The 133,661-nt window shown below is 40.4% G+C and overlaps 1 protein-coding gene across 1 annotated transcript; it reads right to left on the bottom strand.

Moving 5' to 3' along the window:
- Positions 1–22,889: 22,889 nt before the first annotated feature.
- Positions 22,890–82,081, bottom strand: tspan18b (tetraspanin 18b). The gene is made up of 9 exons (XM_041794880.1): positions 81,770–82,081; positions 45,872–45,952; positions 31,661–31,756; positions 29,069–29,263; positions 28,702–28,776; positions 26,474–26,572; positions 26,064–26,240; positions 25,304–25,387; positions 22,890–23,722 (listed from the first exon to the last, which is right to left on the bottom strand). The coding sequence occupies exons 2-9, from the start codon at positions 45,872–45,874 to the stop codon at positions 23,675–23,677; spliced, it is 777 nt and encodes a 258-aa protein (XP_041650814.1). The 5' UTR covers positions 45,875–45,952; positions 81,770–82,081; the 3' UTR covers positions 22,890–23,674.
- Positions 82,082–133,661: the final 51,580 nt, after the last annotated feature.

The following is a 133,661-nucleotide window of genomic DNA, read 5'->3' as shown; positions in this document are numbered from 1 at the left end:
AAATCACAAACTTTGCCATTTGTTGCTAAAAGGAAAGGTAGACATTGCAATCAGTTGACCATGTTGTAGCTTAAGCCTGCCACACACGAAGATTTTTACATTCTCACCTGATTTTTCCAATGTGAGAGACCTCACAGTGTGAAAAATAATCACTGATTTAACAGCTTTGTTCGTAAACCTAGTGTGTGGTGTGGAATGAGACGATCAACTCACCAACTACTAGAGTCACTGCCTGGTCTAGTCTCTCAAAGCGACCAATTTTGTGCATTCAAATGTCACTTTGCTACAGTGGTTAAATGTTAGCTACATGCCGTCCATTACTGATACGATACATATCGCGATACAAGGGTGGGATATATTGTGTTTTTTAAAAATAGTATATGTATATGCATGTTTGTATATTTATATTACTACTATGTCATATGAAATTAATATCGAAAATAACAGAACTGATTTAAGCAATTCTTCACAATATAACTAAATAAAAAATAATCCAGCATTGTCTAGCGTTATAACTATCTTTGTGCAATCTAAAAATGAGGATTTTCCTTATTTGCTATGTCAAATTAAATTGCTTGCAGGATTTTTTTTAAAGAAGGGAAACAAAGAAATCAATGCAGAATAAATGTACTTAAATCTTTTATTCAAGTTCTATCAGTTGACAGGCCACAGTGATTTTAACATACTATGGAGGCCTTCATTTTTATTGACACTAAGACGGCACAGGTCCTTTAAAAAAGTACAGAGACCAGCAGTAGCTTCAACAGGTGTTTTTTCATACTATGAAGAGAAAAAAAGATTGAAGATGATTTTGAGCTTCTTTCACTCCTGATCCATCCACCTGGACAGAGATCTTAATTCTGTCGTTGTTACATGGCTGTGAGAACAAACCTTGGCACATTATTGATTAGGTTCCATGGTTGATATCCACATAATACACAGAGAAACTGCATTGTTTAAAGTGAGGTTTCAGGGCAAGGAAGAGATTGAGCGAGAGCGAGAGAGAAGGGAGCAGCAGACACAGTTCTGACTCATCAATCATCCATTTAAATTATTTAGATGAAAACAATGCAAAAAAAAAAAAACAGTTCTGAAAGAATAATTATGAATGAAAGTTTCAGTGTAGCGTGTAAACATGATTAGGACAACATGAGAGTGTTCTTCTTTTTAAACATTCGAAAATTTGGGACAAAAAAGGACTGTGTTTGCAAAGGCCTTGAAGGTGATGCATATCAAAGAGGCCAAGTCATCCTTATATTTTTCTGGGTGTGGCCCTCATTGGAAAATAAGTTTGGACACCCTGCTATCGGCTTTTTGTTGATATAAATCCCTTCACCCTTTCAGTACCCTATTTTTCTCTGTGGCTCAAGTGTAAGCACAAAAGTTTAAAATGGGTGTAATTATGGCACTATTGTGGAATCACACTGTGTAAAAGGCAAATAATCTAGCAACATTTCAAATCTAATTACTGTCCTGCAGTAAGTCTTGTTTTTGAAACACTGTTAATCAAATTGGATGAATATGTTCCCTACATAACTCAGCAGTTTAGTATACACTGGGCATAAAAAATCATATTTAAGCACCTATAAATAATTTCTTATCTGCATCTGGAGGTGTCTGGCTGGTGTTGTGGTAAGGAGTAAGTGTAGTGCTCCGTGTAATAAAAGGTGAGTATAAATCCTGTGCTCTGAATGTTAAAAATTGGTTAGAAAGAGTATTTTAACATTTTGAGAAAACTTTGAGCTAATAGATAATGACATAAAGAGCTTAAGACAATTAGCACAGTGAATTTTGGAACTCCTCTGTAAACATGTGTGTGTGTATGTGTGTGTGTGTGTGTGTGTGTGTTTGAAGGCAGATATGTGATCCCATTCTTTGTCTCGCATCAGCAGCTTCCAGATGGGATGCTCAGTCCAAGCCATTAGGCCCAAAGTTAAGCCTAATAGTCCAAAAGGGGCCTTAAATACCTCCAGGTGGTCTTATGCTGACTGTCCAGCTTCGGCCACGGCCAGAAAAAGCTGACATGCAATACAGTGTGCAAAAAGGTTTTACACAGATGTTCCTTGTTTCTGCAATATGAGCTCCATCATGCAACCAAACAATCCCCAGAAAAAAACTCCTTATAATCAATTCAAAACTTCTTTCCAACACAACAAAAACTATGTCTGTAATCAATCCACTCTTTATTCCAAACTTTGTGCTGAAGATCATCCACAGAAGGAACAGCTACTCTGGACAGCTCTCACGTAAGACAAAAACTGAAGGCATGGCCAGGAAAAAAAGGATAACCTGTGCCAGTTTGAATCTTGCCATCACTGTGGTCTTTGCCCTGTGAAGAATGTTGGAGCTGTCCCATCTCTGCCTCGCTCCCAGCTACGATGTCTGTCTTTTCCACAGTTGTGCAAGACTTTAACTGGAGCGCTGTGGTCTTACAACAATGGATAAACTCAAGAGAGGGCTTCTGTCACCAACAGAGGCCTTGAGCAGAAACTAGACCTCATCAGGAGGAGGATAATGGATGACTGGAGAGAGCCTGTATCATGCAGTGTATTTATCACAACACTTATCATTAAAGGGCACTCTCCTCCTCTATAACTGATGCACTTTCTGTGTTGCTGTCTGGGAATCATTTAGTTTTACCTGCTCAAAATTAAAATCAAAATCATTTATCTTTCCTGCAAGTAGATTACTGAATAAGGATGCAGATTGAAACCTGGATTCTGTATTTATTTATTTCCAAAACCTGAACATCACAACATTATTGATGCTGCTACCGAGTCTCAGAGGCTCTGCGAAGTCACTTCATTTTATATCACTGATGCAAAACCATACACCAGCTCTTACAAGGGGAGCATAACCTCAAAGCACATCAGTATAGTGCAAATTAAACCAAAATGCAGTACCTTCAACTGTCTGGTTGAAGAAAAGAGCTGGGAGTAGCATACAATCGTAACACTGGATTCAGCAGCTACATGCCAACTTTCTTCATCTACTCAGATCAGCACTGAAAAGTGTGTCCAAACTTTGTAGCAAGTCGGGTTAAAAATATGAATGCAGTGTAGAAATCCTTGGTGGCATTGACAGAATTGAAGTGAATTAGCAGGACATCTGGCTGTGCGTTCAGAGATGGAATTCTGCATACCTTGGTTGTAATGAGTGGTTATTTGAGTTACTGTTGCCTTTCTATCATCTCGAACCGGTCTGACCATTCTGACCTCTGATATCAACAAGGCATTTTCATCCACAAAACTGCCGCTCACTGGATATTTCCCTATTTTTCGGATCATTCTCTGTAAACCCTAAGGACCATTGTGTGCGAAAATCCCAACAGATCAGCAGTTTCTGAAACACTACGTGCCACGTTCAAAGCCACTTAGCTCCCCGTTCTTCCCCACTCTGATGCTCGGTTTGAACTTCAGCAAGTCATCTTGATCATTTCTACATGCCTAAATGCATTGAGTTGCTGCCACGTAATTGGCTGATTAGCTATTCCTGTTAACAAGCAATTGAATCGGTGTACCTGACAAAGTGGTCGGTGAGTGTATTTTATACATTCATATATACATACACACTTATATAATCTTAGCAAAAAAAGTAAGGCAATTTGTGTCTGGTAGATTATTTCTTTGTTGTAACAATGCTTCTTGGCAATACATCTTATACCATTGGAAAGCCTGTTTATTACCCTTTTAAATGGTGCCACATTTGTAAGGAACATGCATTTGTGGGATGAGCAGCAAAGCTGAGTATGTGGGTTGTGCCCATGAAAAATTTGCCAAATCTTCTCTGCCAATGCCACACAACTTATTTTGCTGTTGCTATGGGCTCTTGTTCTGAGCTTCTGGTACCCCCAGGTGCTGCCAATCAGGCTGTGAGCATGGGCTGTGCTACAGTGGTCAGTAAGATGACTGCTTCAAGAATCAGCATGCCACGTTTCACTGATCTGGATAGGGCAACTTTAAGCTGGTGTTCCACAAAACCAAGTTGCGGCATTGTTTGGAGTGAGCCTTAGTACCATCTCCAAACTGAAGGCCAAGTTCCATATAACGGGGGAAGTCAGAGACAGGTCTCAAAGTGGGCGGCCCAAGAAGATGACACCCCAAGAAGACCGTTTCCTCTGTCAGCACTTAGATACCATAGGCTGTCTTCTACAGACTTGAAGTCAAGGTTTGCAGGATGATATGGCCGATGGCTCTCTGCCCAGACAACCTGGAACAGACTGCATGCAGACAATCTTCGGTGTCATAGGGCTGCCAGGAGGCCTGCCATGACTGCCCTTCACCATCAGGCCTGTTTGCGCTGGTGTACAACACATGCGCTGGAACCTGAACATGTGGAGGAACGTTATGTTCAGTGATGAGTACAGATTCTCCCTAAAGCAGTTGGATCGTAGGGTCAAAGTGTGGAGAAGATGCAGAGAACGCTATGCTGATTGCTGCACCGATAGAGTGACATCTTTTAGTGGAGGTGGTGTGATGGTGTGGGGCAGCATCTCCCTCACTGGAAAAACGTGGTTTGTCATCATTAGAGGCAATCTCAATGCAGAGAGATATCAAGATGAGATTCTGCAACCAGTGGCAATTTCATGTCATTGGCATTGTTTCATTACTGAAATGATGGCAATTAATTTTGCCATTCGGACAGCATGCAGGAGTTTGCTTGCAATTTTTTTGTTCTAAAAATACAATAAATCATCCAACTTGGGTTCCAATTACTTAAGTTGTGGTACTGAGACAGGTTTGATATTGTTTGAGGTTTACCAGTGTTGTATTGAAGTTTATGATATCTGGAGAATAAAGACACATGAGGTTTTGTCAACTGACATATTCTAGGACAAAGTTAAGTTTGTCATTGGGTAGAAGAAATATCCAAATACAGCAAGCAAATTTAAAGTTTAGGCATCAATCCTGACCCAAGTGAGACCACCTGGCTGAGGCATACCAAGTCCCCTCACCAGACTGATAAAATTAATGACCCTGACAAAAACTGAGACTAAAAGAGACCTGCCCCCTCCATCTACATCCCTCTTTTGTCTAAAACTGGGGTAGATGACATAAATAAACACTTGGGAAGAGGAAGAAGAGCAGCCCACTGTGCCCTGAACAGCACTCATTAAACCTAATGGGTCACGCTGCTCCAGCCAGGCTCCACTGACACCCTTAATAGAAGCCTGCATGGTTAAAGGACCATGAAGACCATTAGGGCACTTCAAAGTTCACCCCACTGCATTAGAGCGCTGCTGATACAGCAAAGACGGGACAGATCCGATTCCACAATGCTGCTTTATTTTTCCATCAGTCCAGTCTGTCAATCAGCTCGCTCCATAAACAAGTGGATGCTTAAGCTGCTCATTAAAGGCCATGGTTAGCAGGCCTGATGCTGTAAATCAGAGCTTATATCAGCTTTCAGTGAAAAAACGCTCTTATTAGTCATATTTTAGAGCTGGCATCTTGGCTTACACTGTAAATGATCCTTATGGTTAGAAATAAAGCTGGTGAATGCATTGTAAATATCTCTCCCCACTTTTGGACCAATGAAAGGTCTCTGAAGGGAAATGACTGGTGTCTGGGCCAGAAAAAACCCTCAGAACAGACTCAGATATATACATAAGGATGATTAATCACATACATGATTTCAATATCAGCAAATAATTAATAGTTTCATAATTCAGACCCACAAACTGGTCATACACTATATGGACAAAAGTATTCGGCCGCCTACAGGGACTGTAATGACTTTGTAGTCAAATACATGTACTTTAATATGGAGTTGGTCCCCATTTTGCAGCTGTAATAGCCTCCACTCTTCCTGGAAGGCTTTCCAAATTTGGAGTGTTTTGTGGGAATGTGTGGCCATCCATTCTGTAAAGCAGTTATGAGGTCAGGCACTGATGTTGGAAAAGAAGGCCCAGCTCACAATCTCTCTTCTGATTAATCCCAAAGGTGCTCAATGGGGTTGAGGTCAGGACTCTGTGTGGACCAGTCAAGTTTTTCCACATCAAACCATGTCTTTATAGTCCTTACTTGGTGAACCGAGGCACAGCCATGTTGGAATAGAATAGATCCTTCCCCAAACTGTTGCCACAAAATTGGAAGCATAGTATTGTCCAAAATGTCTTGGTATGCTGAAGCATTACAACTGGCATTCACTGGACATAAGGGGCCTTGCCCAAACCCTGAAAAACAGCCCCCTACTATTATCCCTCCTCCACCAATCTTCACAGCTGGCACAATGCAGCCAGGCAGGTAGTATCTCATCCAGTAAACCCAGACTTGCCCATCTGACCGCCAAACAAAGAAGCACGATTGTTCCACTAGCAGGACTGGTATCTGCTCCTTTGTGGGAGTGGGACTACCAGAGCTGTAAGTTACCAACCAAACCCTAAGACCCCATGAAGGTGGCTTCAGGGCGCGACATCTTCTGGGAGGACAGCTTGATTGCCATCTCTACATCAGAACTGGCAGGTCCATCACTGGCACCTTGTTTTCCTCCAGATGAGAACAGGTTCAGCCTGAGCCTGTGACAGGTGTGAAAGAGTCAAAGGGTTCTTGAGATTTCACATTCACATGAATGGTACGTACAAACATACAGATGGATGGACATACAGAAAGATCTCCTCAAACATAATGCTCCAAGCCTTGTCTATTGCCAGCACTGAGGCATTAAACAAGAGAAAATACGGTTAAGTCCGAAGCATAGGTGTGTCATGATCCTCAGTGTGATATTGACCATCTGTTAGGATGTCACTCAGAGTGACTGAGGTAAACTGAATATGTGTTTGCATGTCAGTGCATCAGAATCTGGCAGGTCATTGTGTCTGCTGCAGGAGGAATATGTAGGGGGAGGAGGACTTGGCCCTGGGGAGGGATCAGAGTGGAAGTTTACTGAGAGAGTCAAGAGTACGGTACTATGCTGAGGTCCCTCTAATGGGTTCTCTGGCTCCATGCCAACCTTTTCTATCAACCTATCTACAACTGAACTCAGTGAATACAGTTTCATCTTTTTGTTGCTCATACTGTGGTTGACGTGTCTTTGTGTAGATAAATAACTTACTTGCAAGTAATAAAAACCCTGCATTCAAATATTAAGACACCTTCTCCACCTTGTTATGAAACTTTAAAGCATAAACCTCTTAGCTGCAGGAAAATTTCTCATTGCATTTCCCCCCATCGCTCTTTTCCACCCTCCTGCAGAAATATAGTGTGCAAAGTAAAGTATGCATGATAACCGATTCATCATAATCACCTCACAGCAGAACATGAAATCTGTGTGAGGCCCATGTGTGAGTGTTGCTGATGCATCTTATCTCTATTTTCTTTTCAGTCTGCATGAAACTGAAAGAAATAGAACAAGGAAAGCTGAGTTGAAGTGACTGCTTGTTTTCACTTGTTTTGCTTTTGTGAAACTTAAAATCTAAAGAACCCCCCTTTAATTTCATTTAATGCCCTTATTGCTAAGCTGAAAAACAGGACTGACTTGCCAGAGATATATAGCTCTTAAAGGACAGGAAAAATACAAATATAGGAAAAAAATAGAGAATGAAATGCTATATCAAAACCTATGCACTAATAAGCCTTAACATTCTGAACACCTATGCAATCCAATACAACCATTTTGCCATATACTCCACTTTCATTGGCTTTTACATTTTCAGTTTTAAACAATATTGTTAGAAAAGAGATAACTTTTTATTGGTGAAGTTGTAGTAGGTGGTGGTGGTGTAGTGTAGTGTATTAAAGCAGAATATCTATCTTTTCCACATTGCCATAGTAGTTTCAAATTGTATCTAAAGGTAAAATACATAACAACAGGGAGAACTGCATCACTCCTGTTACCACAGAGCACCCCTGTCAGCACTATGTAAATTTGGTAGCAATCATACACCAGTTTTCAGCTTAAAAGCAGCTAGTTCACCCCTCTGTACTCTATGCTATCATGTCTAAGGCGTAAAAATGGAAGACAGAAGAGGGTAGTGATGAAGAGAGGTGGAAAAAGAGAGCAAAACACCAGACCAGAGTAAATAATGCAAAGGCTTTAACACAATGGTGTGACCTTTGCAAAACAGGCTGCTCTGATACCAAGCTAGGCTGATGTTGTTGGATGGGTGAGTTATATATACTTCATATGCAAATAGTTTTCACAAAAAAAAACAGTAGAGCCAGCAGCTTCACAAAGTGCACTATAAAAACAGTACAGTAATTATAACTTTTCAGTCTACGTGTCCAGAGAAGGACTGGGACTCTTTTCAGCCCTGGGGTTTCATGGCTCAGACCAGCTCTCTTTAGTTCACAAACTAGAGTTCTAGTTTATATACTAGAGTTCATTCTGAGCTCAGTAGATCTGCCTGAAGCTTCTTTGCACTGTCTGCTTGGTACTCACTACAGAGCACTTTAAAAATCAAACAACTGCTTTCTTTGTGTCCTTACAGATCAATAATTTGTAATTTCTTATCCTCTGATTGCTCCTGTTTTAGTTGACTTTGATGTTCCAGTTCTAAGTGATTTTATGTCTATTTTAACTTTTTACTGTACTTTTTATTTTTAGAATATGTTTGATATATTTTATATATTTTTTTTACCATGCATTTTATTCTTTATCCGCTTAACGTCATTGTATATAAGGGCTAACCCTTAATGATTTTTTGATTTTTGAGTTTAAATAAAGATTATTAATTAATCATATTGAACTGTTAATAACTTTTTGTGTTCAGGTTTAGATATTCTGGAAGCAATTTCATCATGTGCCATTATTCACACACTGTAGGACTACAGCTAGCCTGGGTCTTGTGTGTTACTGACAGCAACAATTGTGCCAAGCTGCAACTATAAAAAATAAGTTTAAAATTAGTAAGAATTATCCTTAAAAGTCAGTGAAAGTCAGTTTCCACTATTTAAAAGGGAGAAAAAACTACATTTAATTTGATATTTTTGGCTGTTTCATTGTTATGACCTACCATGCCACTCATTCATTTTTAAGGACAGGTTTTACACTTCTACAAGTAGAAAATCTGTAGTTTTGAAAGTGTACCCTTCATTTAAAAAACTTTTTCCAATCATCTGTGAGTCAGGTTACTTTGCTGAATTGCTGGGAGTTTTTTTCTGGGCACATTTGATTGAAAACAAGATCTACACTATACTCTTTTTAACATTATCATTGTATGAATCCTACCTGCCCACTCTCATGGCTCCTGGTTAGTGGTGATTCCTCAGTCAGCAACAAACTGGTTTAGAGGGTGCAGCTGATGTAGATGACATTTTACTGATAGTTCTTGTTGTAACACAGCAACTGTTTGCACAGAGCGTATCTGTGTTGTATATGAACATAATTGTTGTTACATAGGATATAAAACCTTACAATTAATTGATCTGGTTCATAAACTTAGACGGTGTGTTGTACATGTGTTCCTGTTAGCTAGTGGTGATATACAGTATTGATATATCGATATTAATAAAGTACTCTTTTGGTATCCATATCTCTAGAAAAGTATCGACACCAATTGAGTACTATAAAATCCGTCTTACCACTGCTTCTCCCCCGAGTGCCGCCCTGCCTCTCTCTCCTCAAGACTGTTTTGGCTTTACTGCTCGTCCGTATCACATGAATTTGGAGACCAATCAGACATGCCCTACCTACTTGCCTGTGTAATGTGACTTTCAGGACCAATTATAAATGAGAAACAAATTTCAGCAACTCCACTTGCTTGCATATGAATTCATTTTACAGTCTGTCTTTCTCACTCAATGTGGTCCCCAAGTAAATTCCAAAATTGTAAGAAAACATAAAAAAATACTGAGACCACATGCCAATACCATAAAATGTATGAAGACCAAGTTGTAGAAACATAAAAAGATAAATATTTCTGTGAAAATCTTTGATTTGTTGTATTTCTTGCATTTCTACTTTAAATTAGTGGCTAATAAGGCCCTTCTATCTGAATTTTTTAAAAAGGAAAGAAACTGGGCAGTTTTATGTTGTAGATATTTTAGTTCTACATACAAGTTTGTGCTATGATTATATTTTATTTATTTTATTTTTTACCTGCTTGCACAAACACTTTAATATAATTGAAGTTTCTCCCTAAATTAATTTCTGAATGACCTGCATACGCCATTTTATATGCCTGAAATGTGTACCCTTTGAAAGTCCAATATTTTATTCTTTCTTCAAGTTTCGATAAAATTACATTAAAAGTATCGGTATCGTATCGAATTAAAAAACATTGGTTTTGTTAAATCAAAATAAATGTGCATATTTGGCGGCGTGAGCTTTAAAAGTTTTCTGTATTTTACCCCAACTTTGCTCTAGTTATAGGACATCTTCCTCTCTTGATTAACCCCTTGCCTTGTCTTAGGTCAGAGGGATTAACCATTGTCAAGGTACACGCCGAACCAATGGCAGTGTTTCCAGTCAGAAGGATGGCCCTCTCCACTCGACCAAGCAGGGAGGGAGAGAGAGAGAGAGAGAGAGAGAGAGAGAGAGAGAGAGAGAGAGAGAGAGAGAGAGAACTCGAACAATGCGCTCCTGCCCACATCCATCCCTCATTAGTGCAGCCTGTTTAGTGTCACTGTAAACAGGTGTTCTGGCCCGAAAACAGCCCGGCCCACAGGAATGCTCCAAGTTCTCTAAATGAGCCACTCCGGGTCTGTACATGACCCGTTGGCTTTTCAGAATGTCTTTGCTAACTTCAGCAAAGACAAAATGCACAATGCTAATTTTCAACATATGCACATTAACTATGAGGCTATAATAGCCCTATGTGTGTTTTATGGCAATGCAGTTACACTAAGAGACCTACACTGGCCAGCAAAATACGCAAAACTTCCTATGAATTGTGACGTTATAATAAAACGTGTTATATTTTCCCCCATCAGGTATGGAAAAAACACAATAACACAGTCAAATTATAATAAAACCAAGTACACCAGCACCGTTACCTATGACATCAACAATAAAGTAGAATCATCACCTTTCTAACATGTCAGTAAAAAATATGTGGACACTTCATAGCAATTAAATGTATGGTAGAGAGGTGTTGGATTGGGCGGCATTTTATTGCAGGGGGTCATAATGCTATTACTGATCTGTGTGTACTTACATAGATATGGCTTAACCACTAATTACTATGCTATTACATGATGACAGGAGTTTTGTTTTTCTTTCTTTTTTTTTTTTTTTTTTTTTAAAAGGGATCTTCAATAATGTCCTTGCCACTGACTTTTGTGTTTCATATGCTATCAAGGTTTTTTTTTTTTTCACTGTGTCAACTACAAAATTAACATTATGAAAACTTCTGTGGTGCAAAGGATATCATAAAAAACTTTGGCAAAGTGTCCTCCTGTGAAATGCCTCTATGGTGAGTCTTCACTGAGTCATGATTACAAGCGTCTTCCCATGTCAGATGAGGCATAACTTCACTATGTTGAACAGTCTCTGCTTCTCCTCTATTTCCCCATCCACTGACTGAGGTTAACAAACAGCCAATAGCCTGACAGGCATCTCTGTGGTCTGTAACCATGGAGACCGCCTCAGGATGGCTCCCATCATTCACTGCCTCTGGCTAATAAAACAGAAGTTTATTACAGTGTGGAAATGTTTAGTGTGGCTTTGTGACATGTAAAAGTAAACAGGGAGAGTTTAAAGTGGTTCTGATGAACGGGTGAAGGTTTCAGCAGGATAGAAGTGGTGAACTGTGGGGATCTCAGTGATGGGTTAGTAGGGTAAGTCAGCATTTTTGCCTGATGTAGCAGCATCTGCACTGTTGAAATCACAGCAAATATAACTGCATATTTGCAGAAGCATTTCTTATGAGTCTGTTTTGGTTAGGTTCATTAAAGCAGTCTGGTTATTATTTAAAAGACTCATATGTTCAAACATATATAATAAGGCTGATAAAACATGCTTCAGCTATCAGCAGGCATGCCGCATTAATGAAAGGCCCACTCTGTTGTTTCCTCATGTTTTTCTATGCAGCCTTTAAAAATTTAAGAGTCGACACTGAAAACAGCAGCCCTTCTACTGAATTATTCTCCTCCTTACACTCCTTCACTTTATCATCTGGCTGTGTTTCCTACCCTTCATCCTCTTTGCCTCAGTGCAGCATTTTCTCTCTCCTCTCAGCAATATGCTTCCAATTATGACTCCTGTGAATGTGGGGGCGGTGAAGCATCCTTGTGATTTATTGTGCACTCAAGCCCGGCCGTGTTCTGTGCATTTGCACAAGGAGCCCCCCTGCTGCAGAGCTCAAAGGTCAGACATACAAAACAGTCGACCCCTCGCACAGACTCACGTGCACCACAGGTCACTCTGGACCTGATTGGCAGGAGGAGATGAGGGCTCAGTGGCCAAGGCCACAGGCCGAGAAAGTGCGATGTGCAACGAGATACAAAGCTTATATTAGCCTCCAGCTGGGAGGAAACTTTAGAGAAAAGGAAAGGTGAAAAAAGACATAACTAATGAGTGGAGATTTAATGATACCTCTCAGTACAATAAAAAAAAATAGATATGAATGGATTAATGAGAAAAAAATATACTATTAAACTCTATTTTAACCAGCAGAGTGCACTTTATGCTTTTGGATTTTCTGTTGACAGAAGGTGAAACAGAGATGTGTGCAGATATAGTAAAAGCAAGTAAAGATGAAAAATATGGTTGAATATGCCTTGTTTCAAAGCAGAAGTGTAGAAGTGAGGTGAGCAGAAAATCAACAAGACAAAAACAGAGAGCAAATAATACAAAATATTAAAGAACGACACAAAAGGCACAACCAGCATGATGCAACATATGAAATGGGGCCACAGTGAGTCTCAAGGCACAAAACATATCAGTAACATAACTAGAAAGCAGAATTGAAATTCTGCTCCCCTGAACCATTTCTATGGCTGTAGAGATTTCTACGTGTGTTAAAAGTAGGTTGAACGATTTGGGAAAATAATCTAATGGAAAATAGACACATAGTGAGGCTAATAAGTATTTACTTGCACATTAAAAAGTTATTTGAATGCAAAATATTCATTTTACAAGACTCTGGATTCTGACCTCTTTTAGATGCAAGACATGACTAGCTTCAGAAAACTGTATATGTAATGGTTGTACCACCAGTTATATCTTAGAACTCCAGGAGGCCTATAATAATCACAAACATTGACAAACTAAATGAATTTTTGGAGTTTTGAGGCTTACAATAACAACAACTGATTTATACCATTTAAGTATTCTGAAACTGTTATACTGTGTTAAAACACACTAAATTCACATATATTTCACTATTTTTTCTTTATAATTCCACCAGAAAACATTACATATACCAAATGTCTGAATAAATTTAAGCAGAAATAAGGCTCAAAGTAAAAATAAAAACATGAAAAAAATCCAACCTATATTACTATTTTTTTTACCTTAAAAATGTCCACAAGTTAGTGAAAATAACCACTGGATCACTCTTTAATTTTGTACAAGCCTGTGGCAACATCTAACCACCCGATAGAGTACTGTTATCCGATATTATAATTAGTTATTTTTCAAGAAAATACTCTTAGTATGGTTGCTGATGAGTTGGCCATATGTCTTCATTTAAATAACATTTTACACCCCTAAACAGGTGTATTTCCAAAAATTTTCCTCCATATTTCATGCTAAAATTTCAGTAATTGATAGAAATCCTACATAAAAAAAAACTATCATAACTTTTAGCACTATTATTCCCCTTTATAATGTGTGAGTTTCATCAACTTATCATGGTTAGTTAGGATTTTAGAGCCATGCATTCTGGAGGAAACAGGAAGTTTGAGACGCTCTGGGCCACTGCTGATTGGTTGGATGGTGTGATGTCACTTAAACTGATGTTGACTTATCTCCACTGATTGAGAGAAATCATTCTGGATTTATTATTTCACAGAGAGTTGGGGGGAGGACACGAAGGAAGTTGACCGAAGTGACCATATATGGTTCATTCCTCTATAAAGGATTAATGTCATTGAGTGCATACGGCTTATTAATACTGTCAAAAATCTGAAACAGATGACAAAAAAAGAGCCAAAGCTACCCCATCCTGGTAAATTGGTGTTAAACGCTGCATATCAATGAGTGAAAATGAAGCAGCCACATAAAGTCACAATCATTCAGATCTTCTACTCCGTAACCACTATGACGTCTGCTCACATGGGGCAGCTTAGGTTGTCTATTTGGGGCCGTCTCATTATGTGACTGGACAACACATGCTCCACAAGTGAGTCACAAAACACAAGATATCTCCCAAGACAGACATCATGCTCTGCCTGAGAAACAGCCCATCCTGCAGACTTACTTCCTGTTTCATGGCGGGTCGTGGGCACCACACTGCGTCACACAGGCCTCCCAGTCAAATCTGAGGCTCCTTGTTCTGTGGGACTCAGTAGCTCTGGGACAATCCAGTTGTTTGGCACCAGAAAGGCTGTTGGTTTTCTGTGTATCAAACTGTGGCACTGAGTGAATTTACATTCTCACATTTTCACGATGGGGTTTGCGGTCACACTGCAGCAGATGTGGATCGTCTTTTCCCTCAGTATGGTTTCAGTTCTCAGAGGGCTTCTCCGGGACCTGCAACTCCCCACCGGACCTAACACCTTTCACACTGGATAAACACAACACACAGGAGAAACGTAAGTTTTATATTAGAGGGTGGCTTATTACATGCAGGAAAAAGGACTCTTTAATTCCCCTGGGAGTCTAACCAACCATAAATCATCAAGCAATGAAAGTTTCCTCTCCAAACAGGGGGCTAAAACAAACTGAGCACGGAGCCCATCACCCCCACCTCATCCTTAACCCATCAGTTGCTCTCTTCTCCCTTTTTTTTTTAGTGCAAGGAATTTTTATGAGGAAAGACGAGATGAGGTGGTGCAAACAGCGCTACAGAAGAGAAGCAAAAACTTTAACATCAATCCTTAAGAGAAAAAAATCAAGACTGTTTAAAAGCTTTTACACAAGTTTCTTTGAGAGCAGCAGGAAGACTACAAATCACTTCCCTGTAAGTGGCAACATTAGCAGAAAAAAGGAGGCTTTTTGAATACAGCAGGGCCAAAAAGATCTGTTGTCCAGGATTAAAGAGTATATATCCTGACATAATCACACATGGTCTCAGAGAAGTTGTACCACAAGCCGTCAATTTATATAAAAATAGAAAAAGCATTTATTATTGTGTTTAAACAAAAACCAGACTTTAACATCAATAACATAACAGAAAGAGGGAAATTATAACTAGATGTCATCACTGGGTTGATTCAATTCCAAATTTCAAAGTCTAAATTTGATTCATGACATCCCAGAGGGATCACAAAAAAAGCTGTCACTGTGTGTGTCTGCTGTGATGCCACCAGGAGGGAATCCCACCTCAGGGTTGTGTTAATAAATCATTTGTGTGAGATGTGAACGCAGCATGCTCACGAGTAAACCGTCAGCAGTGGGAGCTGCTCATGCTGACCACCAGTAACACTTAGCAGCTGTTAAATACTCACTGATCTTGACCTGAACCAATGCAGACACTTCAGATAGGGGGGTGAGGGGGGTGAAACGATGACTATGGCTACTGGCCCTTTCTTTCTGATCAAACACAAAATGTGTCTAAAACACCAAAGACAAAATGTTAAACAACTGAAAAATGCAAACATAAAAACTAACACCTGAAAAAAAGGAGAGAATGTACAAAAATATTTACAATGTAGATTAAGCTCCCGCTACAGTAGTACAGTAATACTGCCCTCATGTGGTGAATCAACTACAGTACACAAAGCTCCTGAGTGGGTTATTTATCACCTCTTAAATGAAATATGTTTGAGACTTCTGTAGAAGGCACATCATAAGACTGTTCAATTGATCTCCATTTCCTCACTATCATTCTACTGATACTTGCATAAACACATCACAAAAGCCTGAGCAAAAATAAAAAAGTAAAGTAGTGATAGCCATAACAGTGTTATACTGCAGTTTGATGAAGCTGTAGCTCATCAGCTACCCAGTATGAGTTTGTGAAACATTGCAAACACATTTTGTGTGAAACATGAAGAAAAGCAAATACACATGAAAAAATGAGTGCTTTGCTAATGCACTCATTAGTTTTTGTTATTTGTCAAACTTTGCATTGTGAATAAAGAGTACCCCCATCCCCCCTGGAGTTAATTTGCTCAAAATCATAATAAACAACTCATTCAGGTCTTTTGAGGAGGCTAACATGGCCTGACTGTTGAGATTGACACGGTTTTACTTTTAAGTGAAACACTGGGAGACAATGCAAAAGCTGATTATTAGCAGCTATAGGTTCTCTGCATTCAGGTGATACTGATGACCAGTGAATGTCCGTTGGGGTCAGGAAGTGAGTCACAAAACACAAGATACAGTATCCCCCAAGACAGACATCATGCTCAGCCTAAAATACAGCCCATCTAGACTTACTTCCTGTTTCGTGGCGGGTTGTGGGCACCACACTGCATCACACAGGCCTCCCAGTCAAATCAAAGTGGGGAACATCCATTAAGAATGAATTAGAGCAGAGGAAAGTTAGTACTTAACAGCCCTAAATCAATCTGTACACTGCAATTATCAACAGAAAATTTCTACATACATTGGGTATGATCCCTACACTTTACAAAACAGTGATTTCATTTAACTGATTTACCTGGCATGGAGACAACTGATAGTAAAATTTACTCATTCCTGAAAATCTCTCAGATTCTAGTGTCATCTATCCAGATGAAGGGAGATGAGGGTCCTATGGAGTCTCATACCGAGTTAAGAGGCTAGTTGAGACCCTTTAATGTATAAAAAAATTCCTCATTTTGTCACATACATGCTTTTGATTGAAACGATGTACTATCAGCTGAATAAACCTTTTTAGGTACGAGACTGAGAAAAGAAACAAGCCTGTTCTACGATATGGCTCTTTTGGCCACTGTAGCTAGCTCCCGTTTGAGTGCCAGTTTCTTTTCCTCCATCCTTTGTTGTCATTAAATCCACATTAAAAATGCTAAACTGGGGGGAGCAGGTGGCCTTGTGGTTAAAGGCGCTCCCCATGTCCGCGGGCGGCCTGGGTTCGACTCCGGCTTGAGGCCCTTTACCGCATGTCTCTCCCCTACTCTTGACCCTGTTTTCGACTCTATCTATTGTCCTCCTCTATCTAATAAAGGCAAAAAAATGCCCACAAATAAATCTTAAAAAAAAAAAAAAAAAAAAAAAAAAGTCAAACTGGCACCAAATCAAGAGCCGTACAGGAGCCAAACACTAGCTCTACTGAGCTGAGCGAAATGATGTGGATCTTTGATTTCCCATCAAATCAAGTGAGTCTGGATGGACATCAGCTAGGGAAATATGGGGCAGATCAGAGTTGAATGTGCAAAACCAGTGCAAAACTGTACTGAACCAAACCAGGTTTGACCTCCAGTGACAGCTGGGATTTTTTGGGTCCCATCCAGTGTACACCCCCCCCCCACAAAAATCCTCAGAGAAAAAAAAAATCAGCTACAATAAGATTTTTTGTAACCACAATTTATCTAGGTTGTATTTAAGGAAGTAGCGAACACTTTAACAGTTTTTTTCATCTGTGCACTGACATCATGTCGTGTCCAGTCAAATTAATGTTGCATCTAACAGCTGAATCAAACAGCGATTATTTTACTGAGTAGAAGAAGTAATCTATAGAACAAACTCAGATCTGTGTCCACAGTCAAATGGGAGAGAATATGTTTGCAAAGTGTGAGTCTCACACAAAGGGAAGGAAAAAACCCATCCGTATCAGAATCTCCAATCAGCCAAGTTGTTATTTTAAACATCTGTATTATTATCAGCCCTAATTCTCACAATCAGTCAATTTGTAATTAACAATAACAGTCTCTTTGGGAATATTAAAATCAAAAGGATAACACTAATTTTAACATTTTTTTAAATTTACACATTCATCCCCCTTGTTTCACAAACTTGTCTTTCAGGATGACCTCTGAAGGGTTCCCTTTTTCTAGGTCTTCAATGTGTGCCTTTTAGAATCCAGCCCTGGAGGGTGCTGAATAAAATCCAGGATGGAAAGAACACCTCCAGAGAGGTGGCTGAAAACAACAGCACACTGTGAGGGAAGTGTGGAGAAACATGGCAAAGCTTTCTGTTTGTACGCAGCCAGTAGAAACGATGGAAGGCAACCAGGAACAGACTGAAGGATTAACACCTGTTCTGTCTGACTGGGGGAACCTCAGCCCAGATATGTCCGACTCTCACAGGCCATCCTGACATTAAACCCTGCATTCATGGGTCTATACACACCCAGAACTATAATTTTTATGTCTCCAGAGTGAGGAGAGCTGGTGAGGTGGAAGACTGCAAATACATGTAACAGGCAGCTAACAGAAATTCTCCATTATCTCTTGAACTCCTTCACTGTAGACCGAGCTCTACACCTAAGTGAAGCGCTACCATAGTGATGGGTCGTTTGTGAATGAGCCGGTTCAAAGAGCCGGCTCTCTCATGTGAACAATACGATCCAGTTTAGAGAGCCGTCTTATATTTTTATAACTAGTATTATTATTAGTATTATTATATGTATCATCATTTATATATAGGTTGTGTGTGTCTGTGTGGTATTTGATTGATTAGTAGGGATGATCTTTTATCCTCTGACACAGGCACACCATGCATTAAGGACTCGTGTTTGATGGTGTAGTATTACTGTTTTCAGTTGTGTCATACATCCCAGCCAATGAGGAGATTTCATCTGACCCACAAGGTGTTTTGGGGAGACAGTAGATTTTTAAAAATTACATGATATTTTCATCAATTTTAAAGAATTTAGCATAGTTTGGGGTAAAATACCAGCCGAAACATCAATCATGCGTTAAAAAAATGCTAAAATTGGCAGGTCAAATGGAGCAAAACTGGTAGCTGAACGAAGAGCCGTTTGGGGGCCGAAAGAGACGGTTCTTTTTGCTGAGCCGAGCCAAATGAGCCGGATCACTGAACAGAGCCGTTATTCCCATCACTATTCTTACCATAACCAATTATTAACCCTCCATAAAAACCAAGCGGCAACCTCCAGTCCTGAAAAATGAAGTGCAAAAAATTGCAATACCACGAGTGTCCACTTGAGGCTGGCTGCAGGAACACCGGAAGTCCAGTCTGGACACCTGTTAAACAGCCGGTTTTTACACTAGAAATAAACTGGTTTACAGCCTGGTTAAAAAAACCAAACGTGTCTCATTAACTGGTGTCTTGTTGTGCTCTCACTGTACAGGGGGTGAATATTTTTGTACCATGACTGCTTGGATTATATCTAGGGTGAACCTCACTTCAGGCTGATTGGCATGTCTCATTTGATTGACAGATAGCTTGACAGGCATAGGCTACGTTTCTGTTAACCAGAATGCTAGCTGGCTAGCTGACAGGAAGTCGCGGTTAGTGGGAGGACCGTTAGGTTGATCCAAAGTTCGGTTGAGACCGCTATTTCAATATGGAAACCTCCGTGGATTGACTTTAAGAGCTGTTTGAGTCTGCCTATTGTAAGCAGATGGCTGACGTCACACAGGGTTTATCCTATTCTTTCTACCAGTACAGTCTATGATAAAAACAGTCGAGTTGAACGGCTAACAGCCTTGTTTTTGTTTGTCACTCATCCAAAAGTAGCTTTGGGCTAATGAGCCTTACCTTGCAAGCTAGCAACAAAAATAAACCACAACCCTTAAAAGAGTGAAATACAAAATTAAGATTTAACTTACATTCATTATGTTGAATGACACGTGAGTCTACATGAACGTTCATGTTCCTCCAGTTGGTGTCTTTGCCCCCTGAACTTAAACAAACATGGCTACATTTACAGTAGTTTCCATCATCGCCAGCTATCACGTATTTCTGCCCCCTAGTGGCCAAAGATCTTATGTGGATTTATAAAATCATGTTTGTGTGACACTATTTAAGTCAGATTTCCTAACATTCAGGTAAAAAAGTAACGCCTTGATTTTAAAAAAAATATTGAATTTTATTCTTATGAGCCAGGAAGTGAGCCAGATGCTTTAGTTGCATCTGCCAACCAGAGGCACCTGCTGTCAAACATGAATAATTTATAAATGAATTAAAGAGCCTTATGTTGTGCCATGTGTTTTTCAGAAACCTAAAATAAAGGGAAAGTGTCATTTAGAGGCCACACACTGGCTGTTTTCTATTCCACTCCTGTGTTTCTTTTCTTGTCAAATAACGCTGTTAAATTTTTCACAAGGCAATAATGCTCCAACGGCCTAAAGATGATTTTTGCCATGTTTCAATAATATATAGAGTATTTTCAGAGAGTATTTAGACCCCCTTCACTTTTTCAGTTTTGTTATGTTGCAGCCTGATGCTATCTTTGGAAAAAATATATTATTTTAATATTCTTATTGATATACACTCAGTACCATGTCATGTCATGGTGAAAACTGAATATTTATTTATTTGCACATTAATTCAAAATTTCAAAAAATGACATTGGACTTTATTTTTGGAGTATTTTGTTTATCACTTTAAGAGGGGAACAAAAGACCACACACATTACCCTAGTGAGATAAGAAAAATTAGAGATGATATTTATCTTTCTTATAGGCCTCTTCTTCCCAGAGGATGCGGGAATAATGAACTTCCTTCCACAGTGATTGACCTCTCCGCTCTTTATCCTGCCACCTATGCTGCTATTTACTGTTAGTTTAAATCTTGGTTTCTTTAATAGCTCTTTTGTACTCGGCTTTTATTTGTTTTTAATATATAACTTATGGTAACTTACACAGGGCAAACAAAATTTAACATAAACCTAGAGACCATCTTTATACAGCTGTAGACTTGATCACATGGTACATTTCTAACCTGTTACATTAACAACACAGTTGTGTCGATAGTAGGACAAAATGTGACAACAAAGAAAAGAAAATGTCAGTATTTCCTGTCAGAGAATGTAAATTATGCTTTCTAGAAGAATTCTTAGACTAGATTGTGAGATTCAAATTAATACCTTAAGGTAGCTGAACACTGTATATTTTATTAAGCGGTCAAAAGTAGTAGTACCACAGTCTAATAGTACCATTATACAAGTTTTGCACTGCAGTTAAAGCTGAAGCGTATAGCAGCATATCTTTAGGTTTAAAGGGAAAAAAACAAGGTTAATTATAATCAGGGGTGCAAAGTAACTAATATTTACTCAAATCACTGTGATTGAGTAGTTTTTTGGGTGCTTGTACTTTTTTGAGTTCATTTTAACTCAGTATTTTTACGTCTACCTAATTCAGTTTCAACCAGAGTAACTGCACTTTTACTTGAGTACAATTTTCTTCTACTTTTTCCACCTCTGTTGACTACACAGTAGCACATAGAGAGAGAATGATTCCACATCACAACCCAGAACAGCACAAACTAGAGCATGTTAATCTCAGGGTAAAACATTTCAAAGTGTAATTTTAAATCCATTCTGACTGAAATGATCTTTGCTGTTGGAGTTATCTGACAGTGCTGTGATGGTGAAGTTCAACTCTGTAGAGAGTCAGTTGAGCTAAGCTCTGCCCACTAGGATTTCAAATCTTGATGGGCACACATCCCCATCATGCTCTTCTTGGGCAGTGTTTCGATGGGTTTGGTTGTGTTTGGATGTTGCTTGTTGCACGCTGATCCCTGATGGGGTTCTTTAGGCCTTTTTTCAGGTGGATTGTTGTTGTTTGTGATGTGAGACACATTTGCACCATGGGTGAAGTTATCCATTGGGTTAGAGTTCCTGCCTGGGACTTTAGGTGCTCCCAAAGGATCTAACACTTTCAAACATGCAGTTTTACTATATGTAGTGTGGATCATTATAGACTCTTTGAAAATGTTAATTTTAAGTCTATATGAGTTTAACACTGTCAGTTTTGCTGTGTATTTCACTTTATTACACAGGTGTGACTCTTACTAAACAACCTGGTTGGTCATATTTTACAGTACATTTCCTCAGTAGCTACTCAGTACTTTAGGTAAACTTTAAAATAAATACTTTTTACTTTTACTTGAGTAAATGCACAGGACAGTACTTTTAAGTAAAATTTAACTGTACTTTTACTTGTGTAGAATAGTCGTACTTTTTCCACCCCTTACTATAACAATCTTTATTTCTGATTTTAAAACATTTAAGCCTACAAACTTTAGATGACTATTAAAACAAAACAATTTTAAGAAATTACTGTTTTGCATTCAAGTCTTTTTAATACTTTTCAAAGGCCTTCATTTTGAGTAAATTAATGTATCAGCTGTTAAAACCTTTGAAAATCCTGCAGACACTCTGTTACAGAGAACATTTGCTCTCTATTGTATGGTGCTGGACCGGGGAACGATTTTAGCTTCTTTTCATGTTTTATCATGTGCAGAATGACATTAATAAACCTTCGAACCTTTGATCTTGTTTCTGTATGTCTCTGAAATGTCACCCACTGTTAAGGGGGGGTCAATAAACAAATATACTTCCAATAAAATTGAGCTTCTTAAAATAAAACCCCAATCATCCTTTGTCATGCTTCAGCTGATCAATAAAACTCCCTCCTTTATGTACCAATATTTCAAATGTCAGAAAGGTGTAGCAGTGATTTATGATTTGTTATTTAAAAGACCAATCACCAATGCCTCACACCTGCAGCAGAAAATTATCTAACAAATTGGTCTGTTTTGCAGTTTGGTTAGAGAACTTATTAATCAAAAGTCTTAGGGGACTGCCCCCCCCAACAATTTAACTGTAAATAATGTGAGAAATAAAGCTGTTTTTCTGTTTTTCCATCATGCAAGCACAGTGAATCCTTGTGAGGTTTATTTGCAGAACATGACACGTATGTTTAATTCTTGTGTTAAAAAAAAAAGTCTTAAACTGTAAAAGAAAAACAGAAAACAGAGCAAACTTTCAGTCATGTAGAATGCCATTTATGTCATCGACTTTTCAAGATCTAATACAAATGCGTACACATACATTTCACCACCTAGAACCACATGGAACCACTACTGCAATAAACATCACCATACAAATAGAAAAGGAACCAGAGGTTGGCTTTCAAGCTTGGGAGGGGTCATGAAGAGCCTCATGCTCACAGACTCGTTCATACACATTCAAAAAGAGCATCAAGTATATACACACGTACACACATCCACACACATCCAGCTTTTATAATACAGCATAAAAGGAGAGTGGCTGTAAAAAAAAACAAAGGCATATGGAGGCGGGGGGGGGGGGGGGGTGTGTTGCAGTTTACAGTATGAAAGGTTTAAGGGTAACAGCCAAAGTGTACATAAAACACATTTTTTTTACAGTTAAGCCAACTTTACTTAATATAAATATTCTTCATCCAAAAGTCAGTGCAGTGCCTTCTGCCGAGGCTTCACCTGGTCCTCATGCTCGTCCACCAGTCTGTGCTAGACCTGGTCCAAATATCACTGTTCCCACTTTACACTCAAATCTTTTAACATCAGCTTTGTTCCTGATCTCCCACTTTCTCTAAGGTTTTTGTGTGTGTGTTTATTTTTTGCCACCCAGTACCTCAAAAGTCCAGCTGTGAAGTACAAGAGTCTGAGTTTGTTTTTTTTTCTACCAATTAGCCAATAGAAAAAAGGATTAACAAATTTACATGTGTCCATTTTTTTGTTTCTTCTTTCCTGAATTCCCTTTAAAAAGAAGAAGTTCACAGATGGAGCAGCTCTACTGGATTCCCCTGAAGAGACACATTGCAAAGACCATGGCGAAGAGCTGAGGGAGAGAGAAAAAATGGGATCAGTAATTAGCTGAAATCAAATAAATGTAAAACAGTTTAATGCATTTCTCAGGACCAGGAAAAATAGAGTTGACTATTGTTGTTTTTCTTTACAGAAACACTGAAAGACCAGATTAACACTGTCTTTTAACTCAAATTCAAAAAACATCAAACTCTGGGTAGTTAATGTCCATTTTGCACTTTGACAAAATAATTTTTTGGAAAAACTTTTATTGTACATTCAGCATTTCTCATAGTAGCTAAATAATTCAAGTATGTTGTCACAGAAAGAAAATAAAAAATATTTTACAGAGAGATCGATTTGATGGTCTTGTAACAATCTGGCTCTTCCTAAGACTTTTCCTCCATTTAAAGTAACCTGAGCTTTTATTATTTACAAATAAACATAAACACTTTCACCTTATTATATACAATTTAAAAAAAAATCTATTTACTGCTCTGAAGTGGTAACATTCTGCCACAGCACCCAGTAAGTTAAAAAATGAAAAAAAAAGGATTTGCAATTTCATTTCATTTCTGTATTTTGTTAATGATTATATTTGTGATATTTATTTTTCTGTTTATTTATTTCAGTCCTAAGATTGCCTTGCATCGAGGCTGAATTATAGAGGTTAACTATTTGTGTTTTTTTTTTTACTGGTTTTATTGATTGATTTTCCTTTTTTTTTTGCTCTGAATGGTGAAACTTTGTACACTTTGGCATTCGACGTTTTTATCCTTTTTTAAGCTTTTGATTCCATTTCAGTATTTTTCAAATGTTTTTAATCTGTCTTAAGTGTTTTTTTTTTTTCCATTATACTTCTACTTTATAACTGTTTGCCATAAATGATGTCACTATCTGGCTGGCTCCAAAACAAACCTACGAACAGGTACAAATAAAGTTGCCTGAACCTGAAAGACTTTCATATGGTAGGGTCTTCATATGTAGTGCATTCTGAAAGTATTCAGACCCCCTTCACTTTTTCAGTTTTTTTAGTTGCAGCTTGACGCTAAAATCATTTAAACTCATTCCTTCTAATGAATCTACATTCGGTACCCTATTGTGACAAAGTGAAAACAGAATTTTAGAACTTCTCGCAAATCCAACTGAAATATCACATTGACATAAGTATAAGTATGTGTTTAGCACAAAAATAAAAAAGGCTACTTGAAGTAATTAGTGTTACATTGTTGACACTCAAGGTTAGTTTGATCATGAGGAGCTACATGTTCTTGTTTGGAGACACGTTGTGCATGTAAAGGAACGGGTATTGATCCAGTTGTTGTTGTTTTTGTCCAATTAAGTTCTGTACTAAGTTTAATATTTAAAAAGAAGTATTGGAATTTTAACAACTGCACACTGCTTAATAAAATGATTTTTTGTAGCACCAAGTTGCACCACTAGATGGAGCTGTTGCCAAAAAGAGCAAACAAAACCACAACTGTAACAAATATCCAGGCAAATATACTCAGCTTCGTGCAAAATTCCCCTTTCTAAAAAAAGGAGCATCACACTGATGGAGACAAACAAAATGCTGCATAAGTCATGGTTCCACTATAATGAATCTCCTTCATACCTCAATGGTCAGCACCACGATGGCTAGAGCTCCAGCCACATAGATGTACAGTTCAAAGTAGTCGACGACTGCAGAGTAGCAGCCCTGTGGACACATAAAGAGGTTACATTCAGGAGAGAGTCAGCAGGCAATAAACCTAACAGAATTGCAGAGACAATTAAAGTAACATCACAGCTTTTATCGAGCGAGGTCTGAACAAAGGCCTGGGCTGAATGGGGAGGAAACGGGACTTCCAGCCTCAGTGCCTTTTAATGAGGCTTCTTTGTGTGAATCAACAGAGACACACATTGTGGACACCTCACATTGTTCTCCTGGCTCTGAGAACAACAGGTGAAGAGTGCGGTAAAAACCTCTTCCTATCAGCTTTCACTGTAATTACATTTCACTTTGAGGCTTTCTTTACTCACATGGAAGCAGAGAGATGTGCGTGGGTGTGTGCTGAACTGTGAAGCACTCCCAATTTTCACATATTCATACTCTTATTATGCTCTATTTTTGCACACATGTACGCTCCACAGAAATTCCAATTTGCCAGAGAATACACAAGTCCACACACACATGTTTAGATGCATGCATGCACTGTCTGCACACAGAGTAAGATGGCCTCCCATGACACCCAAAAGAAGCACTAATCAGCCGTGGAGGAGTCAGGGACCCCCTGTGTGTCACCCCTCAACTGTCTGCAGCTCTAATTAAGCCTGCTGGAGGTTTGGAAGGAGGGAGAAAGAGGGAAGTTTCAGTGGTGGATGGCAGAAGTTACCTTGTTATGGCGCAACATCATATTTCCTGATAAGCACGGCTCCTGGTTGATAAAGGCCACCTCCCCGGTCTGACTGGCACGCTGGCAGCAGGCTTCTGGCACCACCTGATTCTGGTTGATCACCCTGAACAAGCTGTCCTTAAAATCCTCGGGGCTGTTCACCCCACAGCAGTCAAACTGGTGAGAGGAAGAGGGGAGAAAAGGAGGAGAAGCTCTTATTGCTGAGTGCCTATTTGTGCAGTGGCCTGTGGTCCAGTGTGTCCGCGCACCAATCCAGCATGAATATTGACCTAAATGTCCAGGAGTGTATCTATAAAACATAGCTCCCTGACGCCAAAAGATCTTGTGTCTGCAGACTGCTGGTGGAAAAGACAAGATGGTAAAAGCTGCAGCGTGTGCTGTGGCCTTACTGTAGTCATGATGGCGTTCCATGTGGAGGTGAAGACGTCAGTGTTGTTGTAGCCCTGATAGTGTCTCTTCAGCTCCTTGGTGAAGTACTCTCTGGTCAGCTAAAAAAGGAGGGATTGGTCAATTGGTATCTTTATTTGAACAGAAAAATACATGCAAAGGTGGATATACAGTACATGTTCAAAAGGACATGTCAGCACCCATACAGCTGAAGACATACTTGTTTAACCTTGCATAGTTTTGGGCATTTTTGAAGCTGAAATCAATAAAGGAAAACCACAGAATGGACCTGAAAAATGCCAAGGTCATTTGTTCAGAGAGCAGCAAGCACCACTGATGGATCAGGCTAAGTCTGAGCTAATCACTCCACTAGTAGCCATTGTATATATCCACTCACACAACAATTTACCATTTTCCTTGTAACTTTCCCACACTCATGCTAAAGCAGGTCAATAGAAGAGTGAAAACATCTCTCACATCATGAAAAGCTTTTAGTGTTGCTTTTATTCTGTATTTCAAACAGGAATGTGGTAAAGTTCTAGTAAAACTGACGCTAAGCTAGCTACCTCCGAGCTAATCATAGCATTGGAAATGGTCAGAACTGTGTTCATTTCAGCATAAACGTTGAAGATTGGAGCTCTTCTAAGGATTTGCCTGATGACAGAGATGGAGTCTGGCAAACCCATCTGCTTTGCAAGGTTAGATAAGAAGAGCCACAGCAACATCATGTGACTCTTTTGAGAAAGACTGCATGAACTTAGCAGTTGAAGCATGTCAAGGTAACAAAACAGACTTGTCTCTCTTTAAGTATATAGGGGAAAAATTATATCTTGTGGCAACAGTATGAGCCTGAGGATAGGAAAGAAAGTGACTGCAACATCCACAAGGCATCAACAACCAAGAAACATAAAAAAGACAAGCACTCTGTGACTTTTAAGCGAGACCCTGTGGGAGAGCAGGAGTGATTCAGGCAACATCTTTGGTGCCATTAGAGCAGTGGTTCTCAACTGGTCAGGCATCAGGACCCACCATCTTCTCCTTAAGAGAAATCACGGCCCCCCCCCCAAAAAAAATCTTTGTTTATTTCATGACTGTTTGTTTATCAGTATTCTTGGCTACCATTACACCATGAAGACAAAAGAACACTCCAAAAAATGTTGATGTTTGGACCCTAAATGAGAAAGAGACAGAAAAACACAAACACGCTGAAAAGGCACATCATTACAGAAGGATTTGCAGGTTACTAGTGGGGCTTTTCCATTATATTGAGCCGCTTTGACTCTTTCTGGACTCGGCATAGCAGCCCAGCACGGCAGGGGGTTCACTTTTCCACCACAACAAAGCTTCTAGAGATGATGACATGCAATTTTGTGTTAATGGTGTAAATGGCTGCATTTCAGTGAGCATTGTTTTTGCTCAAGAGTTTCCTCTCCTTCTTCTATTGGTAACCCTGCAGGTATTTAAAAGTTTGGTGTATCAGTTGCTACTTAAACACATCTGTGAGTCATCCCCAAATGATATTGAGCTGCCGTGACGTCGCAGTACGCTTGAAGGCAGGACAGGCACGCTTGAACCCCGCACCAGAGCTGGACTATTCTGGGCACGGCTTGGCATAGGCCAGTGAAGCCAAACTGGTGTGGGAAAAGTAAATGGGTACAGCTTGGTTTGGATCGGTGCAGCCAAAAGTCATAGTGGAAGCTGCCTCCATGTGCCAAATGTGGCCACAAACTGCCCTACTCAGTATGACAGTTTAACCTGACACAGCTTTCATACAACTTCATCCTCATTTACAGTCTCAAAATACTGCCAAAACAAGCTGCTCTACATGATGTTAATAATAAATATAATACTTGTTTATATTGGAGGGGTGCAGCAAGTCTATTGTAACAACCCTGGCTAGTGGCTATGTCTACACATAATATATGACTTTAAAATCATTGGGCTGGCAAGTAAAAATATTAGTAAGTCATTCCTTCCTGAGCTGGAGGTTGCAGGGGAATCATGTAGAGACTGAAAACATACAGAATGCAAAACTGCATCTGTGGAGTTCACTTTAATGATGGTGAATTAAAAGAAGACAGCTGTTTTGAAAATTAACACTTTAAACGGGAATAAAATGACATTCAAAAACTGCCTTCTAAAAAAGAGGAGGATAAACCTAAGTGGGCAATTACTGACAATTTCTGGGGCACTGGTGATCAGATATGAAGGGAATACTGTAGAGACTTACATGCTCCCGGAATATAAAGGCCAGGATGGCAGCAGCCAGCTCTGCTAAGAAGATGAGGAGGATGAGCATGAAGAACTACAAAAAGACAAAAGAGAAAAAGAAATTGAGAAAGAGAGGGACATGGTGGCTGAGTGTCAGAAAAAGTGCATGTCAGTCACTTAAAAATCACATTCAGAGTGTACCGCTTCACTCAGCATTAATAATGCATGAGACTAGAGGCACAAAGGCAAATAGAGGGGCATTTTACTCCTTTGGCTTTCAGTTTCAGGCATGACAGTACAAAAACTGACATACAGAAAAATCAACAAGCATGCACACAAACAAGATCAGAAACATGACCACATTTTGAATTTATCAGCAGACTCACAAAAAGGAGCAGACACTTGTTTTCGCGAATGGCTCCGCAGCAGCCCAGGAAGCCCAGCAGGAAGAGCATGCCTCCCATCCCCAGGATAATGTAGACCCCAGTGAACAGCAAGGGATTTGCTGCTACTATTTCCCTGAAGCCTGTGGGGTCCACCAGGACCCACACTCCCACTCCCAGGAGGAAAGAGCCCCCCAGCTGATGGAAAAAGAAGAAGACGCTGGTTAGACAAAACAGAAATTTGCAGCATTTTTAAAAAATGATTAAGAACTCAGGAGAGAGCTCCATATCCCCAGAGACACACAACACATTCAACAAGCTGTCATATAATGGAAATAAAATTGTGCTATTTTTCTTGGAGGAAAACATGCTGGTAATGCAAATCTCTGAAAGGTTTGGGCGATAGTGGATGGCAGATAAGTGGATGGATGTCTACAGAGCCATAATGACTCAGTGGGGGTGGGTGAAGATGTCTACCCAGCTTCAACTAACCCCCCAACCTGCTGAAGAGATGACGCCTCCATCCTCTCCCATCCTCCCTTTCAGTAAAACCCTCCCATCCCAGCAACCATGGGGTGAGTGATGTGATTAAGAAAAGAAGGTACTCAACAATGTGTGGGGAAAATCTGAGACTTTCTTCCTGTCTGATGGATGGACCTGCACTTCTGCAAACAAACGCCTTAATGTTGTCAAATTTGTTTGATCTTTTTCAGCAGCAAATGTTTTTATACTATTATTAAATTATACTATTTCCATTACTCTTACATTTCATAGCTCTGAACAATACCACAGCTGGTGAAAAAAGATCTGAAGCCACATTTTAAGAGATAAAGAGAGGGGAGAACAAAGACGTTTAAAAAACACAGCAGTAAAAATGACTACTAAGATGTCAGTCTCTGAATGTTTCATACAGCGCCTATAAAAAGTATTCACCCCCTGGTTGTTTTATCATTTTAATGAGGTCATAAATCAATCATGGATGATATATTTGGCTTTTTTGATAAAAAACAAAATAAAAATCCTGTATAATGTCAAAGTGAAAACAGATTTATACCAAGAAATGTCAATTAAATAAAAATATGTAATTTAAAATAAGGGATAGCATAAATATTCATCCCTTTCAAGCCAGTATTTAGTAGATACACCTTTCGTTGCAATTATAGCACTGAGTCTGTGGATATGTCTCATTCAGGCTTGCACATCCGAACACTGCAATTTTACTCCATTCTTACTTGCAAAACTTCTCAAGATTTGTCAGGTTGCAGTTATGAACAGTCCTTTTCAGTCCTCTTCAAATTTTCTATAGGATTTAGGTCTGGGTTTTGACTTAGCCCCTCAACAACACTCACCCTGTTGTCTTTGAATCATTTCTGTGTAGCATTCACCATATGCTTCAGGTCATTGTCTTGCTGCAAAATAAATCTTCTCACAAGCAGTAGTTCTCTCGCGGACTGAATAAGATTGTCCTCCAGGATTTTCCTATATTTTGCTGCATTCATTCATTACCCTCCACCTTTACAAGCCTTCCAGGGCTGGCTGCTGAGAAGCATCCCCAAAGGATGATGCTGCCACCGCCGTGCTTCACAGTGGGGATGGTGTGTTTGTGGCAGTGTGCAGTGTTTGGTGTCAGTGACTGGACCTTTTAGACACAGGTGTACTATATACTATAATCCCTTGAGACTCATTCACTGCACTCAGGTGATCCCCAATTTACTAATTGTGAAACTACTACCAAATTAAATTGACCATTATTAATTCATAAAACCCTTAAAGGGTAAAACATCCAAGAGGGTTAATACTTTTCATGGGCACTGTATACTCTGGAAGTTGTAGATTATACCTTTAACAGTATGTCAAATGTTGGTGTATGTTAACTGACCATTTTGTACCAGCACTGTGGGCAGGATGGGAATCAAAAGCAAGAAAACAGGAATCGATTCTTTGACTTTACTAGTAATCAAATTTCTCATGGCACCAGAACACTTATTCATCTCGTAGGAGGAGATTGTTGAAGGAGGAAAGGAGGAAGCCATTTTGAAAAACTGCTAGGGTTCAAAGGTGTCATTACTTTAAATGAGGGTGAAACGGTCATTGAGGAGAAACAAAGGGCTTTAGTGTAAAGCAGTGGTTGTTATTGAGTGATGTTAACAGCCGAGTTAATTCTTTGCTCTGCTGGTTGCATTATTACCCCGGCCTTGAACAGCCACGTCTGAGAAGAGTCTCTAAACGGTTTGGTTGCGCTTAATAAAGCAGGAAAAGAGACAAACCTTCCAACTCAAACCCCTCCCCCTCCTCCTTTATGGGCTCACACTAACAGGATTACTCTTGATTGTCTGATCAGGACTGATAAACTCAGGTGTCAGTCACAAAGTCTTCCTGGCACTGTGTGGCTCAGATGTGTGTCAGCACAGTAAAATCTAATCAAAGGAGAATTTGATAGAATCAAGATTGCCTCAGTGTAATGAAATGCAAATGTGGCTCCATTAGGGAGTTGAGCAGGGGGCAGCCAGGAGCCCATCGCACATCATTAGATTGACAGAATCACCAGAGATGGGCAGATTAAGAGTCTTTGAGAGAGGGATGAAATATACTTACAAAGATGAGGAAATTGAAGACAAACATGAGGTACTTGATGCAGCTGAGACAGTCGCCCTCCATGGTCGTCCCCCGCGCTGAAGCCTCTCCCTGCCCCTGAAGGAAACACAACGAGAACACAGCATTGAACGAGCCACTTGATGAATCCTGCCAAATGTTCACAGCAATCCCGTTCTCCTGCACTTTGGATGAGCATTCAGATAAGGCTGCCAAAGAAATAATACTCTGCAAAAACCTGCTTATAGTTTTAATGAGTTCTGTCACTCAAATACCCAGCATGCACACATACACATAAACGAGTCTGTTAGTTCATTTAGACTAGTTTCAGCTGAAAATCCATGAATTATCCCCACAGGCGTACCGTAAACACCGCCTATCCTCAGCAATCATAAAGCGACTAAAAGTTTGGCCATCATTGTGTAAACCAAACCTGTCACAACAGCACACCACAAAATGTGTCACCTTATGTGCTTTCTTTAGCTGTTTTCACACATGTGCAAAAATACCAAAATTTTCTGGAACTGCAGGTGTGAATGCAATCAGTCAATTTTTTTAACACCCACATAACCCTGACTCTTCCTGCCAGTCTCCAAATAAAATTTCTGTGTGAAGTCAGGGTGAGCTGATGCACTAACAGGGCCTGAAATACTTCTAAAAATCCAGTGAGTGAGCAGGAGGCATGATGATGTTTCTATCTGACAACCTGTGCCCTAAAGGTATGATCTTTGCGCAAGTAAATGAGCAGATTCATTCTTTTTTTCATTTCCACAGTTAGTCATTTTCAACTTGTTTGTTGATCCTGTGAATATGCCAGACTGCAAATTGATTTAAAGTGAATAAACTGTTATAGCTCAAACAAATCCCTCCACAGTCACTCCTCTGAACGTTATGTCATGATTCCAAGTCACATAAAAACTGTTGGACAGACCCCTAAAATAAGGCCATAATTAATTACATAAGTTCCTGTTTAATCATGGGCATTCCTTTTCTTTTTTTCATTTTTTTTGAACATTTGAATTTTTACATATTTTACATCAGGTGGAGAGAGAGACTAGCTTTAAAAAAGCATTAAAACATGTTCATTAAGCTGGAATTGCAATTGGAGGGTTTAACAACCTGCTTCCACTGCATACTTTAAGGGTTAATAGACCCTACACATGTACAATTGTGAAGGAAGGGGATGTCCTGAGTGGTTTAAAAGAGGACCGTGGTGAACTCTGCCACTGTGTTCATGTCGCACTGCCAAGACTAAGCAGTGTAATTGTTTTATGCCAGTTCCTGGTCCGACTGCTACACACCTGCTTGATGTGTACAGAAAATCATAGCAACAGAAACCAAGTGTATAACATTGATAACACTGAAAGACAGTTAATTATACTGCGGTTATTGCAAAGATGAAAAAAGAGAAAACTTTAGAGAGGATCAAAAATATGACCATTTGATTAGCTGAGGAAGAGGACAGGGTTATGTTTACGATCATTCAGCTATACTGATACTTTAATGCCAGCAGATAGATCTGAGTAGTTGTATTGCTGTCTGCACCCATCTCACCCTGGTGCCTTTGTTCTCAAACGGTGGGTCGGGACCCAAAAGCGGGTCACAAAGCTATTTTCAGTGGGTCATGAATGTATGCCTGGAAAAAAGCATGCGGACCAAAGTCAATGATGTGCTTTTTGTTTTAAAGGGTATGTCTACATCTCTTTGCTTCATCACATTTTTTGTTTCATCTTAGAACCAACTGCACCATTTTCATTGAAAACAAGGAGATTTGACTGAAAATGTTAAGAAATTTGAGTCACAATTTGTCAATAGGTAGTTGGTGGTGGGTCCTAACTCTGAACTGGTTGAGAACTATCGCTCAAGATCACTGAGGGGTGGTCACAAGATGTTTTCTAAAAAGAAAAATTTAAAACAACCTCAAAGAAATAAATGTAAATGTTAAAAAAATTAAGTGGTCAATTTTATCCATTATTGTTAAAATGTCCTTAAAATGACTTTATTTTAGAGAAAACCACAGTTATTAAGTGAGATTTGTGCTCAAACATATGCAATGTGTACAAAAACTCCCTAAAATATAGATTTAAACATGATGCCTCATGCAACATCGTACATTTTTTCCACTTCCAAGAATGGTGGAGGTCCCCGGCTTCTGACGCCGTTATTTTGGGGTCATGAGCTGAATAGTTTGGAAGCTGTTTCTCAAGAGTCTCCAGAATATGCATGGAGAAATCAGAAAACTGGCAGTCACTAAGAATTTGAACAATCCCCACATCGTACCGAGAAAACTTCACTCCATCATTGCTTTTATATGAATTTTTATTTTAATCGATTTCTTGTCTTTGTCCGACTAAACTGGACACTTAAAATGCACTTTAACATGTTAGTCTGACTGTGAAACCAAAAAAATAAGAAGCAGCTCTTTCAGTTCCACTGGGCTCTTCATTTGGTATCATTTTGGCTTCATTAATTCAGACAAATTTGAGCAAGCTTTGATGTAGAAGAGTGCATGAATTTCACTAAACCCTCAAACCAGAGCCAGCTCCAATCTTTAACATGAAGGACACAGGCCAGAACTGAGACCCATCACTACTGCTTTAAGGTAGACAACATCAATGCTAAGCATTATAAGGTGTGTTGTCATCAGATATTACTAAAGAGGTATAGTCAAGTCTTGTCAAGTCAAAGTTTATTCATTTAGCACATTTAAAGTATCCTCAGTCTACCAAAGTGCTTTACCAGCACCCCTGTACTTTAAAGACTTAGCTGATGGCCAGTAGCAAGGTCAACAGGAATGAGGTCCATAGTAACTGGATGAAAGATTTGCCACCTAGCATAGTCAGACATGCTATTGCAGTGGGGTTACCAACTGTCCCATATTAGCCAGGATATCCCATATTTTGAGCTAAAATTGTTTGTCCCAAACGGGACACCCCAAGTGTACATCAGCGATACCTACAGCATTAAAAGCCAAAACCCCCACTGATCAAAGTTTTGTTTCTTGGAATCGTTTCCTTCAGTTGGCGAACATAAAAATATGTATAAACTTGGAAAAAAACACAAATTTTACAGCTTACAGGCTCTCAGAGTTGAGTTCAGGGACTGTCAGAGGTAAATCATGGATTTACAGGGGTCCTAAGTTAATCATTTCAACATTTTTAATGGTTTTATTCATCTTCAATAATTAATATGTCTAAAATTATTTAATTCAGCTCTGTGTTAGACTTTTTTCAGTGTAGAAGCTACGTTGGGGAGAAAGGTTCATTATAAACTACATGTTTGAATTTTCATTAAACTACAAATTGAATACTTGTGTTTTTTTGTGCTTTTACAATACAGTCATAATTCATATACCACTGTGGCACTGAGCTCAAACCAAAATCTAGTGTTCCTTATTTGGCACTAAAAAACATTGGCCACCGTGTCTGACATTAAATGGATTTTCCTGCAGTGCATGTGTACAGTAGTCTTGTTAAACTATTTAATTGAGCTCTAACTGTAGCTCAGTTTAAGTGTGCAAATAAACATTTTCTTTGTGAATAAGCATCTCAGAAAGATTTGTCCTTAAATTTTCTAGTAACATTGAGCAGAGCGTCTCTGGACACATGGGGTCCCTAGGGCTCAGTGTGACATAAGGGACTGTCAGAGTATCTTAAGGCTCCGTCCTGGGCTCTGTGTGCATTAACCAACAACATATGGCCTTTACAGTCCTCGTCTTCTTAATGTAATGAGACGCAGGAGCCCTCTGCCTGACATAAACACACTTTCCTTGATGAGTGAAGCACTCCTGGTTAATGAAGAAAGCCTCTCCTACATTAGCGGACAACATGGGTGTCTAAGTGTCCATGACCCTTTGCACCTGTGTGTATCTGATGCTCCACAGGGCCTCCATTGAAGCATTTGTTTAAGCTGAAAATGAAGCAGACTTTCCCCTCAGGGGCGATAGGAGCCGTCTGAGGAATCATTTCTACGTGTTCGGTTAAAAAAACTGAAGAAGAAACAATCTGTGGAGCAGCTACTATAATTGCAGTCTCAGTGAGGAGAGGAAAATTAATTATTTGGCAGAAACGACCCGACACTCTTTGCTTTGTAGTAGTCATTATTAATTTGTTCTGCTGTGGTGATAGCCAGGATTGAGGCTGGGTAACAAGCGGATTAAAAAGCCATTCCTACGAGGACTGGAGAAAGGTTTATACATCTCACAAGCAACACCTTGGCGCCTCTGAATTACAAAACAAAAGAGTTCCTTCTTTTCTCTCCCTTTGTCTGTACTTTGCAGCATGTCCATCAGATATAATCTCCTAATCTTCAGACGGTCTTTCCAGCGCCTGCTGTGCTGTCAGACGCCTCCTTATGATGATCTCTCCACTGATCTGAGTTAGCAGTGAAGCTCTGGCTGCGATCGATCATGTCCACTTTGATTCCTGCCAGTCTCTGAAGGGTTGAAGGGACTGCTGTCGCTCAGATGGGATTCAGACATGACCCTTCACCCTCTGAGATGGGGATTTTCACTTTCAGGAGATCTGAGCCTTAATTTCTCTAACTATTGCCTCATATGAGTAACTCCCAGCTGGTTGCTAAAATTATATTCCTGTAAATAAGGGGGTCATAACCCATATCTTTATCTAGGCTGTCTTCTTGTTTTGTTTCATGTATTCCCCCTGCTTCTTTTTTCACTGTGCTGTGAGCTCTAGAGAGGTTTCTGTCTTGTTGCAGCTTCGTGTAAGATGCAGCAACAATAAATTTGAACAATACTAAAGATGTGAAGGCAGCCTTTGTCTGCTGTGGGAGCAAGTTAACACACAATGAGAACGTTTCCTCCCCTCCACCAATCCAAAGGTTTGTTATTTCTCCTCTCCTCCCCAGATGAAGGAAAATTGATTTAAAGCTATGGTTAAACACCTCCTCTAAATCATAATGATATGCTTAGGTATTGATCACTCTTCTAGTGGTGCTCTGAGAGCATCCAACAGCGCCATTGCACGGGAAGGGTTTTAATTAACCCCTCCCTTTCCTAAGCCTCACTGAAAGGCCTAATGAGGGCACAGGAGGTCTCAATTGGGATTTGCATACATTACAGTCACAGGGAAAGCATCAAAAAAAGGCTCTTTCTCATCCCTGCTGCTCTCCACAGTCACCCCAGAGTGCAAACTGTACTTACTGGAGCATGGGATGAGGAGGTGGAATAGGGAGGGAATGGGTCGGCTGGAAAAACTCTCAGGGCTGAGCTCACGTCTCATTTTCCAAACAAAACGTCTGATTTCTCATCCAGCGTCACCCTTCTGCTTTTCACTCCCATCTCAGGGTTGAACCGACTGACAGATGTGGAGCCAAATTTTTCTTTTTTTTTCTGCATTTAAATGCATCAGCTGCTTAAAGAACGAGGTGGACTACTAGCCATGCAGGCTCCAAATAACATCACTGCGGTGGTGCAAAGCGCCGTAGAATAAATCAAACTGCCACTGAGACCCTGGAGAAAGTGCAGAGTAAACAAACTGGTCTTTCCCATGACTCCCATGGGATCAAAGGTCCTCATCGATCATGGCCCCAGCCGTAGATATCAGACCACTAATTCTCTGTGAGTATTCTGCAGAGAACATTATGTAGACAAGGGGGACGTGGTTCGCACTCCGGGAGCTGCAGCCTTAAACCAACACAGACAAATTTACCGCAAGATTAAAGACCCATCTTCCTCAGGTGCTTTGCAAGCAATGTGTCAAGATAAGGCGCTGTGAGGCATTTTGTTTGTGTTTGCTGGCAAAAAAACCCCCACCCTTTGTAAACAAACATGACACATCGCAGTAAGGAAAAGTGCACTGCTTTATATAGAGACAGCCAGCATATTTACATGCAAAGCTACACGGAGCTACAGTTAGAGCTTAATTAGGCCATTTAATTATACAACTGTCCTTGTCCCTGTATACAAGCATAGGGAACAAATGATTTATTATGGTACAACTTTGCTACACTTGGTGGCAATAAGATTCTTTTCAGCACATTATTAGACTTATTTCAGTTTGACCGTTATAATATTGATATATTCCACTACACACTGATTGACTGCCTATTAAAAACAGCTTCTCTGTGTACCCAAATGTACTCAATTTAAGACAAAATACCCCTTTGATGAAGGCTGACATTTTGCACTGACGATGCATACACATGACATACACATAGTAGAGTTGGGTGATCAAACCACTATTACATGTGCTTTATTTTCATATTAAGGTACTAATCAAAACAAAATTATGCAGAAATCATCTTGGCAGCCTAGTGGTTATGTCCACACTCCCCATGTAGGGAGGCTGTTGTGGGTCACCGAAGTTCAATTTCAGCCTGTGGCTCCTTTCCTGTGTGTCACTCCCCACCCTCCCTCTCCCACGTTTTGACTCTATCCACTGTTCTCTCAATAATAAAGTCATAAAAGCTCAAAATCCAGTCTTAAAACAATCATCTCAATCATATCCAACCAACGGATTTGACAAAAAATTATTGAACACATGTTTTAGCTTTCTGGACAAATCCAGGGTGAAATTGGGAATTGACATGGTGTCATTACTGTACTGTACATTTTGAAAGAAGGTAGCAAAACTTTACAATGGACCATGTTTTTGCTGACCCCTTTTGCTAGGCCCCCTATGCTCCTGGTCCCCAGAAGACTTTCCATTCTTTGCCCCTTTTGTAGAGGCTTTATAATTTGACCCCTGTTAAGATGGAAGGGACCTATTCATGAATTATACTGCAGTCATTCAGCAGCAAGAGCTCTAAATATTCTGGCTTCACTCCCAGGCAGTTGTTGCTCTCTCCGCCTTAATATAAAGTCTATGGTAGTACGTCAACAACTGAAAAACAGTTTTAATGTTGAATGATGAAATTATGTTCATGTCATACATTCTCACTTTGCCCCCTGTTGTTACCTCCTTCTTGCTTTCTTCCCAGCCTTCTTTACCTGCATTATCTGGAGACATGATAGTCTGACTTTGGAGAATTATCTTGTTTCAAATTCAGTTAGACTAGCATGTGTTCATACATTTTAAAAGTCAAATTTCAGACAGGCTTACACAACTAATCTACTTTTTTAAACTGTGTAAACACAGTGAATATGTTTATTAGCCAGAAAATACTCTGTGTGTGACCTCAATCTGACAATCTGAGTGGCAGACTTTGCCTGAGGTATCACATAAATGCCAACTCAGTCTACTGTCTACACTGACATCCTGAAATGCCAAATGCTGCTAAGATACCATTGTTTACTCCCGGCAAAGACTGATCCATAGCCAGACTGGGTTTGTGGAGTCTGGCATGGTTTGAGTTTGGTTGTGGATTAATGAGAACTGATCCTACATCAGCGTTGCAGCATCGACAGAAGCCAGAGCTCGGTAATGAGGGCAAAACCATCTGACCTAAATTCTTCTCAGAATGAGAGAGAGGAATTCTGAATTATTGCTATAGGGCTTTTTTTCATGCTTAACTCAGAAGACCAGTTTTTTTTGGGAGGCATCATCTACACAATCAACCATGATGGTCATGTCAACTGGTTGCAATTAAAAGATAAGGAAGATGTAGTCCCACATTTAGAGTGCACCATATATAAATAGCACACCCTTGGGTGGTTCTCCTTGAAGTTGACACTTTGAGCACGATTAATGAAGTGAGTCCATATTCCCCCTCGCTCCACCGGCCACCGCCCTGGACAAATGGATCAGCAACGACAAGGACACTGTGTCTGCCTCTCGCCAAACTGTCGCCACACTGAACCCGCCTCCCCTTCCGATAACCAGCCAGTTCACTTCATCTGAAACGTGAGGCTGCATAACAGAGAATCATTAATACACTGAAACCCTGTGGAGATTTTAAAAGCTGGAACTTGACCCCTTTAAATGTCATTGACCCTCTAAATGATCACTTGTAGTTGAACCCTTGGAGGATGGCACATTTTGTCCTCTGGTTCCTTAATGCACCAGGAGCAGGTGTGTGTTTTTTCTTGTACTGGATGTTACTCTGAAGCTCTCTCCGGAGTGCCTTAATACCCTCCGACAATGACACTAAGGGACCGCACGCATGCCACATCAACTTTTATCTCAATTAAAACCCCGTTTTCATATCTCTCCATGACTTTCTAAATCAGCCACAGCAAGTAAACATCCCGAAATCCGACTAAAGACAGGCTCCTCTGGCAGTGAGCGAAGGCTCCCCTGAGGCGCACCATGTCCCTTAATGAACCTCCAATTAGGAGAGAATGAGCCCTGGGCTGTGCTGTCACACTGAGGCGCTTTGAAGTGTGCTGAATGCTAAGCAGCTATAGCGCACTGTATGCTGCTTTAGACTGCATACAGACAACAGGGAACAACCACAGAGACAAAGTGTACGAGTGTAGCTCAAAGGCAGCGCCGCGCACAGTGTGTGTGGGTGTAGCTCACACAGAGAGCAAAGCGCACAAACTCAGCTGGGTTGGAAAAGTTGGAAAAACTGCTAAGCTTGAAGCAAAGGTCCTGATGTTGGTTGGATGCTCAGGTTGATGCGTACAAGACATACACCCTGCAGCCAAGCATGTTTTTCTTAATGAGTTTTTGCAGAGCAGTGGTGAACATTATCAGCATCTGCATATTATGGCTATTGCTAGTTCACAAAAAAAAAGTGGTCAGTCTCGCTTGAATTCTCTCTGCTTTGCAAAGCCATTTCTCATTTCAGTCCACTGTTCACCTACGTGCTGTGAATCCCAACCACTTCTTATCTGAGCCTGCGAGTGGCGCCCTCCTGACCACATTCACTTTGGGAATGAGTTTGTGTGAATCCCCGAGGGCAGAAGTCCTCTGACTGGGCAGCTGACACACTCCTGAACAACAGGCTGATTAACTAGAGACGACTCCCAGAGTGAACAAATGCACAGTCACAACAACACACTGGCCATGTGTTGTCAAACAGCTCCACATGCCACATTCTTGGCATCCTGACCGGGCTTGCATCCAGCTAGACGAACAGTTGCACATACTCCTACAGTGATATTGATCCTCCGGCTCCTTAGATAGGATTGATTAGGCAGGGGAGGGGCCCTAATAGAGGACATGCGATAGAGATGAGCAGATTTGGGCTTCGATTGAATACCACTGTGTGTGTGATCCATGCTTTCTGAAAACACAGATCCTCACTTAATTGTGTCGGCACCTCTATCTGCCTGAGTGAAGACACAAACTGGATCAATACCCCGCCAAGGCTCAAGCTCAATGATGCATTGATTGCCTGGAGTTCCAGCTCTCGGGTCGTCTGGCAGTGAGGACATGTGGTAGCTGCACAATAAGCACATAAACACTTCTGCATTATCCCCCAGTGACGACTTGGCTTTAACTTTTCCCACGGGTTGCTCTTGGAGGATGACACATTGCCTGTGGGGTTTTCCACAAAAATGAGTTATAACTCAATTCAAACTAAGTGCTTGGTAGTTATTGTGGCGACAAGAGGGAGAAATATTTCCATGAAATCTGGCCGCTACATTCGCTGCTGTGTCTTGTTCTGTCTTTGGTGGGTTTTTCCCACAATTGTATCTGAAATCCTCCCAGTTATGGCAGACGCACGAGAAGCAGAATAAATGTCATTCCTTTGAAAAAAAGTTTAGAAATGTAGTCAATAATCTCGCCCACACTGCTGCGTCCAGTTTTTGACCCTCCAGGGAGGGACAGTTTATATGTTGGTGAAGTTCTTCAGTAACTTTGTGGACTTATTTTTCTGATTTAATATGCTCTTACTGGCTTATACAGGCTGCATGGTGGAACAGAGGTAAGCACTGTTTTTCCTCACAGCGAGGAGGTTCCTGGTTCTAAGCTGGGTCAATCAGGGCAGTGCAGTATTATGTTTGCATGTGTGGGTTCTCTCAGAGTTTCTTAGTTACCTCCCACTGTCGAAAGACATGCTCATTAGAATAACTGGAGACAAGAAATTGCCCGTAGGTGTGAGTGTGAGCGTGAGTGTGGGTGTGCCTGGTTGTTTGTCTCTGTATGTCAGCCCTGTTATCGACCAGTCCAGGGTGTACCCCACCACTTGATTAGTCCCGGCGTATGACAACCCAAAACAGGATACTAGGTATAGATGATTGATGGATAAAGTCTAATACTGAGCAAGACAACAAGACACAATCTAGAGTAATACACTGTTATACCATACCATAAAACAGTGGTGGTGGGGGGCACCAACAAATGACTTTAGCACAGCAGAAAGGAGCAGTTCAATGATGTCACCTCAGACTCAACAATGTGGTTGCAGCTCAAGTCCAAGACATTGTCTGCATTTTGGATTAGAGTGGAAAAGGAGGACCCAGGACTGATAGGCACCAGAGCCTTGGCTTTGCTGCAGGGAGATGCTGACATGGCTTAACTAAAGTGTGCTAAAAGGCCCAAAAAAGCATGAGATTAACTGGGATTAACAAAAATTAGTGCATTAATTGTGGTCCTTGATTAATCGTGATCAATGTAGGTTATTTTGACAGCCCTATTAATAACCTGATCTGATTTTTGAGGCAGATATTTGGCATTTGGCCTTTTATCGGTATCAGTATTTTGTTCTACAGACATTGGATAAAATTTATCTTAAACCCCAACGCTGCATACATTTAATTGCTTCTACAGAAAAAAACATTACTGAGAAATCTAAGAACAAGCTACAACCCATGTGTAAACAGTCAAAGCTTTATCAGTTCAAGCCACAAACTACCATAAATCATCTTAGATCATTAGCAAAAGATCCACATTAAACACAACACAAAGAAGAGTAAAAATTGGTGATTGTGTTTCAAATATATTTACTTTCATTGTTCATTGTTCAGAAATGTGTAAATCTGTACTTCTGCCTGTTTTGCCTGTTTGGCCGGGACACTCTTGAAAGAGAGGCTGTTAACTTAAACAGGCCTTTTCCAGTTAAAAAAAAACTGGACCAGTTGTTGTCTCTGCCAGATCTCTCTATAAAGAGAGTTTCCATCACAGATGGCCTCTGCAGAAGTAAACAATGGGAGATTTAAGGGAAGACAACACTTTCAGCCTCAAGGGATTAAACACAAAGGGACACTTAGGGGTGTTAACAGCAGAAAATACACGCAATGTGCTCATATGTCATTAAATCCTGACAAAGAACAACTAAAACACACTCAGTGATGAAAAAAATCATCAGAGTTTTTGGTTCTTTATGGCCTGAATACATAGTTTGATGATATCTGCTGGTGTTGTTTTTAGCACATCTTGGAATTCCTCCAACCCCCCAAATGAGGACCCTGGTGGTCTCCACGGCAACCCGGATATAGGGTGAGAGTGGCCTTTGTCTGCAGGGCGCTGTTTGGCATCTCCACTTAGCACTACTTCCTGTTAGAAAACAAAAGGGGAGCAAAGCGGAGCCCTTTACGACTGGGGGACAGCTCGGCCTTCCATTTGTCTAATGAACTATCCCTGTTACCAAGATTCAAGGGCAGATGTCGCTTTGAATAAAGCTAGTTCTTCTCTATGAAGAGCCTGGAGGCAGTTTTATCATTTACTGATGACTGTAAGTCAAACACACATATCTGCACCCTCACACACTCAAAGTTCACCTGAAGAAAAAAGAAAAACAACAAAAGGAACATCATAACCTAATTTGTTACAGGCTGGGGACTTGAGCGCAATACAAAGATTAAAACAAAGCCTTGAGGATAAAACATGTGAGTTTGTGTTTCTGTGGGAGCTTCAGATGAAAGAGAATCCACATACACAAGCTATAACAACAGCAAGAAGTAAACTAGAACTGTGTTAATGCTTTACAGTTTTGCAGAAAATACAATTATCTTGTTTTCCTTCCCTGTGGTGGAAACTGCTCGAACTGGTGTGATATTAATGTAATAATTTGACCACAAATGTTTGATCATAGGGCAAAGGATAATATCATCAGTGCATAAAGGATTATAATAAAAAATGAACGACCTTTTGTTTTATTTACTAATTTTCATGTGAAACATCCTCATCACAAGATCCATTTAGAAGACATCTTGGATTTCTTAAAGCAGAAACAGAGTAGATGGTGTTTGGTCTGTGCCAGCTGTGGAAACCCAGATAATTTACTTCTGATAAGTTGATTTTATGAGCTTCAGGACGCATAAACATTTAAAATTACATAAACAGAGCTGGACAAGCTCTGTCTTTTAAGGAAGATGTCATAACTTAACAGCTGCACTGTTAAATAAATCTTGTTTTAACTTAAAAAGTTACTGCTAAGGTTTCCCTAAAATTTAAAGGTCACATGTTATGCAAAATATAACTTTTCAGGCTTTCCAACAAAAATATGTGCCCCCGGCCTGTCCACAATCCTCCCCAAGAATGAGAAAAATCCATTCCCTCCCCCCGTCTCTTTCTCCAGCTTTCAGAAAATGTGTGCTGACACAAGCCATTTTCAGATTTTCCTCTCATGATGTCATACAGGGAGTTAGCACTGCCCCCAGGTTTGGTTGGCCCTCCCTAATTGGAGGAAAGTTCCGCCCTCCTTTCCTGATCCTAGGATCAGGAGAGCCACATCCATTAAGCCACATCCATTCCCTGAGAGAGGCAGAGTAAGGGGCGGAGTCAGGCAGCTCAGAGACATTTAAAGCCACAGACACAGAAACAGCTCGTTCTGAGCAGGGCCGAAACAGAGGGGTTTTTAGACATGCACAAATCCAAAAATAGAGTATTTTTTCAGTAACAAACTTCACATGCATGTTTTGGGGACCTCTGAGACCAATATAAACTTATCTTAAAAGGGTATAATATGCGACCTTTAAGTAGACTACACTTGAATTGATGGGTAAAGATAAGTCAAGTTTATACAACTATAACAACTAGCTTTCTTTTTTACAGTGTCACCAAGACAGCAAATACTAAATGTCAATGCGCAAAAGCTGCACCATTAACCATCATTTCATTGTTGTCACAATATTAGCATTGTCTCTAAATGAGGGTGTGACGGTCTGGCTTTTATTCAATTTTGATTTGATCTTATGGTGAAAATATGAGATTAATGAAAATCACACAGGCAAATTAATAAATACATGAAAAATAGTGATGCTTTGTGCACAATTCCTGTAATCTCATGTCAGAATTCAGGCCTTATTTAACTTTCTTGAACTTAGGATGAGCGAAATGTTGATTAAAAGGCCTTTAGCAGGCAGACTAGCTGCAGCACTACTGATATTATAGAGTCAAACAAACAGCTGACTGTACACATTTGACAGCAGCTCTTACAAGGGTATGAGGAGGCGTTTTTTTTTTGGTTAATCCACTCTGTTCTGATCATAATGTTGGTAAAAACAAACAGAAAACCGTTATAAAATCAGCCTGTTATGTTACTTTTATTTAATTCACCAGACAGTGCTCAAAAATACATCATGTTGGTCTTCTTTTGATTTTGCCTGCTAATAATAATTTGATTAAACAATAACCCTGTTTTTCCTCTCTAATTTTACCCCAACGTGACTTTTTTCCTTCTGTTTGGGACTGTGGAGGTTGTCTGAATGTGTCTTCTCCTGCCTTACTTCCTTTCAGCATAACTGCATTGTATTTACCACTCAGAAAGGCATTGGTGAATGCAACTGTACTGTGCTCAAATCACAGACAGACATTAAAAACAGCTCAAGAATATGTTTCTGCTCTTCTGAAGTCAATTAGACAAACGGCCCGACATTGCCTGCTGCTGTCATGGTTGTGTGCTATGACTGATTAGAGCTGATGTGTCTGGGTCTAAACTCCCCTTTAACCTCTCAATCTATACATGTCTGCAGCTCAGCCGTGTCTGGAATACTAATGTTACAAATGCCAATGCAAATCAGACGATAACAAAGAGCAGAGCTGGCCTGCTGTGATGCTAAAGGGACAAAGGCACTTGTCTGCCTGCTTGCAGGACCCACTTCACGCTCCGGCTCTCACTAGCGCTGCTCCTCCTGGTAAATGGCAACAATGGCTTTGCGCCTGTGCTGTCAGCATCCCTGTGAAAGGAGTCTGTCAACAAGAGCTTTCAGCTGTTTATTTCGCTGATTTAACATGTCTCTGCTGGAGTGGAAGCACTGCTGGAGTTGGTGGAAATCATTCATAGCAAAAGCCAGAAATTACAGATGCAGAGAAAACAACCAAAGCAGAGAAATGAGTTTCACATGAGAATTTGCACTGAGGAGTTTGATTTGTGACTCTCTCTTCCTTTGGGATTGTACTAATAGATAAAATACCAGCATACCATGTGGATCTGCTTGTGCCTCTGCGTTCAGGTGAAGCTGATGACTTCTCTTGGTTCTCTCTCCTCTCCTGTTTTCATGGGCTGTTGGACAGAAGGAAAGGAGAGAAAAGGCAGAGGTTAGGATGCAGCTAATGAGATGAATAAACAGTGAAGCACTGGTGAGGAGACACAAAAGTGGCACATTTGTCTTGGTATGCGTAAGTCATTGAAGCAGAAAAAGACTGCGAGCATGAAAATAAAAATTCTAGGACACTTAAAATGACAGAGTTTGCATTTATTATGTATGAAGCGCTCGCACCAAGCTGTGAGCTAATTTAAGACTGCAGGAGTATTTTATCTGTGAGAATATTTCCCTCTCTCTTGGCTGGAAGGTAAAATTAAGTGTGGAAAAATCTTCATAGTGGTCTAGGCAAGGCAGACATGGCAGGTAAAATTTTAATGCCTGCCTGGAGGACTTGGAACCTGTCTATATGTTCTCACTTGGTTAATTATCCTTTATTAGAAGATCCAACAGACCACAGTCTCTTCTGATGTGACCTTGATGAGTGTCTGAGCTCATGCATTATTCACTGACAGAGGAATACCTTCCTCTCTTAGCAGACATCGCTGACTTTAACCGTCAATGTGCGATATGTCTCCAACCAAGTGTGGCTAATGACCATAAAAATGTTTTTAACTTTTCCTCCTGTTTCCAAACTGCTTTGCCACAAGTGTCTTTCAGCTGAATATAATGATGCAGAGCCAATTAAGCTGCTCGTATTCCAGCTCCCAATGTGCAAAAATAGTCAGCCAGCATGGATTCAACTGACAATACTTTGGAGCCGCTTTCAAAGCACTGGCAGTGACAACTACAGCATCAAATATGGCGAGAGCTGCCTTTCAGAGCGGCATGCAGTGAGCTCTTGCCACATTAGATGGTGGAATACAGGCAGGGTGTTTTTTATTCTGACAGGGGCTGAGGATGGAGAATATCCCAGGAGTATTCTGGCTGATTGAGCCCGCCGCATCTTCCCGCCGACACACCATATTGCCAGCAGACATCAGATTCACCAGGAAGCAGGATCCAACTGACAGTGGCAGCAGCAACACAACCTCCCCCATACAGAATTCAGACGGGCCCTGATTACATCGAGGAAAAGGCAATCAGAGCCTGAGTGAGGACAGGACAAATCGCTGGTGAGAGGAGATGCACTGGAATGATACACTCCGTTATCACAGAGCCTTGACTTCACACATATAGAGCGCAGGCTCAGGGAATCAATAATATCTCCACAGTGGCTGGGCATGCATGCAGAGCCAAAGAATGGAGATTGTTGGAAGGATTCACATCCAAATATTCAACATATGGCTTAGAGAACATTTCCCCAGGCAATACAACATTGTAATTCATTTCCATATTGTTACAGTCTGTTGTAAAAGCAACAAATAAGGCCAGAGCCGTCATCCTCCTGACTGTAATCTGGTACTACACACCACACTGGCCAAATTTTAGCCTGAGGCCTGATGCAGACATACTCTCTCCTGGACCCCTGTTTAGAGAGCTATTAGCTGTTGGAGAGCAACAGTGGTGAGGGTCTGCATTATTTTTTTGGTTTCCATGGAAACCCTTTCACAGGAAAGTGGAGCACCAATCGTATCGAGGAGCCTCATTGAATCGGTTATGGAGGGTGAGGAGAGAGATCGACGGCAGGCGGCTGAGAAAGCACAACAATGGGACGAGACCCTAGAGGAAAAACCATAAAGGCCAGGCCACTGAGGGTCCGACAAAGCAACAAACAACTTTGCACCAGAGAAAAGGTTTCATCTGCATCTGCTCAATGGCTTTCTTTTTAAAAAAATAAATCTCTCTCGCCAGCCAGTCATTGACATTTAAGCCCACGAGCACTGCAGGCAATTTAAACATCAAGGCAAGCAGTAATTGATTAGCACAGGCTGATATTTCAGGCTCTGACAATATCATTGCATCACCAACATCCATCCTGTGTGCAAGACAGTAGCACATTATAAATTATGAGCTTTTACATACAGTACATAATGTAGTTATTCTCCGCAGCTCAGCGCCAATTCACATGAGGCAGCGGAGGAAAGTGAAAAATAGAAAAGAAGAACGAAGGGTGAATCACACAAAGTGCTCCTCCAGTTATAAAGCAATGTCCTGAGTTGGCTCTGTAGTAACTCTACATTTAGTTAGTCACTGTTGATTCAGTATTCCTGGCTACCATTACACCATGAAGGCAAAAAGAACACTCCAAGCAACTAAGAGAAAAGGTTATTGAAAAGTATAGTTAAGGGGACAGAGACAAAAAATTTACAAGGCACTAAACATCCCTCAGAGTTCAGTTAAATCCATCATCAAGAAATGGAAGGAATATGGCGCATGAGTAAATCGGCCTAGATCAGGCCATCCTCACAAAGTGAGTGACCGAGAAATAAGGACACTAGTGAGAGAGGCCACCTAGACACCTACGACTACTGTGAAGGAGTTAAAAGTCCCAGCAGCTGAGATGGGAGAGACTCTGCATACCCAGTGCCTAGTTCTTCACCACTCAAAGCTTTATGGGAGAGTGGCAAAGAGAAAGCCACTGTTGAAGAAAACTCATATTAAATCTTGACAAGAGTTCACAAGAAGAAAGTTCTTTGAGACCAAAATGGTGCTTTTGGCCATCAGACAAGAGGCTTAGTTTGCTGACACCAAACACTGCATATCACCACAAAGCATACGGCAAAATGGTTTAAAGACAAGGTGAATGTTCGGGAAAGGCAGAGTTAAATCTCAGACCTTAGTCCTATTGAGAATTTGTGGCTGGACTTGAAAAGGGCTTTTCACACCCAATCCCTGTGATCTAACACCTTGCTCTAGACCAGTGATTCTCAACCTTGGGGTCATGAGACACTGAGAGGGGGTGACCAGATGCCTTAAAAAAACACCAATATTTTTAAGAGACTAAATGTTAACCCTTTTTTAACATGTTTAACACTAATTTTTCCAGTTTTAGCACATTTTTGCCACTTAAAACCAATTTTTGTTCATTTTAAACCCTTTCTTCCACTTCTTTCTGCCTGTTTTTGCCACTTCTAAACCAGTTATTGCCATATTCTGCCTATTGTTGACCCATTATTGCCACTAATAACCACTTTTAACACCCCTTTTGTCCATTTTAACCACTGTTAACCCATTTTTGCCAGATTATATACATTTTTCATCCCAATCCACCTAATTTCCACCAATTTATTGCACTTTAAAGCCATTTCAGACACGTTTTAATCCCCCTATACCACTTTTTATGCCTGTTTTTGCCACTTTAACCCAATTTTGATTATTGTTTTTGTCACTTTTATCTAATTAACCCATTTATGATCTTTAAAAGTGGCAATTTCACCACCTTTTCCACCATTTTTGCTATTAATAACCAATGTTAGCAATATCTAACCCATTTTAATTACGTTTTAAACAAAAGTGATTTTCCTTTTAAGAAGGCTATTTACTACACAAATGACATAATTGTTTCTTTGACAAGAGTGGTTATTATTCAGGTCAAATATAAAATATGGTTTTCACAGCTTAACTTCAAAATAGACCATGATTTTGCTGACCTCCATGGGACCCCAGTTTGGCTGGGTCCCAGAAACCTCCCCCTTTATTCCTCCTTATGGGCAGCCTTGTCTGCAAGTGACTATTCTTGAATGTTCATGGCTGTGCTCAATCACATTCAGGTACAGCGGGGGTCTCCAGTCTCTAGCACCTTTATTTTGGGGGTCGTGGGCTGAAAAGGTTGAGAACCACTGCTCTAGACTACCTTCGATTGGTACTCAGGAAGCTGGCTGGTAACTCTCTACAGCAACCAGACCAAGTCCATACTTTGGTCTGAACCACAAACCAAGTCCCTAAGGACTGCTGACTGCAGCAGTGGTAGCTGGGTTAATCTGCATTCTTAAATCAGTGAGTCAGTATGACTATCAACACCTATTTAGCCAAAATTCTCACCTTCACTTTATCAGAATTTTTCCAACCAGATCTTTGTATAATTTCCACAAGATGTCAAAGAGAGAGCCAGTGTTTTTGAGTAGGTGATATTCATGAAAATTCACCACCTAGTGGGTGAAGGTGATGACATTTATTTCACCTGACCAGCAAGCGACCATTGTGTCATAATGTCATGGTGAAGCGGCTTCAAACCACTTGCAGGTATGCTCTCTACCACTTATACCAGATCTGTATTGTTTTTAACAGCTTTGGTGAGATTCATATTTCAAATGATGGTAACTGTGTAATTTTAGGGAAATTAAAGTTAGAAATAAATTCAGTTGGGCAAACTGGGCTATTCAGTTTTAATCACTTCTTGAATTTAATTCACAGATACTAAATTGGAAAACAATCATCATCCCCAGGTGCTCAGTTGCCCACAAATTGTTTTATTTTTTGGCCCAGGGACTGAAAATAAGACTCCCTGCTGGTGCTCTGTTGGTGCTTTTTGTCTCTGTTTGGATCTGTTCTGGAGGAAAACATTTTGAAATTGTGTCTAGTTATTCACAGAGCAGGAAAGGTTGTGTATGATTGTGGTCATGTCTCACTTGGATTTGGTATCTTTTTTTAAAAGCATTTATAACTCATACTAACAAGCACATTGCTCGAACAGTTAGGACCCTTAAATGCTTTAGTGCACTGGTGAGAAAGCAGGAAGGATTTCAACTTCTCCCACAAGTTCATAAAGGTTGAATGTGTGCACTGTTAAGCTCATTTTGTACAATTTTTGATTTGCCCAGAAACTGACCTCGTGCTTTTCACAGTGTCTTAAAGTGTGGTCACTAACAAGCATACACATATTTGCCTCAACATGATGTAGCCACATAATGAATCAACTATCCCATTTTGCACAGCCTCTACTGTGTATGCACTATTGGCTTGGGACTCATCATATATGTTTTCTTTTCACCTCCATAAGTCACCTCTTCCTGCCAATCAGGTGAGCAGCCTTGACTGAAAAGTCAAATGTCAGAGAACAGCAGGATTTTTGATCTGTGACATTTCCTCTGGAGGATGAAGTAGGTCGGAAAAATTAGGCAGGAAGCAACAATTCTTCCATCCACACCTCATGGCTGGGTTTGACCTCAGTTTTGACCAACGCAAACCACTGACATGTGGAGGTTACTCAAAATGTGTTATGACCTGTAGGGCCTTTTCATGTCCCTGAATCAAACAAATACATACCATGCAAGTCAAAAAGATACAGTATAGTATGATGCAATTCAGGATATAATACTATTCCATACAATAAGAAGTGGCACAGAGCAGTACAATTCAATACTGGTACAATACTGTTTATTGTCCCATGGGGAAATTTGTAATTAACTCCAAACACACTTAATACATAGTAAATCTATTGCTGCTGCTCTTCATGCAAATTCTGACAGAGTCCATATACATCATGCTTTAATATCAAAAAAATGAGGAAGAGGGCAATTACCAGCAGCCATATATCTTCTGAGCAGCCACTTTATCGAGGGCAGAATTATCTCCAGAGCCCATCTGGATTTATTGATGCAACAGTGAGAGCCAACCAGCAGAGATAAAGATAAATCACCACAATGGAGAAACAATCCCCACTCTGATCAGGGGGCATTGCTCAATTAATCACTCAGTCTCTCCTCTTGGGCCAGAGCTAACCCAGTCTTTTCTTTGATCTCAGCACCACTGCGGGTTAGGTTCACACCAGGGATTGGGGAAAAAGTACCTATGAAGCAATACATTGCCTTCCTGACTGGTGTTATACAATTCAGCTAGTGCAGTATGTTGATGTTTTTTAAGTGAAATAAATGTGGCACCCTAAATAGATTTTCCAGCCAATTTGACTAACGATGTCATTACTTTACGACTTCTCCTGGTGGTGCTTTACAAATGAATGAGGGTAAGATGACTGGAACTGGTTGAACAACGGGATACAAAAAAAAAGAAAACGACAAAAATTAGACATAATAGGCCAGCGTTAAAAAGAAGCTCTAGGATAAAGCATAATAAAAGGTTAAACCATCACCAAACTGCAGAGAATTACAAAATTAACCTCAAACTTTACCTTTTTAGGGTTATTTAATATTCTTAAGTTAATAAGTGAGGAGTGTTCAACATTCTGTTGTCTTACAACATATGTTATCAATAATCACAGAATTGCTTTATTGTGATGTTATTGCGATAATGTGGCATGTGTGCAGTACTTTATCATATCATATTGAATGATACTGAATTTATAGTGTCATAGCAACGTGTCATATCATATCATATTGTATCTTAGTGTTTCATTTTGCAGCAAATTATACCATATTGTATAGTCTCAGATTGTATAGTATTGTTACAAATTGTATTGTAGTGTTTCATATTGTATCGTAAGGCAGAATTATATATCACATCAAGTTGTACCGTATCTTTTTGTATCTTATCGTACTGTATCATATATCATATCTTATTGTTTCATATAGTGTAGAATCATATTGCATTGCATTGTATTGTGTTGTATCATATTAAATCTTAGCATATGTAAGGGTTAATGCCCTTCAAGGTGCCCAATTATCAGGGATTACTGGATGATGTGGAGGCCTGAACTGTCTGACGTGCAGCAGAGGACGGTTGCCTCTGCGAAGTCCATTAATTTCCAGAGCCAATCAGATTCAAGTATTAACAAAGACCACGGTATAATGTATGGTATTCTATCAAATAGTAGGGAATCGTATCATGTCATGTCATGTGGTATTGTATCGTGTAATGTTCTATCGTACCAAATCATATTGCATTGAATTGTGTTGTATCATGTTGTATTGTATCGTATCTTATCACAGTGTATTGTATCCTGTCATGTCATATCATATTGTGTAATGTTGTCTTGTAACAAATCATATTGTGTTGTATTGTAGCGTAGTGCACGTACCATAACATATCATATTGCAGCATATCATATCATAGAGTATCCTCTTGCGTCATGTCATATTATGTACATTCATTTTTTATCATACCAAACTGTATTGTACTGAATCATGTTGTTTTGTGTTGTATCATACTGGATCGTACATCACATCACATGGTATTGAATCATACCGTACTGTTTTGTCTCATACTGCATCTCACCATATTGTATTGTGTTGTGTTGAAACTTAGCGCTTAGAATCATATCCTACTGATCATATGGTGTCATGTCTTATCATATTGTACTGTCATGTAATGTGTTGAATCCATGTATCCTATCCTATCCTATCCTATCCTATCAGATCCGATCCTATCCTGTCCTATTCTATCCTATTCTATCCTATCCTATCCTATCCTATCCTATCTTACAATAACCTATCTTGACAAACCAGTGTATCACATTGTTTTATATTGTGTCAAATCCACATACTAAATTGTATTGTTCCATATCATATTTCTTTAAATTCATGTGTCATATTGTATCATATCACATCAGTTCCGTGCATTTAAGCCTACCCAATTTTGTTGTTTTATATAATATCAGAAGAAATCTTTATATCTTTCAGTACTGTATCAAATCCATGTATCTTATCATATCTTATCATATTTTACCCCATCCCACTGTGTTGAATCCATGTATTTTAATGTATGGCATTGCATTATTGCATTGAATCCATGTTGCATTTCATAGGGTATCAAATCCATGCATCTTATCATATTGTATCATAACATATCACATCATATCATGTTGTATTGTGCCAAATCTAATCCTTGTATCGTATCAGATCATATCAAACTTTATAACAGTGCAATAAATTCATGTATCATATTACATCTTATCATTTGTATCATATTGTGTCCAATCAAATTATTGCAGCATATCCAATGAGCCTTGCATTGTATTGTATCATATTATAATAAACTGAACCCCTTTATTGCATCATACAGTACTGTACTCTAGGGTGAGTTATACTGCTGCTTGGACCTCGAACTAGGCAGGAATGTTCAATCGTAAGGAGAACTCACTGACTCCAGCTTAAGGACATATCATACTCATTTTGCAGTGTTCTGTTAGCTCTGTGTTAATTGTCTGAGCTAAATGGGCCCCCTAATAAGAATGTAGCTCCTTGGAATGTGTTCATTGGGTGCTATTTTGATGTAGATGAAAGCTGACACTGTGTCCAGCTCTTGGGTAAGTCCGTGGCAAACATTAGCCAGGCCTCTTGTCTTAGTAGCAGCACCTCTACAAAGTTTCCCTCATCAAAAGAATGATGAAATGTGTCTCAAATAGACCCTTTCAAACATCTGCAACCTTCTTCTACAATTACACAACACCAACTTCACCCTCAGTGACAACATGATGAAGAACAGCAGCTGAACAACTTGTTGTTATTTTCTTCTACCCGTGTCTGTCTAGTGTACACCAACACACTTTCACCCTGCTTCCCAGGCCCTAAAGGCTAGCCCCCCTCCTGTCTCTGAGGAGCCGGGGGCCTAGAGGGGCATCACAACACTGCTTTGAAGTCGGACGATTAAAGAGGAAAGACCTGTCGAATTGGGATGATGGGGCTAGGGTTTGAAGAGGGGGAGGATCAGAACAAGGGACAGGAAAGGCTGTGAATACTGAGAGCTGGGGGCCCCGTGGGATACAATTAAGAGCAAGGCTTTTTTAGTGAGGGTTACAAAAACAAAGCAAGGATACCAGCAGTGCAGCCTTCCACGGCAAGGTAAGAGTTCATTACTATACACATCCACGAAGGGGGCTGTAAAATTCTCGCAGTTTGTTTGCCCCCCACCCACAGCTGATGAACAGTTGCACGATAACCATTTCCATCCCCGTTAAATCCTAAAGCCCAGTAAAGCTTGAGAATCACGCAGCTTACAGCTCACAGAGCCTCTAACTCAGAGAGGAGCTGAGATGAAGATTCAAGCTGCCAGCACAAAGACCAAGTTTGCATAGTCCTCCCTCAAGAGGATTTCTCACAGCCACGGATGCACAAAGACAACATGCCAAATTTTTAGTCAAATCAAATTAAAAGACTGACAGAGCAATGAAATGTTTTAATGAGATTGGCTGAAACAAATTATCACCAGAGTTATCAAATCATGTGCACATCAATTTCTTTGAACTCCGGATTACTTGTTTGGTCTCTTAAGTTTCTTAAAGTATTTCTAAACCTTTAATTAAGCAGAAAACCTAACAGAGATTAAAAAAAATCACACAATAAACAAATATTCAAGTTGGAATCACACAGACTAGGATGAAATCATCAAATCATCAACATAAAGTGTGAGCTAAAGGCCCAAACAACAAATCTACTGCCATTTAATCTTCTAAAGGTTAGTTTATTGATTTACTGATGTCCTGTTTAAGTTTTAGTAAAAGCAAATTTTCAATCAATTTTCTGGTGCCAATCATCAATCGAACAGTCTTGATTTGTATAGTACCAGTTCAGAAGACTTGACTTTTTCCAAACAAGTTCAATCAGCCACTAAAACATAAACTACATGGACAAAAGTATTTGGCTGCCTAACCATCACACTCACAGACTTTAGTGACATTGTATTCAAATACATGTACTTTAATATGAAGTTGGCCCCAATTTAACAGCCTCCACTCTTCTTGGAAGGCTTTCCATAAAATTTGGAGTGATTTTGTTGGAATTTGTTCCCATTCATTCTGTAGAGCATTTATGATGTCAGGCATTGATGTTGGACGAGAAGGCCTAGCTTGCAATCTCCGTTTTAGTTCATCCCAAAGAAACTCGATGGGGTTAAAGTCAGGACTCTGCGCAGGCCAGTCAAGTTCTTCCGCACTGAACTTATCAAACCACGTCTTTCTAGTCCTTGCTTTATGCACTGGGGCACAGTCATGTTGGAATAGAAAGGGGCCTTGTAGTGTCATTTCACAAACTGTCTTATTGCCAAGCTTGCATCCATCACAGTACCACACTTGAGATGTTCAGAACGACCAATACTGAATCTCAAATGTTTGCAGGTGACTGCATAGCTAGGTGCCTAATGTGATACACCTGTGGCAACGAGTCTGATTGAAACACCTAAATACAATAACTAACAGGTGTGACAAATTACTTTTGTCTATAGTGTATGTATGGGAAACACATCTGATAATCATGTTAAAGTAAAAATTCACTAAAATAAAGCAATATCAGATTCTTAATGATCACTAATTTGAGATTCTGTTATGTGGAAAACTGTGGTAATGATTTTTTCCAGAGGAGAACTAAGTTCTTCCCTGTTGTGTTGCCTCTAATCATGAATATCTCTCTTCATTATGCTCTCACTATGATGCTTTTTTCTGCTACAGGCACAAGAGGCACTTTTAGCTCTCCAGCTAACAATGTAACGCACATCTGAATGCAGAAGACATACAAGAAGTGGAAACAGGTTTTCTGCCCACTGGGACCAGATGCAACTTATTTTCATAATTAAAACAAGTGGAGGACATTTGGGGTTAAACTCCTCAACATGCAAAACTGAAACTTTCTTTTATAAATTATGTGCATGAGAAGTTTAGTCAAAACTGTGATTTTTTTGGGTGTTTTGATAATCTGAGTTTCACTTCATGATCACTTGGCATTCGCTGCTGCTTCACATGGCAATGCCAGTGGAAAACCAAACCTCTGACACGACCAGGATTGTTTTGAATAAAGATCCCATTAAAGATAGTATAACTTTAAAATGGTCTGAGGGGTACTTGGATTTCTGCCTGGTAGTTACGACACAAATTCAGCCCAGAATCTGAGGCCCAGCGTGTCTGGTTCTAATTGCTAACGGTTTTCACTGCATACCTAACTGAGCACACCCAGCAGATTGAACTCCTTTATTCACACAATATGCAGACATTCGCGTCACAGCAGTCCCTCTAATTGATTGATCGGATCCAGAAATAATATTTTATTAACATAGTTGAGGCACACACTTGTTCCAACCATGATCAGATGAGGAAAAACAACACAGTAAATACTGAGCTGAAACAACACACTGACTTCCTTGTTTGTGAGCACAAACATGTGACTCACATTACTCCACTAAAGTATAAACATCCATGGAGGCAGATGGCAGGAGTGCTGCCCAGTTTATATCAAAGGTCTACTGGGATTTTGGATTTCAAAACTTCGTCATGGCAATGGTAATAGTTGTAGCAGAACAGCCAATAACACACAAATTGTTTGTCTGTGACATGAAGCAACCTGTTGCTTAATGTGGAGAATGAAAAAACAGAAAATAAAGGCATAATCACATTAGGCCCATTTGCCATGCATTGTGCAGGCCTTTATAGAGCCACTCTTTGTAGAACCAGTATGATTTCTCTAAGCTAATCAGCAAAGACCAATCAGCAGTGGCCCAGAGTGTGTCAAACTTCCCGTTTCCTCCAGAACTCACTATGTTTAGTTTTATGTGTCTTTCAGTTCCACACCATCTACCCTAACACTGTAACTAACCATGGTAATTTAATGAAACTCACACATCATACAGGTGAATAGTGGAGATAAATGTCAAGGTAGTTGTTGTTTGTGTAGGATTTCTAGCACCATATTTGATCATTTGGTGCAATAACATTAATATTTTCTTTACAAATAATTCATTATAACATACGACAGAAGTGCTGAATAGTGTATTAGTCTATTAGATATTGACTCATGCAAGTAAAACATTAAAGAGTCTGCCAGAGAGAATTTTTACTATTTTATAGAAACTTTCAAGGTATAACCAGTGAAATAGGTGTGGTTTTTGCTCAGTTTTATAACCTAACAACAGTTTTATTATACGTATATGGCAAATTTCACTTTTATTTTTGCTGTGCACCGCATTACTGCTAAAATTTTGTTACCTCTGGTACATACGTCATTACATCATTATATGACACATGCATGGCTTTGATTATGTGAAGTGTGATCCCAGACTTAGAACAATGGGAGAATAACACTGAGAACACCACAACACATTTGCTGACTTTGCCACTTATTTTGAGTCATTCTGGTCAGACAAGGCCCTCAAACATTCATGGATTTCTCTGTTTTGCAAGGTGGTGCAGCAGTTTATACCTGTGCTTGAGCCCATGCATTAGCAACCGTACTATGTCAAAGCCAACCTCTTCAATTTGTGCCAGGACTACGGACATGTTTTAGACAGCACAGAGCACTCACACTAGACAAGCAAACTGAAATTCAGGGGTCAAATGTGCTTGGGCACAGGTTGAATTGCCAAATGTGAGAGCAACCTTAGAGACTGTACCAACAATCTACCATGGACTTTGTCTAAGTGCTATTAAGGCGATTAACAAAAGCCAGCCTTTACTGGCAAAGTAGTTGGCTATTGTTAAATCAGTCAACAAGTGAACAAGTTATGTGGACGGGACATTAAGTATTATGGGAACAAGGAAGCAAAGCATTTCTGCCAAATGAGAGTCCCTGTATATCTCTCATCAATTTAACCGACAGGGAAAGAGGCTTTTTCTTACGAAAAATACAACAACACTGGGTGTATCACCCATTACTGCCATTACAATGAACTGTCTTACACTTCTCAAACTGATCTCCAAGATCGATCAGAAAAAGTAACTGTTCTCTTGTGAACATAAATACAGAGTAGTGGAGCGCAGAAGAAAGGTTAAGCTTTTGGGAAAAAGTTTATTTCCAGTCATGCTGTCAAAGTAGTTGCACTGTGGTGAAAAGGAAGCTGAGCTGGAAGGCAAAACTCTCAATTTACCAGTCAATCTTTGTTCTAACCCTCACCTATGAAGTTTGGGCAATGACTGAAAGAATAAGATCGTGGGTTCAAGCAGTCGAAACGAGATCCTTCAGGACGGTGGCTGGGCTCAGCCTTAGAGGAGGTAGAGAAGCTTGGTTGGTTGAAGCTTGGAGGTCTTACGGGTGTGTCCTACTGGAAGGAGACCTCAGGGTAGACCCAGGACTGGAGGGATAATGCATCTCATTTGGCTTGGGAATGTCTCAGAATAACCCAGAAAGAGGTAGAAAATGTTGTTGGGGAGAGATCTGTTTGGGTGGACTTGCTTTGCCTCCTGCCACCAGGACCCGGCCTCGGATAAACAAAAGACAATGGATGGCTAGATAGCTGGATGGAACTGTTCTGATAAAACTGTTGCTATACTAACTGAGCTAACTGCCACCTGTAACCTGTAGCTAGCACCTCCTTGTCGTCAAATGACACTACTTGGCAGGAACAGTTTTTGGCTTGGCACAACCATTGTGGATTGGAGCTTTTCAAGATGGATTTGCCTAATGACAGTCAGGCAACTCAATCGATTTTGCAAGGCAAGTCATTTGATTGGCACTTGTCCAAACTACATCACACCTTTTATGTGAAATTGTGTGATTTAACAACCTGTTAGCAGGCTATCTCTGAAACCATTTATTAGCTATCCTAATGCAGCATTTGCACAGATCAAAACAAAAGTAACCGTAAAGAAGAGTATTTTAATTTTAAATTGAACAAGAATGTAATATTAAACGTAGTGCAAGAACTGAATATCTAATCATAAATCAGGAGGTCCCTGCTGATTGAAGTCCCATCTGAATCATTCATGGAGTCCTTAAATCAAATCAGGCCAAAGCTCTTTGATCCTCTGAGCATGCTAAACCCAGTGATCCATTTAAAGAGTAATACTAAATTCTAAGTTTATATTCCCAAAATGGGAACAAATGATCAGCTGTCAAATTCAAAGAAAATTTAATTTTGCACAAAAACAAATATAATATTAAAACCAACCTATAAAGCAAAAGGCACATCAGTTTTTGCACACCTACATTTAGCTAGTGTAGTGATTGTTTACGTTCTTCTGTCTTTAACTTTGAACAGTGTGTTGGTTTCTCCTCCAGCTACATTTCTCATATGTTTTATATTTGATGTGTTTGTTTTGATCCTCCTGCAGCTTTTCTTTCTATCAAACCCCAGAAATATACATACAAGTCTTACAAATATTTCAGGTTTATTGAAGTCTTTCTGAGCAAAAAGAAAAAAAGCATTTGAACCATGCAAACCAAAGCTGCAATGCAGGACTAAAAGCAAAAAGAGAAATAAACAAGCTGCACTGAAAAATGAGTGTGCAAAATGTTTTGAGCAAAGTGGCTGCAAACAGAGAGCCACGCTTGTCTGTTTCTGGGAGGATCTTGCATGGGGCTGTACAGGAGCAGCAGGGCAGGTGTCCCACTGGGTTATGAGAGCCAGAAGCTTTGCATCTGGATCATTTCCTCACACTGATAGCTCCACACTGGGACCTCCTCATAAAGCTGCACATGTGTGAAAGAACCCCCGAATCCCTCTGAATCCGTCATCTGTGTCAGCCCGAATGCGGCGGCTGTTGTGATAGCAGGTAACAAGCTGTGACAAACTCACAACATCACAGTGAAAATGACTCACGCTTTTTGTCTCTCACACTGTCAAATATGTCTGCACTAATGGCCAAATAGCTTGAAAATGTGTTTCTGCTTCTGCGTGAGGGCCAGAAATATGGTTTTATCACTCATGTTCTTCAGCTGAGAAGAGTGAGAGTGACGGCAGGAGGATTAGTGGAGCAGCAGAAGATGAAACTGGGATAATTCTGAGTTCTGTCTGTCGCATAGACCTTCAGATCCACATTGGATAGCTCTCAGCTTGCAGGACAGAGTTGAAAGACATCCTTTGACGACATCTCCTGCCTGTGAGTGAATCCCAGGAGGAAGTCAGGAAGGACTAAAATGTGGAAAAAGAGGGTTGGACATTTTCCAGTGCATAATCTTGTGAGAACGCAGGAGTGCTTTAAGGAACATTCCTCCAACAGGCCTAGGGAGCCGCGAGAGGGGAGACGTCAGGAGAAATCATGCTTGGCTCAACACAAAAAGCACTCAGAGAAATGAGATTTAATCTGCTGAGCTTAGAGTGTATTAGCCAGATGTAAACAGTCGGTACCAGCTGTGAGAGAGATAACTTCCACTGCTCAGCTGCTGCCTGGAAAAACAATGCATAAAACATCAATGAAAGAAAAGTCTGCAAACAGAGATATTTAAAGGCTTGAATAAAAGTTTCACAAGCCGGGGAGGACGTGGGGATGGTGGGAATGAGCGGGTTAAGGTTAACTGGCGATAGTGAAACACTTTCTCTCAGCCTCCCGGGCCGAGCTGTGGGAAAGGGAGTTTATGCAATTACAACACATTGATTTATGGGAGACAGAGGAAAAGACGGGGAGAGGATGGAAACTGAGCTGCTTGGAGGCAGGCCAAGATTAGGTCCCCGAAGAAACACGAGTCAATAGGTTTACACCGCAAAACATGATGGATCTGAGACAATTGTGTGGGGTTGAATGTGGTCAGTGGATCAACAGACACAGCGAGGTCAAACCTATTTAGAATGATGGGTTACATTTAAGACAGAAACACAGAGAAGTATGAAAACAGCCATAATCTTCACACTGAACCTGCTCATGCAGCAGATGCGGATAACAAGCTCTGAATGGTAAAAACACTACTTAAAATTCTCCCAACTCACAGTCAATGACAACTGTTTTGCTTGAGCAGATGTTGCAGATGTTGTCTGGAGTATTAATTGGCGGCAGTGATGAAACTCAGAGTAATGCATGCAAGTGTGCACTGCAGAGTTAGTAGGCAAAAAATTTCCTCCTATCAGCCCACTGCAACCTCACAGTTATAAATAAACAGCCCATTATGTTCTCTCCACGACTGTAACATGACCACAGGAGTGACCACAGCTGGGATATTTATGGGCAAACACAGCAGTGCTCCTCTGCTTACTTGGGCATTTGCATGTGGAAAAAAAACAGTCCTTCTACTCAACTGTTATCGTGTTTTCAAACTCCTAAAAATGAGGGGGGGATTCTATACCCTGTGGCCAGCACAACTCACAGGACTTTTGTGCATGTAATAAAAACTTCTTTCACATTTGTCCCCCTCTAAGTCCTTCTTTGCATGAATATGTTGCACATATGCATGTAGAATTTATATGGAGGCAAAAACGATCAGTATCAGTTACTTGTCTGCTATCTTGCCACAGCCTTTTTATGTCATGTCGTGCCTCCTGAGATCCCTAACATCCTTCCAAATATGAAAAAAGTCTATCTATAACCCACATATTCCACATTGTCTGTGACAGCAATTTTTCATTCGAGTCATGGTTTTGCTACAACCAGTGGCCTTGCCTTCTGGGTCTGTTTCTGAACAGCTCAGCACGGAGCAGATGGATCATGTGATCATTAGATAACATGGGAAGAAGAGAAAAACACACGTTAATTTGCCTGTCTGGGGTTGTCTCTGTGTTTATTTGCTTTCTGTTTTGAAATATTGTTAATTTGTATGATGCAAATGAAGCTTAGCATTAGTTCATGCAGGACACTGAAGTCATACGCCCAGCCATGATCAGCTGATAGCCAGCTAATCCAAATTATCACCTCCCAGCTCCCACGGCCAATCATAGCTCTTTCTCTCAACACATCAGCCCATTTAAATATGACGTACTTCTCACTAATCCCTGCTTACATTAATGCTTATGCACCACACTGCGGCTAGTGGCAAAGCTTAACCTCCTCCACCCCAGCCTTTTCCTTTATAGCAACTTGTGTGAAGGCAGCAAGATGTAATCAGGACAATTTACCAGCAAGCAAATAGGAGAGATCAGAGGTATATCCAGCCACTAGTGCAATCTTCATGCAAGTAATAAAGCTAAATAAAACCCTTTTTTTCTTGAGTCGCCAGTATTTTCTTCATCACTCATTAGTAAGACTGGGCAATTAATGGAAAATTAGATTAAATCGCAGTATGGTCTGCTAAAATTTCTAATCGCAGAAGGTACAATATTTCTTTGACCTGAAATCTGTGTCAAAATAGCAGTTTTAAACATTTTTGCAGCAGAGGTGTTCTGCATGACATATCATGCAATTATTCAAGTGCCATTTTTTGAGAATAGTCAAAAAAATCCTACCTTAATTTTTGTACACTTTTCTTATTAAATATGAGAATGACAAAAAACCCTCAATGCAACAATTCATTTTCAAGTTGCAATACGAGTCAAAATCATCAGAATTAGATATTTTTACAGAACTGTTCAGCCCCTGTTTAGGAATAAAAGAAAGTTAAGGAATAACTGCATATCACATCGCAATATTGGGGGAGATTGCAATTAGATTATTTTATCGTTCAGCCCTACTCATTAGTCAATACTTTGAATATGTCTGATTGACATGTAGCATTGAAATAAAGGCACAAAATGTCTGTAAGATACTCTGCTGCAGAGCCCACTATGTTTTTTGCATTCTTTAGCTTGTTCATCCAATGCATTAATTAGGATTAATACCTGTTTTGGGCATTTAAATGCCAAGTGGTAATCCTTAGTGTTCTATGTGCTGAGAATGATCAGATATGGACAAGATATCCAGTAGCTCAGAATGCATTGAGAAGTGGTCTGTATACCTTAAGATGGTGTTTTCAACTGCTGTGATCTGCAAGTAAACAAAAAGCTTTATTTATGCCTGTCCAGCCTTGCTTGGAGTGATGGGAATCACAGCGCTTTTCAGAGATCTGGATTATCTGGCTCAGCTCAGTCATAAGAGCCGGTCTTGTAGTTCCCAGCTCTTGGCACCATTTGGCCTTTTTTGTCTTTAAAAAAATAACAACATGGTGCCTGCTCAGTGGGTAGAGCGGAAGCCCTTTTACAGAGGATGGCCCGTGATGCACTAGTCACAGGGTCAATTTCCTGTTTCAGCGCTGTTTGGTGCATGTCTTCCCCCCATTTTCTTTAGATGTTTCCTGTCTCCACTCGGCTGTAAAGGTTAAAAAAGACCAAAAAGCAATTTAAAAATCTGTGTATTATCATATCTTTTCTATGTCTTTAAAAAGTAAATAAATAAAAAACATACAGGGCACTACTTCTTAAATGGAAGCTGGCTCCAGTCACTTCCTACAGGAACCAGCTCTTACAAGCGACTCATCTGTGAATGACACAAAACCATTCCCCTCCCCAAGATTTATTTATCAAAATGTATAATTCTGTGTCCTTTAAAAGAAAGTTTATGACAATGTGAAAGAGAAAAGTTGTTAAAGAGGTCCCACTGGCCTCACTGCATGTGCCTAACTCATTCCCACTTAAAGGGGCTTCACTGCACACAGGGATACTAAACCACAGAAAAGAGCACAGAAATCATGTATGAGTTCTTATTTGCATAACAGGTGGGCAAGTGAATTCTGATGTAAGGACCCCCATCCCACAGGAAAAGTCCCTGAGGACTGTATGCAAACAGGAAAGTTAGTAAGATTTTAAGGGCATCTTGTCCTGTGATTTGTGAAAAATGGCTTCAGATGCATACAGAGCAGCTCTGTGAGCTGAAGCAAAACCACTGTGTGCATGAAGTGATAATGACCTGTAGATAAATGAAGCAGCGTTTGTCAAATTGCCTCAGATGAATTCTGTAGATTGGTTAGAAGATGGCAACTTTACTGCAAAAGAAAAAAGAAAAAAAACAAAACAGAAATCAGAAACAGTGCACAAGAATCTCATTAATTTTCCCAACATGAGACTTGTGCTGACATCAGCCGCGAAATTGGAAAGATACGCACAGAGCAGGAGATTACAGAAAATATTTATCATAATGAGCTGTTCAGCAACAAGAGGAGACATTAAATGGTTTATGTGTTTTAGGTTAGAAAAATCTTCCACTGTCTGCAAAGTCTCAAGCAAGTCGGAAACAAAGCAGACATTTGGTTCAGGCCAAAAGACACAAAGATTTAAAGTATACCATTGAAGACCCTGCCAAACATTTCTAAAGGGCGCTTTCAATGCTACAGACAGCTTTATCAGGAGTGAGGCTGGGGTTTGCTGTCGATGTGGCAAATGTATGGAAATGAAGCCCAGAGATGTGTGGGGAAGAAAAGTTTGAACATCTGTTTTGTATTATGCTCAAAAAGTAGCTTGTCCAATCCAAAGTGCCTGCAGAGATAAGCAAAAGTGGTTTTGGTAATTGCTCACAATATTGGCTTCTTCCTCCTGGATTGTGTCTTCTAAAGTGGTGAGGTCAAATGAGATCATGTCCGACTTTTGACTTACTAAATTTTATTTAAGAGTCTTATGTAAAATATTTTTTTGTGTTGAATTGTGTTTTGTTTTCTGTCCAATTAGGGCACTGATTTGAAGCCAACAGCTGCTCCACCATTTAGGAAGACAAAGATTATTTTTACTGTATGGCTTGAGGGGATTTTAGAAACACCCACAAAATTATTTTGGCTTCATCGTTAGTGCTGAGGCATTCCACACGGGATCTGATTCCTGCCAAATGTTATCAGGAGAGACGATCTGGGCTTGTTTCGCTGGGGCAAAAAAAAAAAAAAAAAAAGTCCCAGAAAAGTGCCTGAGCTATGTTTTAACCTCAAACACGTCACACTCAGGTGGGAAATATGAATCTGGACCGCTTCACTGCTGGCCTGCTGTTCTGACTGCGGGGACAGGTGACAGATTCGTGGGATGCCATCCAACATCAACTGAAAAGAATCCCTAATGGTATGTGCACTCATTCTGTAAAAGCTTAAATCAGTGAACACAGCAGCCAATTTAATTTCACACCTGCTGGGTCGGTGCTATCTCTGCTAAACACATGGGAAGGCGATCCTAGGCATCTATAGTCATACATGTTAAGAATGAAAGACTTGAAATACATTTTCCAGGATCAAACTCCTTTATTATACTTCAAATGGGGAACAGTGGCCGTTCTCAGCAGTTGGTTCTCCTCTTTGGCTTCAAGCTTCACAGAAAAGTCGAGGCAGCAAGGTAAGGATTAGAGAAAAATGAATTATGCTTCATGGTGTTTATGTGTTTACTCTAATAACTATTTCACAGCAAACAGAAACCGCCTCTTATCTATTTTTGCTCTTTTCTTCTTAGAAAACCATGCCTTCCACTTAAGAGCTGCTTGTTGAATTTGATCCACAGGGTTTATAAAATGCAGCACCTCTCCTCCACAGTAATGGCAGCATGGTTTGCTTGTGGCCGTAACACATCAGCTGGCGTTGACCGACTGTTTGCCCAAAGGACAGAGGCCGTGTTTTTAGTGCACTGACCTGTGAACAGTCTCCAGCAGCGTGCTTTTAAAGTGGCGGCGGGGCTAAAAATTTCATAAAGCAGCATCAAAAAATCATGAGGCAGTGCGGCACCCAGTCTTTGCTGTCTAATTGTTTCCCCCCTTTGAGGAGTAAAAATAACTGTCTACAACATGTAAATTTGATCTGCTGTTAAAAGGGAGAGGCTAATATTGAGTCAGGCATGCAGAAGGAGGTTCAGGGAAGTGAATTCATCATTAAGTAAGATGCAAAGCGGGAAGTTGTCCCAGAACAGTTGATGCAAAACTAATGCAAACCAGCCTTGGTTGCTGTAGGGTGCTTGGTCAATTGAATAGCCTAATTTCACAATTTAAACTATTTTTACCCATTTTCTAGGAAACTTTCATTCTACTTTTTGACTTCAATTCAAATTCTTGACAGACACATTTATACACTGCTGTCAAAGGGTACTATTAGCTTGTAGCCTTTTCTAGCTTATGGTAGTCAGTGATAATATTAGCTTGCATCTAGCTGCTGGAACAAAGCTGTGTTATGCCATTACAAAGCATTAGGCTAAAAACTTTATTCTCAACGTAACATTAACTACAAATTTTATTCATTATTGTATCATGTAACACTATCAAAAAGTAGTTAAATGTTAGCTTTCCGGCTCTACCGGAAAGGTAAGATAATCTCGGAATGAAATTCCTAACCAAAATGTTAACTTATTGCTAGCTTTTAGCCTTTTCCTTGCATTGTATTCAGTGACTGAATGCTAGCATTAGCTGGTATGGTGCTAATAATGCTATAGGCAAAAAAGCAGTGCTGTTAGCTGTTACTTGCTTACATAGCATTTGGTATGAAAGATATAACCAGGCAGCATAAATTAACTTGAAATTCTATTCACTGCAGTATCATGTAATGCTATCAAAAAGTACTGTTAGCTTTTAGCTTTTTCCTACCAAAAAAAACCAAACAAACAAAAAAAAATAGCAAAGAAAGAAATTCTTAACAGACATAACTTTAAGCGCTACTATCAAAGGGTAATGTTAGCTTGTATCCTATTTCTAGCTGATAGTAGGGGTTAAACATAAATATCAGCGTGCATTTAGCTGCTGGAACAAAGCTGTCTTTTGTTAGCTGTTACATAGCTTTAGGTTAGAAAGGATACTACCAACTAATGTAATATTAACCAGAAATGTTCTTGATTGGATAATGTCACCCTATCAAAAGGTAGGCTATGATAGCTTTCAGCCTCTTTTTGAAAGATTTGATAATTTGGAAAAGAAATTCTGGCCAAGATAACCAAACTGATGCTTTCAAAAGTTTTTGGTAGCTTTGAGCTTATTCTTAGATAATGGTATTCAATGGTCGAATGCTGGAATTAGCTAGTACCTAACTGCAATAGGAACAAAGCTGGAAGCTGTTATTTGCAAACATTTGGTAGAAAAGAAATTCCCAGCAAAAATGAAATCAACCTTGAAATTTTCTTCATTGCTGTATCATGTTATGCTATCAAAACTATTGTTAGCTTTTAGTCTGGTCCTGGCAGAAGTAAGATTAGCAAGGAAAGAAATTCTCATCAGACATAACTTTATGCACTGCTGTCAAAGGGTAACATTAGTGTGTATCCTTTTCTAGCTGATAAACACAAACATTAGCATGCATCTAGCTGCTGGAACAAAGCTGTCTTATATAGCATTAGGTTAGTAAGGATATTCCCAACTAATGTAACATTAACCACAAATTTTCCTAACTGTATCCTCTAACACTATCAAAAGGTTGGTTAATATTAGCTTTGGTTCTCATCTGTAAAGGTAAGATAATCTTGGAAATACATTTTTAGCCATAAATAACTAAATGTATGCTATCATTAGCTAGCTAAAGCCTTTTCCCACCAAGCTACGAGCTTTTGTCCTTTTTTCTTTTCCAGCTAACTGCAGTCGTTGAATGCTTAACCACTTCCAAGTTTCAGAACAGTTTTCTTCCTACAGCCATCCAAACGCTAAACTCTAAAAGACAAAAAGAACCTTCACTCATGATGCTACATCCTGCACTTTATTCCTAGAAGTGTGTAATATGTAGTGATTACCATGCAATATCTAGTTTTTATCCTTGTTTAAGCCTTGTTCTGTCTCACCCTGTTTTCTGAGCTTACAATGACATTAAGACATTATATTCTATTTTGTTCTTAAAAAAAGGCTGGCATCCAACTACTATATTAACACAGCTTTGCTATGTTAGCCTTTGCTTGCTAACACAGCATTAGGTAGGACGGAAACTCCCAGCTAATGAGAGCTATAAAGGGAATCTTCTTTATTTTTCAGTGATGCAATCCTATCAAAAGATTTTATTAGCATTTAGACATTGCAACTTTTCAAAGTGGTGAGTTGTTTAATTTTTACATTAGCCTTTATTATGTAATTAATCAGTTTGAAATTTCAATCTAAGTTCTAATTCATAATATGGCCAGAGTCCCTTAAAATTAAAACTGGTTATTGTCTTTTCTCTACATTTAAATGACTTGCAACCAAACAGCATTCCCACACTGAGCATGGCATCAGAGAAAAAATGGCCACTGTATATGTGGTCATTTGGTTTAATGGCTCCATAATAAAAGTTTAGCACCCCTTTTCTCTATTTTTCAAACATATGTGGTTTAATGATGTAATTGTGGGGAATAAAATGAATGACACTAAATAAATGCTGTCTGAAAGTCTGACATAAATAGCACACCTGTATAAAACTCAATCCCAAGAAGACTTAATGTGGCGTAACCTCAGGTGAGATAACATTACCACACCATCAATGCAAACCACAAGAGAGGCTCTGTACGCAAACAGACAGATGGCTCTCAACTCACACCTCCACACGTTTCTACGCTCTAAAGATTTTCAGTTCCTGTTCTTTAACAAGCTGGGCTGAAACACGAGCGTTTATCTGGGAGGCTTGTGATCCTGGCAGGAGATGCATCATTAGCTGGCCCTTCCCCCCAAGTTTTCTCAGGTAGAAGCTGAAACCTGCTGGGGTTTTTTTTTCTAAATCAAACACTGATCTGTCCCCCCCATGCTATGGAGGCTGACAAGGAGCCCGTATGTCTGATAGACCGTTGGTGAGGCTGGCCCTGTGGGAGGGACTGTAACTCTGCTGTTATTCCACAGCAGCTGCAGGGAGCAGCGCTGCGGACAAGGTGTGTGGGCTTCAAAGGCAACCAGCCGAGCAGAAAGAAACATGCCGGGGCTTTTTAAAAAGGTGCTTACTCTCGTACTGGAATTATATTTGAATACAAATGCACATAATCAGAATGCAGAAAGGGGGAAGGAGAATCACATCACCCCAATTAAGTCTATTAGAATTTAAACATTTATTTCCAAGTCAAAATCAGATAAGAAATCTCTGCTTAGCTAAGGTTTTTCTGCACCACCCTGAAACATTTAGCTTTGATTCAAACAGACATAAAATCTATATAAAGTAAATATAAAGCAATCCTATTTCCAGCTGAGTTCTGCCAGCTGCATGGCTGTGTGTGTGGGGCCGCTTTATGTGCATTTGTGTTTGTGTATTTTGAGGTTTGTTCGGTTATCACTGACTGGAACGGCAAAGTGTTATTAGCTGACTGGGACGCAAACCCAAATCAAGCTCAAAATAAATCTCTCAGTGCAGCTCTATAATTCAGCCACACTGGAAAAGCTGGGACAGCAAACAAGTCTGCGTCACATAAACCAACCAACAGTTCTGCATGTGTATATAAAACTGATTTAATAGGACCCTCTTGGCTTCATACCATGCCTCCCAATCACAACCCAACCAGGAGAAAGTGAGCTAATGAGCTAACATCCAAGCTCCGACACCTGACATGCATTTAATTTGTTGAAAATGATAATAGGCTAATTATCTGGGTCATCATTAACAAGCTGCTGTCCATCCCTACCATAACTTGTGTGCTCTTAATAACCTAATCATTTTGTGGTTAGAGCAAATGTGTGTTTGTTTTGTGGGTAACAATTATCATATTATACTATGCAGCCCATCACCACTTGTTAAAAATAAACAGGATATTTAGAGGCTCATCCCCTTAAGGCTGGGGAAATAAAAATGCAGAGCTGAATATGTAATGAAATAGGACACATTAGGAGAAGCCCTCTTGACTAATGAGGGTATTCTTGTAAAGCTATATGCCTCTTATTCCAGTAACAGTGGATGGAAAGAGCAGCAGGACTCAATGAAGAGACATGGGAATAAAGAAGAGAGAGAGGGGTGGCGGGTTGAGGCACAGCCGTGGCTGGAGCAACAGTAAAAGAGAAAGACCAGAAGCTGGGAGAGAGTCCCATTTCATCTGAAAAATGCCTGAGTCAGGAGACGAAAGAACCATTAGAACCAATGAGTCACAGGGAGAGGCTGCAAAAACAGATCTGGGTCGAGCTCGGCTCACAGTGCCATCAACGAATAAACAGCCAAAGATGAGCACAGAGAGGAAAATTAAGCACATGGTAGTATATGGTACCTGTGTGCATCAATGTTAGCCAAGACCTGCATAGGTACATGTACGTCCCAGAGGGTTTTTAAGGACTGCTACTAATTCTGTCACCAATAAGCTTAGGTCTGGATCTGGAAAGGATAGACAATATTACTGGTCTTCCTGTGTAACCAGTCATACCTGAATTACTAATAATAGACATCCGGTCAAAGATTTCCTTTTCCTTCACTACTCATTGTTTAAATTTTGACTTTCTGCATGAGACACAGGAATGGAGCTATTGTTGGGAGACAGCATCCAAGACCAGATTGCTATCTGCTCTTCTATGTATATTTAGAAAAAGATTAATTCTAGTCAGACTAAAGCCAGTGCAGAGTTTATATAACAGAATTCCGTTTTGGCAAATAGCTTTGACCCCATTTTTTTTGTCTCACACAACGTGATGAACCCTGTGCTACCAAAGGCCAGACAGTGGTCGGACGCTGGTTTGGCTCGGGTGGGAAAGCAGGCGCCCATGCAGAGACTTTATTCCTTTACGCACTGGTCGCCGGATCAATTTCCTGGTCTTGGCGCATGTTTGGCACATGTCTTCTCTCTCTCCATGTTTCCTGTCTCTCTTCAGCTGTCCTATCAAATACAGGCAAAACCCAAAAATTCATCTTAAGAGAAAAAAAAATTCAGACAACAGAACACTTAAAAACCACAAATCTTTTGATTTTTAGTACACCTTAGACTCTGACTATAAATCTATATGTTTTTCTGTGCCCTTGTGCTTAATGATCATCATAATCATCAATCTATTTCATGTTTGATTTCTAACAAATTTATCATCAGAACAGGGGGTCAAAGATTTCAATACAAGTTAAAACCAGAAATTTTGGGTCTTTGCCCAGAAAGTTGGCTCTTAAAATCACATTAAATAGCCATATTTAAGAACTTGTACACAAAATAGAGCATCATTGAATACATATAGTACTCCTCCTAAAAATTCAACAAGAAATGATACACTGTGAGACATTCAGTGACCATTTCTGGAGCTATGAAATATCCTCTAAATCATATGCTGCTGATTGTTATTTGCACAATATGGCATTGGGCTGCATGGCAGCTTCAGCGCAGGGGTTTGCACTGTTGCCTCACATCACGGTCAGGGCCTCTATGTGTGGAGTTTGCATGTTCTCCCCCCTGTGCATGCGTGGTTTCTCTCTGTGTACTCTGTCTTCCTCCCACCAGCAAACACATGCTTGTTAGGTTAACTGGTGACGCTGAGAGTGCCTGGCTGTTTGTCCCTGTATGTCAGCCCTGTGATTGACTGGTGACCAGTATAGGGTGTTCCCTGCCTCTCGCCAAAAGACAGCTGGGATAGGCTACAGCCTATAGCCTACAGAACTTATCCTCGAACACCCTATCTTTGTCTTTATTCTTTCACTGAGGCCAAGTTTATAAAAGAATAACATTAATGATATTTAAATGAGGCTAATTGCAATCACAGGGTATTTAAATTAGATGTATATTTCCTAAACAAAATACAACCACACTTCTACAAACTATGAGATAGAATCTGTCCATTGTGCTGCTTTACATCTGAGTAGTAAAGCATTACAGCAATATTCAGTATGCCTGTCAGCACAGGCCCATGACAATAATATGACAACATTATAAATAATTAAAAGTTGAACTGACAAGCAATTCTCGTGCAGAGTAGCAAGAGTGACAATGTTGAATCATTTATTTGGCTAACAGCAAACATCCTTTGTTTGCGTACATGCAGACCAGTGGTGTAGTGGTTCCTGCAAAAGTAGGTCCACTCTAAATCGATGGCCCCCTGTCTAAAGGAACCAGTCAGGCAAAGGATCCCGTGTTATAGATTGCTCCTGCATATTCTGCTGCTTGAGTTCAGGTGGTAAGGGTCATTATGAAATTATGATGAGGGGAAAAAACTGATAGAAAGGAACACTCTGAGCTCCATTGTGTTGCCATAAATCCAGAGAACTACAAAGTATGATGCCTCTGATTGGCTATATTCTCACCCAACCAACCAAACAATAAAGGCAAAAACAAGAGGGCTACCAGCCAGTTAGAGACTGAGTAAAGCGGGTTATGCCTTTGCTATACTGGGGAAAAAAGAATTTTCAGCACAGTACTAAATGATGTGCATTAGAAGGATTTCGAAAGTTGATATACTCTGTAGCAAAAGTTTTCCAACTGGTGGGTTGCAAGTGAAAAAAATGGTGGCAAAAGTCTATAAATACTGAAGCCCTCAATGGACATAATTCAGAGGTTTTATATCATTCTGTCGGTCACAATGATGGGCAATTTCACAGTTTTTTTCTATATTTTAAATGATTTATCTCAATTTCTAAGAATGACATCTCCTCTTTCCCCATGATAACAAGGCAATTCTTCAAAATGCCACAAAGAAAGTAGACGTTATCACAGGAAAATGGAATGAAATGTGTTTTTTTTTTTTGTCCTGTCTCTTTGCTTGGTTGTATGTTTGTTCAATCTAAGGTCCAAACTGGAATTTTTTATGACATTTTCAGTATTTGGGTCATGATTTGTCATTACAGAGACTGTGGTGGGTCCTGTGGCTCCACCAGAGAACTGCTGCTCTATTGACAAAAAATAAGAGGGTATACCTGCAAACACCCTGCACTACACCAATGACGCAGACCAAAAAGCATGTTCCAGCCCTAAAACGATGTCAACTAAGATGCACTAGATGATTTTTAAATACGAAACGATTTTAAAACCGTGGGAGACCACAGACTTAAGGACAATTTCCAAAGATTTTTCATCTTTAACCCCTTAAAGCCTGACAACACACATTATAGCCAGAAAATTCTAATTTTTTGGAAATGAAGTGTTCATTTAACTTTCAACTGAAATTTAAAAAAATCAAAATTTCCATAAAATTTAACAATTATATTTTTAGTATCTCATTTTATTCACTAGGTGTTTTTGGTAACTGATAATTCACTTGAGGGCATTTTTATCATTTATCAGATTGTATTCATACGTTTTTTGAGTAATTTGTTGAGCATATTGATAAGATAGAGGTATCACAAAAGTATGTATCAAATATGACACAACAGGCATTAAGGGGTTAATCCTCTGAACGCACACAGTAGACGACTCAGCCAGACTGTGAGATCACTGGAGACTACACACCTGCCGACCTGCCTACGACCTCGCGTGATCACGTGACTTCAGAAAAAAAACACGGATGTCTGTCGATACTGTCTTGCTGTCTCTCCACAACAGAGTGTCCTGGCATGCGTTACAGGTGCAGCAACAATCATAAAACAAGGGAAAGACTCAGGACGAAATCCTGGCTGGAATTAAGGTACCGTTGTGTTTATGGTTGTGAGCGGTGAAAGTAGGTATGGTCTGTCTGGTGACGCTACGTGTGCTGGCTCTCATTGGTTGTTGTGGGTACTCCATCAGTGGCACTACGACCTAGAATCGTAAATATCAGACATGTTTGATATTTATGATGCAGAGTTTGGGAGGCTACGCAATTTGGAGCAGTAAATGAATCGTGACACCACACACATGCAGACTACTCAGACAAATAATTGTTTGTGTCGAGGCTCCAGTCAGTATATGCCCCCACAACCATTGGGGGAGGCAAATCTTGCCCCAAATCAGGCTTAAAATCCTGTAGTGTGTGGCTGGCCTTAGACTATCTACTCCTTAAACACAGACTCCAATGCTTTTATTTTTTTCCTTCAGGGTTTATAATAATGTACAATCCTCCATTTGTGCTGAAAAATGATTCCTCTCATCACTGAGTTTTTCAGTGTCCCCTAACAGGAACTGAAAAGAGAGGCAAGTCGCACAAGAGTTCTTTATCTATGAAAATGTTTAAATAGGCAAAAAAATACCATTTACAGTGAAAGGCTCCAGTGTGTGACAGTGAGAGTGGAAAACAATCACATACACATGAAACAAGCTCTTCTTCCCTGGTGCTACTTGATTAGCACCCAGCTTCCTCTTACCACGAGTGCCAACACTGAGCTCTATGTGAGTCAACCCAGCGCTATTGTGTGAAATTATAAAGAAATTGTTGTTCATCTGGCAAAGAAAGAACAAATACATTCATTTTACACACAGGAAGCAAAGAGCTGTGTGGTGCTCATTCATAGCCTTTGTTCATATGCTTACAGGCTGCAGTGTGCTTAAACTTCTGCATCATTCAGTGGATCAGAGTTTCTGCAGGCTCTCTAAAGCCGGGCAGGTAATCTCCCTGTGTCATATACCTATCAGTGTGCCAGATTCCCCAGCCAACCTAAGCCCCTCTCTGAGCTTTGACTACATCTGTGGAGGTGGTGAAGAAACCTTCAGGCAAAGGCACAGGGATTTACTGAGTGTCCCCGCTCTGTGTAAAGACCAGCAGGTATCCAACTGCAGCCTTTAATGGACATCTGAGTGACACGGTTTATTAGTTCTAAAAACATTATGCAGAGGAAAAGATGGCTGGAGGGATTTCTAGATGGATGTGATTTGAACATCCTGAAACGAGGTGCTGAGTGAGCCCTCATCCACCGAGCTGTGAGCCTCATTGGAGAGAGCCAGCTATCTGCAGAGCCCAGCTTGTCAAATACATACCTTTTACCTCATTACCTGCTCAGCATAGCCATTATGTAGGGAAATAGGGTGAACGCAAGATAAGCACAAAGAATTCTTAGGTCAAGCACAAACAGCCGGCCTGCTTCCTCCTGATAAAAAAGGAAGCATCAGCGGAGAGAGGCCCCTCAGCTTCCTGCTCTCTGTGAACTCCCAGGCTGCCAGCTGCCCCACTCTTAGGTCATTCCATGCTTCCTGGCCTAGTGGAGACACGCAAGGTCCAAAGGAATGTGTGGATGTGAGCAAATTACTGGATTATGCAGCATTTCCCTTGTGCTCATGTAGACCCAAGTGGGCAAAAGCTGATCAAAAGCTTGAGCCAGACACAAGTGGGATTTTCAAGACTGACAGTGATACAGTGGGAAATATATCCACCAATAACCAGCAGATATGAAAAGCAATAGCCCATTCTTTGTGGGCTGTGCACTGACTATGCCTTGTTGAGACTAATGTTGTAAAATTTTTGATACTTCTATATTTGGCAAAAAGCAACTTGAAATGCACAGATACATGGCTGTAACATTAGTATCTGGTTTAACATATATCATAAGATATATTATAATGTCAAATATCAGCCCTTTGGGCAGACATCTTCCATCCATAAATACTGCGAACCATTATCAGTAGAAACCAATTGTGCCATATCTAATTTCTGATTTAAGGAGGAGATTTATTATTATGCAGAAGAAGTTACTTGTTGGACAAAATCTGATCTGTTTTCTTGGTCAAACATGAGAGAAAACGTTGGCATGGTGAGTCTTACACCTTTTGATGAGTCCTTTTGATGTCTCTTGAAGATGTGAAAGTTATCCTAATGAAGAGTATAACTTGCACAAATAGAGAACGTTTCAGTGCTGAGCCATTTAGAAAGTGTTTGTGCAATTTCGTAAGCTTGAAAAACTTTGCTTTTAATTGCTGGTCAGAAATAAATCAATATTGGATGCCGAGGACCTCTATTTTTGTTGCAATGGTATCAAACTGGGTACCTACAATGTCTGATTCTTTTCTTGCAATCTATCAAAGTTTAAAATTTTACTATGATTTCAATTAATCTTATGTCAACATGGCAAATCCTCTCAGAGAGCTGCTTTCTTAAACATAAATCAGACATTGGTGCATATTGAACGTAAATGTGCAAAAAGTGATTTATCTGTGATTGTCCTATGGATAAATATTTGCCTACCGATCCATCATGTGCAATTTGAACACAGCCAAAACCGAGTGTTGAATTTTCAGTGTTAGACATCTCCAAGCTGAAAGGAAATGAAACAATGTTGTATTAAAGTTGAGTTAAATTATTAACACTTTCTGTAGTGTCATTTAAATCAGAACCCATGAGATTTATATAAACTTATAAAGTGTAACATTTAACACAATGGGAGTTAAATGAACTCTGATGATTGTGCTGTGAAACTGGGTTAATGCTTAACAAAAGAGGCTAGCAAATGGCTGACACAGTTTATGTTAGTCATTTATAGCCGTATAACCATTTGTAGTTGCTGTACTGTCTTTAAAACTGTACATCAACGATAAATATTGAGTTAGATCAGGAGAATAGGTGCTGTTGAAGACTAAAACTCTGATTACAGTCACCATACTAAGCTGTTGTCTTTAACAAATACATCAAAAAGAATATCTACTGAGAGTAACATATTGGTGCATACTGAACAGATGTGCATCACCAATGATGCATCTGTGATAGAGTTAATACTTATGCAAACATTCAAGTGTCAACACAGCGGTCCATCTAAATATGACGTACTTCTCAATAATCCCTGCTAGCATTAATGTTGCTGCAGGCAAAGCTTCACCTCCTCCACCCCAGCCTCCTCCTTCATAGCTCAAAGCTTGTTGCATCCTCATATTCAGATTCATGCTACTATGGATAAACTGCTTCTAAAAAAAATATTGTTTTCATTACACATTTTCATAATTGTATCTGTCCATATGGGAGTTTTTAGCTATGCCCTCCCTGGAAAGTCAAAGTATGCTGCTTGACTAACCCAGGGAGCATCTTTAAGCAGATTCTGTTATGGTCTGAGTTTATTGTGCATTTACTTCAGTTTTGGTCAAGAAAGTTTCTGTTGTGCCTTGGATGTTCTTCTCCTGTTGTCTCCTCAGCAGTGCAGGCTGTGGCTGGGGGTTGTAGCTGACCTACTTTCTGGCTGAGTGCAGCGGGACACACCTGATGTCACTCTCCAATAAACTCACCTCTCCATAAAGACCAGCTCAGCCTCTACTACTCTGCCAGATAATTCCACCTTGTTCAGTAGTGCCAGTCTCAGTCTCTCCAGGTGAAAGTCTTCTAGTAGTTTGTTACTAAAGGATCCATTCTGGTCATCTTTTCTTTTGTGTTTTTCCAGATTGGTCCCTCGCTGCCTCAATCGCTCCAGGCTTCAGTACGGTGGTCAGCCAGCCTCCAGCAGCCACAGCCTGGAGGGATTTTTTAGTATTGTGCATTCTTTTTTGTGTCTCTAGAAAGGCAATAAAAGAACTGTTTTGAACTCTTAGAAGTCTCCTGCTTTTCTGGGTCCAGCTGAACACTTAGGCCTTAACAGAATTATCTGGCCCAACATGGACCCAGCGGAGTCAGAACAATTTAAGCAGGCTTTGTCAAATCAAGGAGTCATGTTGGGACAACTCGACTCCACTCTGAAACTTGTTATGACCAATCTCCAGCGACTAGCCACCAGCATGACTCAGCTCGGCAGAAAGATGGATTCCATTGGCACCCAACTCTCCACCCTGACCTCACCTAGAGATCCACCACCTCTACCGCCAGCGGTTAAGCCCGCTATAACACCACCAGCCGTGCCTCGAGAGCCCCACATCTAACACCTGCTAGGTACTCAGGTAATCTAGGGACATGTGCTCAGTTTCTGCATCCGTGCTAATTAATGTTTAGCCAACAGCCACTCACCTATGCCACAGACCAAGCTAAAACTGCATTTATTATGAGTTTGCTTACTGATCAAGCCTCAGCCTGGGCATTAGCTATTTCCACCCACACCCCAGATTTATGCTCTGATTACATTCAATTTGCACAGGAAATGGAAAAAGTTTTTGATCATCCTGTTAAAGGGAAAGAAGCTACACTCCAGTGCCACCAGATTGGACTCTGCTCCACCAACTCTGGTGGTCCTTGACAAGCCCATGCAGTTAGGTCAGGCCAAGCTGACCCCTGAGGAAAGACAACGAGACTAAATAACCACTTTTGCATTTACTGTGCCAAAAAGGGGCATTACCTTGCCCAATGCCCAGCAGGGCCAAAAGGCCAGGCTCAATGGCAGGCAGGGGTGCGCTGGTGAGCCGAACTTCCTCAACTTCTCCTCCTAAGGAATAACTTACAGCAGTGGCTGTCGAACGTTTTTTGCCCAAGGCACGTCTAAGATCAGGGCAAAATCTCAAGGCATGCTTTACAGTATGTGAACTGTTATTATGAAGTGAAACCTCAACTAGGTGAGCAGGACAGGAAGGAGTTTCTGTTATCCTGCTTATAACTTGGCTAGCTACTTAGCCTACTTGGAAAATCAATAACTTGAAACTAAATATTGATTTGGTAATTATTTATTGATTTCAAAATGATTTATTTCTTCCTCTAAACAAACAGTCCTTTGGAATCTGCAGCCAGGGCTCCTCCAGGTACCATAGTAACTGTTGACTGTAGTGTTCATTAATCACATTAAACTGAACTGCCAGTCTGCAGGCTTTCTCTCTTCCATTAGACCAGTTTTGAAAATACTGCAGTATGCAGTACTGTAGTTAGGTGTGTACTTCACATGTGATCTGTCATAACACACAGCTTTTTTGGTATTTTATCCTCTTTCCACCGCTGTTGTTCTTTCACATCTCCTTTTCCCACAGAACAACATCAAATCTGCTTCTGCTGATTGATATGATTGCAGTTAGTGCTCAAGAGTCTGTGATAAGAGCCACTTCCCCAGCAACCATCTACATTACTTAGTAATGGTGTACTTCTCAACGACAGTGATCCATCGAGGGACAGGTGGCAGACCGTTGCTATAAGTAACTGGCCAATCAGAATTTATTATTCATTTAACACAGTCATGTGTGAAAAAAATTTGATGTGTGTGTTTTCCTCCATTAAAGAGTAGAGGAATACAAAAAACTGGCTTTAGTAAGTCACAAAAGCAGGCTGCTTTGTAGGGCAGCAGAGTTTTTGATATGGCATGACCTTTAGCAAAACCGACCCCAGTGTTCAGTCATGAAACATTCTCAAAAAGATGACACAGACGCACACCTTCATGGCTGTTTAACAGCTGATAAAAACACTACACCTTTCCAAGAGTAAATTATTTCTGCCAGCTGAAAAGCAAATTTCATTTTCTCTTGTCTCCTGACAACAAAGATGCTGAACCCATTACTGGCTGAGGCCTCTGCATCACACACATTAAATGAAGGGTCCTCTAGCAATCGAAAAAAGCAATTTTCTCATTGAGCCAATAGATACTCCATTTAGTTCCGGGCTCTCTACGGACCGCTGCTGCTGTAGCAGTGGGGCTGATACAGGAGAAAGCGAGCATGGAGTGATGACCCAGTCGTGTTTCCCCCCTCCCCACCTCTCTGCATAGCTGCTCCGAACCCATCGATACGGATACAGCCGTGCCTGGCAGGCTGGATGAAGCAGGGGGGGATGTGAGGAGGAAGAAGGAGGAAGATGGGGGAAAGAGGAAGAAAGGAATAATAGATGAGATGATACAGGGGGAGACAGACAGAGGAGGTGGATGTGAAATCAGGGCTGGTGACTGAATGACATGGCCAAAAAAGGCAGGAGAAGCCTAATTTGCTGGCACATCAGCCAACATTAAGGAAAGAGTGAAAGTGTGAGAGGGGAGAGGAAATCTGAGGCAGGCATCCAACCATGTGGAACCACAGATTGATTAATTTCAGGTCTTTAATGAGCACTGCTCTGCCAGGCCAGGCGGCATCAAGTCAGTCACCCCGTGTCTCTCTGCAGGAGCTGCCATACACTGAAATTCTCACTTTTCTGTCTCTGCCAAGGACAGTGAACTCAGCAAACACACATACACACATACACTCTCTCTCTCATTCCCTTTCCTGTCTATTTGTTTGTGCTCTTTGGTCTCGGTGCTCTGCCGATGTGTGATTAAGAGCAACACATTATCAGAGGCCCGATTAAAATGAGCGAACTGATCACCAGCGGCAAGTCTCACACCAGGTGCTCCGTGTCTGTGGGCGGAATAAATACCAGCTTGCCTCAGGAGGAGATGTGCACTCAAACAGGCTGCCTCATAATTGCTATCCTCTGCATTGTTGCTGCTAACCTTTATCCTCTGTGTAATTTACACTGTAGCTTGACAAAACCCTGTTTGCATTTGTACTTCTGTATCCCACGGACCTCACTTGTGTGTCTGCGTCTGAGCACCAAAACTATTTCCCAACACTCATGTGAATCAAGCCGAGGAGAGAAAGGCTTCAGGCGGGGTTTAGTCATCCGTGCTGGCAGCTGCTCCAAAAGCATCAATACTACTGTTTCTTTAGCTTTTTTTTCCCTCTCTCTCTCTCGCTGTACAAGACAAATGTTCACCCACAACACGGAGAACAAACACGCCTCTGTTTCCATTTTCTCTATAAATTGTTCCCTCCTGATCATTAGGGGTCTAAGGGGCAAAAAAGAGGGTGGAAACAGTCAGGAAAGAGACAAGTAATGAGTAAATCTTGACATGATGCAGCAGTGAATCTGCTCATTAATCATGACAGGAGATTGTCATTTGTGATTCGTCTCTTCTCTCCTCAGCTTCAGGGAGAGCCAGAGTGAGTGAGACTTTAACTTGAGGCAAGAAAATCCAGCACTCACCTTGAATGTGGTGTGTCTTAATGGGTCCCTTGGAGCCAATCTCCTCAACCTGATTATAACCTGATTTCCAGCTGTTACTGTAACCACAAAATACTTGAGCGAGTCCAAACTTTCTACTCTGAATCTGCACCTTCCTCCAGCTGAACTTTTAGGTGATGACATCAAAGTTGAACTGGCTTAAAAGTCACGTGCTCTGCTTGTTATCAGTGCCCTGTTGAGTTCTCTTGAATGTGTCATATTTGCTTCATTGGAGATCAGACAGACAGAGAGAGAAGGATGAGGTGGTTTTGGAAGATGTATCAGCGTGATTAATGCAAACTGACAGTGAACTCCTGCCCTACAGCAAAGGTAGCGCCGTCAGAGACATCCATCTGGTGGTGACCCCATACATCCCTGCAGACAGACCTCCTCCTTCTCGGTTATGGCTGGAGCCCCGTGGGAAGGATGCCAGCTTGGAGAGCTGACACACATCACTCTGGGTTTCCCCCTGATATCATGTTTCTCATATAACCCACTATTATCTGTGGACTACATTATTAAGCACATTTCACCCATTGATTCAAGGCACCAGAGGGTACTCAATGGTTGTGCACAAGTCTGAAAGAAAACAACACCGTCATGACCGGAGGTAAACTCAAGTCTGCATGCTTTAACAGGCGAATAAACGACTTAAACAACCGCTCCCCGGCAAAGCGTCAGTTTTTGACGCTTTGGGGACAAAGATTTTCCTGAAGCCCTTTTGAAGAGGATTTTTAACTTGCAGAAACAAAGTGAGCAGCAATCAAACACCGAGCACATCTCCCACTAGATACGCTGTTGTAAATTAAGCGCAACGAGACATTCGCAGAAACCAACAAGGGAGCGCCATACCAGCATCGCCACTCATTTTAACACCAAAATGAAAGTTTGATACACTTCTGGTAAGCAGCGGGATGTTTCTTACCTCAAAGCGCAGCTCTGTCCTGAAATCTCTGCCTGTGACACGCTCTTCCCCCGCAGAAATGTCTCTTACCAACCGGTTCAGGAACCTTAGGAGTGTTGAAGGTAAAATCAAACAAATAGAGCCGATCGGTGTGGTCGTCCTCGGAGGTGAACTGTGCCCGGCAGCGTCCAGCTATTAAAATCCACCGCTCCGAGGTGTGCGATCCCAGTTTGGAGAAGTGAGCCGTGCTAAGAGGAGAGATTGGTATGCAAACAGTTTCTGAAGTCACTGAAAGCTGAGCGGCTCATCCAGAAGCCTGCTCCGCTCCGGAGGGCGGAGACTCTCCTCTGAATGTGCACGCCTCCGGTTTACCGCCTCTGTTGTTATGCCTGAAGTAGGCTAATTAGAGAGATAGTAGAGTACCATGGGGGTGTAACGGTACAGAAAAATTTCGGTTCGATACGTACCTCGGGTTTGAAGTCACGGTTCGGTACGTTTTCGGTACCGAAATTGAAGCGAATAAATAAAATTTATTTATTTACTTTTTAAAAAAATAAATTGTATTAAAATAAATAGGCTGAATAAATTACATTTAGATTATAAATAATGCTGCGACCTCCTCCCAAAAGTTCTTCAATGATTAAAATATTAATAAATAAATATATTTTTGAATTATAAGGTTTTTTTAAAATTAAACATGCCTATACTGAAGTTATTTAGTGTCTCAAATCGCAGCTTAAATACTTCAAATACGAGCAGCACAGCACTGCCGTTTTGCACTAACAGGAAAGGACGGTTTAACTGTCTGTTTTCTTCTACTTCTATTTGATAGCAAGTTAGAAATAGATGTTAGGCTATTATGAAAGAAATTTGGCTATTTTTACTCACATTTAGATTAATGTAACTCGTTTTTTTTATGGTAACAGTAGCAGTCCCTTAAAAAATGAATTCATTGGCTTGTTTCTTGATGGAAATATGCTGCCATTGCTAAGAACACTTAAGCTAGCCAGTGAATGCTAACATTAGCTTGCGTGCTAGCTTGCTAACAGTACAATGTCAAGAGACGATCTGGCTGAAGACTGTTCATTTCAGACGCCGTCTATTTCAAAAAGAAATTCATGCTAAAACTTTCAGAAATAAATTGTATTGAACTTCCATTAAGGGCAAGGGTTAAGGTCAGAGTTAGGATTGTATGAGTTAAAATAAAATCTCCCCTCAAAACCTGATTACAAAATGTTTAATAAAGCAGAGTAAACCGTCAGCTAACAGGAGAAAAGTTCATCCTGCATGGTAATGCAGCAAGCGTAGCTTGTGTAGCTCCATTAGCTGTGTGAGCTATGTAGACAGCATAACTAACAAAGCTATGTAGCTAAAGTAGCTAAAGCTAATAAAGCAGCAGCATTGCAATGTTATTTATAAGTACACAGACACATGCACACATCTGTAAGAGCATGCTACAGCCCCGGTCTTCAATAACTCAATAATGTGTGTTATCCAGTAAGTAAACTATCATTGCCAATTTATGAATGAACTATTCAAATTGAAGGAGGAAAGGTTTTAAGAATACCAGTGCCTTCAGGCTTGCACGTGCAGCAAGAGCTACAAGCAAAGCATTTTGTGAAGCCGGCAGGACTTTTAAAAATTGTCTCTCAATTTAAATGAAAAGACACCTTGATTCGAAAAAGATGGTAAACAATAGATGTGGTTGGAGCCCGCCACATGGTTGCTTGGACATGTTTAGAGCAAAGGGAAAAAATCTTCAGTTTGGTTAACTATACATGTGTCCATATTTATACTTCTGTATTTTTTTTTTTTTTTTTTTTTTTTTTTTCAGAATGTATGTATACTTGAATTTCGATATGAAGTTGCTTTTAAAACATTTTTTTGTTCAGTGGGGCTGAAGAGTACTGATATCCAAGGGCACATTTGTTTCTGGATGTCCAATGTCCAGAGCCAGGTGCCTCCCACTAGATGTAAATGACTCTGCTAATGACATCTACTGAGACAAGATAATGAGCCCCAGCTCTGTTTTTGATTTGTTTTTCTGGTTGATATGACGTTAGTATGAGACAGCATTTACAGTATGCTGACTGCTACATACTGGCCTTAAAAGCCCCATTCAGTAACCAAATGCCTGGCATCATTTAGGCTTTTTCCGATATTTTCTGCAGTCTATGACTGTAATAGACCAGGGTGAAATTATTTTGTTAGTGACATCACATTTTAAACTTCTAGTGCTGTATCATGGTTTAAAAGACTCCATTTATCCTGGTTTGGGATATCAGGGTAAACATTTTTGGGATATCAGAGATCAATCTACTCTTGTATGAACAGCAATTGGACCAGACTAGACCTGGTATTTTGCATTCTCCATTCTGGGTTTTGACCTGGAAATTGAACAACAGATGGTAAGTGTACCAGGAGTTACAGTTTCATCAGTCTTAAGTGTAAACTAGATATGTCATTCATCTTTTGTTTGTACCAAAAGAAAACCATGGAATGTAAAGAAATGTAGAAGTCAAGTTTCCTTGTTTTCACCATTCAACATCAAACTGATTATCTGCTCACTAACTTTTTTTGCAGGGTCAACAGGAGGAGGGTTCATAGCAACAAGTTGAAAAGGGCTCTTGTCAATGAGTCAGTTTTCTATTAATGCATGTACACAGGGACACGGACAGTAAGTTTAACAGCCTAATCAATTTATAGCTGTAGCTCAACTTTATTATGCATGTAGACAAAATGACTGTCTTAATGATCTTGTAAATGCAGTTTTTTTAAGTGAACATCAATTTATGCAGACACAAGATGATGATGATGGCAAAAAAGTTCTCCAACACAGTGTAGAACAAATTACTCCTTGATGAGAATATCCTCAGGGAAAAGTAATAACATCTGTGAGAGTAATGAGTATTGCTTTCTTGATAAATGAGCTTAACATTGTTTTTGATTCCTGCAACAGATAAGCTACAACTTTGAGACATGCAGCTGATAGTTATTGTTTGTCCCTTGTTAATTATTCATGCAGTGTGCCTCCTTCACAGTCAGAAAACAAGAGGAGTGCTTTTGTTTTGGGTGTAGAGGGGGTGAGAGAGGAGGGGGGGTAAAGTGTTTTCTATCCCCCTGTGCTCCTCGTGTCACAAAATCTACTACAGATGGAGAGCAAGATAAGCGCGCCGGAGACTGATCTTTTTGCCTTCTCCTCTTAAGGTCGTGACACTGACATTCCCAGTGGCATACGTGATACTTCCCACCCCCAGCCGTCTTGTGTTTTCTCCTGATCCCATTCTTATTGGCCCTCAGGAATTCTGCAATTTTAAGAGCATTTTTGAAGTCAAGAATTAACAACGACAAGCGTCTTGGAATGAAGTTTTAGAGATAAGTTTAAAGACCAGTCAGGAGTTTGCTTTGGACATACAGGGCCTCCGCCTGTGCAGGGAAAGCCGTGCAGGAATGGCCTGGCTGCAGAGAGAACAGCTGTGAGGTATTTTCTTTTTGGCTCCTTGGGTATTTTCAGAGGGCTCAGAGAGTAGAGAGAAGGCTGAGGTGAATCACTAACTAAAGCACCTCCTCCCCAGCTTCAGATCGCTCACATGGATCACTGGTGTTGGGAGGTTCTCCTCCTCTAAGACCCCCACACAGCTCAATTTAGTGAGTATTTGTTGTTCTTTGCTAATCAGTGATTGATCAACAAATGTCAAGATCTTAGGCCCGAGGATGTTCTTAATTAGTCTACACAGCTCCAAAATATGTTCAGATTTTTTACACGCCATTGCTAAGTGATTTTGAGAAACCGCAAGAAAAACCAAAGTGAATCCTATATCAAACTAATTTAGGGAAAATCACAGCTGACACAAAGTTGCTTTCTGTGCCAGTAAGTTCAATTTAAAGTAATCTAAGTGACAGAGATGAGATTATCCGAGGTGTAGCTGCTACATGGTACAAGTAACTGGAATGGTGTCATTCACACATGCATAAACATACATGTATACAGTTTTTAGACAGTCTGGCTGCCGACCACAGATCTCAGACCCCCCTCTAGTAGACCTGTGAGACACCACCTCTGTCAGAACGGAAATTCAAGGCAGAGCTTTAAAACAAGCATTGGCTTTAACTTTGGTTATGATTAAAAATAGATTGATTTTGGGTACTGGTTTGTTTTAAAGAAGGTGGGTTCTGATAGTAGACCTGCTGAGAACCACTGCTATAGAGTGAGGAAAAAAATGACTGCTGATGGCTGATACAAGTGGTCAAATTCACTGACTGGCACACAAAAGTATCAGGAGTACATTTTCTTTTTATGTCCCTGTCAGTTGCCGAATAAGCACAATATACTTCCCCGTCTTCTGGCTCAGCTGATTCAGCTAGAGGGGTCTGGCTGCAGACTGTACAACATGACAACCACTCAGATTGTTCATCTTAGACACCATATATCTCAGAGAAGGAAGTGCCACAATTTGCTCCAGTATGGTAACATATTTCTGTAGTTTTCACATTTATTTATATAACTTTATTCACAAACAAAGTCTGGCAGTTACATTCATGAAATAACCACATTGCAAATATAGACTAAGAAAATATATATATATATATTAAACAGGGAAAAAAGGTCAGAGGTGTAATCCAGGATTAAATTACATATTGACCCACTGACCCACAAAGCCAATGTAGCTAAGTTAGCTTTAGTAGTCTGAGCTCCGGAAAATGTAGCTAAAGCTAATGTAGCTATGTAGGTAACACAGCTACATGGCTGCTTTATGAGCTTAGCTTTAGTTACATAGCTCTGTTATTTAAAGCTAAATAAGTTCAAATCATGTGAGCTTCAGCAAATGTAGCTAAAGCTAAATTAGCTATGTAGATAGATAGCTTTAGCTACATTTTCTATGACTCAACATTGGCTTGATAGCTACATTAGCAATGAAGCTTTGTTATCTAGGTAGCTTACCCAGCTATTGGAGCTACATAAGCTACACTTGCTACATTTGAATGTTTTCATGAAGGATGATTTTTTCCCTGTAAGAAGACTGTTTACTCAGTAATCAAATGTTTTGTTGTTATTTTTTGCAGGTGAGGCTTATATCTTTTAACTTTTGATAACCTAACTGTTCACCTAACCCTAACTCTAAATGGAAGTTTAATCTGATTTTATTTCTGAAGTTTTGGCATCTGTATCTGTTCAGATGAACTATCTGCAGCCAGACGGTCTTGGATCCAGCAGCCATATATTCCATCTCCTCTGGTTTTTTTCTCTCTTTGTCCTTTGCAACAACTGCAGTATAATTAACAGCTGCTCAGCATCTATCGTTTCCAACTGTAACATAATCTGTTTGGTTTCTGTTGCCATATTTTCCTGTACACAAAGGACCAGGAAATGTGGCAGCCGTACCAGGAACTGGCATACAAAACTCACTGTAAAGTAGCATTTTGGCAGAATGTCGCAGAGCAGTGCAGACACAACAGTGCTCACAATGGTGTAACCATGGCACAGATTCAACACTGAAGTCCAAACCAGGCTTAGCTCTCTTTAAACAGAGATGAGGGGAGAGGGTGGACAACAAATGTCCTAGAAGTGGTGGATGAAGTCTCTTGAATGGCCGTTTCCAACAATTAAAAAACTTGGTACTTAGTTGATTTACCCCCACAACTACAGTTCACTTTAAAACATCCCATTATTTTCTGTTGTTCAGTATGTTGTAAGCCACTTATTTATTAAAAATGTAAATACACCACATTACATATTGTGCTGATAAAGAGGTCAAACTCTGTAACTAGTGCCCAACTTTGACACTGGAAATTGAATTTGCCATCTTGGATTGCCTCGGCATCTTTTCTACTTCATGCTTACTCCCTTGAGACACCCCCATCCTTCACATGATGTAATGAACATGTGAATAGCCATCTCAGGAAGATTACTGGGATAGAATTTTCTAGGAATTTTAGAAGTGTATATGTGAACAAAACTAAGTAAGTGGAAGTCTCTGATCAAGCCAAGTGGAGGTGAAAACATTTGGATATGTAAATTGCAGTCTGGTGCTCATTACATGTGCTAAAAATCCTGTGAAACCCCTTTTTTTTTCTGGGCATAATTTGGTCGACAGTCTACGCATTCCTCCCACATCCATGCTCTCGGCTATACAATATACTCTTGTTTCCTTGTTAATCACTCACACACACACAGATCGGCAGACTATATGCTTACCTACAGGCCAATTCTTCACATGCACGTTCTTATCACACACAAACCCTTTTAATTCAATTTACACAGCCTGAGCCTCAATTTCACACACATATCATCATAGCACATGCTATCTCATTAAACAGGCTGTGGACACGCTTCACAGAATCTCTCAAAGTATAGCCGTATTGTTCACCAACGCAGGCGCACACAGGGGGATGTAGTCACAGGAATTCCCCGTCAGTAATCGAATGTTGCATATTTTTTCGTAATGGGATCCTGCATTGGTTTTTCTTTACATTCTTTTGAATGTGAAAATATCAAAACATAGGGTGTAATTTTAGCTTTCTGTGACTGAGAGATAAAACTATCTGCAGGTTTAAAATGAGATGCAAGCTCCTTCTCCATCTCTTGAACTTGTCAAGTATATCATTTTCTGTGAAAAGGGTTGTTTATTCAATAAGAGGCAGGTTTAGGAATGGTTGAGGCATTTCTGTAAACAACAAATATGGCTGCTTTTCTGTGTTAAAATGTAGAACATCTGAATCTGCCTTCATGTCACGATTTAACTGGATTGAGATTCATGTTACCAACAAAGAGTGTTCATGACTAAATGATGTCACTCTGTGTATTGTGTTTGAAGGGAACATTTCATACCCTTTTTCCAACTTTTAATACACTCCCTGTGAAGTCTGTGCCATGATTGGTCAAAATATAACATAGATTAAACACCTGAGGAGGTGATAAACCAACTTCAAACAGCTTTTGTCAGAGCAGTCTGTTTTGGTGCTTGTCTCTTGAAATGCAAATGAACACTTTTCAACCCTGCCTCTCTCTTCTGGGTGATTTGCTCCTACAAGTACGGCTGTGCTTCCATGGCCATGGGTCAAGATATAAGGCAAAGGGTGAATATTTTTAATGACTCCCAATGTGGCATCAGCCAGCACAGATTTTGAACAGACTGTCAGATTTTGAGTTTTCAGACATGAACAAATGACTGGGTTGGCGTTTTTTGGCACTTTGTGGGTTGGAAGATTCTTTGGATACACACAAAGTGAAAGTGTGTTTTTCATGATTCGTCGCCTTCGATGCACACATTTATTATAATACCAAAAAAAAAAAATGTTCACCAGACAAAACAAGACCTTTAACACTAGAGCTGCCAGGGAACTCCAGCCAGTGGGTCAAATTTACTTTTTTGTGTGCCTTGAATTTCATTAATATACCAATCAAGATAAACTATGGAAGAGTCCTGGTTGTACCAAACTTCTTCCATTTGAGAGTAATGGAGGCCACTGTGCTCTTGGGAACCTTCAGTGCAGCAGATTTTTTTGTAGCCTTTTGACCTCATGGCTTGGCTTTTGCTCTGATGTACATTGTCAGCAGTGAAGCCTTCTATAGAAAGGTGTTTGACTTTCTAATTTATGTCCAGTTAAATGAATTTACCACAGGTGGCTCCAACCATGGTGTAGAAACATCTCAGTAAGACGTATAATTGTAACTATGGTTATACAGCATTGTAGGTGAGTAATAACACATTAAAACCACTCATGATGACTATTTTATAATGCCTTGTACCAATAATCATAAGTGTCTATAATGATTTATAATGTGTTATAGTGCATGAAGTTATAAGTCATTATGGACACTGGCAAAATAATTAGTTATGCTTACTGTTATAAGGCATTATAAATAGTCATGAATACTTGTAACTATAGTTACACAGCATTATCGGTGCATTATAACACATTTTAAGTATACTTATAATGTGGTATAATGCATTATAGAGGGGGGCACGGAAAGTTTTACCAATCTGAAACTGGAAATAAGTTGTTTTGGCAAATTATGTCACTGTCATTCTGACGAAGGTGGCATCTCACAGTAGTGGTCTGTAAGAGGGGGTGTCTGAGATCCGCAGTCTGCAGCTAGGTCACTCTTGATTTTTTTTTTTTTTTTAATTCTTCATCAAGTTTTTACGTAATTTGCTCAAACAAACAAACAATTCTGTAGAGATCATCCAGACTGAATTTCCCCCTATTATTCCAATGAATGCAACAACCATTAAATGCAGAGTGAAATACATAAACATAGACATGCACCAAAACATTGAACACACCAGTTCAGCCTCAATCTGTCAGGGGGCATCAGCTGGCGCCCATGGGATACAGGCCATGCCTGACGGCATCCTGCCCTCTCTGTGACTCCAGGTCCAGGATTAAAGGGCAGGGAGACAAGGAGTAGACAGGCTTCTCATCTACTGTATGCCCTTAAGGGGAACCGTATACATATTTAGAGTTTCAGCCTGCAGACCTAAGTTTTCCATCACACGGTCTGAGTCATAATCTAACTTTTTTAATTTAGTTGTCTTGGGGCAAATCTTTTGGAAAATACTTCTCCTTAACCTAGATTTTAAAGCAGAAATCTTTGGGAGTCTTCATGAAGCAAGTGGCAAACATCAACCCCCCAAGACTACAGTGTGAGACACGCTCCAGAATCAGTGTGCTTTCACATGAAATCGTCTGTGAATTCATGCATCTCCATCTGGCTTAGAGAGCCTGTCTGTCGCATCGCCAGGCTGACGGAGAACATGGGGTGCAGGAGGGCAACAAGAGAGCTGACAGTTTCACTCTTAAGCTGGATGTAATGAATCATCTTTATTTGGAAACACTTTCATTTAGACGATTCCCGCGGTTGTAGAGTGTGTGTTATACCTGGCTGTAACCTAGCAACAAGCTCCCCACGCCATTTAAAGAAGTAATTGGACAAATCCGTAGGAGGGGGGGAAAGCGCAAGAGGAGAGAACCAAAGTATTAAGACGCCGTTCCTGAAATTAGAAAGCCTTTAGAAGTGTGTTTAATGCTTTATGTGTTGAAACATTGCTTTATTTGAACTTTTTCTGTGTTTCTGTGTGCACTCCTCTGCTTTAAAACACCTGTAGGCCATGTGGAGCTTTTCTTCACCCTCAGTAATTACAGATGTCTACCTGCTGTAGCTCATTTAGTGACAGGAGCCGGAGGATACCGGTGATAGTGGGAGGGAAAGTGCAGGGATGTATGTCAGTCTGCTGAGATATTTTAAACATTGTCAAGGATCCATGAAACATCTGCCGTCATGGCGCTTAACCAAGCAGCAAGAGGGCCAAGCACACGAGGCACTGAGACGAGAGAGCAAGAGGAAATGGAGAGTGTAAAGATGGATACGAGGAATGAGCAGACCTCTTCTGCCCTTGCTCCCTCTTTATGTACAGTAAGTGTGCTGACTTTCCTCCCCCCACCTTTATCTCCTGCACCTTCCCCTTGAGTGCAGCCATTTCTGTGCTGGCCTACGGTGACAGGCCAAGCGTGCCTCCATATACTGAACCTCCAGTGTTCCCATGAGGAAGAACCAACTGGTGAATGGAGGAAAGTAGGCCAGGGGAGCCACCGCTGCACCCCCCCCCTCCTCCCCAGAAATCTGATTCACCAGCCGGGAAAACATCCATTTGTCTGTCACACAGAATTTCTCTCCCCCTCTATTCTATTCAGGGAATTCATTTACTTCTGAGGGATTGTGCATTTTTAACTCTGTGGATTTTTTTTTTCTCTTATTCACTCAGCTGCTGTAGGTGTGCAGTAAATTCTTTGATTCAGACAGGTCTCTCCTATCAGGGGGTCTGCAGTTCTGTGTGCAGCAGAAGTATGCCGCTCTGTGGTTTCTGGTCCGGCCCAGGCGCATTTTCTGGTCTGGGAGTCTTGGAAGGTGGAACTGTGGGATATAAAAGATTTAAAATGATGAATAATGATTTGTGGATAGAGGCTTTGCAGGCTTTCTACACTGCAAAACATTGTGAGCTGGTTAAACAATAGAAAATGGCTCAAAAGTGCTCAAAGGATCCCTTTAAAAAGATATCTTTAAACTGGACTTCACTGAATGAGTCCCTGCTTTTAGCACTTGGAGGTGGCAGACAGCACAGTTAACTCAGCTTTGATACAGTCCAAGTGTACATAAGTGGACTAGATTACAGGTTAAAAGCTGATGGTTACAGCCACAGTACCAATCATGTTGTTTCTTTTCTCTCACTAAGGCACTCAGCTTAAAACTTGAACATGTATCAGACAGAAAAAGGTTTCAATTATCCAATGCAGGGTTATGTTTGCAGTTGCATTAGTCTTTTTGTATAAAGTAATAATCTTTGTTGAAAGTACTTTAAAATCCAAGTTGGAAAGTGCTCCACAAAGGCAGCAAATAAAAGCACATAATATGTGGCTCTTTGGTAATTGCTCTGTGGTAACAGCATGTTTTAAGTTTGCTCAACAGCAAACACTTTATCTCCTTAAGCTTTAAATCTGGAGTTTAAGACCAAAAACCTCTGCCTTAAAAATGTCTGTGTAGCAGGCCAGTGCTGCTCTACAAGGTCAGAGCAGAGGAGGTACAAATAGGCAAAGGTAGGTATTTGTCTTGGGCCCTAGACTTCTTGGAGCCCTATGAAGACATGATTAGCTCAACCCTTTCACCAGCTAGTATTCTGCCTGTTTTAGCGCTTTCTTGCCAGTGCTTTTTGTTGCTATGTAGCAAAAAATAAATCCTGCTTTCTTTGGTTGAATCTGTACTATGTTTTAAGATATCTCTATGTGCTTCATACTTCTGTATTTCGAGGAAATATCACACAGAAGACATTGACAATGTAAAGGAATCCTGTCCTGACACAAGCAGCAGCTGCAGACCGAGAGACTACCCTCACAAAAAGACAAAGAAAACAGAGTCAGACTGGTTTCTCTTCCACTATTGTCAGAAGTCCCACCCCTTCTTGATTTTGATTGGCAACTGAGGGAGGGGTGACATTGATGAGCGCAGCGCTGTTCCAAAAGTCGAGCAGTTTCCAACCGAGAGTCCTTTAAGCAGGGCGACAATAACGCTCAGCGCTCAGAACGCTGGACTACACTGGTTTTGAATAAAAAATGCACTGCCAACGTCAAAAAAGCCAGATATGGACACAGGTCCTTAAAAGTGGGACATATGAAGTAAACTTGGAGTGTTGAGATGAGAATCTCAAGACTCTAATAATGGCTCACAGACACACAACAACAGAAACTATCCCTTTATTGTGAGGAAAAGAAAGGATAGAATCAAACTCACAGAGTGTTACGCTTCTTTCATATTGTAGCCTAAAAATCAGTACAATTTCATTAATCCTGGTACCCATTTTGAGCTAAGGTTTAAATTAGTGACCTGTTAGTCCCAAAAATGCATTAACTTGAAAAATCATTGATAAAAAAAGACAAACTTTTTTATAGTTTAAATAGTGAGGGCATTTGTTAAACTGTTTATATATTTTTTTATTTTTAAATCCAGCCCCAGACATCCTTACATCATTTCTGTGTGGTTAAAAAAGAAGTAACAAGTAGTTCTTCCTTTGATAAATAAGAGTTTAAAAAGAGGAGAATTACAGATGGGGTTGGGCCCCAAAGCCTGAGTATGATTGGACCCTAAAATTGCTAAGTCTGCCACTGGATCAGAGCATGGAGAAGAGCCTTCAAAGACATCTTGTCAAGCTTTCCCCCTCCTTGGTTCCTGATATTTGGTTCCTGTTGCTTGGTTTGACACAATCCCTTGTCACCAGGCTTCTTTACATTTGAATCTGCCTGTGCTCCAGTCTAGTTCCGACATGTCCCAAAAATGCCATCCAATCTGCTTCGTTGCAGAAAGCTGCAGGTCTATGTGTAGCACTAGCTTAAAGCAGATCGATTCAAAAAGCCAGAAAAACGTGCAAATTTTCCAGTCAACTTCAAAATGCAATACATTTTACGGACTCCTGATGGTAAATCATCAACATAACATCTCATCCTGTGGCACAAACAAAAGGTTGACGGGAGGTTAACTGGTCAAAAGCTACAACAGCGCCACTGAGTGCCAAGTAAACTTTTGAGGTAGAGTGCCACAGAAATTCACATAAAATTATACATCTTTTGCAGTAACATTAACCTTAACATTAACCATGTTCTCACCGTGCATGCGTGGGTTCTATCCGGGTCCCCGTTTCCTCCCACCACCAAAAACATGCTCATTAGGTTGGTTGATGACTCTAAATTGGCCGTAGCTGTGAATGTGAGCGTGTCTGGTTGTCTTTCTCTATATGTCAGCCCTGTGATTGACTGGCAACCAGTCCAAGGTGTACCCCACCTCCCTCCAAATGACAGCTGGGATAGGCTCCAGCTCCCCCGCTATCCCCAACGGGATAAGCGGTATATAAAATGGATGGATGGATTACTCAACTATGGCGGAAGCAATAAAATCATGGAATCATGTTGTAATAAATGACAAATCAGCCCAAAAAAGGCAAAATCCCCCATTTTCTCTGTGATCTCTACCCTCTTGTCTCAAGCTGCTCAGGGCTCTGCTGCATTATGCAACACTTGGAAACACTTCTAGTGTACGAGGTTGCTTGCCTTTGGTTGGAGCAAAACTGTGGGGGTGCAGTGGAAATGACCTATAACATATTCAGGGGTTTACCAGGCAGGACCTAATAAAAATATGACTGAACAGAGCTCAACCACTTTAGAATGATAAAGTCAGTGACCTTCATGAACTAGCCAGGTTAAAAAAGAAATAACTTTGTGACACAGAAACTCTGACTTTAACCTCAACAGACCACTTACCCTATAGCATAAATGTTGATTCTAATATTGATCTAGTGAAGTTGATATGTCTTAAAATGCAGGATTCCTTGTATTAGGAGTATATGTGTGATAGTTTTACAGTGTATTTTTGTGGTTCTTCTGCAGAGACATGGCTGTCTGGTTTTAAACTATACAGCAGTAACAGTGTGGAACAACACTGTCATGGTGGTCACCATTTTAATATTCCTCCAGTCGGTTGGAGACCAGAGATCAATGCTGGGAGCTGTTAATACAGTTTGAGCTGGTTGGCTTCTCAGAGCCATAACTCTTACCACCATCCCATCCCGCCACTGATGCTGTTTTTTTTAACATCCACAAAGCCGATAATGATGTTCCCAGAGTTTATTTTGGACCTGCTACACTTAACGCTGCAGCCTTTTTGCAGATGCCCAGGTAATTTCCCTCCTTCCTTCAGAGAACACATACACATAAATGAAATATGGATGCAGCTTGAAATCAACTCCAGCGGCATCCAATCTCTTGAATCAACTTTGGGGATGTTTTTCTTGCCAACTCCTGCTTGGATACCTACACTTCCTTAGCAACTGCATGGCCAGAGGCTATATATGTACATTTAATGCTGACAGGAGCTACAGGGCTCAGCTGTTGATGGAGCACAGTTATCCTTTTTCTCATTACTGTCTGCTCTATGTGAGATCCACCCAGCCCGGGGACAACCATCGGGGGCTTATGCATGTGTGTGTGTGTCGTGTGGCCAATAAGAAGACCAGGCACACTCCTCAGAAACACCTGTTCAATACTCTGAGCTGATATCCAAGAAGACAAACAAAGCATTTCTTATTCCTCATCACGCTCCAGATGTCATCTGATATGGATGTAAACACAATTCCCTGAGAAAATAGAAAATTGCTCAAACATGTTCAAAATACCAGAACTCGCATGCATAATTTTATTTGAGAGAACAAAACACAAATAAGCTTCTTCTCCTGTGACAGCCATGTTTGCTAACCTGTTTCAGCATGCACATAAGGCAGGGAATACCCCACAATCAGTGTAAAACAAAGCTTACTGTACAGGATGAAAGCATGTTTTGATCTTGTTTCCATGGTGATGTCACACTCATAAACACATCTTAACATTTTTTTCCCACAAGGCAAAGGTTTGCAGTTCTGCTCAATCTAACCTGCTGTTAGAATAAGAATATAAGAGGACTTCATGGTCAGAGAGGAATATAAACATGCTGTTTCTTTATCGATCCACCTCCCCATACAGAATATTGTATAAGTGGGCTCCTCCACAAGCCCCTAATGGCTACACAAGGTCAGCAGCCCAGGCTTTCATGTCCTGAAAATCCATGCAGCAGAAAACATTTAGTTTGAAAGCAGTCATAAGTCTCAAGTTGCCATCTGGAGTCGGCTGAAAAGGTCAAAGCATGAAAAAGGCCAACAGGGCACTGAATGTAAATGAACATCTGGATACATGAGCACTAGTTTTAAAGTCAGAAATTATATCTACTGTTGTTTAACTGTTGTGAATGCTCAAATGATCAGGATTTTAATCTAAAAATCAGGTCTGTTTCCTGCCCTTCACTAATCTGTGAGTTTCCTGCTTCTGTGATTACCCGATGTGTTTCACCTGTGTCTCCCCCTCCCCAGTGTGTTTAAACCCCACAGTCCCTTCCTCATGTGCCAGTTCATCTTCATTCCTGTGAACTGCATTCCAGTATTTTTCCTTCTTGTTTCCTTCTGTAATTTCCTGACCAGTTTTGTATTTTGACATTGCCTTTAGCCTTATGTTTTTGGATCTCTCAGCCTCCTTTCTACTGACCTTTTGCCATCAAACAGATTTTGATTTTGCCTTCTGATTTTTGTTGTTTTTTTTGGGGGGGGGTATTTCTTGGTTCATCTATTTGGGAGCTGAAAGACTGGCTTTTATTACTGATCCCGAAGATAATTCAAGTTTCAAATTCAGAATCAAATAATCTGGAAAAAAAAAGAGGGAGGACAGACAAAAGAAACACCACATTTCCACATATGTATGTGACTGATGACTGTATATCTGTAAATATCAAAGAACTGGATAAAGCCAGTGTGACGTCAGCTGTTTGATTACAATAAATGGACTCAAACTGCTTTTGAAGCCTGTCACTGTATCGACATTGCTTTCTCAACCAAACTTCAGATTGACTCAAAGGCAGACAAGAGCCCGCCCACGGAGCTTGACTTCCTGTCAGCAAAGCTTGTGCTAAAGCTGGCCTTCTGATGGTATCGTCTGCCTGTCAAGCTATCTGTCAATGAAATGAGACACCCCAGTCAGTGCGCAGTGAGGTTTTTCCTAAATATAATCAAATAGATTGTGGTTCAAAAACAAAAATTGGCATTCAGGATTTTCTGGTAGACAGCAGAATTCATTGTTCCATCAGTTACAGGAAGTGGTCCAGGTCCTGAAGCAGCAAAGCAGCGCCAGACCATCACACTGCCACCGCCATGTTTGACTGTTGGCATGATGTTCTTTTATCAAATGCTGTGTTATTCCTGCACCAGACGTAACGGGCCGCACTTCTTCCAAAAGGTTCAACTTTTGTTTCGTCAGTCCGCAAAATATTTCTCCAAGTCTTGGGGATCATCAAGATGTTTCTTGGCAAATGTGAGTCGAGCCTTAGTGTTCTTTTTGTCAGCAGTGGTTTTGGCCTTAGAACTCTCCCATGGATGCCATTTTTGCCCAGTGTCTTTCTTATGGTTGAGTCATGAACTCTGACTTTAACTAAGGCCAGTGAGGCCTGCAGTTCTTTGGATGTCATTCTGGGTTCTTTGGTGACCTTCTGGATGAGTTGTCATTGCAGTCTTTGAGTCATTTTGGTTCACCACTGTTCCCAGTTTTCTCCATTTGTGGATAAAGGCTCTGACCACGGTTCACTGGAATCCCAAAGCCTTGGAAATGGCTTTGTAACTTTTTTCAGACTGATAGATCGCTTTGTTTCTCATTTCTTCTTCAATTTCTTTGGATCATTGCATGATGCCTGAGATCTTGTAGCCTACTTCAATTTGTCTGACAGCTTCTATTTAAGTGATTTCTTGATTCAACAAATCTGGGTGTAATCAGGCCTGGGTGTGGCCAGTGAAATGAACTCAGCTTTCCAAGAATTGTGGTTAATCACAGTGAACTCATGAGTTAACAAGGGGGGCAATTACTTTTTCACATAGGGCCAGATAGGCTTAGATCTTTTACTCAATACTAAACAGAATCATGATTTAGAAACTGCATTTTGTATTTACTTGAGTTGTCTTTTTGAGATGTTAAAATTGGTTTGATAATCCAAAACGTTAAAGTGTGATAAATATGCAAAAAATACCTTTCACTGCACTGTATATGTGGACATATGAACGGCAAAACAGGCTAAGCTAAGCTAACTTGTTTAGCTTATGTTTAATAACCCATTTTTAATCTAACCATCTCTTTCAACTGTTGAATATGACACTACCAAAATGATCATAAAGCACTTCATATCAACTGATAAATCCCGATATATTTCATCTCACTGCATGATAATGGTGAGTAGTCATGGCCTGTTATCTATTTAGCAGTTTGTAAGCAACAACAAAGGAGAAGAAGCAGCTGCAACAAAACACAAAAAAAAGAAGAGTAATATACAAATATATTTCTCAGCAGAACAAAGGCACCTGCCTGTTTCTTGTATCAGCTGTGTGGAGAAATTGTGGGCACATAGTTTGATAGGGGAATGTGGAAACATGCCAAACAAAAGAAATCATCTCCCAGATGTGTCTGTCAGGAGGAGGGAAAAAAATGGGTTCCAACAACTTACCTGTGTTGTTTTTAAAAAGCCTCTGAATAACAAAGAGGGTCAAATACATTACTGAAGCTAATAGATCCCACTTACTCTAAGCATCATTCAGATCCATACAGCTGAAATAAAAATTGTAATTACGGCTGCACAACCTATTTGAAATGTCATGTTTCCAGCACAGCTGTCAGTGAAACCAGAGTGATGGATAAGAAATGAACACTTATTTGTCCACCAGGCCAAATGACCCCTATCACATGTGAGTGATGTGACACATTAATTTACCGATGCATCTTTGTTTCATTATTCCAAGATGTGATCGGCATCTAAAGATAATCCAGGTGATTGATCAGATGGGTCTGTCATGAGAAGCAGAGACACAATGGTGTAATTACACCTGCACAAGGACGAGACAAGGTGGAAGTCTGAATAGACGTTTATCCTCAGATCTCCATCAGCGGTGATTCAAAGCTAAGCCAATGAGCTGTGAAATACCGACGTATGAAAGATCAAGATTCATCTGATGAAGCATCAAAGAAGAAATGGCAAACGTCAAATATTGTGCAGGATTGAAAAGGGAGGTAATGAGGAAACAAAAAAAAGCAGAGCGGAGGAGATCGCCTTTTATTTTTTCCTTCATGCCAGAACTCAGCAGGGGGTTTCAAGGAAAACACCTGACTCTCGAGTTTAATATAAAAGCTCATTTTCAAATCATAAATCCAAGAGCTGGAGTCCATCAGGGGAGAAGTGATGCGTATGTCAGCCAGCAGTGTACAAATTCTTAATAAGAAAGATCCCATTCTTTGATGGGATGTTCATAATCCCTCAGGATGAATGTGCAATTTGCTCTGACTGAGTAATACCACTCAGTAAGTGACACATACATGAAACTTTCACATGGGATGTGGATTCAGGGAATACTTCTTGTGTAAAAATAAAAGCCCTCTCTGTCCCTTTTCTCATCTGTGATTGCAGGAAGACGTGTTGTAAATCTGCTCCACTCATTTGGTATCATGACAGTCCAGCTCAGCCACTTTCCTGTTTCTTTTGTAAACTGTTTTTCCTGAAGGAAAGTGTGTTGTTAATTACAGCTGATTGTACAGATGTACGGCGCCGGAGGGCGTCGTTTAATAATGAAAAGATATTCCTCCCTCCTGGCGGGTACTGCAAACTGCGGTTAACTTCTGTTTAAGTGGAACAAATTACTGCTGGTTGTCTTTTGGGCCAAAACTGTTAAAAAGATGACACTACCTTGGCAGCAAACTGTGGAGTGAATGACATTTATTTTTGGTTCATTCATAAGTCTGCTCTCTGATTTTGGAAGTTGGAAGGACAGTAAACCAGGAAACAGTAAGAGAAAACGTGGCGATGATAGTGCTGGTATTATTAGACCTCCTCCTTGCTGGTGCTTATGCATGGGCAACTGTAATGTGCCGAAGCTGACCTCTTCTTACTGGGCCAGGGCCAAAGAAGCAAACCAAACTAAAGCTTTCACACTACGCAAACTGGACTATGGGGTCAAACATGCTCAGACATGGTACAGATAGCCTAGGGTGAGTATACTCTTGAAGGGCTGATTGGAATCAACCAGCTACAAAAGGTGAGTCTCTGTCTTTATCAGAGCTTCAAAAACCTGTGGGTGTTTTCTTCTACTGACTTGACTTTACCTAACTGATACTGGCCAGATAAAGACCAATGATTAAGTCAAGATGCTTCTGAACATGTGAACAACACTTTTTTAATAGAATACACTGTCTTCTAAAGAATTATTCTGTAGGTGGTGGAGTAAAGAGGATGGGATTAAGCCTAGTTGAATAATAATTAAAAAACTAGAAATACAGGATAGCTGCAGAAAAATATTTAAAACCAAGGCATGGGAAGCTTTTGGTGCATTTACTGTAAGGAGGTACCAGTGGACTTATTTCTTTTACTCTCCATGTTTGTCTCTCTTGTGTCAGTGCACTGGTTAAACTGTCAAACCAGTGGTTCCCAAACTTTACTGAAAATATGTTCAAGCCCCCACATCCATCCACGCATAAGCAAGTATCAATATCCACATAAAAACCCGTCTCACATGGTTCAGTAGTGGCATGAGTAAGAAGTGTGGATCTCTTTTTTGGCCAACTTTGTACAAATGAAGCCACTAATGAGACGTGACTCACCATATGGTTTTTAGTTTTGATGCATTTTATCCATTCATTGTTAGTCCTACATTTACGTGGAAGTAATAAAAAAACTGCCATCTTTCATTGTGCAAACCAGCGTGCATTGTTTTTATACGCCATGTCAAGGTCTACCAACATTTCTTCTGCCCTTGAGCATGTCAGCATCAGACACACGGTCATTCCAAACATACCCAAAGATGCACCAAAGAGAAATTATTCAAAGGAGTCTAGCCGGCGCCTCTGGTCATCTGTTTATGTCCAAGCCTTCACACATCCATCTGGAAAACCTTCCATAGATGTTGTTTGGGAAAGGGCAGAGCCTTTGAAAAATAACTCAAAGATGATTGGATGAACATTCTGTCTGTCACATCTTTACGGGCCAATCAGAGCAACAAAACACATGACGTAGCCCCTGCCAAGGTGGGCCACTACCAAGGAGTAAACTCAATAGAGAACTGCATGACGTGAACCATGGCAACTATAGACTTTTGTTGTTTTTGAAAAGAAAACAACTCAACGCTGTTTTTGTTCTTCTTTAACTAAGAAATGTCATCAAGTTCTAATAAAAAGACGCTTTAACAGCATCCACGGTAATGTCTTCCGCCGTGATTGCACCGGCTTCTTGTAGCTGCTTGATTATGTCACAACTCTGCCGCGCCCAAAGTACTGCCCCTCAACCCTGATTGGTCCTGTCACTTTCTAACCGGGCCCAGACTGTTCAGATGGTAGCTTTGCAAGATTGATTTGCCAGTGAGAAACATGGAAATGGGCGTATCCATTTGCTTAGCAAGGTAAGGCCTCACAAGAGTATAGCAACACCAGGAGGACCAAGGATCAAAAGACTCTGATTTTTGTCCACATACTCAGGTACCTGGAATGCCACTCTGTCTTGTTCAGTGAACCAATGGCCTTATGTGCGAGTCCAAGTCTCAGCTTCACAGTCAACAGATTGATAGATTACGCTGCCAAGATAGGTGAACTGCTCCACAACTTCTACACTCCCATCATCCACCGACACAGATCCAATGGCAGCATCCAAGACGTTCCCTAATGCCTGGATCTTTGTGCCCAGAAGATATACATCCCCAACGCTTCAGCCTTTTCACTCAGCAAGTTATGATGCCCCACAAGGACATCCACAGTCTCCACAAGCATCACAGCATCATCAGATCAGGCAAATGACACACCACAGTTCACTGCCCCTTTTACCCCCCCCCATTATCCAGTCCATACAGGTACAGAAGATCATAGCGGCTAAGCGTGCTGCCAGATATTTCAACAAAGTATCAGAGAATCCTCTGATATCACTCATTCATATGTCCCCACTTCAGTGGGAACAATGGTGGTAGGGTGTCTCAGACAAGCCATGGTTTTAAAGGGAGATGTTATGAGACATTATGGCGACAATTTTGCCTGTAAATCAGTGGTAGGTGTGAACAGATGAACACCCAGTATCAAAGGGTAGAGAAAACCACACCACTGAAGAGAAAAAGGATGAAGCTGTTTCATAGCATGCATGGAGACAGCACAAGTCATAGCAGGATGTAAACATCATTAACATCCCCACCTGCTCACTCATAGAGAGTTTTCCTGAAAATCACCTGCTGTGTTCATGTAAAAATTTCAATAAGGTGCTCAGGGAGAAAATTCTGTGGTGCCTGTTTTGGTTATCACATGAAGCTCACCCTGAAAAAAATGTGAATCAGACTTTGGACAACTATATAGGCTCCCTATTCTGGTGGTAGCTGCAAATATAGTAACTGTATCATAAATCTCATTAACTCACTGCTACTAAATTAATAAAATACTCTTTAAAGAAGCTGGAAAACCTGCCAAAAATTACCTTTTGTATTCAGAAAAGGTTTTAGCTGACACAGGAGATGTAGAAAAAGAAGAAACTCTGATTGAAAATAGTTATTAAGCAAAAAGGCAAAAAAGAAATGAAAGAATCTAACTGCAATTTCTCACAAAAGTATTACCAGTAATTCTTTAAATTAATTTTATTGGTAGATGGAGCTAACATTTTTTAAATTAGGATTTTACTTTGAATAAAGGCTTTGGAGCAGCTTTGTGCTGGAGGAGGCATGAAATGACAGAAGACCATTGTTATATTTTTAGTTTCAAGGAAAAGAAAAAGCGAAACAATCTCATTTTATCCAAATTAACAGCTCGAGGAACCTGCAGATATCAAGTTTTCAACTACTCTGAGAGCTAAATAGGTACATTATATAAATTCAAAGCAAACAAATGCACTCCTACAGGCTTACACACAGCTGAGTCTTTAAATGACGGGGATATATGCGGGTCTCTCTGCAGAGCTGGCTTTGTTTTAGCTAACGCTTTCATCATTAAAATACTTTCTGCAGAAAGAGAGGTGAGATGGTGAGGAGACTCAGGCCACAGCCTCCATTCACCTCATTTCCCTGTGAAGCCTCCTCTAATGGCTATTTAATTCATAGTACTAACGGATTATCAAAGCCATTTAAATTAGTCATCATGGAGAGGAGAGATTGTGAGACTGCCATGGGAGGTGGGTCACGTTCACAAAAAGGCCTGAAGGAAAGATGAGCAAATGCAAATGAAATATAAAGACGGACGTTTTTTCTTCTCACTCTGTAGATTCCACGGGCTGCACTTTTGATTTAATCTGCTATAAAGCTGATCCCGCTGTGGAAAAGCCCTCGAGGAGGAGCCTCCGTTCTACACTTTCTGCACAGAAATAATGTTACAGATTTAAGAGAATCTTAAAAGAAAGAGGACAAAAGAGGATGAGAGTGTTTAAGAACAAAGCTGGAGAGAAAAATAGAGACAGGCATGAAATACTTGCCATGCAGAATCCAATAAGATATAAATCTCAAACATCACATTGAATTTAAAGGGTGACCTTGTAGCCAGTGAGGGCCATTTTATGTGAGGCAAAAGAAAAGCAAATAAAGCAAGCCTATAGCTAATACAGCTCCTTATGGTTAAGCCCTTTTCAAGGTGGCTTGCCTTTTTTCAGACCCTTTATCCTGATTTTGTCGCCTATAAATTGTTAGGTATAGGTGCTTCATCTGCAACTTGTCATACACACAGAAGGAATAGTTGAGCCAAGTATATCTGCACTTGATGCATCGCTGAAAGTAACAGAAGCGTTACAGAGAGGAAATGGCAGAAATGTGAAAAGGCCTGCAGAGAAAACAATCGTTTTCTTTTTGGGTATGGAAAAAGGAGTATCATCAGTGACAGGGCTGTCATCCTGTTATTTACAGGGAATAGTTTGGCATTTTTGGACACTAACACATCTTATTTTGCCAAATGTTAAAGGACTGGTACCATTTTCTATGATTACATTAATAAGGTTGGCGCACAAACAGGTAGTGTAGAAAAACTGCTAGCCATGATCTGTGCCAAAAAACTTCATCTGTAGCTTGTTTAAGGGTGTTTCATGAAGTTTTGTAGAGTTGTGGGACGTGCTGCCGTCACCCCACCTTAGAGTAGTCTTTCTTCTGGACTACTCCAAAGAAACCCCAATGGTTGGATTTACTGTTTAAGCAGAGGTTACAGTTGAGATCGTCAGTCAATGAGAATTAATATGAGACAATTGATGGTAAGACTCAATTTTCCCCTTTAACCTGGTGTATAGTTGACGGAGCACATTTATTTGGATGAGTCTTTGATGTTGTCAGTGGAGGATGTTATTCGGCTATAGTAAGCTGCTAAGTAACGGCAGCAGCCAATGTGCTAACAAGCTAACTTAGAGCTAATGTTGCTAATATGAAGCTAAGGGCTGTTATCTTCTGTCTATTAAATGGAGGCGTATATTATGCAACTGAGCGCATGTGTTTAACGAAAAGCTCAAAATTGTTAGCATGCTTGTCTAAACAGCTTACACAAGGACAAATAAAATAATGTCCTTCAATGATTATTTCCAAGGGCCACTCATGAGTAATGCATGCCAAATAGCCTATAATAACAGGGTAATGATTACCCAGCTTTACTGTCAGACTAGGTCTCTACTGTCTCAATCTTGGGTCAGGTTTGAAATAAAAATGTGTCCCCAGATACGGATAAGCTCACTCGAGGAAACTCTGGTATGGGTGTAATTGGTTTGCAAATCTGCCAAGAAGTAAAATGAAGAAGAGACAACATTTGCTCAGCTTGACAACTGTTTATGCTCTGAGCATACATAGAGTCCATCCTGCAACTACAATGGAAACTTACTTTTATTTTTAAGATGTCAACAAGGACCTTCTTCTCGCTTCCTCATCTACCATGTCGTTTTGAAGATGAAATCGGTCCGTACTGTGCAGATACCATGCTTTCAAGAGGCAATAATGCCTTTACATATTAAATGATAGGTAGTCCTTACTTGAACATGGTGTAGAGCCTATGCTAAGCCTATGGGAATTGTTTCTAAGGCTACCTTTGCAAGCGGGCTCTGGAACAGTGCCCAAGTATGGGTACATTTATAGAGATGAGAATCAGAATCAGAATTGAGTTTCATTGGCAAGTACATTTTCACATACAAGGAACAAGTGGTATAGAACAGTGGTTCTCAACTAGAGGGTCCGGACCCAAAAGTGGGTTGTGAAGCCCTTTTCAGTGGGTCGCGGATTTGTGGGAAAAAAATGTGCCAAATTGTCAATGAGACTCTATGAAACATGCGTGTTTTGTTTTGTTTTCCATTGTTTTTGTTACACCTTTTTTACTGTCTTAGGCCCAAGCACTACTATTTTTCATTAAATACTTCTGATTGAGAAAAAAAAAATTCCTAAAAATTTGGGCTGCAATTCTCCTTCAGGAGTTGATGGTGAGTCCCGTGATTCAACTGGTTGAGAACCCCTGGTATAAAAGAAGTATAAATAGCAAGAAGTTCATAAAACATAGTAAGAGGCTAGTAACATAATCCGATACAAAAAACAAAGTAGCAAAATACAAATACTAAATACTATATAAACATCCCAAAAGCATATATAAAGGTACAAAAAGTAGAGACTTAACAGATGTGCAGCTATATTGGCAATTAGGTTACAAAAGTATAACACACAGGGTGCAGTTGTAAACAGAAGTCCCTTGTGCATTAATGTAGTGCATAAGTCAGTTTTAACATACATTATTTCTCTCTGCTGGGTCTGGGGTTCAGTAAGAGTCTGTGGGGGGAGGGCTGGAGTACTGCTCATGAGGCTGACAGCAGAGGGGAAGAAACTGTTCTTGTGGTGGGAGGTTTTGGTCTTGATGGACCTCAGTCTCCTGCCAACCAGGAGCTCAAAAAGTCCACGTCCTGGTTGGGAGGGGTCAGCTGCAATTTCACCTGCAAATCTCAGAGTCTGCAGGTGTACAGGACATGGTAGATTGCAGACAGTCACCTTCTCTGCTCTCTGCGGAGCTGATGATACGCTGCAACCTGTTCCTGTCCCCCGCCATTGCTGCAGCATACCAGACTGTGATGGAGAAGATGAGGATGGACTCAATGATGGCGGAGTAGAAGTGCACCATCATCGACTTTGGTAGGTTGGATTTCTTTAGCTGCAACACAACTGCCCTTTCCCAACTCTAAGCCACTCTCACTCACTCTTGTCTTCACTAGCTGTTTTCCTTTTTCTACTTAAAACCCCACAATGCAAACATATATAATTTACAGTGATATTAAAAAGACATAAACTTGTCATTCTTACACTGGAGAAGTTCATATCACTGAAGTGTTGCAGCAAACAGCTCTGTTTGCAGTATGAGCACTGTGCTTCAGAGATGAATGATTCCAATTTAGTGGATCACTGGAGATGAGTGAGATTTAAACACATGTAAATCACAACAAAAGCCTGTTTCTTTGTTGCATTAAAACCCTGCATTATTCTTCCTATAACCATGTCAGATTAAAAGCTGCTGATAGAAGTACTTGTGCCTCCACACATGAGCTCACACGGTCACAAACATCTGACACGGACCACTTCATCAGCTCATGTCTGCACTCGCTACAGGCCCCCGTGAAAATATCCACCAAACGGTATAAATATTTATGTCCATTAATAGTAAAGAGGCAGCAGGAGGAGATGCATAATGCTCTGCGCTGGTCTTATTTTTTCCGAAGGAGATGCACTCCAACTGCTACGACGGCTCTGTCACCATGACAACGGAGTTAAGCTAGAGCCAAGCAGGACTTGGCCCCCGTCAGCCTGCTCAGACAAAAGTAGCACGATCCTCATAGAGAGGAGCGAAACAATGTGCACATTAAGTGTTCTCCAGCTGCAATATGCATGTTAATGCTAACCTGAAGCAAATGGCACAAGGGCGAGTGAGTTAGCGCGCGAGAGAGAGTGCACAAGGCACTTCAGTGCAACCTCTATGAATAGGCTGCACTGAGATGTCAATTTGTGGACATGATTGGATGATCTCAGGCCATTTTGCTACCAAACACAAGGATGCAGTAACAGACTGCTTTGACCATATAAAGCTGTGGATGAGGAAAGCAGATGTGAGGAATTACAGACCGTCACATTCCTCACCAACATGTGTGCCAGAATATTGTCTGAACAGGGAGCAACAGATTTATTGTCCTGCTGTCAGATGTTAGTCCATGGGGGAATCTTAAAAACCTCCACTGATAAAAACAAACAAATAATTTCACCCCTTCTTCACTGCTTTGGCTCTCCATCTGTCTCCTTCACACACATGCAACTGCTGGTGCTCTGGGTTTTAGCCTGTCAAAGCGCTGAAGTTTTGTGATCATGGACATGATTTCTCTTTGCTCTGACAATTCCTCTGGGAGCAGCGACTTGTTCTGGGATAGGAGACCGATGGAGAAGGGGGGGGGGTTACTTTCCAGGTCCAGCCAGGGGATGAGAAACTAATGAAAGACAGGAAGCCCAGATAAAGCTGAGGCGTGTGTCAGAAAACAGAGGCACAGGGTTATTGGAGTGTGTGTTGAACACAGCAGCTCCATGTGGGATTAGGAGGCCGAGCAGCAGGAGTGATTTGCTCCAGAGAGAAACAGCTTACTGATTTTTTCTGCTTTCAAGGTAGCACAGCTCTCAGACTCAGCATGCACCCACACACACACCAGCTCTAAGTGCATCCTCCAAGATTAACAAGGAAGTTTGCTCATTGTGTGAAGAAAACGCATAATATCCTCCAGCAGGAACCATAGTTGGAAAAGTTGAGTTTTTTCCTGATGAAAAAGTTGGTGAGGTGAGGGTTTTTACAGCATACAGTTAGTCACTTCCCACATGATGAGAGTTTCCTCTGTGATGACAAGGGTCTCTCCCTCAAACTGCCCTCAAATACTTTCACTTTCCAGCACAGAGGTGACCTTGTGAGAGCGATTAAAGCAGGTTTACAAGTCCAGTCTTCCTATGAAGACTTTAGCTGCAGGGATTTTGCCTGTGCAATTTTTATTTTTGATGCAATGAGCTTTTAGATTAAGTGAGAAAACTCAAAATTGATTTAAAGCAAAAATATATTTCAGTCAGGACCACTTTGTCAAGAAACCCACATGACTGCAGTTGTATTTTTCTTTATTAGCAGTTATTAATTTGCACTTACTGTCGTTATTTATATTTGGCAGTGTGGCTGTACTGGGATCCCCTGCTCTTTCTTCTTGCAGGAGAGAGTCAGCTGATCTCATTTACGTGGATGCGCTTGACTCCATGCCTGCCTGAACCGACATTGTATGCTTGGTTTTATTCATGCCATGACAGGCAGTTAGTTTTGTGCTTATAAAGTGTGAGTCTGATTTTTGTCCTTGCACATATACTAAAACATGTGCAGGCCTCTTGATGTCAAGACAGTCTGGCTACAGTCCAAAGCGTTCATATGCCCCCTCTTGCAGACCATGAGCTGACCTGCAAAACCTGATTATAAGAGATTACACCAGCCTGCTTACAGGAAAAAAGCTTGTCCTCCATGAAAACACTCTAACCCAGCTAACATGCTAAGACTAAAGTGAACGACGCTACATTAGCTATGTGAGCTATTGAGATAATGTAGCTAAGCGGTGGTTGTGTTAGCTACGAGAGCTACCTAGATAACGTGGCCAATGTAGCAAACACAGCCTACATTTTACAGCTTAAGCCAACAAAACCCAGGTAGCTACAGTAGCTAATGCTATTTTTGCTAAAGCTAATGTACCTAAATAGCTAACACTGGCTAAGTTAGCTTCATAGCTTTAGCCACGTTTGCTTATGCTCATGATGCAGTTGATAAAGCTACATTGCTACGTTTGCTACTGTACTTATGTTACCTATGTAACTATGTAATAACTAATGTAGCTACATTGGCGTTAGCTGAGGCTAATGAAGCTAAAGCAAGCACCCATTCACATAATTACTTCTTAAAAAGATCTATACATGATTTAATCCCTTGGTTAGATCTCTGACCTTTAATTTATGACATGTTGCCTAGTCTGTAATGTAAACAATGTGGTTATTTCATAAATGCTGCTGTCACACTTAGTCTCTAATTAATTTGATCTAAAACTAGATAAACATTATACTGGCAAAATAGCTCACTTCTGTTCTGAAAGAGGTGGCATCTAGTAATCACAATATTGCTCCTTCAAAATAAATGTCCCGCATCATCTTGAGAGTTGAGTACTTTAATTGTGATGCTTTTCGCAGAAATAGAATGTCTATTATCAGACACACGACCCAACTTTAGCTTAGAAACACTAGCAGAGAGCAGGGAGTAACAACCACTGCTTTGAGAGAGACAGCCACATCCTGCGTCTTCTACTCAACCTTGCATGCTTCGTATGCTTTGATGCTGTAAAACTAGGTTTGCACTTCCAACCATCCATCCATTTCCTATACCATTTATCCCATTGGGGTTGGCGGGGGTGCTGAAGCCTATCCCAGCAGTCATTGGGCAAGAGGCGGGGTACCCTGGGCTGGTTGCCAGTCAATCACAGGGCTGACCTATAGAGAAAGACCACCAGGCACACTCACATTCACACCTATTGACAATTTAGAGTGCTCAATAAATCTAATGAGCATGTTTTTGGTGGTGGGATGAAGCCGGAGTCCAGGTTTGCATTTATTGATTAAAATCACGACAAAATACTTAATATTTTGTACAAATGTCTTTTGATCAGAAGTATGTGTAGACCTATTTCAGTAGGGTTCTATCAAGGAACAATTAAAGTTTATGTAATCTTTTTCAGCAGTATACCATTTTTATTTTCAGGTGAGTCCAAGGCTGGTAACCACTGAGACAAAACACATCTTCAGCATTGTGAAGATCCAAGTTCCTGCTGCACTGGGTTCAAGTGGCACTGAAAAAAAATCACTCCAGCTCATAGCCTGCACCCTGACCTGACGATGCACTGTTGTCTCAGTGCACAGCTGCCTGTCTATGTGTCAAAGTAGGAGAGGTAGAAATCAGGTGTTCAGTACACATTGTTTTCTGTCACAAATCACTCCGTCAACGTTACTTTTGCCAACCTGACGCCACCTTGACTGGTGAGTTGGGCAAATTCAGTTGACACTGAACAAATACACTGCATTTACCTGGTGGCTAATTTCCATCCATGATGAGGATATTGTCAGAAGGCTAAACAACACACCACCACACGTTTATAATATACTTAATGCTAATATTGTATCATTAGGGGGAGTGGGATAATACCTTTAGGGCTCAAGTGTATCACTTAAGCCCAACATTTAGTCCTGCCAAACAAGAACGTGGTCCCAAAAGTGGAGAAAAACTTTCTACTGGTCTATTTCCATGATTTGGTCACACATAGCTCTTAAGCTTTTCAAATGTTTGCAGCAACTTTATTCCAAGATATGGACAAAAATATTCAGACTCCTGACCTTTACACCAACAGAGACAGTAATGACATTGTATTGAAAAACACATACTTTAATATGGAGTTGACTTCCCTTTTGTTATAGCAGTCCCCAGTCTTCTTGGAAGACTTTCCACAAGTTTTTGATGTGATTGAAATCCCTGAAGTTCAGTTTTGTCTCAGTAAATTTCTGTTTAAGTTATAACCTGTTCATTATATATGGCCTTAACTTTAAATCAATATGCAACACCATTTCAAGCAGATCCAGCTGTAGGTTTTATTAATGAAGACCTACAGAGTACCAAAAAATAGGAGAAAGAAAACAAAAAGCAACTATGTGCCAGTTTCAAATGAGCCAATCAAATGTAGAGGGAAATGGAAAACATTTTAATTAAAATTTAAAGTGGTTAATATCAGGGTGCATTAAATATCATTAGGAAGTTGGTTCCATTAGTGTTTGGTGTATAATTACATGCAGCTTAATTGTGTTTTTGGTACCAGTTGATTGCCTCCTAAAAGGCCTACTCTGGTTTAATACCCTTAAAGCAAATTAGAAATGTATTTTGTCCCCAAACCAACTAATTGATTTTCAAACTCACAGCAGCTCCTTTGAATCTTTTCAATAATTTAAATTGAAAACAGAGTAACATTTAGAGGATAAATCTGCGGTTTAAAACTGCCAAATTATTGTTTCTGTGTTCATCAGACAGCTGCAGCACATTCAGAAGACTTAAAACCTAAAATCTGACAAAAACCATGGGAACAGAGCATTTAATTCATTTCCCCAGAGGAAATAGATTCCGACTTGGAGTTTATTTTCATTGTTTTGGCCGTCTTTTCCAATTACCTCCACCCAGGTAATTTTGTTTTGGATACATTTACAGAGAAATCCCTGGTCTGGTTTTTATTGCGCTCAGTGAAGGGATGGAGCATGAGCCAAAGAAGAACTCATTAAAATTTAGAACAGCCTTTTATCATGAATAATAGTTCATTCAACCTGTTTTCAAAATGCAAATTAATACATGACTCATCTGAACTATTCTCCTCTTTTGAAAATAAACTGTGTTTAATTACAAGATGCCATATTTATGTTACCTCACTCCAAGATACTGGAAAAAAGTGCTTTTTTCCCCACACATGTCCATCCATCCATTATCTACACTGATTTCTTTTGTTTGAGGTTTAATAGGGGCTGGAAAAAATCCAGCTACTGGGTGAGAGGCAGGGTAAAGTCTGGACGGGTTTCCAGGCAATCACATAGCTGACATGTAGAGACAAACAAGCAGCCACCCTCACACTCATACCTACGGGCAATTTAGAGTCACAAATGACACAAATAACCTAATAATCTTTGGTCTGTAGGAGGAAGCTGGACTACCTGGGAAGACCCGCACATTCACAAGGAGCATGAAAACTTCTCACAGAAAAGCCTGGTATGATGGGGACTCCAGGAAAATCCATCCAGTGAGGGAACAGAGATAACTGCAATTGAGCAGTATTTCCAAATTAGAAGTATAACTGGGACACCAGTAGCCTCAAGGTTATGTCCAGGCACCCACTGTAAAGAGGCTATTGTCCTCAAAGCAGGCGGCCAGGGTCAAGGCTGCCTATGAGTGGGGAAATTTCATTTCTGATCAGAGGATAGCGACTCACAGACGCCTACAGCCTGCATCACTTCCCACCCAGAGTTCCCTGCCTAATGAATTGCTTGTGTTTTATAGACCTTCTTCAAGTTTCTAAAAATAAATTGGAGAAAGTGACCCTGACCAGAAGAGTTTAATGGTAATTTGTCATCCAAGTAAGTTTATGGCTGTCGCTCAGTCCTTTAAAAGCTGATAACTAGATAAGCTACGGCTGGCATGCATTGCTAATGCTACAGATCCATTTGGCTTTCCTACAACGTAGTAATACATTTTTTTATATCGCTGAGATAGTTGTAAAAAATTCTTATGACAGTTAAAGTAATTTGCTTGGAATGTTCGAGACGTTGCTTTGGAAACTTTTGGGGATATTTTTCTATGATTTGGAGGGTTTGATTTAATTTTTGTATGTGTTTTTTGGGAGTGGGCTTTGACATTTTAAGGTACTCTCATGGTAATTTATAAAATTGTGGGAATTTGATTGGAAATTTCTATTTAATATGATTTGATAAGAATTTTTGTGTGGAATTTGCTTTGATATTTGGGGGAGTTTGCTTAAAATTTGTCAGGAATTCTCATGAAAGTTTTGGTGAAAATTGTTTATAAATATTTAGGCTTTTCAGAAAGGTTTATTTTTATTTTCATATATTTTTTTCATATTTCTTCAAATTTTGGGGTGCTTCATTTTGGAAATAATTTTAGCAGATTTTATTCAGACCCCTAGAACTTCTGGGGGAAGTTTAGATCATGCTTGAGGTGGTCAAAAACCTACTCAGCAATGTGCTGTTTCTGCAGCAAATTTATTAGTCCACCACCCAAAGTAAGGTTTATGCCACAGCTGCCGTAAATTAACAGCATTGGTAATTACCAAAATCATTTTTTATGTTTCTGCAATGGTTAATACACCAATGTGTAGATGCTCTTTAACCCAAATGATATTTTTAATGCTAAAATATAATTATTGTTGTTATCCATGAATTTTTCAACTTTACTGATTTCCAAAAAAAAAAAAAAATTAAAAAATAGTAAAGCCCATTATTATTCTTGATAAATATGTCAAATTATAGTTATTTACTTGCATTCCTGAACAGAAAAATGAATTTTAGTGCTTGAATGTTACGCTTGATTAATTTCTGACTTCTCAGAGAAGCCCAGTGAGCTGGCTCAAATTTGGGTATAAAAAGGTGAATTCAGTTTGAAATTCTTCATTCCTGTTCAAAATGGTAAAACATTGAGAGCTCGCTGAAAATGAAAGAGTCCGCATTTAAAGCATTTCATGATGCTGGATGGTCTCTGAGACAAATAGGGAAAGACATAAAGTGTTCTCACAGTGTGGTCAAGTATGCTTTGGAGACTGGTACTTACAAAATGCGCCAAGGAAGAGGCAGGAAATGAAAGTTAACTGAAGCAGATGTCAGACACCTCAACATTTTAAGTACTAGAGACAGAAGGAAGACCACTGCTGATCTTCAGGCAGAGATGAATGCTTCTAGATCAGAGTCTGAGAAAGTATCCAGAATGACCATAAGCAGATGACTGACGGAACAAGGCTTAAAGGGAAGAATAGCCACTAAGAAGCCATTATTGAGGCCTGCAAACATCCAGAAATGCCTCAGATTTGCCAGGGAGCACAAACACTGGACTGTTGATGACTGGAAGAAGGTACTCTGGATGGATGAGTCCAAGTTTGAACTCTTCGGTCAGCATGGTCGTGTTTATGTCCACAGAAAAGCTGGAGAACGTTTTGATGCCAGATGCGTTGCACCCACAGTGAAACACGGTGGAGATTCCATTATGGTATGGGGTTCCATTTGTGGATACAGCGTGGGCTAATTAGTGAAAATGGATGGTATCATGAACAAGAACGTCTACCACAACATCTTAGTGCATCATGGAATCCCTTCTGGACTGAATCTGATTGGTCATGGGTTCATATACCAACAAGACAGTGACCCCAAGCATACTTCAAAGCTGTGCAGAGACTATTTGACCAAGAAAAAGGAATCTGAAGTACTGGAACTGATGGACTGGCCAAGTCAAAGTCCGAATCCTATGGAACAAATTTGGGATTTTGTAGATAGAAAGATTGATTGCACAAAAGTTTCATCTAAAGCAAGTCTGTGGGAACAGCTAGAAACTATTTGGAACTCAATAACAAAAGAGACTGTGGAAAAGTACATAAAACAATGCCAGCAAGAATGCAAACTGTTATCAAGGCCAAAGGAGGCCATAAAAAATATGAAGTTTTTTGGTTATTATGTGTGAAAAAGGATTATTTATTTGTTTCAGTTTGTCATTTGCCAAATAAATAACAATAACATTTTTAGATTTAAACAAGTTTTTGAAAGATTTCTGAAATATTTATGTTTTCTTGTTTTTATGACATGTGGTCTAATAAATTTGTTAAGCGCTGTACATATATATATATATATGAATTTTATATGTATTTTTTTAAAGTTACTTCCAACAAGTAAAGGCATGGTTTTTGTGTATTGTACAGTAAGACAAGCCTATTGCCCTCATTTTTTTGGCAAAAGAAAATCCCTGTTCAAAGACAAGGCTTAGGTTGAATACCTGTAAGGTCCTATTTATCCCAAATAAGTGGGATAAAGTAAAAATGCATTCCATACAAAAGCTCAGGTCTCAGGAGGTTAAGGGCATCTGGGGCAGGCCCATTTATGGAGCTTTTCAGGAGCTGCTCTGGCTGTCACTCCTTTCCAGCATGTTGTTCTCCACTCTTTCTCAACTCTATCCTTTAAAATCGAGCTTCAAAATCACGAAAAATTAAGCAATAAAATCTGCTCCAGGATGGTGTGGGGGTATAGATCTCAGTGTTTTCACATGTTTTCAGCGACCATATTCCAACATATCTAGTATGTTAAGACACTAATTTTGAATTTTACTTTACAGGATATTTAAGAAGTCCGACTTCATGCAGTGAATGTCTACATGACCATATCGAACATAGGTTTTTGGATTTAGGCCAGTTATCCAGACATATAGGTTGCACTTACAGATTTGCATTAATGTGATACTGTAACGCTAGTCTGGGTGGAAGACTCCATTATCACAGTGCCCTTCTAGTTGTGCAATACTTTAATGACTCTGTATTTCCTAAACAATCAAACGTATAATTTAGTCAGATTATCCGTCTTAACTGTAAGGTAAATTCCACATTCAAACAGGATTATACATGTAGTGACCAGAATGTTTTTTAAAGATATTAGTTGAGTAAGTCGAGCTGAATGAGTGTGTATAGACCAGACAATCTGTAATAATTAGAGGTTTTATGCTCTCTCTGTTTCATCAAATTTTACCAACATGCACAGAAAAATAAATATCACAGGGGTGATGTTATTTGTTGAGACTGCAACCCTGAACAACCTCTGCTACTCTTTGACTGAGACAGAGAGAGAGACCACATGCAGAGACAAAACAGACGAGGGTGTTGAAGAAGACTGCCTGCGGTTAGAGCAGGACGTTCCCATACACAACACATCAAACCTCTGTGGTCCGCTGATATCCCCAAAAACAGCAAGAACCTCCGGCAGGGACAGGGAGACAGAAAGGGTGAAGGGTGGGGGGTGGCTTTTTTTGGGAGAAGGGTGGGAGGGTGCTTTAGGATCTCAGCTGTGCCCGAGGATAGTGAGACAGCAAAATCCAGGACAAGAGCGCGCACACACAAAAAATGCGCACGCCACTTACTGTTATTAATACGGGTCGTCAATTAGGCCTGACCTAGAAAGCCAGTCTGCACGAAGGCTGCACAACAAGCTAAAACAGACTGATGGGCTCAAATCCCTCCTCTTACTTCACTGTCTAAAAGCCTGGATTAACTCACACACATATAAACACACACATATATCTACTGGACAAAATGCAGGCAGACAGGATGGGCCATAAAAGAGAAAGATTCAGATGCAGATACATGCAGAGTGTCACCATAATGCTGCATGCTGCAGGGAGAAAACAGAAGTTGGTGGAGTGCCAATACATAATTGGATAACTAATTTAAAGCCTTTGTAACTGTTTTCCATGCAGTTGTCAACAGAGGAGACAATTAGTTCCAGCATGTCTGCCATTGTTTCTGGAACTCTGCAGGTACAGTGTGTTGTGAGGGAGCTGATGAACCATGTCAACAGGCTGTAGTGGGTGGGGTACTCCATAGCTGTTTCTATGCAGTCCTGAAAATGTTTTGAGTATTTTTAAAAGATGATGCTTGGATGGCCTTGCAATCATCCTGGCTTGTATGTTCAAAAATGCATCTTACGGTGTGAAACTTCACTTGTTTGACAGTGGTCTCAGAGGAAATACATGATATTCTATAACTGAAAATCCCTTTTGAAGTCCAGACACAAATTCTCTATTAGATTGAGGTTTGAGCTTAGACTAGGCTACCCTAGAACATTCACCTCATTGTCCTTAAGCCATTTCTGTGTAGCCTTTGCTGTATGCTTTCGGATCATTGTCTTCAATGATCCAAAGCTGTAGTTCCCTTGCAGACCTAATAAGATCGTCCTCCAGGATTTCCCGTATTTCCTACATTCATTTTACCCTCTACCTTTACAAGCCTTCCAGGGCCGGCTGTCGGGAAGCATCCCCACAGCATGATGCTGCCACCACCATGCCTCACAGTGGGGAGGGTGTGTTTGTGGTGATGTTCAGTGTTTGGTGTCCACCAAACATGAGTAAAAATTTGATATGAGTCTTCTTTCTCTTTGCCACTCTCCCATAAAGCTTTGACTGGTGAAGAACCCACGCAACAGTTATTGTATTCAGATTCTCTTCCATCTCAGCTGCTGAGGCTTGTAACTTCTTCAGAGTAGTCACAAGTGTCTTGATGGCCTCTCTCACTAGTCTCTTTCTTGCATGGTCACTCAGTTTGTAAGGACAGCATGATTTAGGCAGATTTATACATGTGCCTTATCCTTCCAGTTTCTTGATGATGAAATTGCTTGCATCAATTATCCTGACTTATCTCTGAGTTGCTTTAAGTGTTCTTTTGCCTTCATGGTGAAATGGTAGCCAGGAATACTAATTTACCAGTGACTGGACTTTCCAGACACGTGTGTCTTTATACTACAATCATATTCACATATTCACTGCACTCAAGTGAGTGATCCTCATTTCACTAATTGTGAGACTAGTAGCACCAATTGACTAGACCTCTGTTGAATCAGGTCAGCCTTAGAGTGATTAGATTTTCATCTTGAAACTCTGAAAGATATATCTGTTTGATGACAGACATGGCATATTCCTTACCATGTCCTCACATCATCTCACCCTGACTTATTGCAGAAAATATTCCAGGTAAAGTTGGACTGAAACATTTGGCTGCTTGCATTCACCTTGAAAATTTCAGGAGGTTTTCAAAAGGAAACATTCAGGAGAATCCACAATGAAATAGTGGACAGGAATGATGAAGATACGACTGGTATGATCTCAATGAGTGTAAAGAATCATGCTTCCTTTGCTCTTTTATTCATACAGTGATTATGTTGAGCTGGTTAGACTTACAGAGTAAGTCTTGTGCTGTGAGTTGCATTTATGAAAAACCAACTCAGGAAGACTCCAGGTACAGCCTGATTGAAATTAAGACTGCAGACTAACCATTAGAGTCACTGGAGTCATGCAGAGTGCATAAGCAGAGGAGGAAAGGGAGGTCAATCAGACAGGAGGATGCTCTGAAGGTAATGAGGGTGAAAGTCATCCTCCTGTGCCAGACGTGTGCTCTCTGTTCTGTGCAAGGGCACGCCAGGAGAGGAAAGCAGCTGTGTTTGGCTCTTTTCCCTACACCCAGACCCTCTGCTTTCACTCGCGGTCTCATCTTAAGAGCTTTTTCTACTTTCATTGTCACACACGGCCTATCTAAAGGGTTTATGCCACTGACTTGTGCTAAGCACTCGGGGTGACAGAGCCAGAGCTCATCACAAATCCTAAAAAACCCTCTGCAAATGCTTTTTACCCTCCTTTCTCTCTGCTTTCAGCTCTTATTATTGTTTTTTATTCTCTCTCCTTTCCCTTTGTCCCCTCCCCTCCCTTACTCTCTATTCCCATCCTATCTTAATGCTTCTATCTCCCCTCTGTGACACTGGAGTGCAGGCGTTCTCTAATCTAAGCCAGATGAGCTAGAAAAACACAGGCTTCCTCAGCCTCTTGCTTTCCCTATTAACCAAGAGGCCCATCATTTCTCTGTCCAATCACAGGGCAGACTTCTGAGGTTTACCAGCACGTCTGCATATGCACTACAGCAGACAAGCTAGTAAAACTTCCCTATGAGTGATTTACAACGGCACTCGATTGGCTTTGCTGCTGCCAGCTTCTATCTCCTCACCACAGACTATTAGACAATGGCTTAGAGCCAGACTTGTGGCACCTGTTGAGAATTCAGCAGTATCAACGCCGTTTTACATAATTTTTGCTCCTTTATGCACAGATTTGGATTTGCAACATACTAAGGATCCCAGAGGAACTTTAACAGATCATGTGGGTGCAGTGTTGTATGCCAACACTGCTCCAGCTGAGACTACACTTGGAGTCCAGTCACCATCAGGGCAGAGCTGACTCCTCATCCTCTCTGTCATGGTGAGTTTGGGTTGAGCCTTTCACTTAGGACTACGGCTAGCTCTCTCTCACTGCTGAGGCAAAGGGACATCATGTCCCTCTGGGGACGACTGCCATCCAGCCCTGTCGCTTTCACTTTCTTATCCACACGCCACAACACATGGCAAATGAGTGCAGACTGCAGTGAGACAGAGAGAGAGAAGGGAAAATAGAAACTCAAACCTTTGCAGAAGGGCTAAAATATCCAAGTTGTGTCTAATCTTTCATATTATTAAGGGATAGTTTGAATTCATATTCTCAATAACGTCCTTGCGAGAGTATAGTGCCTTTGCAGTAACTATTAGCATTTCGGGAGTAACAGCTTAGCATATGAACATAATTTCACTTGTCACAACTTCTAAAGATACTCATTCAGAAAATATAGAACAACCATGTAAATATGGCAAGTTGCATTATGATACTGTAGCTGTGTCTCATTTCAGGGAGTAGCATGCTTTAGAGGACCTAGCCTATGCAGGACTCAGCCTATGTAGTTTGTGTAAGATGACATAAAATGAGTTATGGCTACAGAGGATTCCTCCTCCTTTGTAAAAAGCTGTTCCCACCCTTGCCCTTTTGTTTCCAAGTGTTAACCCTGTCACCTAGCCAACTCAACAACCATCAACTATCAATTATTTCTATGTCTCTATCTGAACAATACAAAAAGTGTGTATTTCATGAAGGTTTGGTATCCATTCTGAATGCTGTATGAGACTGACAATAGCTGGGTTTCCACTGCATATTTCCGCAAGATAATAGCGATATTCCTTAAATTTCGACTAAGTACAATTGCGCTCTGACTGTGTTTCCACTTAAGGGAGTTTTGGACATGAGCCTTGTAAAATCTCGTCTAGTGAGACCTCGCTGCAAGGAAGCGGAACGTTCACAACCTGTTGCGTGTTGATACGATTATAATTACATCTACAGTGGTTGCCTTGATAATTTTGAACAAAATACGAAGGAAACAGATGATGGTTCAAAGACAAAGTCCGTATGTATGGCCAAAGCCACGTATAAGGGTATAAGTATGACATTAAGAAAAGTCTCAGGCTCCTCTTTTGTCCACACATACCGCACCATGTTGTCCTGGAGTGAACTGGTCATGTGACACCATGCGTTACATCCTGTGACTTGTAAATGTGAAAAAAGAGTTTCCATTGCACTTTTACGATACATTTCTACATCGAAACGTCTGAAAAACCTCCTGATGAGAGTGTAAAAACTTTTTAGCAATATTAGAGAGGTTTTTCCAAGTTCAGGTGTTTCCATTACCAGTGTTTTATTGCACTATTTTGATTTTGCGCATTTCTAAGGGTGATGGAAACGCAGCTATAGACATACATAAAAAAGTATTTGAATGTCTGACCATTACACCAAAAGGGACTGTAATGACACTATATTCAAATATATGTACTTTAATATGGAGTTGCCCCCCTTTTGCAGCTTTAACAGCCTCCCCTCTTTTCTGAGGGCTTTCCACAAGATTTTGGAGTGTTTCTGAGGGAATTTGTTCCTTTTCATTCTGTAGAGTATTTATGAGGGCTGGCACTGATGTTGGACAAGAAGGCCTGGCTTGCAATCTCTGTTCCAGTTCATCTTAAAGGTGCTCGATGGGGTTAAAGTCAGGGCTCTGTGCAGGCCAGACAAGTTCTTCCTCACAAACCTCATCAAACCATGTCTTTATAGTCCTTGGGGCACATGAAAGAATAGAAATGGGCATTCTCAAACTGTTGCCACAAAGTTGGAAGCATAGCGTTGCCCAAAATGGGTTGGTATGCTAAGGCATTGAGACTGTCCTTCACTGAAGACAAGGGGCCTAGCTCAAACCTTGAAAAGCAGCCCCATACCAATATCCCTCCTTTACCTAACTTCACTGTTGGCACAGGTGGTTGATGTTCTCCTGGTATCCATCAAACCCAGACTTGCCTATCTAACTGCCAAACAGACTTGGTTGACTTGGTGATGTGATGCTTGTATGCAGCTGCTTGGCCTTGGAAACCCTTTCCATGAAGTTCCCATTGCTCATTTTTTGTGCTTACATTAATGCCAGTGAAAGTTAGTAATTTTTCAGCTATGGAGTCAGGAGTCAGGGAAGGACGGCCATCTCTACTGTCCAAGTAGAGTCCTTCTAATGCTGGTTTATTTGCTTAAAACTGAGCACAGTGAGCTGTCCATCCCTGATTCCAGCCTCCATTCCCTGCACAACTTTTTTAGAAACACATGTAACACATTTTCTTCCATGTGAGAAAATAATATTGCTGATAAATCTGAAACCTGATATTTCACCTGATTTTGTGTGAACACAGTGTTCATCACTCTCTGTGGTGGGAGAGAGGATCCCTGTGGCGACTGATGATCTAACATCGGAACAGAATAGAGGTGTAGAGGAGGCTGTTACACCCACAATCACACACTGCTCTCTGGTGTTATGCACTGCATGCCAAATCAGGCCTTTTCGATACTATTACATGCGCCTTCTCCCTGACACTCCTTTATATTCCTTCTCCCCTGTGTAACACTGTTCATCCAGCTACCTTCGGCTCACAGCAGAGGGTAAAAAAAAAGTGGAGATAGTGTGATTTCAATCAGCAAAAAGATTTAGAGCGAGGAAAAAAACATTTAGGAAGTGAGAAAGAAAAAGAAACTTTCCTCTAACACTTTATCATTCTCTAAGTCTCCCACTGTGAGTATCATCGCTTACAGCGCAGGTCTAAGATTTTAAGTTAATAACACCAGGAGGAGAGCAAGGAGCGGCAGGAGAACGGGCTCGGGATCACACAATAACACAGTCTCTAGCGTGGCCCGCATGAATCAAAATGACAAAGCCAATCTAGCAGAAAATTCCCTCTTTCTGGCAGTAAACTGTGCAGCACTGCGGATGGCTGCATGCAGGAGTACAATCAGGTGAGGCTGTGAGTTAATTCTGAAGAGCAGAATTCAGTTTAGTGTGCAGCCCCACCTTTAAGTCCCAGTGCTAGTTTTAATCACATGCTGGTTTATGAGACGAGTATTCCTCCCACTGATACAGGCTTTCACTTTCTGTGGGTGCATGTGTGGATCATAAAGACCTGTCAGCAGAGGAGAGGAAGTGGAGTGAGTTCACTTATCCCTGCAGCTGCCTGGTGAGTATAAAACTAACCAGACCCACAGCCTAACCTCAAGAGGGTACAGTAATCTTTATATATACTGCTGCCTTCACTGCTGATTTCTGCTGCCTGTGAGAGGGCTATCAAAACCATGAAGGCAACAGGTCATCAGCAGGGGAAACTCCCTTGATAATATAATAATTAAACGGAGCTGATAGTGAGCAGTGAGGTGCAATTTAGTGTATTCTTGGCAATTTTTATCCGACATCCAGTGAAGGTTAAGGCTCAAATGGTGTTTTCATGTAGTCCTGCTAATGCCCCGTTTTTAGTGCAATTTGACAAATCATCATCATTTCATCATGAATGCAATGATATGAAAACAGCAAAAATACAGAGGGACATTTTCAGTAGGGATGGGTTGGGTACTTTAACTCAGTTTAGGCTAAGTATGCATCTCATTTTGAACACACTTTATGCACTAAGTATGTACTCAGAGTGTTTCGTTGGCTATTTAGTACATAATTAGCCTTGTGATTTGGGACACACTGCACGTCTGTAGTTCAACAACTTTTGAGCTATTGTTATTTTAATACTCACTCCTTCCCCTGATATCATTTAACACAAACATCCTTCCAGAAACTTCTTTGCTAACAGTAGACTGGCTTTTAATTAGCTTTTTTTGACAGGTTAATGCTAATGTAGGCTGCAGACGTAGCTTTAAAAAGTTTAATCAGACCTCGACTACATTTCTTTACTATAACAAGAGCAAAGAGCCACACAGAAAGCTTCTCTTGGCAGAGAAAACGTTTTTGCACGTCTCCCCACTGGTTTTAGTGTGAAGTTTAGCCACCAAGAAGCTTCACTTTTCATAAGCTACAGCAGAGCTAGCCTGCACAGCTCAGGTTAGTATTGGAGCTGTGCATGTTTATTACCTGATTTTGTCTTGATTGGTCCATCATGAGTGTGACAGAACATTCATCCAATCACCTTCTGGAAATTTTTTGAATGGTCTTGCTCTTCCTAAATACTTTGTATGAGATGTTACTCAGATGAACATGAAATATAATGTAGCCTATATATGAAACAGTCTATCTGGCATGTCAAGTGAATCTGGAGGGTCATCAAAATGAAACAGCATATTTGATAACCTGCTAGCTATCTTTAGACAACAGCTAACAGCTGCTGCTAAAGCAAGAAATGCTTATCTTCAAGTATTATCTAACACAAATAAAACGTTATGCTACTCCCTAGCTAAACATAAGATTAGCTAGCTAATATGCAGCTAATGCTAGCTTTTAGGTGATGTAGCTGACTTGCTGTCAATTATGTTGTTTTGACTTACTTGTTAGCCAGGTTTGGTCTTCATTGTGTTTTCAATCGATTTCATTTTTATGTGTCACAGTTGATCGAGTGAACATGGAGAGACATTATGTTTCAAAGTAAATCAGCACATTTAATAATCTTAAAACAAAAGCTAGCGGTATAAAACAACAACAGTTTTCTAGATAACATTACGTTAGCAAGAAATACACTCCAAAAAATAGTAATGGGTTACCATAACCAAACTAAAACAAGCTTTCAGCCTAGGTAACAGTATTAAAAAATGGCTTGGTGCTAATGCTAACGTTAGCTATTATCTTTTTATTGGTTCTGTAATGGTAGACTTAGAAAGCTACAGAAAGCTACCATGCTACAAAAAACCAGAATGAAGACCATGCTGGTCTGTACTGTTATTTTCAGCAGGTGATTCCTTCTTTATACTCATCTTGAAAAATTTAACAACATAAAGCTTCTAAGGCAAGTTCTGAATTCATAAAGGGTCTTTTGTGTTACATCTGAGCAGCTTTATGGATGTTTACTTGTGGTCAACATCAGATATAATGATATCCTCCAGAAGTCACGCTGTATCTAAAAATATGTTTATTATGACTGTGTGGAGATTTGGCTGAGTTACGACTCTGTGAACCAGGACTCCAGTTTAGAAACTGCTCCAAAGATACACATATGGTATAGGCGAGTATGTGAAAAGCAGGTTTGAGAGGAGAAAGGGTTAAGCGTCTTTCTTCATCCCAGGTGCACCCTGTCCCACCCCCAGGCTGTGAGCGTCTCCATGCATGGGGAGACCTTTAAAAGCCCTGAGATGGAAGCACTATCCCGCAAAAGCCCATAAAAGACAGTGTTCCTCTGTCCCATTCCCCCTGTCTGTCTGGTAAGGCCTCATAAAAAACATAACTGGTCTCACATGACCCCTCTGTCCACTGGTGACTTGATTGGCTGGATTCTTAAGGGCAGGTTTGATTGGACAGCTTTAGGCTGTAAAGGGCAAGGTGGTTCACTGCAGAGCTCATCCTGTTCATCTGTCTGAGGAGACAAACATCAGCTGAGCCTGAGGCACGGGAGACGAAGGGTAGAAGACAGCCAACAAATGTAGTTCACAGTTGTAAACATCTTTTTAAAAACAGTAGTCTATTCAGTGTTACTTTTGTAATATGCTGTCTGTCTCATAATGCATTCTTTACAGAGTCAAACCGCAGAGCTGCTGTTCATTTTAATGCTACGTGTTTGTTAGGAACTGATTCTTGAATTACCCCAAATTCAAAAGAACTGTTTTCATTTCCACCTGAGATACAGCTTTGCTCTTTGCCAGAAAACATGATTGCAGTTCTCCAGCTCCCTAATGAGGACAAACAGCTTTGTGTAGCTTTTCGCTAAAAGTTTTCAACAGACTTTGATACGTAACTTATGATAGAGTTGACTGAAATGGTTGAATATTACAATTTCCACAGTGTGCAGTCAAGAGGTAACCTTACAAAGCAGATGGATCGGCCACATTCAATTTCCATCATCAGGCTGATCCATCTTGCAACAATCAGCATCATTTGAGGAGAGGGCGGCGGTAGCTATGGGCGGGATTTAGTTGTACTGAAAGCTTAGAAGCACTGTTGCCTCACAGCAAGAAGGTCACTGGTTTGCTCACCGAAGCTCTGCATGTTTTCTACCTTCATTTGTCTTGTCGCTCTGATTGGCCCGTAATGAATGTGACAGACACAATGCCCTTCCCCAAGACCACCTGTGTGAGTACAGGTATTCTGCATTGACAATTCTCAGAAGCAAAATCCAGGCCAGTCTGAAGTTGGAGGACAATCTGGACTTATTACTTTCAGTAGTACAACCTCTCAATGACTCATACCCACTAAATTAAAGGTGAGCAAAATAATAGGGTGATATTTGCAGTTAGCTTATTGCCAAAAGCAATAAACTAATTGCCCCAGATAGAAGGATGTTTAAAAAAATATGCAAGTATTTTTTTTTGTGGATGAAGGAGGATCAGAATACATTATGTTCATTTATGCTCTACAAACGTAATCTCTGTGGATACAGAGGGAGCTTTCTGTCCATACTCTGTGATTTTTTCATCCGTGTATTCCCCATTCTCTCAAAGCTTTTGATACCCACCAAATGTTGCAATACCACTGCTAATTGTGGGAACTGTGTTAAGCTACAGCAGCAAAACCCAAGGAAGAAAAAAAAACTAAAAAAAAAAAAAAAATGGCAGGACCTCACTAGAACTATTTGAGGAATTTTTCTATTCAATTATATCTTCAGGGTGTTACAGGCTGTTTGGCAGTGTTGTAAGCTGAAATAGTAATGTAAAGTCATAGATTACTTACTGATTTGATTCATTTGAGGTTGATTTGATGAAAAGTGTTGTATTTGAAAAAAAAAATAGTGGCAAATTTGATCATTTTGTTTATTTCATTCATCACTGATTAACAACAAAAACATTTTAATTGATCATTTTGGAAAGAGGCCTCAATAGAAGTAGCGAAAAGTGATCATAGAAATTAAGGTTATGAAAATGAATGTGATTTGACTTCTTAAATTTCAAAAATGAACGTGAATTAGAATATTACGAGATGAAAATGTGAAAATCAGAGTTTTAGTCATAGAATTTAACAAGAAAAAACACCATGGCACCCTCTTTAATGGTTAACATTCCTTTGATTTCGCAGCGTGGTCATGTAGACCTTAACTGACGAGTTTGACGTCCTTAAGTCTTGATGCTGAATCACTATTATGAGTCTAAGATTGACTTCACAGATTATTTTGATTTTTTTCTGCTTCTGAACTGAAAGGGTTTGAGTGGACATGTGGATTATCACAACCACTTTTGGTCAAAATTACCCTAAAGTTTTTAGTATCATTATGATTATTTCACTGCCCTCGATCGACTCAGGGCCTTTCTAACACAGAAGTGTACAGCAGAGTTTTTTCACCTGCTGGCTGTCACATACTTTTACAGCTCACAAACATGACAGCCAGATCTTCCATATTAGTTTTCTTCTGAAGTCACATTTGATCAGGAGCTTCTATGAGAGCATGTGTCTCAGGTATCAAAACGTTGCTACTTGCAGGTGTGTTGTCTCACTGTCTGGCTGGGTCTTCTAATGTGTGCATTCGGAGGGTTATATTGTCAAAAATGGGTTGAAACTGTCCTCTGTAGTCTCCCAGATCTTGGAAATAGTGTTAAGAAATGGTCTAGTAGTGTGTGGCTTTAGTCTGTAGCCATACAGTGTGACAGTTTCAGTGGTCTGCAGCAGAGCAGTGTGGACAGAAGTTGTGTACGATAACATGTGGTCAACTTCTCCCAGGATGTTTGTTTGTGGTTTGGCCTCCTTTGTTTTTCCTCCGCTGGGGGAAGTGTAGTGATGTGGCCAGAGTGCAAACACAGCAACCCGGGATCCATCTCTATCTGACCCCTGCTGACCTCTCACTTTTTGTCATGAGCCTCCCCTGGACTAACTGAGGGAGTGAGTGGCCTGAGGGAGGCCATTAACTCCAGCCTGACTTTTTTTGTACTGAAACAGGATCACCTCCACACAGACACACTTCTGCTTAATAGGGACCACTTCAGTTTGGCTGCAAACACCTCCAGCCCCCTTCCTGCTGTTCACAATCACAGTCTTGAGTATTTCCTTCAAACCTTCCTGTCTGATGGATTTCTTCTCTCTCTTTCTACCTCTTTCTTTTACACAGAGTCATTCCAGCACATTTGTTTCTGCTTCTGCATCTGGCCAATTCCTCCATCTCTGTTTTTAAGCCCTCTTGTGCCAGCAAAAGTAATTAGGTCACAGTTTATCTGAACAAAAGCACTTTCACAATACTTGCATCTCCTTTTCTCTCTCTTATGAAAAGGATATGTACACACGTGTCCTGGAACTTTCTGGATTAAGAGTTTCTTTCAGGAGTCAACAGAGCTGAAAGCCTCAGATGTTCTCGCCATGAACTCATCCTTAAGCCTACTGAGCTAAAACATCTGGGCCCCCTACTTTCCCCTGCACAGCTTTCTACAGAGCCCAGAGACGGATCCTTGAGGACTTGGTTGGTGGGGAATACACACACACAGCATGCACACAAACTTCACGCACACACTGAAGTGCACTGTTGAGTGACAACACCTGACAGGCTGTGATGTACTCCTCATAGGAGGAGAATAAAACGACAGCAGTGGCCCGTTTGTCATTACTCCTGGTAATGTAGCCCAGCTGGCTGCCTGTCACGTGGTGCCATCTGTACCCAAATCCCATGGTGCTTTGTGCATGTGAATGCAAGGCCGCCCACAGGAGGGAGAGCTTTCTGAGGTCCAGCCAAATGGGGGGCCCATGGAGGAAAAATCAGCAAAATCACGGTCCTTTGTAAAGTTAATGTGTGATAACTATATTTTTATTTCTAACCTGAATTATAACCACACTTATCAAAGCTACAAAAATGAAAATCTTTTATTTATGCTTTGGTACAATATAGCCGTCTTAAAATTGTAAACCCCCTAAAACAAAATTACCTTTTCACTGGTAATATTAACAATGTGGATGAGCGCACTAATGTAAATGATTAAGAAAGTTAAGTTCACTTTCATAGCTCAGCCATAATGTAGTGTTGTAGTCAAGACCTCACTATCTGGGACCAGAGTGAACCGAGACCAAGACAAGACCATAAAAATCAATTCAAAAGAATCATCACAAGCTCGAACAGTAAAAGAGCCACTCTCTCTTTAATTTAGTTTGCTGTTCAATAAATTTGAAAGCAAAAGATGGGTGTCTACAACTGTTTTCAATGCATCACAATGCAAAATTATTAAAAATGAGCAAATTTGTTCAGCTAACTTCTTGTTAAAAATAAATCCTATGCATTAAAAAGACACTGACAAGTCCGGAATTGCTTTAAATATCAAAAAATTAGAGTGTTGGTCTCGGAAGACCCCAAGCCCTGCCAGTCCCAGACCAAGAGAAGACCAAGTTAAAATGTTCTCCATTGCTGGACAAGACCAAGACAATCAAAACGTGGCTTCGAGACCAAGACCAAGTACAACAACATTACCATAATGCACACAAATGTCTGGATGCCAGATAATAAAGGATAATTAACGCTGACAGCGTTGATTGAAAAGAACAGAATAATTGGGAAAAGAGACAAGATTGGGTAGAAAATTGCAAAAATAGGTGTAAGTGGCAAAGAGAAATGGCAAAATTGGAAAAAAAGGGCAGAACAACAGCAAAAATAGGCAAAAAGGGTCAGTATTGGATTAAAAGGTGCATTTAGGTGCAATTAGGACAAGAAAAGCAGCAAAAAGTGGAAAAATCAGGCAGTGTAAGACAAGGAAAAGAACATTAGAAAATGGATTAAAAGCAGCAAAAGGAAGTGGCAGAAATTGGTCACACTTTGCAAAAGAAGAGGCAAATAGTTGGCAAATTGGCTAAAAGCAGCAAAAACAGGTTAAAGTTGGCTAAATGCAGCAATAAATGAGTCAAAGTGGCAAAAACATAGCAAACAAGGAGAAAAAAACTACAAAAATGGTTTAAAGTGGCAAAAAGAAGTTGCAAAATCGAGGGAAAAGCAGTGATTATTGGTTAAAAGCAGTAAAAATGGCATAAAAGTAGCAAAGGGGATTGGCAAAAAGGGGGGAAAGCACCAAAAATGCGCTAAAAGTGGTAAAATAAGTCAAAAATAAGAAAAAAGGCTTGAAAGTGGAAAAAGAAGTAGCAGAAATCTGACATAATTGGCAAAAAAGAGGCAAATAGCAACAAAAATTGGTTGAAGTGGGTTAAGAGTGGCAAACATCAGTAGAAATGAATTAAATAGTAGCAGGAATAAACAGTTTCAATTTCAAGACCCAATAAACAGTTGAAACACTTTTCAGCTCCATATTGTAGTGACTGTTAGCCAGGATGCTAGCACCAATACTACTGATCGATCACACATGCACTGATACCATCAATAAATCATGACTGGGGCAGGCCCATGCTCTTGGTTTGTCAGGGGCCCAGCCAACTCTGTGGGCAGGCCTGTGTATGTGTCTGGCTGCTTCTCCTGCCTGAGGAAGAAGAGACAAAACGTGATGTTAAAGGTACGACTCCTCAAATATGATCGCTTAAGAGGTTGGAAGAAAAGGCCTGATCCCCTGCTGTCTCAGTCCTGTGTAAACACGGCTCCCTCTGTGAAGAAGAGGCAGACCTGGAGGGAGAAAAGTGAGAAATAAAGCAAAATATGAGAGGAAGACAAGGGGCGAGATAGAGGGACGGCACAGACAGTCACAGTAGGGGGCATTCTGTTCTCCGTATTAGCCTGTCAATGAATCTCATTAACAGGACGTCTCTAATCAGCATCTGAGATTCCACTGAAGGCTATCCGCTCTGCTCCCCACCTCCTTCCTTTCGTGATTACACATGCATAAATCTACCCATTATTTTCATCTCTTTTATCAATTATGCTTGATTTAAACTCCTTGAGAGAGTGGCATCTGCTATTTTCTGCTCCTGCTACGTCTCGTTCCTTTCCTGTGAAACCCAGCAGGGTGCCATGTTAAGGATATTAGCTCTGCACCCTGCAGGAGAGGCTTGTTTTTCCTTTGTATCAGCCCCACTCAGTTGAGATGAATGAGCACTCATGCTGAAAGCCTGCCTTCTCCTAATGACAGCTCACTACATAAATACAGCCAAATTACTGCCAAGCGTTGCTCAAAGTGACACTAAAAATTTGGGGTTTCTTTAAACATGGTACAGTAATTTCTGAGATGCTGACATGAGTGCTCATGCTTTTATCTTTATGATTTGTTGACGCCGTAGCGCTACTTTTAAATTCTTTCACATCTTTGTGATCTGTTAATGAAAAAAGGATGGCAGGATGTTTGCATAACCAAAACGTAGAGCAGGTTTTCCCCTCTAAAGCCGGGGATGAACACACAAGGACAAAGAGGTGTCACATGTGTCACACGACAGGGCCCCAACAGGAAGCTTGCTGCTTGTGAAACAGGAAGGACTGACCCCATGAAGGGCTGTTCCTCCTCTTTATTTGCCCTTTTCTTTCCCTTAATGAGAGCAGCTGGTATCCAACACAAACAAAGCTGCAGCTATTGTCCAGAGACATGAAAACACCAATATTTGATGTTCCTTTGAGAGGTTTGCATGGCATAAGATGAAACAGAAGAGATTAGAGGTTGCTAGCAAAGAGCCATGCCAGAGACATTCCCAACACCACACATGCTCATTCTTTAATCATGATCAAGTCCTGCCAATATCGGGGAATCTGAATTCCTCAGGCTGTTTGGCATCAAATGGCACCAGCTCAGTTGGTCTATCTCTCTAACATCAGACAGAGTGACTAATGGGAGCTAGTGAAGCTTCACTTTCCCCCCAAACCCCAAACCTAAACACCCTCAGTGCTCTCTAAGACCCTGACTCACTCTCTTTATGTGTCTCTGAAGCAGCCCATGCAGCAGTTCTGACACACAGTTAAAGGTCCAGACTGATTTACTGTTCGTCCTCAAAGTCCTCTCCCTTTCTCGACACTCTCCAGCGCCTCGACTCCACGTTGTTCCCAGAGTCCTGTGTGCTCTCAGGGTGTGTTCCTGGCTCTAAATGTGCAGATAGGATAAATAAATCACACACAGGGCCTCTGGAGAGCAGGGAAACCGACTGTAACAAGCTTCAGGGAATAAAGAAGACATCTGGCAGAAGAGCCGGAGCCTTTCAGATGAGGAGAAAATGACTTATAGAGGGACATTATGACGGGAGACCAGCTACTGGAGCCAGTTACCACAGCTCTTTAGAAGTTTAGATTAAGCTGCTAGTCAGCTAAGATGTTATCTCTGAGTGGAGTACAGTTTTGTCCTGAGCTTGATAGTAATTCAGTTTGTTTACTCAGAATTACCTACAAGGAATCTATCAAAGTTTTTATGTAATCGAAGTTTTCATCATGTCCCTTTATACTGCCAAAATCTGCACCCGTTTATACCAGTTAGCAAAACATTGCTTACCAGGCTAGCACACTTCGCTTGCTAACAACCAAATGAGAACAAAAAGTAGAAGCAATGTGGTCAACATACCTGTAACCTTGCAAAGCCGATGGAATGGCCAGACTCCATGTTTGTCGTCAGGTAAACCCATTTTGAAAAGCTCCAGTCCACAATGCTGTTCCTGGAAAGAACATGGTTCAGACCAGTAAGTGTTATTTGAGGAGAAAGAGGCGGCAGCTATGAGTGGGGTTTTGTTGTAGCGGTTAGCTCGGATGTAGCTTTAGCATAGCAGCATTTTTATCAGAACTGTGCCACTATTCTTTATTAAAACAAGAGCAAAGAGCCACCCTGAAAACTTTTCATGACAGAAAAATATATTTTTGCTCTCCTGCCAACCTGCTTTGGTTTGTAATAGTTAAAGGGGGGTTGAGTTGTTTTGTAAGCCATTAGCCATTAGCTTTGAGAAAAGAGGCACTTTAATCAGACCTCGACCACATTTATTTATCAAAACAAGAACAAAGAGCCACACTGTAAGCTCCACTTGGCAGAGAAGATGTTTTTCACTCATCTCCCGATCTGCCTTGGAATAAGTTTGATTTAATATCGTGCTCACTGACACTAACACTGACTCTCATTGCTTTGATTGGCCCGTCATGAACATGACATACAGAAAATTCATTTAATCACCTTCTGATTAATCACCAGATTAATGTGAAATTTATCCATGCAATGGAGATATGAAACAGCCTATTTTGCGTGCCAGGTAAACATGTAAGACTTGACTTGGTAAAATATTGTTTAAAGATGATTTAAAATTAGTGCTATTGTGAAAAAATATCAAAAAATTTGCCAGATGAAGGTCTTGTTAGTAAAACAAGCTGGACTAGAATATTCAAGTGTCTGAAATCCTTCCCTATTCGCCATAAAGTGCATACGCAGAGAACATTGTTATAGTGTTACGGCCACAGCTGCATCCCCTCTCATTGCTACTGACCTTTCTTTTGGAGCATCTGTTAATGATGATTCCTGTCACCTGTGCTAGAGATGGGAATTTTGGCTCTTTTCATCAATCCGACTCATTTGGCTCAGTTAGGTAAAAAGAAACGGCTCTTTTGGCTCCCAAACAGCTCTTCATTCAGGTAAGGGTTTGGCTTCATTTGACCTGCCAATTTTAGCAATGTTATAACATATGATTGATATTTGGGCAGGAATTTTACTCCAACTGTGCTTAATTTTTTTAAATTGATGAAAATACCATTTAAGTATTTCTCAAAAATTTTCAAAAGTCTCCCCAAGACTTAGATTTTTTAGATTCTGTTTTATTTGGTTATTAGTTGAGCAGCAACCGTTGGTCCCCTCAGTTGGCCTCAGCTTTATTACCTCCGCCAAGGAGGTTATATGATTGGGTGGGTTTATTAGTTTGTTAGCAACATAACTCAAAAAATTGTGGATGGATTTTGATGAAATTTTCAGGAAATGTCAGAAACGGCATAAGGAAGACCTGATTAGATTTTGGGAGTGATCTGGATCACCGTCTGGATTCAGGAATTTTTTAAAGGATTCTGTACTTTCGGGAGACAGGGCTAATGGTGGAGGTCTGCGCTGTTACCACTTTACACCAGGAGATGGCGGACATGAGTAACTTCAATCCCAGCAGCATTTTGGGTGTGTTTCTATTCAAAGTTTTGGAGTTTATAGAGTTTGAAGGATGCATGTCAGGTTGAGTAGACGAGATGGAGCGTAACAGAGAGAAAGACAGCGAATGTAGCGAGAATACTCACAATGCTGGGAGGAATAGAGGAATATTCACCGTCTGCAATGACTTCCAGTCGTTCAGTGAGACCATGGGTGAGACTGTCAGTGCATCTGTTGGCACCAGCAGGCAACGCTCCCACCATAACAGTCCACCCATAGCGAAGCCAATGCTTTGCCTCACCATGTTTCCACCCCACTGGGAAGGGAGTAATTGGCGAACGCCATAGTGGGGGGCACATGGGGACAGATCCAGGAATTGTTTAAAGGATTCTTCACTATTGGGAGATAGGGCTAATGGCTGAGGTCTGTGCTTTCCGAGTGCTTTTCTAGTTAAGCACTATTTTACTTTTGTAATAAATAATCTTAATTTACCAACTCAGTCTGGTTTTTAGGTTACTTCTCTTTTCCCTAACAAGCTGGGTCGAAACAATAGTGCACCCATTTTATCCCACAATGCATTGTGAAAAGTAGTGAACAACCGATGGTCACAAGCCCAACTATATTTACCAAAGTTTCTAAGTTTTCAGGAGCTGGAAGTGACATTTGACCGCTCTCATACATGATTGATGGACAAGAGGAGCACGGCAAGCGTGAATACAGATCACGATGCAACATTTTCCCCCTCTTATGTTTACAGACGTGAGACCATCATCTTACATGTGCACAAACAAATGATACTGCATGTGCCACAAATGTAACAAAAATTTACATTTATTAACCTTTTTGATTTAGGTGCAAATGCATGGGGTATTTTCCATCCACAGCTGTTGTCTATAAGACGCTGCTGCACATGTGTTCATTGTGAGATGACGCCATTGTTCTTGGCTGTAGTCGTGTCTGAATCATCATTTATTTTGGCCACAAGGCCTCACTGGTTGAGGGTTTCAAACTTTTTTTTTTAGGAAAATACTGTGAAATTTCAGCCAACTTTTGCAGCTCTAGGCTAGTAGTAAATGAGTCAAATACATACAGAAATGTAATTTTAATGTATTCGTTTGTAACTTACATGTAGACTTAG

Source organism: Cheilinus undulatus, linkage group 9 (genome assembly GCF_018320785.1).
Source record: "Cheilinus undulatus linkage group 9, ASM1832078v1, whole genome shotgun sequence".
Taxonomy (NCBI): domain Eukaryota; kingdom Metazoa; phylum Chordata; class Actinopteri; order Labriformes; family Labridae; genus Cheilinus; species Cheilinus undulatus.
Note: the sequence above shows the minus strand (reverse complement) of the source record. Positions and strands in the feature narration are given on the sequence as shown.

Coding starts and splice junctions, on each gene's coding strand:
- tspan18b (XM_041794880.1), bottom strand. Junction 29,264..31,660: donor TCTTCAATTTCCTCATCTTT/GTAAGTATATTT, acceptor TTTTTCCATCAG/CTGGGGGGCTCTTTCCTCCT. Junction 26,241..26,473: donor GGAACGCCATCATGACTACA/GTAAGGCCACAG, acceptor TCCTCTCACCAG/TTTGACTGCTGTGGGGTGAA.